Raw genomic sequence first — 140,213 nt, 5'->3', positions numbered from 1 at the left:
TTTACAAAATATGTTCTCTCCCTTAGTTTTACTAAATTTGACTAAGTTTTTCAATGCAAACTTATAAAAAATATGATATGCTTTGACTAGTTACTATTTTTTGTTTTCATCTCTTAAGTATTATTGTTATAGACAATAATGATGACTATTGTTATGAGTTGGAAGAAGGGCTAAAATGCTTCTTAAAATATTGTATCAATATGAAGCTACCAACATTCTTGTTTATTAAGATGAGAAAAAGGCCATTGGAGTTTATTATTGCATATGAGAGATCCAAAGATAAGAAAAAGGCTACTGAAGTCTATTATTTCATTGATTTGTAAATGTGTAAACACATTGTTAGCACATTTAATACATCTTGGAAAACATTATTACTGATTTTACAAAAAATTCACAACTAAAAGAGTATACATGCAATTCATAAAACAGACCACAAACAAAACTATTATAGATCATTCATCTACAAAGACAAGCTTGGATTCCACTTGAGTAGACAAGTCCAGACGACTTCTAAGAAGTCCAGACGACTTCCAGGAAGTTCAGACGACTTCCAGGAAGTTTAGACGACTTTGTCAGAAGACTTTTAGGAAGTTCAGACGACTTCCAGACGACTTTACAGGAAGTCCAGACGACTTTTAGGAAGTCCAGACGACTTCCAGACGACTTCCAGACGACTAACAAGTAAGTCGTCCCAGAAGTCTTCCAGATCTGAAAAACCTGCATATTAAATCCAGATCTGAAAAACCTGCATATTCAAAAACGTTCAAATGGCTTAAAAACAGAAAAAAATGAGTGGAAGATTAGATAAATCTACCTTTAACGAACACACAAAAATACATATCTAAAAATAATAGATCTACCTTTAAATTAGTGGAAGATGAGTACCATCTAGTTAAAAACCTGCAAAAAAGAAAAGATTAGTAAGAAAGACATGAGACAAAATTGAAAAATTCATATAAAGTTTGGTGTTTTTAAGTCAAAGAGATTAGAGTGGGTTTGGAGAGTTTTAGTTTGGAAAAAAAGTAAGAACTTTATACAACAAGCAGTTACCAAATGAAGAAAAATCAGACATAAGAACTTACCAAAACGCTCAGAAAAATCCAGACGACTTCCTAGAAGTCCAGACGACTTCCTGGAAGTCCAGACGACTTCCTGGAAGTCCAGATGACTTTGTCAGAAGACTTCCAAGAAGTCCAGACGACTTCCAGACGACTTCCACACGACTAACAGTTAAGTCGTCCCAGAAGTCTTCCAGATCTGAAAAACCTGCACATCAAATCCAGATCTGAAAAACCTGCATATCCAAAAATGTTCAAATGACTTAAAAATAGAGAAAATGAGTGGAAGATTAGATAAATCTATATTTATAGAACACACAAAAATACATATCTAAAATTAATAGATCTACCTCTAAATTAGTGGAAGATGAGTACCATTTGATTAAAAACCTGCAAAAGAGATAGATTAGTAAGAAATACATGAGACAAAACTGAAAAATTCATATAAAGTTTGGTGTTTTCAAGTCAAAGAGATTAGAGAGAGGTTGGAGAGTTTTAGAATGATGAACATTACATTTTTGTTGCAGCCATTTGAGAGGAGGAGAGAGAATGTGTAAATTTTTCTTTATATAGGGAGACAAAAAATCCAATTAGGTTAAATATTTTTGACTCAGACGACTTACATTTCAGTCGTCTGGTGAAGAAATTAAAACAGACGACTTACATGTAAGTCATCCAGAAGAGTTTAATATTTTAGCGGGAAATTAAATATTTTTAGCGGGAAACTAAAATAGAAGACTTTCCAGACGACTTACAAGTAAGTCGTCTGGTTTAAATTATTTAAACGGGAAAATGATTTTTTTAAAAAATTTTAGGCGGGAATATTTGGACGACTTACATGTAAGTCGTCTGTTTTAATTTCTTCACCAGACGACTGAAATGTAAGTCGTCCGAGTAAAATGATCCGGTTAGGTTAAAACGTACATTGGTAAAATATAAGGTTCGGTACGATGTGGACGACTGAAATATACGTCGTCCGGGTAAATTATTCAACAGACGACTGAAATATAAGTCGTCCACACCCTAAACATAACCCCTAAACTTAATTATCTAATTAAACACTTCATAAAACCAAATCAAACTTGAAAAGTGTTTACTATACACAGAAATAAACACATATAGGTGAAAACTAATTTTTGAAAAAAACATTTTAGTTTTCCAAAATCTAACCCTAACAATACATACAATACTACAACATATGTTTGCCAAACTCCTAAACCAAAGTATTTCATGATTCACTACTTCCTTTCATCTATCTTCAAAACAAATCAATTTTATCATATCTTAATTTATATCAGTTAAAACTGTTTATAATTACTTGATTTTTTATTTTTTACGCATCAAAATATTTTTTTACAAGATTTATAAATTATTTTTAAAATAAACTAGTACCAGACGACTTACACTTCAGTCGTCCAGACGACTTCCAACATCTCAGACGACTCAGACGATTTACTGGGGCTATATTCGTAAAAATGGCTTCTGTTTTTTTGTTTGGTCACAAGGGGCTGAGCTGTAATTTCACTAGGCTTTTAGGTTAGTTTTGCATTTGATTCAAGTTTGGGTATAGGTTTGGAATTAAAATCAAGTTGTGGGTTAGTTTTGGCAAAAACCCCTCTAATGGATTCTAATGGATGGAGATGGTCTTAACTCCCACTTTTCCACTTCCAGTATTTTAGGAATCAATGATTCCAACCTCTGTTTCATTTCTTTATAAATCAATGAGAAAGCCAAAAAGAGGCAATATCAATTGCCCAAAAAAAGTATCTGTGTTCTTATTTTCAGTTTTTTAAGCTTTGATCAAGTTCATTGCTATCAATAAGTTGCTTGCTCTGAAATTAATAAGAAAAAAGTCTTTGAAAATAAAGAATACCGCTTGGTTTCATTTACTAGTGGATATACAATATAATCATGTACAACAAACCAAATAGAAAAGTACTATTTTGCTCTACAATCCGACCACACCATATTACTGACTCTACTCAAGAACAAATTCCCAAGGCCTGCAAGATTGCTGACTTGTTGACCTTTAGAGACTGTTTCCAAGGTTTTACATTGCATCTTCTTTCCGTTGATGTTATTGTTATCTTTGTCGTTGTCTTCCTTGTTGTAGTCCACACGCAGAGTGGTGGTTTAAGGTGCTTGTCAATGCTGAGAGGAGACATGTGCTTTGATATCCACGACTTCAAGGATGCTAGAAAAGGTGCAACCTCAAACAACTTGAGACCAGCGAATCCACTTTCAAGCCCATCAAGCCGAAACCATGAGATTTGACTGATCTCCTTCTTCGTTAGCGGTGCAAAAGCTGTATCATCTCTCACACCGACCACAACGTAAAGCCTCACTCTCTTCTTTCCTCCGAATGTAATCTCGATGTATTCTTCTTTCTTAAGCAGCTTCGAGACATCAAACCCTGTCTCCTCGAGGACCTCTCGTATAGCACAAACATCATCTTCTTCATTCGAATTCTTCTTCCCTCGTGGAAAGCTCCAGTTAGATGATTGTTTCCATCCCTTGACCAGCAAGCAACGTTCATATGTCTCGTCTAGGATAATCGCACCAGCCACAGGGATTCGAGACTTGTAATAACCAAAGTCTCTGAATATCTTATCTATGGATGCAACGTAAGGTCTCAACAGATCAGAGTTATTGAATAAGAGACGAGTAAACTCTCTAAAGGACAGCGACTTTAGGGTTTGGTCGTTTTCGACAACGTTATCTTCGTAGTACCAGTGAGCACTCTCTACAAGAAACATGAGTCGATTCATAGACTTTTTATCTTCCTCGGGGCCGTTCACAACAAATCGACTGTAGAGATCGTCAAGAAGTTTCTTCGAAGGGAGGCTCGACATTACTTTTCTTGGGTAACACTCCAGCTTCTTGTTAGAACTTGAAAATCAGTGTGTGATTCTTTTTTATTGGGGTGTATATTTATTCTCGTTTTGACAGTTAATATCTGATATTGTTTTTGAAAATCATTGTTTCCTTTTTTACGAGTCTTTCCTTTTTAGAAAAAGGATATTTGAGATAATTCAAGATTTCCTTACACGTGCCAGATCCAAGCCATTCACCGACACCAACTTGAGGGCGAGAAGAAAAAACGACGGCTCAGACAAAAAGCCCAATTAAATATTCAGCACATAAATAGAAAGAATTCTTGTTTCAAAATCGACGGCTGATCGTTTCCGGCAATGCCGTTGTTGTTTTCTGATCTCTCTCTCTTATCGACCCTTGGCCATTTTTTTCTCTTGTGATTTCTCTCGATTTATATGTTTGTGAAGATGTTGTTGTCGTCGAAACTGTGTTTTATGTGAATCGCAAGAAACAAAGACGTAGAGAAGAAGAAAACTTTAACTTTTTATTCACTTTCAACTTAACGGCCAAGTTCTCTCTTTACAACTCTTATATACTACTCTCAAGATTAGGTTAACCTCAGCACACCAGTGCACAGCTGTCCAAGCACGCGAAGCTGTTCTTTATCTCCACACAGTGAGCTGGCTTGGTCGTACAATGCTTACGTAAAACTTGCTTGCTCACTGGCTTCTCAGAAAACGACAGAGTCGCGTTCTTGGGCTGACTACTTCCAACGGCCTTCTCCTTTTTCTCTGTTTGGGCTTTAGTCGAGGGCCCAATATCAATACCGCCTTTACTCCCCCTCAAACTTGACGTGGGAGGCACGAAAACGCCAAGTTTGCTTCTCCACTTATAAAACGACTCCTGAGACAAAGATTTTGTAAAAATATCCGCCATTTGGAGAGTTGCAGGGATGTGTTTCACCTCCATTGCCTTCATTGCGACCCTTTCTCTCACATAATGATAGTCCACATCGAAATGTTTTGTTCTTTTGTGAAACATTGGATTGGCAGTGAGGCACACTACGGATAAATTGTCACATAGAAGCAGAGGAATGATCTGTTGTTGCAGCCCCATGATCTTCAGTAAGTGCTGTAACCATACTATCTCAGAAGTTGCTGCAGACATCGTCCTATATTCTGCCTCTGTGGAAGACTTGGAGACAGTGTCATGTCGTTTAGCAGACCATGAAATGACATTGGATCCCAACATTGTGCAGAATACTCCAGTTGAGCGACGTGTATCTTTGCAACCTGCCCAATCCGAATCACTGTAACAGACCAGTGTTGAAGTTGTTGACTCCTTAATGCTTACTCCCATATCAAAGGTGCCCTTCACATACCGTAATATTCTTTTTAACAGAGCAAAGTCGGAGATACTTGGCTGATGCATCTTCTGACAAATATAATTTACAGAGAACTGAAGATCAGGCCTCGTCAGCGTCAAGTACTGCAATTTGCCCGCTAAGCTTCGAAAGTATGAAGGCTCAGCAAAGAGTTCATCAGAGCCTTTAAGATTGTCAAGCTTCATCGGTAATGGAGTTGGCATCGGTGCACAGTCTCTCATGCCTGCAGTTATGAGAAGATCTTGTGCATACTTGGACTGATTCAGAAACTGACCATTATCACATTGATGAACCTGAATACCCAGAAAGTAGTGAATTGAACCCATATCCTTCATACGAAAAACAGTACTGAGTTTCTCAATCAATGTCTTCAACAATGTCTCATTATTCCCTGTCAAGATCATGTCATCCACATAGAGAAGGAGATAAAGAACATCGGTTCCTTGATGATAAATGAACAATGAAGGATCCGGGAAGCTACACTGAAACCCAAACTCAAGAAGAAAATTACTGAACTTGTCAAACCAAGCTCGTGGAGCTTGTTTCAAACCGTATATAGCCTTCTTTAGTTTCCATACATAGTCTGGTCTTGTCTGATCTTCAAAACCTGGGGGGTTGTATCATGTAGACTGACTCTTTAAGATCACCGTGAAGAAATGCATTCTTGACGTCAAGCTGTTTGATCATCCATTTCTTCGTGACAGCAACATGCAACACAGTTCTAATGGTAGCTGTTCGAACAACGGGACTAAACGTTTCAAGAAAATCCACACCTTCCTCTTGTTCATTACCTCTAGCCACCAGACGAGATCTTAGTTTCAACACAGAACCATCGGCATTAAGTTTAACCTCGTGAACCCAGCCACAGCCTACTGGATGTTGATTTTCTTCTGGTGGAACCAGCTCAAATGTCTCTGTTTCTACCATATTGTCGACTTCTTCTTCCATTGCTCCATACCATCCCGGATCTTGTAAAGCAGCCTTTAGGCTTCTAGGTTCAGAATGACTTGCTTTCACTGTCACCATTGCATATCTCGGATTGGGTTTGATAATACCAGCACGTGCCCGAGTTGTCATTGTATGGATAGGTGGAACCACTTGCTGCACAACGTCATTGTCATCATCAGACTGAGAACTTGAGGAACCTGAGGAAGATTCAGTGGCTGACTCATCAGGGACGTTTTGCTCCTGAACGTTTTGCTCTTGAACTGGACTCTGTGGTAGCTGAGCTTGCGGAATAATCACCTGCTTTACTACATGAGTAGGAAGATCTTCAGCAAGAGCTTCAGTTTCAGTCTCAGACGGAGACTGTTGCAGATTAACACTTCTCCATGAATTCAGCAAAGATGAATCTGTAGTCTTGTGGAATTGACTATAAAGATCTCCAAATGGAAAGTGATTCTCATCAAACAAAACATGGCGAGAGATGAAAACTTTCCCGGTTGGTGGATAGAAGCATCGATATCCTTTATATTTTTCATTGTAACCCAAAAACACACAGACAAGAGACTTCGGATTTAACTTGTTCTTCATGAAGGCCGCAGACACGGGTAACACTTGCACCCAAATACTATCAGCGATGTGTAAACCGGAGCATGACCATTTAACACTTCAAAGGGACTTTGTTTCTCAGCCAAGACAGAAGATGGTAAGAGATTGGTGATGAAAGTTGCAGTAAAGAAAGCTTCAACCCATAGCAGTTGAGGTACTTTGCTGTCATACATCATTGTGATTCCAAGCTCAGTGATATGTCTATGCTTCCTCTCTGCCAAACCGTTCTGTTGAGGGGTGTGTGGACATGAGATAAGCTGCTTGATGCCTCTGGACTGTAAGTGATGAAGAAACTGCCGGTTTACAAATTCTCCTCCTCCATCACACTGAAACTGAGCTATACTCTGCCTATATTGAGTTTCGACCATTGTTTGAAACCGAATAAACACTGAAAAGAACTCAGACTTGTGCTTGAGAGGATAAAACCAGGTGAATCTCGAATAATCATCTATAAAAATGACATAATATTTGAATCCTTGAGATGACACAACAGGACTAGGCCCCCACAAATTAGAGTGAATCTTTTGCAAGGGACGACTAGAGACAGAATCAGAGTTTACAAAGGGAAGCTTTGAACTTTTTCCTAAATGACAAGCATCACAACAGAGACGTGAGCTTGTCTTATTCATTACAATAGCTAAACTCTTTGAAAGATGCTGAAGAACCTCCATATTGGTATGACCAAGCCTTCTATGCCACACACCATCACTCGCTGCTTGTTGACGTGTTGAGTAAAAAGCTTGAAACCTCACGTCCTTCAGCACGTACAGATCTTTAACCCGGTTTCCTTGCATTATCACACTCTTTGTTGCTTTGTCCTTGTGGGAACCGAAATTTACACTGTCGATTTCCGTTTAAATAAGGAAACTAAGAAAACCCTAGTTTCCCAGAGGACCCGGATATCTGTTAATTACCACACGTCAAGCAATCAGAACACGAGAATAACAACGATAAAAATAATAAATCGAAAAGAGAGAGCAAAGTAGATCTTATTCCGAATCTGCGTATGAGCGTTACAACAAGGTATAAGCCTGGGCTCGAGAGCTGTCGGCGAGATTCCTAGTTCTAGCAACCTTAAGACGGCTAAACCTAATTGAGTCGCAGCTCGAAATAACAAAAACGGAAAATTGCCTAAATTGCTCTAAGTGCTAAGTTTGCTCTGAAAAAGTTCTCTCCCTTGCTCCTCGCCTAGGACTCCTTATATACTAGCTCCAAGGTCGGTTTACGCTTTTACTCTTCTGCCCTTAAGCCGTCATAGCATAAAAATGGAGATATTCCATTTTTCCCGATCTTCACAATTATCTTCAAAACTTCCGTATTTATCCGCGGAAACTTGACATTTATCCTTCCTCGTGGGCCAAGCGTGAACCATGCTGTGGTTCACGGGCCTTTGGTTAGGAAAGATCGTAGGATGGGCTTCGAATCGTGTTTTAGGTCCCTTTGGGCCGTTTTCCGACTCGACACGTTTACTACGAGTTTTCCGCGGTTTATAATCCGCGAAGTTTGATCGATGAATTAGAATATCGGGAAACATGGACTGAGCTTGCTACGGTCTTCGGGAGATAGCATTCGAAGGTTTGACGAGAATGCATGGACTGGTGTCGTATCGATGTTCGGAAAGGTTCAATCGCTACACAGCGACCGAACTTTGACTCGAGCCCGATCGCTACGTAACGACCGAGTGAGACGAGTGCTCGGTCGCTACGTAGCGACCGAGCTTTGGCTTGAGCTCGTCGCTACGTAGCGACCGAGCGGGACGATTGCTCGGTCGCTACGTAGCGACCGAGCTTGGCTGAGCTCGGTCGCTACGTAGCGACCGAGCGGGACGAGTGCTCGGTCGCTACGTAGCGACCGAGCTTGGCTGAGCTCGGTCGCTACGTAGCGACCGAGCGGGACGATCGCTCGGTCGCTACGTAGCGACCGAGCTTGGCTCGGGTTTGGTTGCTACGTAGCGACCTGTTTCGAGCCTTCGTCGGGCATCTCGATTCTTTCTTCCGTAAAGCTTTTTCGTAAGAAAGAGTCTATTTTTCGAAAAGTACTCTTCGGAGAAATTCTCACTTTCTTCCTCGGATGTTTTGGATGTTAAATTTGTCGTAACCGTTTTTGACCCCAACAGTTAGCCCCCCAGCCCGTTTAGAGTCATGACTCTAGCGGGTGGATAGGTGATTTCGACAAGGTTAAGTGTATTAGACGAAATTTACATTTAAAATTCCGCGGAAAAAAGTTGTCGAGACGACATTCCGAACCCATACTTCTATAAGTAGTGAGCTCTTGTCATTCATTTTCTTCACACCTTCCCTTCTTCATTTCTTCAAAACCTCTCTAGTTTCATAACTTTCCTCTCAACATGTCTTCCTCCCAAGGTGATAAGAAGGATTCCGACGTCGAGATGGGTGAGGCCACTTCTCCGGCTCCGGTTCCAACTTCTCCGGCGGAAGCGCCGGCTTGTGTTGCCGGTCATCTTTCTTTCCGAGAGAAACTAGTTCGTCGCCAAGCCGAGAAAGGATTGGCTCAAACTGGCTCCGAGTTTCCGTCTTCTTCCGCGCAAGTCGTTGCCCCGTGTCATGGGACCGACGTCGCGGCTCTTCTCCCGCAAGCCCTTCCTGCGGGATCTTCTACGACTCCGATCCTCGTCGAGGACAGAGAGAAAGCCGCTGACTCTATGCCTCCGCCTCCAGCCAGAAAAGAAATCGTCTGGCATTGCGTGCTCCTAGCGCTGTCCTGGCTACTCAGCCTAAGAGTCGGAAAAGGAAACTTGCCAAGAGCGGTGATGGAGAGACTTCGCAGCGAGGTGGATTGAGCCTAGCATCGGGACTTCGCGGAAAGGTTTGTTTCTTGTTTGAATTCTCGATCGTCTTTCGTGCATTCTTTTCACGGACTTAGTTTCAAGAATTTTTACCGTTCGCAGTTCATATCGTTGATCGATGGGATGATCAGCGAATGTGGTTCCGAGACCAGTCGCCTTTCCGGGGAGTTGGTGGAGCTTCAGGGCAGATGGTCCGAAACCGAGGCTATGTTGACGGCTGTCGAGGACTCTCACTCTGCGAAAGTGTCGAAGCTCGAGGTTGCGATAGGCGAGCTTGAGAGGGACCTTGGGAAGACGGCGAGTTCCTTGCTCAAGGAAAAGAAGGCCAGGAAGGCCAAATCCTCGGAGGTGCGCCGACTCCAGCGTCAGATCGAGAGTGACGCGGGACTAGCGCGCCGCGGGATCCAAGAGGCTACGGATGCTCTTCGTGCGGAGTTTCAAGCTCGCTTGGCGAGGATTTCTGCTTCCCTGGGTTCCCTCGAGTGTATCTGGAGCAGGGATCTCGCTTTGGCGACGATTGAGGGCGGGATGGCCGTAGTTCGGTCGTTCCAAAGTGAGACTCCCCCGACCTTGGAGGCCGAAGAGGCCCGGCTGTCCGGCTGCAAGGGAGATATGGCGGCCGAGGATGGGGATTTCGGTCTCATCCTGGCCGACCTGAAATCCGCGTGCTTCCTTCCGACGTGTTCAGAAGACCCAGAGGGGAAAAACCCGATGGTCGGAGAGAACGGAAGCGACGCGGCTCCAGGCTCGGACGAGGCAGCGGGTGAAGAGGGGGCGTAAGTTCTGAGGGTGACTTGGGTTAGATCTCTTGCGAGACATTTTTTTTTTATGTTCTTATGTTTCGGCCTTGAATGGCCTTGTTTGTATTTCGGGACTGGCCGTGTGTGGCTTTGAATCCCTGCCGCTCTGCGGCTTTATGATATGATAATCGGATAACGCTTTTTATGAATTTGTGAATAGTGGGGAGGAAGGTGATGAGTTGTCGTCTCATATCCTTCTTCAATTGTGGAATGTTTTATTCGAGACCTGTTTCGAGAGTTCTTCCGCGAGATGTGAACTCTGCGGGGGTGCTGAAGGTATCGAACGTAAACATAGAGGCGTGGTTTAAGAATCTCTTATCTTTCGATATCATGCCTTTGAGATGTTAGAGACCAGTGCGCTGGGTTTAGGGCAAGACCTAGGTTTACTTTCGGTTTAAGGATTGTGCGGTGACTAACCGGCTATCGTTTTTCCTGTCGCGATTTCTTCCTGATTCGTATCGATGTAAAGTCCGCGAAAAGTTCTCGGCTTATACGACTTGTTTGATACGAATCGAGCATCTCTCCGGAGACCGGAAGTGCTAGACCAAAATTTCGGATTTCTTTTATAGCGCTATTATCCTTGTGTCGGATGTAAGAGAGTCATCTCCGTGAGATGTCTATGTCTGTTTAGGACGTTTGTGAGTTCGATGTGATCAGCATCGGACTTGGTGGCGTGTGCCGTTGTTTTGATTATTTTGCGCAAAATAAATGTTAATGTGTGTATGTATGTGTCTTTTTGCGGAGATTTCGTTTGCTCGGAAGAAACCAACTTTGAGGCATCTTTTGCGACGTCTCGCGATGCTAAAGGTTGATTCTCCCAAGCGGCCGACTGATTTCCGAAGACCTTGTTGCGATTTCGCGGGTGAGGATGTTTTGATAAGTCGAAAACACCAAAAGTGTGGTAAGAAGTTTTTCGATTTTTTGGGAGTATACGAGTATACGTACCCACTCCCCCCCCCTTTTTAATGAGGGGGGACAGCTGAATTTGCCTTTCGGCAAACTGCCTACGTACTCCTTGCGGAGATCAAGCCGTCTCGTAGTTCAGTGATTGCGAGTTGGTTTGTTTAGTGATAGTATTTTTTGAGATGCATCGCATTCCAGGTTCTAGGGATTTTTATGCCCTGCATGTTGGCTATTTCGTAAGAACCTGGTCGGACGACTTTTTCGATTTTATAGGGACCTTCCCAGTTTGCTCCGAGTTTTCCCGCGTTTCGTTCAGCGGTGTTTTGGAAGACTTTGCGAAGGACCAGATCTCCCTGATTGAACCTACGATTCCGTACGTTGGAATTATAGTATCTCGCAGCGGCGTGCTGGTAGTTTTGAATTCGGATGAGCGCTCGATCCCGGCGTTCGTTAATGAGGTCGAGGTCGTCCAAGAGCATAGCATTGTTGAGTTCCTCTCGTTCAGGTAAGAACCTTCTTCGAACACCGGGAAATTCTACTTCTGCGGGAATCATGCACTCCGTGCCGTATACCAGGGCGAAGGGAGTTTCTCCCGTTGCTCGCCTTGGGGTGGTACGGTGAGACCAGAGGACTCCCTCGAGTTCGTCGGCCCATCTACCTTTTTTGGCCTCCAAGCGTTTCTTCAGTCCGTCGAGAATGGTCTTGTTGATTGTTTCAGCCTGTCCGTTGCACTGCGGATATCTGGGAGTTGACTTGTTGAGTCGTATCTTCCACTTTTCGCAGAATGCCTCGAATCGGGTGGAAATGAATTGAGACCCGTTATCGGTTACGATTTCGTAAGGAACTCCATGCCTACAGATGATGTTTCTCCATACGAAATTCTCGACTTGGACGTCTTTTATACTTGCGTACGAGTCCGCCTCTACCCATTTTGAGAAAAAATCGGTAAGGACTAGAAGGAAACGCTTTTGCTTTGAATTATGCAGAAGTCCGACAATATCCATGGCCCAGCGCATAAAAGGATAAGGCGATGTGATGGAGGAAAGAACTTCGGCTGGTTGTCGGATAGTTGGCGCATGCCTTTGGCATTTTTCGCATTTTCGTGCGAATTTCTCGCAATCTCCGATCATTGTTGGCCAATAGTATCCGTGGCGTTTGATTTTCACGGCTAGTGATCTTCCGCCGGAATGGTTGCCGCATGAGCCGGAATGTATTTCCTCCATTACTTTCCTCGCCTTTTCTCCTTCCAGGCACGTCAGGAGTGGTCCGGAGAATCTCCATTTGTAGATTTCGCCGTCCACTGTTACGTAGCGTGCGGCCTGTGTTCGGATCTTGCGAGCTGCCCATTTTTCGGCGGGCAGTTGCCCGTCGATAATGTAGTCTCGAATCGTCTGAAGCCATGGGGTATAACAGCCGTAATCAGATTGCTCCGATGGTGGTGGTATCGTAATTTCTTCTTCCTCGTCGTCTTGACCCTCTATGAGATTGACAACGACTGGTGGTCCGATACTCGGATGTTCGATGAATTCGACCGGAATTACCCTTTTGAGTCCTGGATCGGAACTTGATGCTAAGGCCGCGAGGGCGTCCGCCTGGACATTCTCGGAACGGGGGATCCGGGTAAGGGCGAAACAGTCGAAGTCTTGAGCTAGACCTTGGACCAGTTTGAGGTACGCGTCCATCCGTTCGTCTCTGGCTTCATACTCTCCGCTGAATTGACTGGCCACTAACTGGGAGTCGCAGTAGGCGTGGAGATTACGTATTTTTAAGCCGTGAGCCAAACGTAACCTGCGATTAATGCTTCGTATTCGGCCTCGTTGTTTGAGGCATGGAATTCCAGCCTGAACGATTGTTCCAAGATCTCGCTCGTTGGAGATGTGAGACGGATCCCGATACCCGATCCTTGCTTGGATGAGGATCCGTCGACGTGGAGGAGCCAGGTGGAATTTGGTTCCTCATTGGTTATTGCTCCCGTTGGAAGTTCGACCAAGAAGTCTGCGAGCACTTGTGATTTTGCGCTCGTCCTTGGTCGGTATTCGATGTCATACTCGCTCAACTCGACCGCCCACTTAGCCAATCGACCTGATTGACTTGGGCTATGCAAAATTGTCCGTAAGGGAAAAGTCGTGAGGATGACAATCGTGTGGGATTGGAAATATGGTCTTAGTTTTCGGGCCGATGTTACGACCGCGCATGCCAATTTTTCCATCAACGGATACCTAGATTCGGCATCCAGCAAGGTTTTGCTTATGTAGAAAATAGGTTTCTGCTCTCCGCGTTCTTCCCTGATCAGGACTCCGCTTACGGCCGTTGCCGACACCGCGATGTACAAGAATAAAGGCTCCCCTTCCACGGGTTTTGCGAGGACTGGAGGAGTAGCTAAATAACGCTTCAGCTGTTGGAAGGCGTTTTCGCACTCTTCCGACCATTCGAATTTTTTATTTCCTCGCAGGACGTCGTAGAAGGGCAGGCACTTATCTGTTGATCGTGAAATAAATCGGTTAAGTGCTGCGATTCTGCCGGTCAGTCTTTGGACCTCCCGCTTGTTCTTTGGTGAAGCCATCTCGATTAGTGCGTTGATCTGTTTTGGATTTGCTTCGATGCCGCGGTTGGTGACCAAGTAGCCGAGGAATTCTCCTGATGCCACGGCGAATCTACATTTCGTCGGGTTGAGCTTCATGTTATGGGAGTTTAGTTGTGCAAAGCATTCTTCGAGATGTGACACGTGATCTCTTGCTTTGAGGGATTTGACGAGCATGTCGTCGATATAAACTTCCATCGTTTTTCCGAGTTGTTTGGAGAACATTCGGTTCACGAGTCGTTGGTAAGTTGCTCCAGCGTTTTTGAGGCCGAAGGGCATTACCTTATAGCAATAAGTTCCGCGATCGGTAATGAACGCAGTCTTCTCACGATCGTCGGGATTCATCCTAATTTGATTATAACCTGAGAAGGCATCCATGAAGGATAAGAGTTCGTTGCCCGCTGTTGCTTCTACCAATCGATCGATATGTGGTAGAGGGAAGCTATCCTTTGGACATGCCTTGTTTAGGTCGGTAAAATCTACGCAAACTCGCCACTTCCCGTTTTTCTTTTTGACTACTACGGGGTTGGCGAGCCAGTCCGGGTATCTTACTTCCGTTATCGACCCAACTTTAAGCAGTTTTTCGACCTCATCGTTTACTGCGGCAGCACGTTCGGGTCCCAGCTTCCGTCTTTTCTGTTTGACGGGTTTGAATGTTGGGTCGATATTCAGCTCGTGACATGTTATGTTAATGTCGATTCCTGGCATATCTTCCGCAGCCCATGCGAAAGTATTAAGGTTCTTTTTAAGACAGGTTATGAGTTCTGTCCTTAAAGGCTCGTGGAGATTGGCTCCAATCTCGACGCAGCGTTCTGGGAAGGCTTCGTCGAGACAGATCGTTACCACGAGTTCACATGTTGGCTCGCGTTTTTCATCTAGAGCTGCGATGATACGAGATTGCCAGAAGAATTCCGCTGAATCCTGACTTCGCGTATCTTTGCTGGAGGTCTTTTTCTCCGCTTTCTTAGGAGTAATTTCGAGGATCGGTCTCTTTCGTTTTAGTTCCGCGGCGAAACAAACCTGCGAAACTCTTGGATTTCCCCAGATTACCTCGACTCCGTTAGGGGTCGGGAATTGAGGCAAAGATGGTAGGTGGATGGGATTGCGCGCATGGTGTTCAGCCATGGCGTTCCCATGATAACGTTGTAAGATGCGGGGCGGTCAATGACTAGAAACTCTGTGATGTTCGTCACGGTTCCGGCTTTGACAGCGAGTCTAATCGATCCATAGGCCATGGTCGTTTCCCCCGAAAGTCCTAGCAGTGGGCTTGGGTATTTCGCGATTTCGGATTGACTGATCCCCATCTTTTCAAGAGTGTCTTTGAAGATGATATCGGCCGAGCTTCCGGTATCGATTAGTACTCTAGCGACGTCGATATCTCGAATCGTCAACTCGATAACGAGGAGATCGTTTTGAGGTTTGGCTCGATCGATCGTTTCTCCCCCCTTGAATGAGATGACGTTCGCGCATGTCGAATCTCGCATATCGTTCCTGATCGTTGAGTGGCTTTTGCGGGTTAGATTGATCCGTAAGTCCCCCTCCTTCTAGCGCCAAACTGTGGGAACCGAAATTCACACTGTCGATTTCCGTTTAAATAAGGAAACTAAGAAAACCCTAGTTTCCCAGAGGACCCGGATATCTGTTAATTACCACACGTCAAGCAATCAGAACACGAGAATAACAACGATAAAAATAATAAATCGAAAAGAGAGAGCAAAGTAGATCTTATTCCGAATCTGCGTATGAGCGTTACAACAAGGTATAAGCCTGGGCTCGAGAGCTGTCGGCGAGATTCCTAGTTCTAGCAACCTTAAGACGGCTAAACCTAATTGAGTCGCAGCTCGAAATAACAAAAATGGAAAATTGCCTAAATTGCTCTAAGTGCTAAGTTTGCTCTGAAAAAGTTCTCTCCCTTGCTCCTCGCCTAGGACTCCTTATATACTAGCTCCAAGGTCGGTTTACGCTTTTACTCTTCTGCCCTTAAGCCGTCATAGCATAAAAATGGAGATATTCCATTTTTCCCGATCTTCACAATTATCTTCAAAACTTCCGTATTTATCCGCGGAAACTTGACATTTATCCTTCCTCGTGGGCCAAGCGTGAACCATGCTGTGGTTCACGGGCCTTTGGTTAGGAAAAATCGTAGGATGGGCTTTGAATCGTGTTTTAGGTCCCTTTGGGCTGTTTTCCGACTCGACACGTTTACTACGAGTTTTCCGCGGTTTCTAATCCGCGAAGTTTTATCGATGAATTAGAATAGCGGGAAACATGGACTGAGCTTGCTATGGTCTTCGGGAGATAGCATTCGAAGGTTTGACGAGAATGCATGGACTGGTGTCGTATCGATGTTCGGAAAGGTTCAATCGCTACACAGCGACCGAACTTTGACTCGAGCCCGGTCGCTACGTAGCGACCGAGTGAGACGAGTGCTCGGTCGCTACGTAGCGACCGAGCGGGACGATCGCTCGGTCGCTACGTAGCGACCGAGTTTGGCTGAGCTCGGTCGCTACGTAGCGACCGAGCGGGACGATCGCTCGGTCGATACGTAGCGACCGAGCTTGGATGAGCTCGGTCGCTACGTAGCGACCGAGCTTGGCTGAGCTCGGTCGCTACGTAGCGACCGAGCGGGACGATCGCTCGGTCGCTACGAAGCGACCGAGCTTGGCTGAGCTCGGTCGCTACGTAGCGACCGAGCGGGACGATCGCTCGGTCGCTACGTAGCGACCGAGCTTGGCTCGGGTTTGGTTGCTACGTAGCGACCTGTTTCGAGCCTTCGTCGGGCATCTCGATTCTTTCTTCCGTAAAGCTTTTTCGTAAGAAAGAGTCTATTTTTCGAAAAGTACTCTTCGGAGAAATTCTCACTTTCTTCCTCGGATGTTTTGGATTTTAAATTTGTCGTAACCGTTTTTGACCCCAACAGTCCTTAACACACACAGAATCACAGTCGAAGGTGAACTCACAAGGATAATCAGATGTCAACTTTGAAACAGACAATAGAGACTTAGTGATACCAGGACAGATCAAAACATCATTAAGAGGTAGAGTACCTTGTGGTGTTTGAAGAGCAATGGACCCAACATGAGTGATCGGAAGAAAATCCCCATTACCAACTATTACCTGATCATTGCCTAAGTATGGCTGAGAAGACTGAAGTTGTCCACTGTTGTTGGTAATGTGAGCAGTAGCTGCAGAATCAGGATACCATTCTTGACCAGAGTAACGATCTTGATCTGAGACTTTCATCGTAGCTAGCGCAGTGTGAAGAGTGTCTGGAGACTGGTAATCTTGATCAAATCTGTTGTAACACCTTGGTGCAGTGTGACCAAATCTGCCACAGATTTGACACACAGGCCTTGTGTTTGAGTTTGTCCCAGAAGCTCCACCAAACTGCTGCTGAAATCCTCTTCCTCTAGTTGAATAAGATGAATTTCCTCGGCCTCTGTATCCTCCTCGGTAGTTGTAAGACCCACGACCTCGAGTGTTGTACCCTCTTCCAGTATGAAAAGCCAGATGAGGGTTCACTTCAGCTGGCTGATGGAAAGTTTTCATCTTGTCATCAAAAGCCACTAGCTTGAACACTGCATCCTCATAACTCATTTGCGGAACAGAGTCCATGGAATGTTCAATAACTGTAGTAATAGACTCATACTCTTTTCCTAACCCACTGAGAGCGCCGTAAATCTTTTCTTGGTCACTAACATGACAACCTATCGAATCAAGCTGATCACAGACACCTTTGACATCTCCTAAGTATAAAGCCATAGTCTTTTCACCTTTGGTCATACCTTGAAGCTTACGCTGTAGATCTAACTTTCGAGTAGCTGAAACACTGTTGTACTTCTGACCAAGACTAAACCAGACTTCTTGTGCAGACTGAAGACCGTAAACAGACCTCAAAGCGTCTTCTGACAACGAACCGAACAACCAAGCCATAACCAGCTGGTCACGGCGAATCCACTTGACAAACTCTGGATTTGCTTCTTCAGTAACAACATCTCCGTTTCTGGTTGTGACAGTAGGAAGTGGTCTCGGTGTAGATCCGTTGAGAAAACCAAGCAAGGACTGACTTGAGAGGAACAATTCGAACTGAGTCTTCCAAAGAAGATAGTTCGATGATGAGAGCTTCAGAGTCACACATTGTGTGATGCTTAGAGATGGTGTAGAGATTGTTTCTGAAGGCTCTTCCATGGCTCTGATACCATGTGAATCGCAAGAAACAAAGACGTAGAGAAGAAGAAAACTTTAACTTTTTATTCACTTTCAACTTAACGGCCAAGTTCTCTCTTTACAACTCTTATATACTACTCTCAAGATTAGGTTAACCTCAGCACACCAGTGCACAGCTGTCCAAGCACGTGAAGCTGTTCTTTGTCTCCACACAGTGAGCTGGCTTGGTCGTACAATGCTTACGTAAAACTTGCTTGCTCACTGGCTTCTCAGAAGACGACAGAGTCGCGTTCTTGGGCTGACTACTTCCAACGGTCTTCTCCTTTTTCTCTGTTTGGGCTATAGTCGAGGGCCCAATATCAATACCGCCTTTATTTTATGTATATGGCTTTGAGCCTTTCATTGTTTGTGTGCTTATTAAGTATCCATGGATGTATATTTAGACGGGTTTGTGTTGTGCGTATGTGATAGTATTTTGAGCGATCTGATGGGTTTTGTAGCAACTCGTATTGTTCATATTGTGTGAGATTGAATGAACTTTTGCCACAATTGCGAGCCAAATTAATGGCCATTGAGCACATTTATAGATGAAAGTGATTGACATTTCCAACGATTTTGTGACAAATTGACAACGAATGATGATATGTCAGAAATTCGATTTCCGCGAAACCTCATCTTTCAATTTCGTTTTGTCTGTAATTCCTCAGTAATTTATGAAGAAATGCTTTTCATCCGGAATTCAGTCGCAAATTACTTTGTTTTTTTTGTAGTGGTACTATGATTCGAGTTTTGGATTTTGTTTGACCTTTTTTTTTTGTCATCAAAAACTTCATTTCATGACCAAACTGGTCTTAACATGCTAGCCGCGTGAGCTAGCGGTTTGGAATCCACAACGTCTACAAGCGAGTAATGTAAGTCGCGTGATCAGGCTTCTTTCGCAAGAGAGTCCGCACAGAAATTCAAAAATCATGAAATTAAAGCTCAAAATAAAAGAAATAAAAGTTGCTCAAAGTGATTCTATAGTGTCGAGTTCTGGTTCAAGTGATGGCCATTGCTTGGAGGAATTTATGATTTGTACCAGCTGCTGGCAGTCCGATTCAAAGCGTACCTGCTTAAAACCACATCCACTAAGCTCCTCCATAGCCCAGACTAGACCCTCCGCTTCCACGTGGAGTGGTGAGGAGGAATTGATGCGCCTCGTTTGCCCCCGCATTATCTCAGTATCTCCATCAAACAGGGTGAATCCCAAGCCACTCCAGTATCTTGTAATGTCCATGACGCATCAAACCCGCATTATATGACTGACTCTACTCAAGTATGTTCTAGGCTTTACTTCCTCTCCATCTCATCTCTTGATTCTCCTCAATCAATATCCATCGTGGCGTCCAAAATTTTATAGTGTAAACTCTAGCCTTACAGTGTGAATTTGTAAACTCTATCAGTAACCTAGTGTGAATTTCTTTTTTAATGAGCCTAACACATGAAGTAACTAGTGTTTTTAGTAGCTTACAGGCTTGCGGCACGGTGCTGAGATGAGTTTTGTCCATACCTAGACATCGAGCCAAACCAAAATCAGCCATCTTGGAATTTAGATTTAATTAGTTAGATTATGTTTATCATTCCTGTTATCAAGATTCTTGTTAAGCTTTGCACCTCCAACATGTTTAAAAGTTATCCAGATTCTTGATTAAAAGATTGCTTTGGCAAATCAAGAACATATAGAAACAACAACGAGAAGGTGTAGTCATAAAAGTCTAAAACTCCTGAAGGTGCAGTCATGTAGATATAGGTTCTTGAAATACCATATGTTAAATACTACCTTCAAAAACTGATAAATTCAACTTAGATAATGTTAAAAAAATGATAATGCACAAACCTTGTCTTAGAATAGCAAAAAAATAGAAAAAAATATTCATAAAGAAAATGGTTAGATTAACTTATTCATAATTATAACTCAATGACTATAAGTCTATAACTTAATTCAAAGTCATGTTAAAGTTTCACTATAAGTCCATTCAAAATCGTAAATAACGTTCAGCCAATCATGATTTTTATAGGATAATTTACTTGCAATATCATAAATTAAATAAAACTTTTCAAAAATTGATGAATTCAGCTTATACAATATTTGAAAATTGATAATTCACAAACTTTATCTTAGAACATCAAAAATATCAAAAATCACAATAACTTAGAAAATGTTTAGATTAACTTATTCATAATTCTAGCTCAATGACTAAGTCTATAACTTAATTCAAAGTCACATTAAAGTTGCAAAATAGTCCATTTAAAAACGTTGTTAATGTTCATCATTTCATGATATTTATAAGAAATATTTCATGAAATATCAAAAGTTGAATAGTAATTTTTTTAAACTAATGTTTTCAACTTAAATGATATTCAAAAATTGCTAAACCAAACATTATCTTAGAGGAGCATAAAATAGAAAAAGTTTCATAATTTATGTAATGTTAGTATTAATTTATTCATAATTTTAATTCAACGCTTATAGTGTACAACTTAAATCAAAGTCACATTAGAGTTTCACAATAATTTCATTCAAAATTGACATTAATGTTCAGGTATTCATGATATTTATAAAAACAAATTCCTTGAAATATCTTAAACTGAAACTACTTTTGAAAAATTGATGAATTGAAATCATACAATGTTTAAAAATTGATGATGCACAAACCTTATCTTCGAGTAGCAAAAAATAGAAAATGTCTTCATAACTTAGACAATGTTGAGTTAAACTATTCATAATTCTAGTAAAATGACTATAAGTTTATAATTAAATCAAAGTCACATTAAGGTTTCACAATAAGATCATCAAAATCAACATTAATGTTCAACATTTCATGATATTTATAAACATTGCTTGAAATATCATAAGTTAAACTATATTTTTTTTAAATTGATGTATTCAACTTAAACGGTAGTTCAAAAATTGACGATGCAAAGCTTATCTTAGAGAGCAAAAAAAAATTCAAAAATTGATAGTGCAAAAACCTTATCTTAGAAAAGAAACAAAATAGTAAAAAAAATTCATAACTTAGACTATGTTTAGATTAGCTTATTCATAATTTTAGTTCAATAAGTATAACTCTATAATTTACTTCAAAGTCACATTAAAATTTCACAATAAGTCTATTCAAAATCAACATTAATTTTCAGCATTTAATGATATTTACAAGAAAATCGCTTGAAATATCATAAGTTGAATACTACCTTTTAAAAAAATTGTATTCAACTTAAAAGATGTTCATAAATTGATAATGCAAATCTTATCTTAGAAGAGCAAAAAATACATAAAAAAATTCATAACTTAAAAAATGTTCAAATTAACTTATTCATAATTGTAGTTCAATGACTATAGTCTATAACTTAAATCAATGTCACATTAAAGTTTGACAATAAATTCATTCATAATCGACATTAATGTTCATAAATTCATGATATCTATAAGAGAAATTTTTTGAAATATCATAAGTTGAAACTACTTTTCAAAAATTGATAAATTCAACTTAAATAATGTTCAAAATTGATAATGCACAAGCCTTATCTTAGAATAGCAAAAGTAGAAAAAGTCTTCGTAACTTAGACACTATTCATATTTAACTTTATTCATAATTTTAACTTAATGACTATAAGTGCATAACCTAATTCAAAGTCACTTTAAAGTTTCAAAATAATCCATTCAAAATCAACATTAATTTTCATCATTTAATGATATTTATAAGAAAAAAATACTTGAATGTGTTAAGCTGAATATTTTTTTAATAGATGTATTCAACTTAACGATGTTCAAAATTTGATAATGCAAACCTTATCTTAGAAGAGACAAACATATAAAAGTTTCATAACTTAAACAATGTTCATATTAACTTATTCATAATTATTTTTCAATGACTATAGTCTATAACTTAAATCGAAGTCACATTAAAGTTTCACAACAAGTCCATTCAAAATCGACATTAATGTTTAACAATTCATGATATTTATAAGATAAATTGCTTGAAATATTATAAGTTAAACCTAGTTTTCAAAATTGATGAATTCCACTTATACAATGTTAAAAGATTAATAATGCAAAATGTTTATCTTAGAATAGCAAAAAATAGAAAAATTCTTCATAACATAGACAATGCTCAGATTATATTATTCATAATTCTAGTTCAATGACTATAAGTCTACAACTTAATTCAAAGTCACATTAAAATTCAGCATTTCATGATATTTATAAGAAAAATTGCTTGAAATATCATAAGTTGAATACTACTTTTTTGAAATCTTTGTATTCAACTTAAACAAAGTTTAAAATTTGATAATGCAAACCTTATCTCAGAAGAGCAAAAAATATTAAAAGTTTCATCATTTAAACAATGTCTAGATTAACTTATTCATAATTCTAATTCAATAATAATCTATAATTTAAATCAAAGTCAATTTAAAGTTTCACAATAAGTCCATTCAAAATCGACATTAATGTTCAAAAATTCATGATATTTATTAGAGAAATTGCTTGAAATATCATAAGTTGAAACTACTTTTCAAAAATTGATGAATTCAATTTAAACAATGTTCAAAAATTGATAAAACACAAACCTTATCCTAAAATAGCAAAAAAATAGAAAAAGTCTTCATAACTTAGACAATGTTCAGATTAACTTATTCATAATTGTAACTCAATGAATATAAGTCTATAACTTAATTCAAAGTCACATTAAAATTCACAATAATTCCATTCAATCAACATTAATGTTCAGCATTTTATGAAATTTATATGGAAAAATTGCTTGAAATATCATAAGCTGAATACTAGTTTTTAAAATATGTCTTTAACTTAAACGATGTTCAAAAATGGATAATGCAAACCTTATCTTGAAGAGAAAAAAATAGAAAATGTTTCATAACTTAAAAAATGTTTCAATACTTGGAATAACAAACAACAAGCTAACCTTAGAGGAAAGACATTAAAACAAAACATAATCTTAGATCAGAAGGTATGAGGATCGAGCCAAGTTCCATCCAATGAAAAGGTAAAATCAGACAACATAAAAGCTAAGCCCACTTGTGTACTTCATAAGGACCAGCATAGTAATATATATTGATCATGTTTGCTAAAGACATCCCTAAGAAGCTCGACCACTCAAATCATTAGTATCAGCTGGATCATCTGCGAAAGCTGCAACATCTCCAAGCAGTTTAATTTTTTTTTTTTGAATGAATGCTACATTTTATTCATCAAAAAAGTCTTTTTGCATCATGTGTAGTCCTTTCTCTATATAACCACTACTCCCAACTATGAAAATTGACTACATTAAAACTCAAATTTAAACTCTAGTCTCAAACCAAAATTGAAGAGCTCCTTCCATGCCCTTCCTTCTTTGCATTCTCAAAATACTTAGCTTGTTTCTAATACCTTTATCCACAAGCTTCTTCATCATCTCAATTGTCATTGGCTTCTCCCCATGTTTGATCTTGTTTCTTTCTCTCCATAATGCATAGATTGCAGCTTGGAAAGAGTACCTTACACAGAATAATCGCTTCTTCTCCATAGATCTTCCTGAAAGTACCGGTACTATAACTGACCACTGGTAGTTTAAATTATACACTATGCTTGCTTGAACTTGCTTAGGGAAGTCAAAATACATGAGTTCTGGAAGGTCTTGTATCCTGCTTTTGGTTTCACTGGATTTTTGTAGCAGTGTATGCTGAAACCTCATAAACTTTGCTTACACTGCTACTTTAGGAAAGATCCAAGATCTTTGGTATTGATGCTGATGGAACTCGGTCTAAAGATATCGCAAGAGCCTTGAGAAAACTTGGGATTACGATTAGTAATTCTTGTCCATATATCACTGTTAGAACTGTAGTTACCTCATAAAAGTTACGAAGAAACTAGGTTGTAGTATGACAGAGGCCACACTTGGTACAAGGTATGTATACAGTTCTTATGGTTTATTGATTCGGAAGAAACTTAACTACTCTCTAATGTTTTATGGAAGCTAAGGCGATCCTGCAGGACATAAGTCCTTCTAAAACAATGCAGCTATGCAAAGGGTTTTCGCAGCATTGTATACTTTGTTTAGTGCGTTCAGTTCATTCTTATTTCCTATGTAGAATATGTTTTTCTCTTTCAACATTACAGTAACCTGAATTCTTATAGCAATATCATAGATTTCACACCATTCTTATACCTGCCATTGGCCTTGGTTTGGTATTGTTTCCAAGTCTCAGACATTATGCGGACTACATACGAACGACTTTCTTCCTATGATGACTCAGAAGACTTCAAGCGAGACGTCAGGTATAAAAGCGCCACCATTATTCATAACAAAACCTCTGCTTATTCGTGTCAAAAATAAGTCTTAACAAAGACCGTTTCTTCCTCTTCTTTAAGGCTGTGGTTTGTACCATTGAAAGTTGGAGCTCAAGATTTATCATGTGCAGCAGAAAAACTTGAGAGAAATGGTGTTGGCTTCCCAATTTAACCTTCTTCATCAGATGTTTGAAGCTGTGTTTTGATAGCTGATGCTATGGATGAATCTCAGCCCTCTGATGAAAGGTCTCCAAGATGCATCATCATCCTTAGAAGAACCACAAAAGAAAAGGCTCCAAATTTAATTTATACTTAGGGCCTGACTGGTTCAAACGCAGCGGTTGCGGTTGCGAGAGTTTGTAGATGCGGGCGGTTGCGATTTCTAGCGGTTTTAAGAGATTTGTACGAGTGGTACTGCGGTTAAAAATTGGTGCGTTTGCGGGTGACTTATGACTGGTTAACTACCAAATACGGTAACAGTCAAATAATAAATTAACAACATTTACATTTAATATAATTATAAAAATATTAAAAATAATAAAATTATAATAAATATAAAATTTATATTTAGAAAGTTATAATTTTAATTTTTAAAAATTTATTGAAATTGTTTTTATTATAAAATTTTATAATTTTAATTAAAATATAATAGATATATTTTAATATTTTCATAATTTCAATTTTAAATTTTTTATTAAATATTTTTACTTTTGTATGTATATTTATTTAAAAAAAAATAAAAAAATTTTACCTTCCCGCGACCGCCCGCAACCGCAAACGCTAGTTGGAGCCAGCTTTTGAATTTATGAGATTCGGAGCGGTTTGAAGCGGTTTAGAGCGATTTGAGTGATAGTTGCAAACCGCCGACAACCGATACCAATCGTAAAAGCTGCGTTTGCGGGTGGTAACGAAAAAACCAGTCGCCCCTTAGAAGCAAATGTCCCTTATTTTTATTGCCAATAATTACTTTGCTCATCTCTTGTTAACGTTCAGTCACAAAAGAAAAGTGTAACTCAATTCAACCATCATTAACATTCTCCGTACTTGAGGATTGTATTGTAATTTTTAGAACTTATTGGGTCAAAAGCTAGATCATATAGAAGTAACGGGTTAAAAGTATAAATCTAACGCTAATTTCTCCCAATATCAATTTCGTATTTAGTGTTTAGACTCAGTTATAAAAGACCGTAATTTGTATACTCGGTGCTTTGTTAGACGCATTGTTTTGGGCTTTAGGCCGAGATAAAAATAATAATTCTTACTAATTTAATTAGCATTCACTGATAATATTGTAAAAGTGGTAAAATAGTCAAACATGCATCGTGATTCACATGCATATGTGATATTGATATATTAGTAACATGTTGCATTTTTGTCATTTCCCTTAGACCACTAGCTAGTACTCAATCACCACTAATAATTTTTGAATGTGTAACAGTGTAAGCATATTAAAAACCTTAATTATGAACTTTATATAATCAATATATCAAGGAGAAGTGATTGATTTTTAAATCATCATAAGTAAAAAGACAATGATATCTTTTGATAGATTGAGTAAAAACTAAAAAGTCTTACTGGTGAAGTGGTGATGCAGTGGAATGATCATCGTTGGATTACTGGACTGCCTTTTTTGCTATTAATTAACAATGTATTTTCAGGATATATGAAAAGATGTAACCATTTGAGTCACAGAAATTTGTTGTAGTTTATTTTGGTAGCAGCTGTAATAAGAATCATATAATTACCAAAAGAAATGCAAGTCTATAGGAAAAGGAAAAAAAAATATTTTAAAGGAAATAATATAATATTTTATTCTCTAAAAAGAAGGGTATATTAACCTTCCAAATTTTGCATCTGATAGACTTGCAAACTTTGACCAAAAAATAGACTTGCAAACTAAATTTAAGTTCATTGTATAGTAAATTATATACCTTATGTGTTAAGATATTGTTCTAGATATCCTAAATAAACCATATTTGGTATTGTAAGATTATATAATATTTACCTAAATAAACTAAAGAAAGAAAAAATAATGATTATGTGGGAATTATTATTAACTTTCAATCCAACAAATAATAATAATACATTGCAACAACGAAGAAAACAAACAATATCCTAATTTGAGTATTTTGATTGAGGAAGATATTCAATAACTCTTGCAGTGGTTTTTTTTTGCATGTTTGTTCAACTCTTTGGATTGCCAAAGAATCTAGAGAGTGGTACAGGGCCATCGGTTTCCTCTTTAGTTTTTGCTAGAGTGTTTGTCTCTGCTGGACTTGTGCTTCTTCTCTTTCTTTGATCTTTTAGAACTCGATCTTGACTTTCTAGATTCTTCTTCATCGCTGCTAGATGAAGACTCTGAGGATGAATAATGCTGCAAACTCAACATGGTTAATGTTAATAAAAGCTATAAAAGACATGGCACCATCTGTTTTAAGGTTATCGGTTAAGCACCTTCTCTTTTTGCTTCTTTCCTTCTTTGAATCTCTGTCTTTCTTATCTGTGAGATCATTGAAGAATTGATAGGTATAAGAAGGTATACTATCGAAAGAAGAAAGGAAAAGTAGCGGGAGAAGCCGTTGAATGAAACTGCGGTTACTCATTTAAATAAAGAAGTTGGGAAGCTTCTACTTCAGAGAGAGGCTTTGCAGTTGCGGAGCTGAAAGGCAACTTGAAGACTATAAATATAGAGTAGTTCTGTTACGAGTCTTTTATGCTTTGATCTTGATTGTACTAGACGTTATGAGTCTATACTTCACAGTCGCTATGAGACTGGTGATGAGTGCTTAGTTCGTTATGAGAACTTGAGTGCTTATCACAATCAGAGCTGTAACTCCATTTGATTCAATAAGAAGAACGGTATTATTCAGTTACATAGATCGAGAGTCTATCACTGGTGCGGTGAGAGTCTATCAAGAAGACAGTTAACATCTTTCTCACAAAGAAGGTTTTAGATGTTCTGTTTGAGTTAAGTTTGATGATACTACCTTTGTGGGACTTATCACTAGAGTAGTTCCTTCCCTTGGAGAGTTTCTTTTAATCATAGGTTCATAGGTTCGAAACCTGAATATTAGCTCAGATTGTTAGTGCGTCGTGCTAATAAACGCAAGGGTCATAGGTTCGAAACCTGAATCTGCCAGATTTTTAGTTTTCTAAAACAAATTCTAGTACCTTCACCAACGTATCCCACCTTCACCGTTTTTAGTATATAGCATCATGGGCTTAGCATCAAGAGTATACTTCAAAACCGCATTAGAATTAACTCCAAAACAAGCATTGCATCATATCCTATTCTGAGCATGAAATATGTACAATGTACATTAACCCGTCATATTTGCCTCTGCGGATCGCCTTTGTAATTCAGATTGTCTGCGAAAAAGTTATACACTAAAAGGTAGCAACAACAAACTTGTATAGACACAGTAAGTTCGTTTCTCTTTTAAGCTAGCTTTGCTCCACGCAATGAAGATAAAAGGTCTTTGATTGTACATAACTAAGTTTTATTCTCCATAGAAGCATCTATATTATAGTTTGTATGTATATTTCTGTTACTTGCTCTGAAATTAATAAGAAAAACGTCTTTAAAAATAAAGAATAAAGCTTGGTTTCATTTACTACTGGATATACAATATAATCATGTACAACAAACCAAATAGGAAAAGTAGATATCATGTACTATTTTGCTCTACAATCCGACCACACCCTTTGACTGACTCTACTCAAGAACAAATTCCCAAGGCCTGCAAGATTGCTGACTTGTTGACCTTTAGAGACTGTTTCCAAGGTTTTACATTGCATCTTCTTTCCGTTGATGTTACTGTTATTTTTGTCCTTGTCTTCCTTGTTGTAGTCCACACGCAGAGTGGTGGTTTAAGGTGCTTGTCAATGCTCAGAGGAGACATGTGCTTTGATATCCACGACTTCAAGGATGCTAGAAAAGGTGCAACCTCAAACAACTTGAGACCAGCGAATCCACTTTCAAGCCCATCAAGCCGAAACCATGAGATTTGACTAATCTCCTTCTTCGTTAGCGGTGCAAAAGCTGTATCATCTCTCACACCGACCACAACGTAAAGCCTCACTCTCTTCTTTCCTCCGAATGTAATCTCGATGTATTCTTCTTTCTTAAGCAGCTTCGAGACATCACACCCTGTCTCCTCAAGGACCTCGCGTATAGCACAAACATCATCTTCTTCGTTCGTATTCTTCTTCCCTCGTGGAAAGCTCCAGTTCGATGATTTTTTCCATCCCTTGACCAGCAAGCAACGCTCGCATGTCTCGTCCAATATAATCGCACCAGCGACCGGGATTCGAGACTTGTAATAACCAAAGTCTCTGAATATCTTATCCATGTTTGCAACGTGAGGTCTCAACACATCGGAGTTGTTGAATAAGAGACGAGTAAACTCTCTAAAGGACAGCGATTTTAGGGTTTTGTCGTTTTCGACAACGTTATCTTCGTAGTACCAGTGACCACTCTCTACAAGAAACATGAGCCGATTAATAGACTGTTTTTCTTCCTCGGGGCCGTTAACAACAAATCGAGTGTAGAGATCGTCAAGAATTTTCTTCGACGGGAGGCTCGACATTATTTTTCTTGCGTAACACTCCAGCTTCTTGTTAGAACTCGAAAATCAGTGTCGGGATTTTTTTATTTATTTTAATGAGATAGTACGAGTGCTCTTTGGATATATATATTTATACTCGTTTTGACCGTTATCTGATATTGTTTTGAAAATCATTTTTTCCTTTTTTACGAGTCTTTCCTTTTTAGAAAAAGGAAATTTGAGAAAATTCAAGATTTTATGTGCCAGATCCCAGCCATTCACCTCACCAACTCGACGGCGAGAAGAAAAAAACGACGGCCCAAACAAATAGCCCAATAAAATATTGAACAGATAAATAGAAAGAATTCTTATTTCAAAATCGATCGTTTCCAGCAATGTTGTTGTTGTTTTCTGATCTCTCTTTTCGACCCTTGGCCATTTTTTTCTCTTGTGATTTCTTTCGATTTGTATGTTTGTGAAGATGTTGTTGTCGTCAAATCTGTGTTAATGTATATGGCTTTGAGCCTTTGATTGTGTGTCTCAGTGTGTGCTTATTAAGTATCCACGACCAGCTGAAAACTGTTGAGTTCCCTTTCCAGGAGGCTTGTTGCGAGGGTCTTTAGGCCACCATTCCGGATATCCTATCACCTTAAATCATGAAGTCGCATCATATCCTTTGTACAAGACCGTGTGTAGTCTTGATTAGTTGACCCACCACAATATCTATCTGACATCTGTCTGGAAGAGTCTTTAGGCCAAAGTGGAGCCGAAGAGCGAGAGCCATTCGCAGGTGGAACTTGAGTAGCAAAACTCTTCACCGGAACTTCAGATGTTACACTCTGACGAATTGTTTCATTCTGAACTATCGTTTGATAGACACTATCCAAATCCGGAAGAGGTGTTATTGCATAAAGTTGGGATCGAATAACCCCATGAACTGAAATCATCTAAACCAGAGAGAAAATCATGAATTTTCAGAATCTCTCTTTCCTTATCATGACCTGCATTCAGATCGCACTCACACTTACCACATCCACTCCGTTTGGTTTCCATACACACGGAAATCCCATCCTAGGCCTTCGTTAATCGTCCAAAGTAATTATCCACTGTTGTTCTGTTTTGCTTGCAGGTCGCTAAGGAATTCCGGAGCTGCTGGAGACGAGCCCCACTCTTGATTGAAAATCTCTTCTTGATGATATCCTAGAGCTCTTAGCGACTTCCCAAGTTGAAATCATCGACCGGATCTTTGGCTCGATGGTCTCTTTGATCCAACCAACTAATGAGATGATTGTTGATCTACTTATTACTACATTCATTACTAATTAAAAAAAATATAATAATTATTATTATTTATGTTTTTTTTACCAATTACTATTTATCTTTTTTCCAAAAAATTCTTACGTATAATTTTTTAAAAAAATATTTGTACACTATATTCATTTTCAATAAATAAATTTAAAAACCACACAATTTTTTTTCAGTTATATCAAATCAACAATTTTATTTGATTAGTGTTTAGTTATGTGTTTTCTGTTTTTAATTTTAACTTTCTTATTAAAAGATATTTTCAGATAACAACACAATATATATATAAATTATCTTTAAAATTTTTAGAGACATATGTGTCTCTTATCTATCTTATCAGAATATAAGTAAATTTTATTTATTTTATTTGACATAAAATATTTTATTTTAGAAAGAGATTTATTAATGTACATAAACATAATAATTGGTGTTTTAATTTGTAAATAAATATATCAAAATAGTTATATTAGTTAAAATTATTAATTGACGTATGTTATATAACATATCATTTTGATTGTTTTGTGTACAATCGCAAAACAAAAAATTACAAATAATTAAAAACTATTTATATACAGTATATAAAATAAATATTATATATTACAAATCAAACAAACACCTGTACATATGCATGTTTATACAACCTTTACATTCTTGTGTTGTGAAATATTTTATATGTTTGTTCTATTAAAATAAACATCCTAATCAAACTCTATTATCTAATTAAAACAGTATAATATAAATTATACATATAAATTATACAATTATCTAATTGAAAATAAATTATTTATCAATTATTATACTATATTTATTTTATAAATATTTATATTTGCGTATAAAATATTCTGCACAAGAGCACATATTCAGCTAATCTATTATTATTCTACAAAAAAATATTGAATTAAATTATGTCGCTATACAATTATGATTGTGATATCTCACTAGTAACACGAATCATACCTAATAATTATATAAATATATATATATATATAGATGATTAGATTATTCAAACTAAAAAATAGAAATCAACTAAAAAATATGAGAGGAAAGAGACCGAAAAACAATACATATCTCTTTTTTTTTTAATTGCAGCCTACCGTCTTTTTATGTGATGCCTGTTTTGTGTTTGTCATTGTTCGTTCTTTCTTTCAACAACGGATACCCGACTCACTTATGTCATTAACCCAATCTAGGAGAATTAGGATCATTGACCAAATATTGGTCATTTATGGTCGCACACCAAATTCTCCCAAAAAATTAAAGGATAAATTGACTAGATCGATCTGTATTCTCTAGCTTTCGTTGATGTAAACCAAATTCTAATACATTGAACAATTCTGAATCACGACTAAGGGGTTGTATCTAATATTATGCAAAACAATATATAACCATAACCACTTTAAGTTACAAACAATACCAAAATCTGAATCCTAACGAAGCGATGGCTTCTCTCTATTCTTGTTTTGTTGTCGGTTCTCTGGCAGTTTTGTTACAGTTTCTCTTTGTCTCTGCTTCAACAAAATCCATCAACGCCATATGCCAAAGTAGAGTCAGAATTTGTTCTTGAGTAGAGTCAGTAATATGGTGTGGAACCGACCGCTTAGGGCATCATATTTTAAACAAAAAATTTAAATGTATATAGGGCATAAATTTTGTTTTACATGAATAACAAAGGCATAAAATTTTAAACAAGCTTAGGGCATCAAGAAAAAATTGAGAATGTTGGACCGGCACTGGGCGGCGCTCAGCCTTAGCGTATCCTATGCCGGGAAATCAGCAAGTTTCGCCGCAAATGCGGCAAACCAGAATCCAAACATGAAGAAGCAGTTCGCTGCGTGTAAGGATGCATATGCGACAATTATAGCATCTATCAAGAGTGCTGCCGCAGAACTCAAGGAATCTCCAGATACGGCTAACTATGATGTCATGGTTTGTAGGGACAGCACGACGATCGTGAAGAATTTGATCAAGAAAAATTTAGACAAGGATTCGAAGATGCTTATAAAGATGACATTGATGATGGAGAGGCTTCTTACTATTGCTGTTGGAGCCACCGTTGCTGTTGGTGGGTAAAGACAACGACGAGGAGATTATTTAATACTAAGAAATACAGTACATTGTTTGGTTTGGTTTGAGAGGATCAATACATTTCTCTTTTCTCGTTGGAACATGAACATTATGCATGTTTTAAGGAAACTATTTCAATGGGAATATGTCAAACAACTTTTGTTTTGTGCCAGAAAATATGTACACTTTTAACCTGGATCGCAAACCAATGGCTTCGATCTCGCTTTTAAGATAAATAGTAAAATCGATTGTTAATCTGATTCGAACCTTGAATTTGCTCAAACGGAATGCAGATAAGAGGTCATTGATTGTACATAACTAAGTTTAATTCTCCATAGAAGCATCAATATTATAATTTGTATGTACAAACTATGTTACTTGCTGAAATTAATAAGAAAAACGTCTTTAAAAATAAAGAATAAAGCTTGGTTTCTTTTACTACTGGATATACAATATAATCATGTACAACAAACCAAATAGAAAAGTACTATTTTGCTCTACAATCGGACCACACCATATTACTGACTCTACTCAAGAACAAATTCCCAAGGCCTGCAAGATTGCTGACTTGTTGACCTTTAGAGACTGTTTCCAAGGTTTTACATTGCATCTTCTTTCCGTTGATGTTATTGTTATTGTTGTCCTTGTCTTCCTTGTTGTAGTCCACACGCAGAGTGGTGGTTTAAGGTGCTTGTCAATGCTGAGAGGAGACATGTGCTTTGATATCCACGACTTCAAGGATGCTAGAAAAGGTGCAACCTCAAACAACTTGAGACCAGCGAATCCACTTTCAAGCCCATCAAGCCGAAACCATGAGATTTGACTGATCTCCTTCTTCGTTAGTGGCGCAAAAGCTGTATCATCTCTCACGCCAACGACAACGTAAAGCCTCACTCTCTTCTTTCCTCCGAATGTAATCTCGATGTATTCTTCTTTCTTAAGCAGCTTCGAGACATCACACCCTGTCTCCTCAAGGACCTCGCGTATAGCACAAACATCATCTTCTTCGTTCGTATTCTTCTTCCCTCGTGGAAAGCTCCAGTTCGATGATTTTTTCCATCCCTTGACCAGCAAGCAACGCTCGCATGTCTCGTCCAATATAATCGCACCAGCGACCGGGATTCGAGACTTGTAATAACCAAAGTCTCTGAATATCTTATCCATGTTTGCAACGTGAGGTCTCAACACATCGGAGTTGTTGAATAAGAGACGAGTAAACTCTCTAAAGGACAGCGACTTTAGGGTTTTGTCGTTTTCGACAACGTTATCTTCGTAGTACCAGTGACCACTCTCTACAAGAAACATGAGTCGATTCATAGACTGTTTTTCTTCCTCGGGGCCGTTCACAACAAATCGAGTGTAGAGATCGTCAAGAATTTTCTTCGACGGGAGGCTCGACATTATTTTTCTTGCGAAACACCCCAGCGTCTTGTTAGAACTCGAAAAGCAGCGTGGGATTATTATTTTTTTGTTGTATGAGATAGTACGAGTGCTCTTTGGATATATATTTATACTCGTTTTGACCGGTAATATCTAATATATTTTTAACAACGGTAATGTCTGATACTATTAAGAAAATCACTTTTTCCTTTTTACGAGTCTTTCCTTTTTAGAAAAAAGGATATTTGAGATAATCCAAGATTTCCTTTTTCCAAGACTGCTTATCGTCGTCGTCGAATCTGTGTTTATGTATATCGCTTTGATTGTGTGTGTGTGTATTGAGCATCCATGGATGTATATCTAGCCGGGTTTGTGTTGTGCGAATGTGTAACTTTGTATGTTTGAGATTAATGAGAAAAGGTTAACAACGTAGACATAAAAGTATTCTCTCTTTTCTTTACAAGAATGAACAAATACAAAGAGAGTAAAGAGAAAGAGAGAGAGTGTGAAACACAAGCAAAACAGAGAGAGACGTCGGAATTAAAACAGAGTGTGTAAGAGCAAAATAGAGACGTTCAAGAGATAACAAAAACAGAGTAAGAAGGAGCTGGCCATGAGAGTGAAGGTTCAGCAAAATCACAACAAGCTAGAGCCTAGAGGAGAGGTATCAATGCAACAACTGCGACGACTTATACTTAAAGAGCACACCCATTTGTTGTTTGCTTCTATCAGGAATAATAAACTGTTCTGAGCCGTATTATATATAGATGTGAGCTTTGTCTGAAATGTTTTATACTTGTCTAGAAGTTGGTATTGAAACCTGTGATCAATTATGTTATAATCTTCTGGATATAAAAGTAGCTTTTCTAGTGATTTTATTCTCGTAACGTTTTGAGGTAAAGAGAAACTAGAGTCATTTATGTGAAAACTCAAAAGCAATTGAAAGATGCGAAATTAGGTTAGGAAAACTGAGATTATTGGCTAGACAAGAGCAAAATAGACAGACGCTTTGGAGATTTGAACATAACACTCTTGAAAGAGCAAAAAGAGGTGGTCGCAACCATTCTTATCTAAACCCAACATCAAAAGGATCTCACACCTGTCCCTACTAACCATGCATTATCATGTACAATAATTAAACCTTTCCTTCTAAAAGAAACGAGAGGTATAAACTAAATAGCGAATAAATAATTAACATATCCAACTGTTTTGCTCTACATACCCCCACCAATCCAACCGCACCTATATATATCAAGCTGAAGAACATGGTTCCTTGGCCGGCAAGAGTGCTAATGTGTTGAACTTCAGAGACTGTTTCGAGGCTCTTTTATTGTAGCTTCTTTCCGTTTTTGTTGTTGTCTTTGCATTCCACACGCAGATTGATTTAAGTGGCTTCTCACGTCTCCGTGCTACAGAAGACGAATGCTTTGATATCCATGACTTCAAATTTGCGAGAAAAGGTGCCACCATGTACAACTTGAAACCAGTAACTCCTCCATCATCAAGCCGATCAAGCGGATGCCATGCGATTTGACTGATTTCCTTCTTGGTCAATGGTGCAAAAGCTGTATCATCTTTCACACCAGCGACAATGTAAAGCCGCACTGTTTGCTCTCCTCTGAATGTAGACTCAATATATTCCTCTTTCTTAAGCAGCTCGGAGACATCAAAGCCTGTTTCCTCTAAGACCTCGCGTATAGCACAATCGTAGTCCTCTTCGTCCTTACTCTTCTTCCCACGCGGAAAGCTCCAGGTTGATGATTTCTTCCATCCCTTGACCAACAAGCAACGTTCATATGTCTCGTCCAAGATAATCGCACCCGCGACTGGAACTCGGCTCTTGTAAGAACTAAAATCTCTGAATATGTCATCGATATGAGCAAGGTAAGGACTGAACAGCTCACAGCTTTTGAATAAGAGGCACGTAAACCCTTTAAACGGCAGCGACTTGAGCCTAGGATCGTTCTCTACGACGTTATCTTCGTAGTACCAATAAGCACTCTCAACCAGAAACAGAATTCTCGCGAATGACTGTCGATCTTCTTCAGGGGCATTCAGAACAAATCGAATGCAAAGATCTTCAAGAAGCTCATTCGATGGGACACACTTTCTGATCTTCTTCGACATGTTTTTTCTTCTCTTTCTTGTGTAGTAATATTGTTTCTTCTCTCCTAGTTATAAAACCCTAAGCAGTGCTCTCTGGCTGTATTATATATAAATATACTAAATGTTTGATTTTGTTTATCCTTTTATGAAAAGGATAATCGCAAAAATTTAGATTTTTCTTTTAGCACTAATGAACTAGGTGTTTTGCCCGCACATGCGGGCATAAACTTGTTATGAATACTTATTAGCTTATCTATCTATACTATTATTTGCGAAATAAATTTTAACAACAGAACTCTCACGTTAAAAGTTAGAGCGGTTAATATCTATAATATCATTAATGAATTTATATATAATTAACTATATAATCAAAACGAATTTTATTTATAATATTTTTTTTTTTCGAAAAGATAATTTTTACATTGTGTTGTTATCTTAAAACATATTTTTCAGTTATAAAATTTAAAATAAGATATAAAACTATTTATAATAATTAAGCGGTTAAGTTCATTGTTACCTTAATGAATTTTATATATAATTAATTATATAACTAAAATCGAATTTTTATTAATAATATTAATTTTTTCAAATGAGATAAGTTTTATATATTGTGTTGTTTAATAACAGAACTCTCACATTAAAAGTTAGAGCGGTTAATATCTATAATACCCTTAATGAATTTATATATAATTAACTATATAATCAAAAACGAATTTTTATTTATCATATTTTTTTCGAAAATATAATTTTTTAATTGTGTTGTTATCTTAAAACATATTTTTCAGTTATAAAATTTAAAATAAGATATAAAACTATTTATAATAATTAAGCGGTTAAATTCATTGTTACCCTTAATGAATTATATATATAATTAATTATATAACTAAAATCGAATTTTTATTAATAATATTAATTTTTTCAAATAAGATAATTCTTATATATTGTGTTGTTATCTTAAAATTTATTTTTTTCAATTATAAAAGTTAGAAAATAACAAAAAAAAACAATTTATAATTAAATACTAATCAACTAAATTTGTATAAATATATTTACTAAAATATTTTTGATACGTGAATGTTTTCTTTTAAAATTTCAGCACAATAATAAAAATATATATTTTAATTAAATTTACGTCATATATTTATATATATATATATATGTATAATTTGATGTTTGATTTAATTTTTTTGAAAACATAAATAATAAGTTATCATGCTGATTTTTTAAATAATAAAATATAAACTAATATAGATTTGTAAAACGATTAAGCCCGCATGTGCGGACCAAACATCTAGTGTTTTATTAATCTAAAACCAACATAATAAGTTATTATTATGGTTTTAAATAGTTAAATCAAACATCAAAGTATTTATATATGTCAAATATTATTTTTTTATCAAAATATATACTTACTATTGTGTTAATTGTTTTTAAAACACTCATATCTTAGAAATAGTTTAAAAAATATCTTTATATAATTTTTTTGCTTGACTAATATTTAATTATCAATTGTTTTTTTATCTTAATTTTTTTAACTTTTATAATAAAATATTGTTTTCAGATAGCAACACAATATATATATGAATAATCTTATTTTTTATAATTCTATTATATTATTTTATAATCAATTATTTAATGTAACATTTAACATATAAACTTTATACTGTTAAAATAAAATTCATTTTTAATTATATATAAAATTCAGTAAATATATTGTTTAAAATTCGTTTTTAATATAACATAGAAATTTAATATTATTAACATTCGTTTTTAATTATATACAAGATTCATTAAAGATAATTTTAAATTAATATATTAATGACTCAGCTAATAACAAATAATAAATCAATAATTTAGATAAAATCTAATAAAAACATCACAAGTAAGCAAAATTAACTAAAATTATGGAGAATATGACAAATAAGCAAAATCATTTCATAAATCCTACTATATAAAAGGGACTAAATTCAAGGCTTTTGAGGCTATCCACCTCAGCCAAAATATTTTCATCCAAAAAGAATTAAAAATAAATATCATTTAGAAGATAATTAACTAATATAAAACTTTTGATATTTCTAAAAATTTTAAATTTGTAACTGCTAATTTATTAATAGAATCATATATCTATATTGAATTATGTTCTATTTTTAATCGTTACTTTAAGAGTAAATAAATTATTAATTTATAATATATATAGTTTATAACTTTATATTGTAGTTATAAATAAAGAGAAAATAACCGGGAAAGGTGAAGAAGCTCATATAAAATTATGTAATTAAAATGGTAAAATGGTGAATATGATGAAGTGAATCTAAAAAAATTTGTTGTACAAATTATGGTGCTTTCTTCGTCCACTATAATGATTTAAAATAATATATATTCATATAAATAAGTCAATATTTGTTGTTTTTTCTTTGTAAGATGTTAAGATTATCATTTTCTGAAAGGTTACACTGATCCAAAGAGATTAGTTTGTGGAGCTAACCAAACGAGGATTATAGTGTTTACTTTGGAAAAAGTAATAGGTTGAACGATAGATGGCGTGCGTGTTTTTTCACATGGAAATCTGCACATATATTAAAATTGTAAGATTTGAATCATAGAGAAAATATAGTGTATATGACTGAAGTTGATTCATTCTGAAACTAAAGATGGCTAAAATTCTTCTTTGTCAAAATGCATAGATGTGAATCTTATATGAATAGAGTTTTCAATTGCTTATAGCAGTGTAATAAATTCCGTGTGTAAAGGAAAAAAAATGTTAAATAAGTGAAAACAAAAATTATGATTTTTTTCTTGTGCCTATAGGCTCTTCGCAATTTGAAGAAGAAAGAACATATTGTGTGAAAATCTTTGGCTCGGTCAAATTTTATCGAGTTGTTTATAAAATTGTTGTTATATGATTCATGTAAATTTTCAGTGTTGATTTAAAAGCCCAAGAAAACCCATCTATACTGACTTTTTGATTTTTTTCTGTGATTTAAATTTAAAAAAAATAAAACTTTCGATAAGTTATGTAAACTCAGAACAAGTATTTAACTTTAGAAAGCATTTACATGTTTCAAACTTATAATATATACATATATAATGTTTAAAATTATGTATATAAAACCTGTATAAAATGTGCTTAAATATGTTTCTCTTCTTTAATGTGTTAATTGTACTATATATAACATTATTTTAAAATTTCAAAAAGTTTATGTCACATTCAAAAACTATCAATAAAAAATATAATTCTCCATCTACAACCAGAAAAAAAGAAAAACTATAAACATATAAATTTAAATTAAGAAAAACTAACATTGGAAAAACAAAAAATTAATGTAAAAGAAACAAACCGACAAATAATATTATAAATAAAATAAATTTATAAGACACAATCCGCGCGAAGCGCGGAAAAAATCTCTAGTAATAGTATAGATATAGATAGAGCTTCGTTCTACACGTGCCAGACTCCACGCACCAACCTGACGACGAGGAAAAACAAATAAATAGAAACGACGGCCCAGAAAAGCCCAACAAAATATTGAAAGCAAATAAAAAAATTAATTCACGTTTTCAAAATGGACGGCTGATATTAAACAAAAGCTTCATCTTGTTGACCAGATGACAAAATTCTTCAACTGCGTATTTAAAAAGCGGACTGGTTCGCTTCTTCTCTCGACATTCCATTTCATTCTCGTCCTCAAAGAAAGCGAATCTAGGGTTTTCACAATTTCGAAGGAAGATGGCGATGCAGAAGGCTAAAGAGATCGTTTCCGGCAACGCCGTCGTTGTTTTCAGGTTCGTCTCTTCTCAATTCTCCGTTTTTTTTTTCTCGCTTTTTTTTTTTAATGGTTGTTTATGAACATGTTTGGTAATCGGAATCGGAGTCTGTGTTTGGTGTAAATGGATTTGATTGTAAAGATATTACGATTATAAAGCATCAGTCCATGGATGTATCTAGACGCTTTTGTGTACCAAAGGGTAGTCTGTTGTTTTGTGGATCTGATTGGTTTATTTTGCAGCAAGTCGTTTTGTCCATACTGTGTGAGAGTGAAGGAGCTTTTGCAACAATTGGGAGCTAAATTCATCGCCGTTGAGCTCGACAAAGAGAGTAATAATCTCCAAATCTTCATCGTTTATTCATTTCGTTTATGTGGTTTGTGACTTGGCTTGTGATCTGATCCCAATCCCATAATCAAAGTTTCCTCTGTTTTTATTTTTTTTCAGAAAGTTGTGGTTGTACTCTTTCTCTTACATGTGTTCCTTAGAAAAATTATCTGCTTTCTCTCACATCCAAGTTTAGGTTTTTGTTTGATCCTTATATGTTTTGTTCATGAGCCCATCATCTAAAGTTTCTTGGTTTTCCCTTGAAGAGATTTGTGTTTAGATCATTGATCCAACTTTAGGTTTTGTTCATGATCGAAATATAATTTTATTTCATTTACCATATTTTAATGTTTTAATACAGTTCTGTTTGTTTGTATATTTGAGATTTGAGTTTAGGTTATTGTTTGTACTACCAAGTTTAGGTTCTGTTCTTGATCACATTGTCGGAAATTTATTTTTAGAGCAAGTTCTGATTTTTCTATGTTGACCAAAGAAGTCTGATTTTTCTCTTGCCCCTTGCATATTCATGAACCAACTCAAGAATGTTTCTCTGGAGATTCTAGTTTAGGTTCTATGTTTGGTCCTTGTATAGGCTTTCTGCTCACGAGCCCATCACTCGAATTTTTTCTCTTAAGATTTGTTTTAGGTTTTTGATTCAAGTATATGTTTGTGTGACCATAAGACTGGAAACTAAAGCATTGTTCATTGCTGTTATTATAATACAGGTGATGGTAGCCAAGTTCAATCAGCTCTGGCAGAATGGACAGGACAACGCACCGTTCCCAATGTGTTCATAGGTGAAAAACACATCGGTGGCTGCGATTGTAAGAGAACTAGATCACAACTCTCTTTCTATTTTTTTAAAAAGGTTTTCTGATTTTTCCTTGTGTTATCTTGTGATCTTCATTGTTTTGTAGCTGTAACAAACCTGCACAGAGACGGTAAGTTAGTTCCTATGTTGACCGAAGCTGGAGCTATCGCTGCAACAGCTGGAACTACTTCTTCTTAAAGGGCACAATCAATTTGTGATTTACTTCTCTCAGGAATAAAATAAGTTTGAGCAATAAATCTGAACTTTGTCTGAAATGTTTTAAAGTTATGTTTATGTTGAAGTCGGTATTGAACTTCTGATACATTTATGTTATAATTATCAGCATTTGCTAGTAATGTCATTTCTCGTAATATTTGTGACGTTAAGAGAAACTCGAATTTTAGTTTGGTAATATTTAATCAACTCTGGCTAAACTCTTGACAATACATAAATTTGTGTGTTGAGGTTGCATTTACACGAGTCATAGCAATGAACCGTAAACTCCTGATTTTCAATACACAGTAAGAAGTTGCAATTACTAGTGTTAAACCGTAAACAAATGGGATAAAACCTGAAAACTTTATTACAAGAAAATAAACTCTTTGATATTCTCCAGGAGACTTTACAGTTCACTACATGATATATTTTCTTGGGAATATCAAAGGATATATTTTCTTGGGAATTTATATTGCAACTTCCAAGCATTAAATTGAAGAGGGATAACTAATGGCGTTATTCGTTTAACATCTTGAAACCTTTTCAGATTCATAACCACTAGTTCTTCTATATATATGTAGAGGGCTTAGCTTAATGAATATCTAAAGCCACCCTTGATTCTTTTTTTTAATCCGTTTTCCTAAGCCTCTCAATGACTAAAAGTGTAAAATTTAGCTTGAAACTTCTCGTTGATGAGAAGAGAAACAAAGTTGTTTTGGCTGAGGCGGATCATGATTTCGTTGACGTGCTCATCAGCCTTTTGAGTCTACCAATGGGCAAAATTGCTAGATTGCTGGAGAGCCATAAGGATTTGCAGACAGTCCTAGCTTGTTATCAAAACCTTAACAGAAGCGTTGCAGATATGGGCAACGAACATTTTGGGAGTGAAGCTTGCAAGAATATGTTACTGTCTCCCAAGAGTTCTTATGAGATTCACTGTAGAAAGCTCAAGCTGAACATGGGTGATACTGATGCCACCAAGTTCTTTATATGCTCAAGTTATCTTAGTGATGATAGTACTTGCGACAATGTATACAGCAATTTTAACACCTCAACATGTAGATGTGGAGGGACGATGAGCACTCGGATGTTTACATCAGATGAAGATCTAATTGGAGAAGAGATTGGAAATAGTGTAGATGGAGTGTTTGTCAATTGCAGATCCTCATTCATTGTGACTGATGATTTGAAAGTATCAGTGAACTCTATTGGTGTTGTCATGAATTTTCTTAATGATTTAGGGTACACTGATTTTAGTGATCTACAAGAAACCCTACTTGACATAGGGTTCGAAGAGGTACTCTTATCTTCCTTATTTTGCATCATTATTACTATCGTTAATAAATAAATATTTTTAACATCTACTATTACTTGTGTAAATCTCAGGTGGTGACTCTTTTGGGATGTTTCTTCACTACCGAAACTCCCTTAACATGCGCGTTCCTGATGAAACCTTGCATGACAAGGAAGCTCAAAATGCTGTCGCCGCATCTTCAAAACTCGGAGATTGTAGAACCAAGCAGTGTATTCTCTGTGAAACTTTTTGTTACAAAGTTTGATAATGAGATTCTTTATGCAGAGTGCAATGCAGACTTCATCGATGCTCTTCTCAGTTTTCTGATCTTCCCTCTTGAGTTGATCTGCTCATTATCCAACAATTTGGGAAGTGTCGGAAATTTGTCTAGAAGCCCTTGTAGAAAAGCATCAGCTTCCGATTTCAATCAAGTTCCTGATTATTATGGTTGCAGTAACAACACTATGTTTGGCTATCTCCCTTCTCCATCACCAGTGTATGAATGTTTTGTTCCTCACAGTTCTAGCGATTCTTGGAGTTGCCAATTAGCCAGGCAGATTCAGTGGTCTACGGAACTATTCATAGTAGGTGGCGATATTGTGAAAATGTCTCCAAACAATCCGAAAGTAATTTCTGGAAGTTCATCAAGATGTGACACCGGGTTTATGAAGAAAAACACAAAGTTCATTGTGTCTAATGATCTGAGTATATCCCCTATGAATTCATTTTCTACTGTTGGCTTGTTGAAGAAAATGCAGGTGAACATCAGTGATCTCGAGGAGCATCAGATTATCATTTCAAAAGCAGATGTAAGTATGGTTGTAATTTTAAAGCTTTTTTTTTTTATTAAACTTTTGTCTTAGTGTTAAAGTTTTTGCTTCTTTTGCAGCTTATCAGCATTCTCAGAGCTTCTTTGGTCTCGTCCTCTGCATTGACCAATGGTCTCTCAAACTTGCTCGTGAAGAAACCAAAGGAAGAAACTTGAATGCCATAAGAAACATAAACTGAAGAATATGGATGGAGTCATCTCAGTTTCTTAGGATCATGTCTTACATCTTTTAGATTCCTGCATTATTTATTTCAAGCTTCAGTTTCTTTTCTATTTTCTCTAGGATTTTCATTTATTTTTGGTTTGAGTTTGATGGTTTTTCTATATACCTTTTTTAAATACGTTAAGCATTAACAATTGCATTTTGTTTTGTCTTATCATACTTTGTTTTAAGCTAGAAGCATGACCGATGCGTAAATTTGCTAGATTGTTGAATAATAATTACAGCTTGTTATCAAAACCTTAACAGAAGTGTTGCAGAGAGGTGATACGAACGGTTAATCCTTATGTTGATGGACTCGAGAATCAATGTTCATGAAACGCAGATTCTCATCTCACTTGTAAATAATTTTGGATTGGAAAAAGAGATTCTAAAATGAGAACAAGGAAAAACTTTCCTGGAAAAATTACAGAGAGAAAGAGATGAACCAACCATCTCACAATTACAATATCTTTATTGTTTAACCCTTTGCTTTACACCCTTTTATAGCTCATTTCTTCAGTAACAACCCCGATGACTTGACATCTTCTTTTCCTGTACCAGTGGAAGCATCGAACTTGGTTTGCCGCTTGAGAGATGAAGAAGGTATAGGTGAAGAAAAGGAAGTGAGACCCAAACCAGCAAAGCAGACCACTGGTGTCTAATTATTTGTTTTTTTGAATTAAAATAATAAATTTTAACATTTATAAGCAAAGGAAATTAAAATAAAAATGGTGGATATTTCGAACTACACTTGCTTTTGGATAGACGTGTGAGACAGAGGGCTCATGGTACCTTGATACGTTTTTGTATCTCTATGAGAATCGTCTGAATAACTTCTTTGGTCTAGTCGGTGGAACCGGTGAACAACACTAGCTGGTTAGATGCATCATGCATGGGGGGAACCGAATTGGTACGAAAGTTGTAACATGGGTTTTGAAAACCACAGAAAACACGACTTAATTCAGAATATTCATCTACAATTTATTAAAATAAATGATATTCAAAACCAAAATTATCTTATACCAATCTGTAACAGACTAAAAGAAAAAAAAATTGTAACAAACTCGGTTTCAATTTTGAGAAGATCTATTGCAAAAATTCATCTACATATCTAACGAAATTCCTAAACTATTATAAAAATATATATATAGCACTAAAATATTGGAACATTTATATGAAGAGGAAATTAAAATATAACAGTTTGAAGAAAAAATTAAAACACGGGATTGTGGCCCAGGTAAAGATAAACCGAAAACACGGTTTATTCCTTTTTCTTGAACATTTATATGGGCCTTGGTTGAGCCCAACATAAAAACCATACCAATAAACCTCCACGGCCATCTATAAATACGAACTAATTCGTCCGTCTCTTTGCTTCTTCTCACCGCGTCGGAAAAGAAAAACGAATCTCTCTTTTTAATCGCTCTCTCCCGAGTCGAAGATATAGATCGTACGTTCGTGTGATCTCTCAGGTTTGCTTCTTCTTCGACTCCGGATCTCCGATGATTTCTTCGTGCTTTCAATTTCGGTTTCCGCTTCGTCTCGATCTTCGCCGTCCCTATTCGCATCGATTACCCAGGAAGCTAGGGTTTCACCGATGAAGGATGATGAAATCAAATCAATCTGATTGGTGTTTTTGTGCATAATCTAATTCGGAAGATCGATCATCTACGGCGTTACGATTAGATTAGGGTTTAGGAATGGAGATTAGATTTATTTGGTTTAGTTTTTGATTCCTGTGGACTTGGTGCTCTACGATACTTGGAGTTTTAGCGTGAACTTGAGAGAGTATCAGAGGATTGGAGGTTTTTGATTCTTCTCAGTCTTGTTACTCCTTGGGAAGCGTGTTACTCTTCTGAGGTTTTCTGTGGGTCATCATGGATGAAGCAGCAACAGCAATCGTCTCTGTGGTGTACAGTCTGCTAAAGTTAGTGTTTTTCTCGATGTGTTTTATAGTATGAGTTACAAGGCTCCAAGGAGATGCTCTAACGGAAGGAACTTTGGAGTGGAAAGACACCAAGATTTTGCAGCTGATATAGCTCCGAGAAGACCTTATGAAAAGAAGGGTCCCAATAAGTGGTCTAGGAATCTGGTTTGGACTGCATCAGATGGAAACAAGCCAAGGAAGAATGGTAACACCTATGGGTCAACGAAATCACAAGTTTCTGGCACAGCAGCTAGTGTGTCGCAGCAGAGGAAGAATGCTGGGTATGGTCAAGTTTCAGACACGAGAGGTTGGGGGTCTAGTAATAGAGGCAGTCCCAAGTCTAAGGAATGTGTGTGTAAGTTTTGGAAAGCTGGAAACTGCAAGAAGGGTGATCAATGCTCTTTCTTGCACTCTTGGTCTTGCCTCCCTGGATTGGTCATGGTAGCTGCTCTTGAAGGACACAAGAAGGTGTGTTTCCTTTTTACTCTTGAGTTTTGGCTACATGAAAAAGGTTTTTTAGCTAACTTGTAAATATTGTTGTTGCATATAGGATCTAAAGGGGATTGCCCTCCCTCAGGGTTCAGATAAACTCTTTTCAGCCAGTAGCGATGGTACATTGCGAATATGGGACTGCCACACTGGCCAGTGCGTTCATACAATCAACCTCCAGGCAGAAGCAGGGTCTTTAATCTGTGAAGAAGGACCATGGGTTTTCCTTGGCTTGCCTAATGCTGTAAAGGTTAGTTTAAGGAATCTCATATACTTTTGCAGTTATGCCAGTCGTCTATACTTTTGAGTGGGATTTTGCTGTGTTGTCTTTGGCTCTGGTCTCATTGGTTTTGTTTATATACAATTATGCAGGCTTTTAACGTTCAAACCAGTAAAGATTTGCATCTTAACGGAGTGGTTGGTCAGGTCCGTGCTATGACTGTTGGCAATGGAATGCTTTTTGCTGGAACAACTGTAAGTATTTTAGTTTCCTTTCTCCCTTTCTAATTGTGTTAGCTCTCTGCTTCCTTGTTGGTTCTAAAGTAAGTGGCTTTTGTGCAGTCTGGTAGTATATCTGTCTGGAAAGCAACTGACTCCGAGTCTGATCCTTTCACATATCTCACATCTCTGGAGGGACACCATAGCGGTGAAGTCACATGCTTTATTGTTGGGGGTCAGCGACTATACTCTGGTTCGGTTGATAAAACAATAAAGGTGTGGGATCTCAACACACTGGAATGTACAATGACACTGAGGCAACATACCGACGCTGTCACGTCGCTCTTATGTTGGGATCAGTATCTCATATCGTCTTCTTTGGATGGGACCATCAAAGTTTGGGCTTGTTCTGACAATGGCAGCTTGAAAGTTACTAATACCCGCAGACAAGAACAAGTAAGTTTTGTATACACACCTTATATTTATAACAAAGAACCACGCTTGGTGTTAGCGTTAAACGTGTCTTAATGTTTTCTTTGTGGTTTGGAACAGAGTGTGCATACTCTTTGTGGGATGAGCGATGCAGAGGGCAAACCGATCATGTTCTGCTCTTACCAAAACGGAACAGTCAGCATATGCGATCTACCATCGTAAGTGGAGCTTAGTCTTAGTGTTTCTCCTGTTATATTGTTACTCTAACCTTCATCATTGTTACTCAAGTCGTTCTATATTTTGGGGTTATGCGAACAGTTTTGAAGAGAGAGGAAAGATGTTCTCGACGAACACGGTCGGTGCAATCACAGTTGGTCCTGAAGGGTTGTTATTCACTGGAGACAAGAGTGGGAAGCTGCGTGTTTGGAATTTAGCTGGCACCAAAGTTTAACAATTTATCAATTCTCGGTTGATTTAATATGTACATGGAATTGTTCTTATGTAATGACTGGGGTACTAAGAAAATTAATTCTGAAATGCGCTCATTATAGTTTATCAGGGCTTTGTTCTGTAATTCAAATGGTTCTCTTATTTTCCATAAGTCAATGCCAGAAGCATAGAGATTAAAAAGTAACCTCGAAACGATGAAAATATTTTTTCTTTCTTATTGGTCTCACTATCTTCTGTTGTTTATTACGAAGAAAGAATATCAAACCAGTATCAGTATGTGTCACTAAGGATGGAGAAAGGAGCACAACATAATATGTGGTAACGTGTTGAGACTCTACAAAACACAAAAAGATAAAGACAGAAAAATTCACGTTCTAGTCGGTTCATGAATGTTATACATTGCTCTAAGCTAACTAAAAAAGTGTCCCCTTTTATATATAGTTTATCCAAAATTATAAAACGACCAAAATACAAATTTTTTTTTTTATAACACAATAGAATCCAGTCAACTGTTTATAAAAACAGTAAATTGAAAACGCTATAAATATAGTTTTCTTATATATTTTCTACAAAACCATTCAATAAATTTATAGTCAAAATTTTAATCATAAGTGGGTGCAAACAGTTTTGAAGAGAGAGGAAAGATGTTCTCTACGAACACGGTCGGCACAATCACGATTGGTCCTGAAGGATTGTTGTTCACCGGAGACAAGAGTGGGAAGCTGCGTGTTTGGAGTTTAGCTGGCACCAAAGTTTAGCCATTTTACAATTTTTGGTTGATTGAATATGTGCATACCTCGCTATGAGTTAAGAGATTGTCCTTATGTAATGACTCGGATACTAAATATCCATGCATTAAAGTAAATATCATGTGCTTTCAGGCTTTGTTTTATGTCACACGTAACTCACAAGTTACGGTATTACTTGCAACTTCGTCTTCATAACACCACAAAAATTCTAAAACACCAACTTAATTTGTCGTCTCTTAATTTAACATTTCAATAACTCAGTATTTAATACTATTGTTACGGGTATGAAGTATTCTCTAAGTAACAAATAATTGATATTGTTTTTTCAATACAAAGAAGATATGTTATATTATGTATGGCGGTGCACTGACAAAAAAGTTGTTAGAAACTAGATTGGTGTGAGTTTGTTCTACCGGAGAAAGACAAATCTATTTATGAGATCAATACATAATCACATTCTATTTTAGCTTCGCCCTTAAGATTTGTCAAGGCTATTATTATTCTATAGAGCACCAACATGTATTTATAGTACACAGAATATTGTTATGAGTGTATAATTTCAGTTATTCATTTGATTTTATTAAAGCCATCGTTGTTGTGACGAAGCAAAAATCATGCTGTAACATTAAGTAACTGAAACAATCGAACCTTCGTTTTCGAGAAGAAAATGTTACGAAAAATAATCGTTAGAATACAAAGTAGTAATCTTTCCTTTTTCATTCGTCAGCAATTACGTCTTCATTATTCTATGTGATGTTTCCAACGAATATTATTTAAAATATAGAAATAACATTTTCTTAGAGAAGATTATACGCATATGGTTGATGATTATACAGATACAGTTTAAGGTTCTGTACCAAATATAAAAGTTTCCTTGCACCTCAAGGCTCTGTAAGTTTGTATTCTATTGGCGCCACACCTCTGGCTGGTGTTAACAGAATATTAACTTAAATCAGTTCTGTTTTCTTTTTCTTTTTGGGAGAATTTCTTTTCTGTGTTGGTTTCCTTGAGTACGAGTCAAAATTTGAATGAATGGCTTCCGTCATTTTATCTCTGAAAATGTTTTAAATTCACTATCAAAAAGTTAATTTCTTTGATTTGGATCTCTCCAAATTACAACAAGAATTTCAAAACTGATACATGAGTCAAAGTTTCCAATCTTGAAGACAATATAATGGCAAGACGAAAATCCTCCATAAATTGATATGGGTCGATTCAACAATAGAATGCTGGTTCACCAACATAAACGAAGAAAGGACTTGCTGAATTTCAACAAATACAAATTTCGACCCAATATATTTGAAATCGTTTCGTGAAAGAATTATAATCATTTCGTAAATTTAGTTGCAGATGATATATACTAGAAATTTATTGACATCCGATTAAAGTTAAATACATGATATTAGTTTGTTAGCCAATAAAATTTGTATTTTGAAAGCAAAGCTATATCGTATTTCTTCATTTAAATTAAAAAAAATTATATGTCGTTATGATATTTTATTCTCGGTTGGTATTTGTATTCTGTTGTGAAATCATTCTAATATATTAATTTCTGAAAAACGAGTTAGTCGGTTTTCCACCGGATCCAAAGAATTGAACCAAAACCGATCTAAAATAGTATTGAATTGGAACAACTTATAAAATATTTAAACCTATCCGTAATTTTAATATAACAACTTTACAAGAACCGGACCTGGCCGAGGCCGAACCAAAATATTTTCAGGTATATATCTAAATCACAACTATATATTTTATAATATTGTTTATTTTAGATCTATTATCTATAAGATATTCAAAATACATAAAAATATTCAAAATTCTTATATCTGAATCACAACTATATATTTAAAAATATTATTTATTTTAAATATGATATTTATAATATATCAAAATATAGGAAATAATCAAATTATCTAAAAATAATCATAAGTAAATATCTGAGAATAGCAAAGATAGTCAAAACACCAAAAATATATGAAATACATATCTGGTTTCTATCCAGATATCTAAATCAAACTAATTTTTATGTTAATTTTAGACACTTATTCTTACATTATTCAAATTTATATATATATATATATATATATATATATATATATATATTAATTTTATTTTTTGGATTTTGAAAATTATAAAGTATATTTGAATCTTTTATCTTTTCACATAATACTCCCTCCGTTCCTAAATGATCCATGTTTTAGAAAACTATTTTGTTTCTAAAAGATTTATATTTTACATTTTCAATGTATCTAATAATGGCAAATTGTAAACTTCAAAAACATTAATTATGTTTACTGAATTTTGATTGGTTAAAAATCATAAGAAATAGCTAAACACAGAAAATTATACATTTATTATCAAAATTTTAAATGTTTTCTTAATAAGTGTGAAAATTCTAAAACATAGATTATTTAGGAACAGAGGGAGTATAAACATATATTGGAACCTGAGCCAAATTTACAAAGATTCAAACCAAATCTGCACTAAAATTTATAAAAATCCTCTTAAAGGGTTCAAAACACTAACCTCAGCGGACTCTCTCAAGCTCACACACACGCTCAAGAAGCATCTTAACCTGAACCTGAAGAGACATCAGTGACAGAACAATATGTTAGAAAGATTGTAAAAATTAGTGGCAACGTTAAGTAAGAAACTAACCTTAAGCGCCTCGCACTCGCGCAGGAGCTTCTCCTGCTCGAGAAACTTTAGTTTGAGCCTCTCAATATCTTGTTGCACACCCATTACCCATGGCTGCCTAAAATGCAGGCCGTCGTTCTGCCAAAACATTAAATTCGTAAGCAAACAGCAAAACAATTTGGAGTATAAACAGACAGTACATTTCGAACCTGGTAGTCTGTGCAGATGAAGTATCTTTTCCCCGGGAGGTAATCATACGTATCATCTTCGTCGACGAACTCCTTTGTGATAGATCCACAGGGGCACAGCTTCGGAATTCCCTGTTGGGCTTCTGAAACGAAATGAAGCATGTTGTAGTACGCTTTGTGTGCTTTCATGTCTCGCAGTTCGTCCTCCATTTAGAACTGACAAGAAAAAAAAAATAGAAGCGAATCATCAAAAGCCCCAAATTATAAAACCCTAAATCGATTTATAAAACCCAACATCGAATGACAGCTCAATCACGGACCCTTAAATCCTCCGAAATAACCAAGAACTACATCGAAAAGAGTCGATTGGCAAACCCCGACAGAAACCCTAATTCTAATTTTATCCCCAATCGATAATGAAACCCGAAATCTATTCAAACCCATGAATCGAATCCATAAAAACACGAGAAATCTACATGCATCTACTCCATAAGAAAGAATAGTGAGTTTAAACGGTCGGATTTGGCCGGATTTACCTGAAACCAAGCAGATCGCCGATTCACCTTTGTCGTCGCCTTTAGAGAAGGAGAGGTTTTTTTTTTCACCACGAGCCGCGTAAATGATTCATTCCCATCCCCCCTACGAAACGCAACGTTTCACCCAACCAATCAGATGTTGCCAGGTCATTTAGGATCAAAGCCAAAAAATCCTTACCTAAGGATTCTTTCTTAGCGTAAGCCCATTTAATATTATTATTTCCTTAAGTATTAGCGCTAAGGATTAGGTTAAATCCCGCGTTGCAAGTGCTCTAATACAGTATAACCTTTAACTCCAAAAATCCAAATATACCCAAAACAAACCCAACGAATATCCGAACGCTCAGCACTTTGGCACACATAAGCTACAGACAAGAAACCAAAGGTACCTACTTCGACCCAAACTTTTGTATTAAATTCTGAACTGTATTTTTCCTCGATCCCTCTCTGAGTAGATGTAGGGCTGCTATCATGCTTTTCCACCCCGGTGATGAAAAAATTGAGGTATCCACCTCCATAGGGTTGGTGTGTCACAAATATTCACATTTTTAAACTCGAACTAGTAAAGAAGTGGGGTGATGTAACAACCTCTAGACTTGATTCGCAAGTAAGGCCTTGATTCGCAAGTAAGGCGAGATTGAAATAGGTCTCTAAAGTCCAAATCATCTTTTTAAAACAGTTTGCAAAGTTTAACTCAAATAATCTCTGGAAGTCCCTATTATTTAACTTTATACTCCTCCAAATTTTTCGCTATTACTCTTTTTAGCTTATTTATAAACTCTTGGAGAAGAAGGTAACATAACATAGGGGTAGAAAAGATTGGATAAGAATATAACCTGCCACATGTGTATGCATCACTGAACCGAACCAAAGATGAATGCAAAAGCATGCCGTATGGATCCACAAATCTTCTCCGAAAGCCAATTATGCCAATTCCTCCTTCATGTGTACCCCACAGAAGGCAAATTTTACATCTAGCTAGACTGCTCAAAAAGGATCTAAGACTGATGAAAAGCAAACTTTACATCTGGTCATAAAAATTATCTATGTGGTCAAATAGACATGTTACCACTTTTAGTAGATTGTAGTCAGTAAATCACCCAAATACAAAAGAGTCAAGTAATGCCTCACTGTCAACTAATTAATTACAATTCTAATCTCTACCTAAACTTTATGGATCAACTTAATGCTTCTAGAAAGTCTACGCTTTCACAATTTCCTTTAAATTTACACAATTGCCATTTTTCATGATATACCAACAGTTTTCTCCTTATAAATAGAGAGAAAAGCTTCATACTCTCTTGGGTTACGATAAAGAGAAGTACATTAATGGAGAAAGAAGACGACTACACGGCGTCGTTCTCTCCTAGCTTTAGCAGTTACGCTAACGATGGACTCGTTGAAACCGCCGAGCGAGTTCGACTTGAATGCTCCGGTGAATACATCAACAACGACGACGACGGCTTCGAATTCGTGAACATACGATCGGATTATGAGGCGGCGGAGGCGTCTTTCTCCGGCGACTGCGATCTCGTGTTTCCGGTTTTCAATCAGGCTGTAATCTCCAAACCCTCCGCCGTGAAATCCGACGAATCTTCGCGTCCGGCGGTTACGACTCGGCTGAGGGATCTGTTCCGCCGCGATCGCGAAGATTCTTCATCGTCGTCGTCCGATGAAGAGAAAGAGCTGGAGGGAGTTTCGAGTGAGATGTACTGTCCATGGACGCCGGGGAAATCGTCGAACGGCGGTTGGAGAAAGAGCAAATCGACGGGATCATCATCATCGTCATCATCGTCGAGGCGGTGGAGGATTAGGGACCTGTTGAAGAGAAGTTACAGCGAAGGGAAGCAGTCGCTTAGTTTCCTGAATTCGAATTCGAGAAACAGAGTCGACGAGGCGTCGAAGAAGGAGAAGGTTTCTTCGGCACATGAGAAGTTTTATCTGAAGAAGAAAGCGAAGAAGGAAGAAGAGAAGAGAAAATCGTATCTACCATATAAGCAATTTGGGCTCTTCTTCTTCAACGTTCATCATCGCTGAGGAAACCACGCTCCCTTCCTGATTTTCTTTTTACTGTAACTACAGCAATATTATCAATCTCGAGAAGGCTTTTCATTTATGTTTTGGGCCACAACGGTCCGGCCCATTAGTTGATAACGAAAATTAAGTGGGCTTTTCATAGAACAAAAATAAATAAAAAAAGTCATGTGGTTTTTCTCTGGATTCAATTTGGTTCAGTTATAAATACTTAAATACAAATTCTATAGAAACAATGCATAATGCATAGATATGCTCCGTAGCAACGAGAGACATTGGATGAATTCTAAAACAATATACAACATTAATATTTAATTAAATCATACTGTTTTATTTTAAAAACAATTTGCATATATTGAACAGTTGACATGTGACATTGAGTTTCTTAAAATTGAAGAAATGATTTGAAACTGTTATTTTTTCTCTGTTAATTATTTTATTTTATCACCTAAAAACTCTATAAAAAATCGTACAAAAATAATAATCAAAAGAAAAAAATAGAAAACAAACAAAACAATAAACATACGAAGGTTAATGGCGAGGGATAACAAAATGGTTACTACTTTTGATTTACTTTCTCAACACGATCTTCGTGGCTGATGAATTTTTTGATGGCAAATCGAGGATTAATGCATGTTATATCCCCCACGACGCCCATTAAACCCATGTGGAACACCTCTTCCCATCGTGATGAACTTGTGTTGCGAAAAGATAACCGATTCTCCTTATATAGAGTACATTTGGAAAATGTCTATTCCAATATGCTTTATCTACTCTCTCTCTCTCTCCGAAGTATTGGTATATCCACTCATACATATCATCTATTCACAAAAATAGCGGACAACATTCACTATGTGATGCAAGATATCGATTTGCAAAGTAATGATGCTCCTTTTGTGTTACCACTAAAATTTGTCTGGCATGTCGCTGAAGAGTGGTGATGCTTAGAAGAAAATTTTGCGCTCTATTGTTGCAATCATGGCAAGGATATGGGGTTTAGAATATTGGTTCGTGGAAACACCATCAAAGGAAAGAGCTTTCAATTCATTTTTCCATTAAAGGAAGCAATGAAGACTGTAATACGTTGAATCCCATGGGCATCTTCGGAAAGTATGACTTTTAGGAATATAAAGATTAATCTGAGTTTAGAATAGGATTAAGGAAGAGAATAAGAGATTTAGGAGACTGATTAGAAACTAATGGAGAATCATGATGAAATGAGTAAAGAGAAAGATTGTTTAGAACTGTCTAATCTTTATTAATGACCTTGAGTTACAATATATAGTAAGGAGAGCTTAGGGTTTCGATCACAAAAGGATAAGGAAAGCATGTGAAGTCAAAAGGAGGAGGAGCCTATATTTGAATCCGGCCAATGAGCTTCTCCAAGTGTGTGAGGCATCTAGCATCTTCCCATAGATGCTGTTTACTTTCCAGTCCATGCCAGACTGTCAGTCCGCGCCTCATCCCTTCTTCCTCCGCGGTCTTATCCACTCCAAAGCTTATCCTCCTCTTCACTAAGTTACCTTGGTAACTTATCTTTACCTTGGTGAGTTTGGTTGATGTCCTATGTACGGATGGTACGGCCTGTACGGCCTTGTACGGATCACTCAACCCAAACTCATCTCTTCTTCTATACTTCATCTCTTCCTCTAATGCCTTAACTCCCTTAGCTCCTCTTCTCATATACTTAACTCTGATCAACACTCCCCCTCAAGCTTAGCTTTGTGAAAGTCTAAGCTTGGACAGCTATGAGATCTTCCTCATTAAAAACCTTACCAAGGAAAACCCATTGGGATAAAACCTTGATAAGGGAAAAAGAGTAAAGACCTCACAGCCAAAGGGGATCAGCTCCTTCTCTTCCCAAGATCAATGAGGCCCAACCTGATGTGAATGGACTCCATTGTCTTCTGTCTTGCAGCCTTGGTGAACACATCAGCCAACTGATCTTCACTCCTTGTGTAGCATGGCAAGATGACTCCTAAGATGATCATCTGCCTCACCTTGTGGCAATCCACTTCAATGTGCTTGGTTCTCTCATGGAACACCGAGTTGGAGGCAATGTGGATGGCAGCTTGGTTATCACAATGCATTGTCATTGGCGTGGCTTGATCAATCTCCAAATGCTTCAAGATGCCCTTGATCCACACCAGCTCGTTGGTCAGCTTCAGCATAGCTCTATACTCAGCTTCTGCACTTGAGCAAGACACCACCTTCTGCTTCTTACTTTTCCAAGTAACCAAGTTGCCTCCAATGAATGTGCAATAGCCTGTGGTTGATCTCCTGTCTGCTCTATCACCAGCCCAATCCGCATCACAGTATCCAACCACTTCAGTGCTCCCATTGCAACCCATCCATACTCCTTGATCAGGTGAGCCGTTGAGATACATCAAGATCCTCTCCACCATGCGCCAATGATGTTCCTTAGGCACTTGCATGTGTTGACTCACCTGATTCACAGCAAAGCAAATGTCAGGCCTAGTTATGGTAAGGTAAATCAATTTGCCAACTAGCTTTCTATAGAGTTTAGGATCCTGATAAGGTTTGCTGTCTTCAATCTCCCCCTCTCGTGGGACTTTGTAGCCATCCTCCATAGGCATCCTTGCTGTCTTGCCTCCATAAGCACCTGCACCTTTCAAAAGATCAAGTGTATACTTCCTTTGGGACATGAACAAACCTTCCTTGGATCTACATATCTCAATTCCAAGAAAGTATTTCATTTCTCCCAAGTCTTTAATCTCAAACATGGATTTAAGGAACTCCTTGGTTGCTATAATACCTTCCTTATCACTCCCTGTGATAATGATATCATCAACATACACAAGGAGTGCAATCATACCTGAGGGAGTTGTGAGAGTGAAGAGGGTGTGGTCTAGTTCAGACTTCTTGAAGCCTCGGCCATTCAGAGTAGTACTCAGCTTGTTGTACCAAGCTCTTGGTGATTGCTTCAGTCCATAGATAGCTTTCTTCAGTCTCAACACATTCCCTCTCTTCACTAAGTGCTCCAAGCCTGGAGGTGGATGCATATACACTTCATCCTCCAGCTCTCCTTGTAGAAATGCATTCTTCACATCCATTTGCCATAACCCCCATCCAAGATTCACAGCCAAGCTTAATATAATCCGGATTGTGTGTAGTTTAGCTACTGGTGCAAAGGTCTCAATGTAATCCTCTCCATAGGTTTGAGTGAAACCTCTTGCAACCAGTCTTGACTTCTTCCTCTCAACTGTTCCATCAGCCTTATACTTGATTGTGAAGATCCATCTACTAGTCACAGCCTTCTTCCCTTTTGGTAACTCACTCTCATACCATGTATCATTCTTGATCATAGCTCCTGCCTCAGCTCCAACTGATTCCTTCCATTCCTTGTCCATTATTGCCTCTTCATAGCTTCTTGGAATGTAGTTCTCATCCAAGTTCACCATAAAAGCACAATGTTCTTCAGGGTATTGAGCAAAGGAACACACAGCTTGAGAAGGATGCTCCACAGCAAAGAATGTTGGTACTTCAGAGGTGGACACTTCTAATGGATATGGATACACTTAATTTCATTCAATTTTGGATCCAAATCAGAGGTATTCCATTTCCTTTCATGAACCGTGAAGTTATACTGAACATTGCTTGGGAATACAATGAGGAAATGGGTGGAAGATTGGAGCTCATAAGAATGTGTTTGAACTAGGATGTCAACCAACCATTACGGTTCTAATGTCACTTTCAGTTCACCGCCGGTCTTAACCACACCAATCTTTTGTCTCATTTCTAAGGTTTATCCTCTTTCAGTATGACAGGGCCAATATTTATATCTCTATGTAATGTCATCTACAAACTATCTCCAAAATTCTGATGATGAGATTAAAAACATTTGAATAACATCATCTTTGAGAATCATAATGCTTTTATACCTGGAAGAATGATATCTGATATTATCATTGTGGCACATGAGATTTTCCATAGCTTTAAGGCTAGCTAGGAAAAGACAAAAAAAATCTTATATCGTAGTTAAGACAAACATTATTAAATCTTATGATCGACATAAATGGAGTTTTCTTGAAAAGACTGCCATGGGATTTCATGTAAAATGGATTAGATGGATTATGACATCTCTCAATACAGTATCTTTCTCAGTATTGATAAAAATATATTTGAAGATTATGAAACAATATGGGATCAAGCAATCAATCTCAGAAAGTCTTTCATTACTTTTGGATCAAAGTTCTCTGAAGCTACTAAAACAAGGATGGTGAATATGTAAGGTATTTATAATGAAGGTGGTATGGGAAAATATTTAAGCTTACAAGAGCAATTTGAAAACAAAAAGTGAAATGTTTGCCTACATTGTCGATAAGGTCAAGACAGTAACTCAAGGGTGGAAACTAAAATTCTTATCACATGGTGGAAAAAAGTTTCATTGGGTGATAGAAAAATATTTTTATTGGTATGCTTGGAAATAATTGTGTATACCTAAAAGAGAAGGATGTTTGGGTTTTAGAGAATTAGAACTCTTCAACCAAGTTTTAATTGGTAAAAAGTATATGTACTTTCAAAATCCTGATTGTTTGTTGAGACAAGTATTAAAACGCAATACTTCTCTCAATACAACAATCTTACGACATTGGATAAAATGCAATGTTGATGGCTCTTTCATAGACGAGAATACTCTTATTCGAGCGTGGTGGTTAATATGTGACATAAATGGTGCTTATAAAGGTACAAGGAAAACAGTTGGAAAAAGAGTCAAAAATACATTAGAACATGAATTTTAAGCTATTATTATGGCAATTCAACATTGTTGGAGCAGAAGATACAAAAAAAAACGGTTTTGAAGATTATCAGAAAGTAACGAATAACCTTAATAATCGTGCGCTCCATTTTGATACATATAATTAATTGGGTTAGAGAAGTAATAAAGTGGAGGAAGAAGTTTATGAAGTTTAGTTTGGATGAATTGGACGCTAAGAAAACAAAGTCGCAAAGCAAACGATTCTTCCATTAGCATTATGCTCTACATTATCCATTCAACATTTGTTAGAATAATATTTAGAAAAGCATTTACTAAATGCTAATGCTCTAAATGTTAATGCTCTCTAAATGTTCTCTGGTCAATGTTTTAATATGAAGTTTTTAGAAGAACATTTGCATTTATAATTTATAAAATTAAAGAAAATATATAATTAATTCATTTAATTATTCAATAATACCATAAAATTATTTCTATATCCTAAAAATAAAATTTAATTTCTAAAATAAATTTACAATAAAAATATTTTTTTTTAAATAGTGTTTAACATTTAATATATAATTTAATTATATATTTTATTATATTTTAAATGTAAAATATTATTTTTAAAAATAGATATTTGAATTGTAAAATTTATTTTTAAATAATATTTTTTGATATGAGCATAATTTTGAAATTATTAAATATAATAAATTAATTATATATATTTTAAATTTTATATATTATTACATTTATATATATATATATATTAGAAATATATTCTTTAGAAATAAATATATTATAATACTAATTTTTATAATAATTTTAAATAGCATAATCATACTTTTCTACCAATCATTTTATTAAACAGTTTAGCAAAAACATACACCTTCTACATCATACTAATTCTATAGTATATTGGTACTGCTTTATCATGTGCTCTGCCAACAAAGACATAAATGTTGGTTCATATCAAAGCTAATAAAGATAAGGTATTATAAAAAAAAAGATCTAAAGAGTTAAAAGGAAGGTTGAATAATATTCAGTAGACAATTAGACGAGATGGTGAAGCCTGAACAACACTTTAAAAAATCAAAATACCCATTATTGCGTTATTAAACTGCCAATATATATAAGATTATGGAATGTGATTGATGTTACAATAGTTAATATCCATTAGACTGGAGTCTGGACTCATATAGTCCCGTATTAATGTTTACAAGCCTGTTATTTATCTACCTTAATGACTTCTACATTCTCTTTTTCTTAGTTTTTTTTTACTTAACAAACAAATTTTTATAAGAAAACATTTAGCTCCTTTTTTCTATAGACCCTAGGTGGTTATACAGATATAATAAATTAAATTATTATTATTATTAATTTAAAGATGAAAATGAGAATTCTTTTTAAATTTTGGATTCGTAAATTATACAAAATCAATGAAATAATTATTTATAGTCTATTGTCTGTTTGTCTTAACAAGTTTTAATTTAATTATATCAAATTTCGTTAATTTTGATTTAAAAAAAACATAAAGAAATTTCTTATATTTTTATTTCTGTAATAAAATATATTTATTTTAAATGTATAAATCCTAATTGGTTTACTGAGATTTTTTTAGATGCATTAAACTCCTTGAAAACATTATTTAGTCCAATGAATTGACAATCAGCCACTCAACCAAGTATTCTATCACAATTAGACCCAACTAAGCTCAATAATTTATAAACTCAATTAACTACTTTTACATCCATTAGTAGATTTAAGTATAGTTTTTAACATTAACTATCCACATTTTTGATTAATGTTTTCTTAGTTTTATATTTACGATATATTTACAATTAATTTTGATAAATGTATATATATTTCTACAAATTTGATAAAAATCATTTTAAATTGATGTGAAAAGTTTACTATAGTTACAGTTATATTATTTAGAAATCTAACAAAAAATGTGGTTTAATGAACTTATATAGCCAAATATATATATATATATATATATTAATTATTTCCTGATTTTTTCAAAAGCCTAAATTTGGATAACTGAAGTTATATATCATAATAAGTTTGAAATTATGTAATAGTTTTGAATGTCATATAATTTTTTCTTGAAAATAAATATGTTAGTGTTGTAATATATATATATATATATATATATATATATATATATATATATATATATATATACATGTTAGTGACACAATCAAAACTGAAAATACACTTTTCAAATATTTCCTCCGTTTTTAATAGATGACATGCATTTAGGTTTGTAAAGCACACAAATTAAGCAAACATTTACTTTTGTTCATTTTTTAAACAAAAACATGATTAGTTATCTACCGAACTATAATTTAACCAATGAAAAATAAACTGCTGAATATAAGAATTATATAGTATAAATTAATAAATTTCGTATTGCAAAGAATTTTTTTATGTAATTTGAAACAACTTTCTCTGAAATGTCATCTATTTAAAAACCGAAGGAGATGAAATATGAAATGTGATTGGTTTTTCAATAATATCTATTAGATTGGACTCCTGTAACCACATATTGATGTTTATAAACCTGTTCTTTGGTCCACCATACTCTCTTTCTCGTCTTTTTCTTTCCAAACAAAAATATATTTTAGCTTTCTTGTATCCTTTCTTCATTTTATTAAAATAACAAATACAGTGTTATATAGATGCTTTTCAGCCAATCTTTTTGACAAAAAATGTTTTTTCAGCCAATTATATAGAATTCACCAAAGATCAGTGCGAGGAAGAAACTAAGGTTAAAATTATTATTATTTTTTTTTGATACTTAAATTTTTATTTTTTATTTTCTATTTTTATCTTCTTCTTTTTTACTTGCTAAAATTATTATATTTCGGAGCAAAATAGTGTTTCAAGTGGGAATAGAGTACCTCCGGTCTCAGACTCTCAATAACTTTTTGTTTGATATCAAATGCAATCACGAATACTACCAACTTACCATTTGTGATTAATTTGTTTTAAGACATGAAGATATGAATAACTTTTTTTTGTTGGAACAATTTATTCAAGTCAACCAAAAAAAAAAATCTCTAACAGTCTTGGCTTCCTCAACTAACTTTCAAAGTTCCAACGTACGTACGAGGACTGTTTCAAGTCTTATCCAATGTATACCTTAATCCGTGATTAATAGTAGCGGTTAGTCTCAAATTACAATGCTAACATTAATTAACCTGTGTAATTAATGTAAAGAGCAAAGCCTAACCTGAGAAGACCTCATTCCAAGGTTTATGTTTAAAAATCATACAAGGATATAATGTTGGTTGGAAAAACTCAAGTGGTAAGTCTCTTAAAACTTGATATTTAAATTATTATATTTACAAAATCGATAAGTAAATATACATAAACATATACATATATTTAAACAGTTGGATTTCTGGTTAAATAATGACAAGTATTACATATACATATATTAAACAGTTGGATTTCCGGTTAAATAATGACAAGTATTACATATACATAGAGATATAACAAGTATATAATTTATTTTTGTGACTTTGAGCCTTGAATGCTAGTTTAGGAAAAAAAAATTGGTTTGGTGCTATCCTAGTCTTTTTCTCTTTCTATAATAAGATTTTACTAAAAATATTTTAAAAAATTATTTATAATAACGTGATAACATTATATATTTTCCATGATAGAGCTCTCCAGGGAATGTTTGTATTCAGAAACAACCTGTAATTTTGGAAAGACAAAAACTAAATGTAGTATTCTTTTTTGTTTGTTAAGGAACAGGTATAGTATTCATAGCCGACAAAGCCGCTAACTATCAACTTATCACTTCATTTTCTTAACCCAAAAAACAAACAAAATAATAATCTTATATGAAGGCTCATGAATGAAGTACACAATGTAGATCTATAAATTTATTAGGGAAATTTTTTTTAGGCCAAAAAAATGATAACTATGTTCTATTAGGCCAATTTCTTTTATGTGCCATTTTTTCTCTAATACCCTTTAGTATTTTCCAAAATAAATCAAATAAATAGTTTTACAAACAAAAAAAATTCAAAAAATAGTAACTACTGATGAAAAACCTATATCAACTTATTGGTATTTTTTCCACTTTTAAAAATGTTTAAACCATAATTTCATATTTTGTTCTACAAAAAGTAGAATTGACATTTTATACGGGAGAAAATGTAATCCACTTTTTTCATTGAATCTAATATGTTTAGAAAACATATTCTGCGATTTACCTATCTTTCTAAAATCTGTAGAAATTGGAATCTACACATTACTATAAATCTAAAACAAGTAGAAACCAATTTCAAACATGTCTATTGTGTTCAACATATAGTATAATACAGATTCTACGGATAAGGATAATCAGTTCCAAAAATATAGGAAGAAAATATTTGAAAATATTCAGTTTCTTTGTTTATTAAATCGGTTTTTTTTTAAATAGTGATTTATGCATATATATATTGATTTATGTTTATAAACTTTTTAAAATAAAAATAAAATATACACAATAAAAAGTCATCCAAATATTAAATATTTTTTGAATTTTTTATATAAAATTTTTATAAATATTATCATGCTATTAAATATACAAAAATTGATCAGTTAATTTATATTTATTATATATTTTTCAATTAAAAAGTTTTGAATGCTAATAGGAATTATATGAAATTTTATGTTATTGATAACATAATATTTCTATCATCTTTTTATAATAAAGTTGTTTAATGTAGTATGCAATTATTAAAATCTGTTATGAAATTAATTATAAAATCAGATGGATTAGAGATTTTTTTATATTATATAAAGCATCCTTGTAAGTAAGAGTTAATACAAATGCAATATTATCTATTTTTGGTTTCAAATACTGCATAACAATGAGTGTATAATTTTTTTGTTGAAAAAAATAATGCAAATATTTAGAAATCAAATAAATAAATAATAAAAAGTAAACATAATTTTAATTATTAATAGAACGGTTATATTAGGGTTACTAGATGTTTTGTCCGTACATGCGGGCTTAATCGTTTTACAAATATATATTAGTTTATATTTTATTAATTTAAAAATCAGCATGATAACTTATTATTTATGTTTTCAAAAACAATGTTTTCAAAAACATTAAATCAAACATCAAATTATATATATATGACGTAAATTTAAGTAAAATATATATGTTTATTATTGTGCTGAAATTTGAAAATAAACATTCACATATTAAAAATATTTTAGTAAATATATTTATATAAACTTAGTTGTTTAATATTTAATTATAAATTGTTTATTTGTTATTTTCTAACTTTTATAATTGAAAAAATAAATTTTAAGATAAGAACACAATATATAAGAATTATCTTATTTTAAAAAATTAATATTATTAATAAAAATTCGTTTTTAATTATATTTATAACTGAAAAATATGTTTTAAGATAACAACACAATGTAAAAATTATCTTTAAAAAAAAAATATTATAAACAAAAATTCGTTTTTGATTAATATTGTTAATTATAGATAAATTCATTAATGGTAGTATAGATATTAACCGCTCTAACTTTTAACGTGAAAGCTCCGTTGCTAAAATTTACTTCGCAAATAATAGTATAGATATGTATGACGGCCACTAAGCACATGATATGTCCATGACCAAACAAAAATGTTATATTGCAATATTATATATTTTTGGGAATTTTTAATATCTTTTAATTATTTTAGTTAAAATTTATATTTTAATATTTAACAATTGTTTTATTAATTGTAATTTCGAATTTTTAATTGAAATTAAGTGTAATATTACCATTTTGAAAATATTTAGCCTAATAAGACATAAAGTATATAAGATTAGTCTAATAGGACATAATTATCTTTTTTGGTCTAAAAAAAACAATTTTCTCAATTTATTATATATAATTTATATTAATATAATATAATCTGGTTACACTACGGAAATAACCAAATCATTTTTTTGGTCAAAAAGCAAATCATTTTTTATAATTTCTTTATCATCTGATTATGCATCCTTCTCACAGAAAAAGAAGTACAAAAACTATTGAAACATAGAAAATAAATTCTATTCATAAATATTCTTATTCTTGTTCGTTTAATTTAATTTAATCTTCGATAATTATATCTTTGTAGCCTCATAAACGATATTCAGAGGCAATACCCATTTGCAAAGTCCATCATTGTGAGTGAACTAAGGTCGAAGTTGTCTTCAAGGACCCAAAAAGTGTCGAACAGATTTGGAATGGTAGCTGCAACTTCGACGTCCGGTTGTATTGAATAGACCGGTTTGGATTTTGTATTGAGTTTGGAATCGTCGTCCGTAGTGTCAAATCTTATAGTTGAAACTTTTTCATCACCAACATCTTGATGAGACGTTATAGTTGTGACTACCAAAGACGGTGGTGAAGAAGTTTTAGTTGTTGTGATGACCAAAGACGCTGGAGTCTCTGTGTCGCAAGCCGGTTTGGCCTCATATGAATGATCTCCGAGACCGAGTTTCTTGCTAAGATGAGTGTTCCAATAATTCTTTACTTGGTTGTCTGTTCTTCCCGGTACTCGTTTCGCTATCAACGACCATCTGAAGCATATAAACATTTACTATTAGAAAAAAGAAGAAAATGTTAACATTTTCACACGCAAATATTTTAATGAAACTATTATAATTTAATTGACATATGAAATTCTAATACAAATATATATCTATATAGATATATATATATATGTATTAGAATTTCATATGTCAATTAAATTATAATAGTTTCATATATATATATATATATGTATATATATTTAGTAATTCGGATAAAATAAAATAACTATTTATTAAAAGTTGTCTTCCAATGATAGATTGACATTTTCTAAAAACATCTTTTATAAAAGGGAAACGAACGATACAAACACTTTATTTTCCATTTTCTACGAAATGATGTTTGAATTTTCTATTTTTCACATAGATGAATTATAACAACAACATATTGTCTGATATATTTATGCATGCATGGCTATTGAATTCCGTACACAGAGGTACGAGTTAATGCTTATGGACGCCGGACCTATATATCCAGCATGCGTGTACCTCATGTAACCGGATTTTATATGTTGATCTATATGGAGTCTGTAGATGATAGTATAATATAAGCTATGTATGACAGGTGTGTCTATGCAGATGATCCATAAATGAGTATAATTATTAGTGACTGCATATTCGAAGAAACGTATCTTTGATTAAAAAACCTAGGTATATATAAATTATACATAGGCTGAAAAACAAAAAAAAACAGTTGTAAGGTCGTTGATCTTAAATTTACGATCATCGATTCTTCTACTTTTTTCGGAAATAATCATTATACTGTGGACGTATATAAATACTAGTTTTTTTTAATGAAGACGAATATAAATAGTTTAATGCCAAATAATCCATTTATAAAATAATCATTCGTATATAAATAATTTTTAACTAAAGAATCCATTTATAAAATGTACCTAGTCGATTTATAATAACGGAAATGATCTTGAAGATATATTTTAAATATAGGTTGTAGATGTAGATCTAAACAATTATTAAACAAAGAAAAATATTTAAGAATTCTGAGATTCACGTAGATTAAGGATCGAACAGCCAAACACGTACATAGATAATTGACAGAATTGTATGAGAAGAAGGATGTAAAGATGTATATATATAACATATATGTAAACTTTTCTTGTTTAAATAAAAATTGTGAAATTTAAAAGAACCTGTTGCCGAGGAGCTTGTGGAGTCTGATGATGAGATCTTCTTCTTGGTCAGTGAAATTGCCTCTGTTTACACTAGGGCTCAAGTAGTTCATCCATCTTAATCTACAGCTTTTCCCACATCTCTTGAGCCCTAAAGTAATCCAGATCGTTTCGATCTTTAGAATTCTTATTTGTTCTTACTAAGAACAAAAACAAGAGAGAGAAAGGAAGCCAGAGAGAGTAAAAGGACCTGTCTTCTTGGCGATGCGGTTCCAATGGCCTTGGCCGTGAGTTCGGACATAATCCATGAGGATCTTGTCTTCTTCCACTGTCCATAAACCTTTCTTGTATTCCTGGTCTTTTCCATCTCTTATCATTCTCATCTTTTTTTAATGTTCTTGATTCCGAGGAAGAGAGAGAGAGAGAGAGAGAGAGAGAGAGAGAGAGAGAGAGAGAGAGAGAGAGAGAGAGAGAGTTGTTGAGATTCAGGGTGGGGTGGATGATTCGTTGATGCATGTTTACGCGACCCTTACTATATATATATATTCCATGTGACGATTATATATATATACACTATATGAGTATAGATATTCATGTATACATAAGGACAAGTTCGTATGCTGTTTTCTTTACAAAAAGGTCTGTATGGTAAAGTCAATCCCCGCATTTTCAATCCCCATTTAAACGGGTGTAAATATTTATTTACACGTTTTTCGTTTACACGTTCTTTTAAATACTTATTATACATTTATAAACTATAATTATATATATTTATGATTAATAGCGGTGGAACTATTATAAAGTTTATTAAGTTATAGCTACGAAATCAGTGGTCAGTAGCTACAAAGATTATGTTTTCAGCTAGGTCCCGGTAATTTGCATATAAATTGATTAATGATGAGCAAACAAAAAGATCTGATGAAGAGTTTATCTCACGTTGGTTCAATACTTTTTGTAGTAGACAAACTATTAAAAAAGAATTGAAAGAGTTTGTTGACAAAAAGTGAACCGAATTTCCAACAAGGTTAGAGTAAGCCATTGAAAACGGGTAATGGCTCAACCAAGCATTGTTCTAACTAGATTTCTTGCTACTAACATGTTTCTTACGCATCGCAGAACACTATGAGACTTCTGATCTGAAGATTCGAAGAGGTGGATTTCTATAGAGTAGATGTAATTATCTGAACTATGACATGACCGAAGTCTATACATTTGGAGTTTTAGAAACTTTCTGCAAAAATTCAAAATTGTCTTTTCTAATTTTTTAAGATTCAAAATTACCGAAATAAGAAAGTATAAAAAAAAAAACAGAAAATAACACTTCCATCACTCCTTTTTTTTTTTCTTTTCAATATGGAAAAATACAATAAATAAATATCACATTAGTAGGTGGTATGTGTGCACGGCAGAGCATTCTATAGAATGCAGGATCCAGTGTCAAATAGAGTTTTTCCCTGTTTCATATGATCTTAAGACAATGATTAACTGGAGTTTTTATCTTCGACTAAGAGACGGTTCTTACCTTTTTTTAGATTTTAACTAAGAAAAGCTAAGAATCATTTTTAAATAAGAAATATAAGAACTGTCTCTTAACCGAAAAGTATAAAAAAACAATGTTAAACAATAAGTTAAAAATCCCAGCTAAAAGATTAGGGTTAATCATACCCTTAAGGAACTAGATAGATAGACGAGGCGCAGCTGTTAGTGTATTGTCTCCTACTATATTTAGAAAAAGTAAATGTAGTTCAAATATAAAATTGTCAGAAAAATATTTCTTACTTGATTAGCCGTCGTTTTATTTATAATTTCATGTGATGATATTTATATTTAAACATTAAAATTCCCCTACTTGATTAGCCGTCGTTTTATTTATAATTTCATGTGATATATAGATATTTAATTATATTCTATATATTATACTTTTTAATTCTGTCATATTATATTTCTAATTAGATACTATAGTAGATATTAGATTAGAAATGAAAGTATACAAAATTAATAGTAAGGCTTTTGAGAAACATATCCTAAATGTATATATATCCCAAAAAGCGTAGCTAGGTACGTATATCATATGAATATCCCAACTAACAAATTAAGTAGAAATGACAACTGAGAAAAGAAGGTAATTATTGCTGGACATGAGTCTCCCCTTTTTTTTTTGAAAAAAAAACATGAGTCTCCCTTGGGATAGACAAATATCATTTTAAATTTTATATGATAACTACCTTTTTTTTTTTTTTTTGGGCAACATATATGTGATAACTACCAAACATAGAAGTTCCTCTGATCGTCCAGGTAGCTTTATGGTGTATGTAGCTTATGTATTCTGTGTTTCTTATTTTTTTTATGTCGGATCCCACCACTCTTTAACCCAATGCACGGATAATTAATTTGAAGTCGGTATGTGAATTATTTAATTCTAATAATTTAACTTAATTAAAATTAACATCTCTAATGCAAGAGTTAAAAAAATGTTAATGCAAGAAAATTAAACATCGGTGGTAGCAAATTTTGAACAGCGCCAGTATGGTAATAATTACAGTACTAAATATCATGCCTTGGAGATTTTTTTTTTTAATTTAAATTTACTTCATTTTTAATGTGCATTAGATTTCTGTCTATAGATATGGCTTACTTTAACCTACTTTTATTAGTTTTATGGATGAATAATGATAGAGGACCCTATATACGGACCTCTTAATTTCAAACATTACTTTTAAATCAACCCAACAAGCTGATGTTGATCTCATCTGATCTATTATCTACATTAACATACATTAATTGTATCTGTAAAGTCCCGAATACTAATTATGAACATGTAATACCGACTTAGTATGAACATGTAATTTCGCAAATTGAAAGTTGAAAACTAAAATTAAAATAAACTTAGAATCAATATAGACTGCCATAAGTTTCAAAAAAGGAAAAATATATAGACTGCCAGAAGGTGACAAAAGATATATAGACTGCCACAAGCACCAGTTGCAATCGTTTTCTGAACTAGTTTGTGGATGTGGTTGTATAAATTTATTGATACTAAGTATTACCTATATGAAATTTTTAAGTTTCTTTCTTCTTATTTTAGTGTCAGTTTTAAAAGAGAGATTTTTAAATAAAACAAACTACAGATGTCAAATGGGTAGCAACTGATGGGTCAGTCCAACCCAATCCATACATATATTCTAACAGATAAAAAATCAAGTTTTAATGTATTAATGGATAAATAAATAAATAAGTTTAATAAGTTGGATTAAAATAATTTGAATTTAAACAGATAATGAATTCCCATAACGAAACCAACAAAAATCTATAACTAAATTTAATCTAGCGAAATATATAAACAACAAAAAAAAAAACACATATTTAAATTAATTTTGTAAATGATGTATAATATATTTTCATTAATTTAAATTTCACATTAAGTTTTTCCTCGGTTTTATATTTTCTTTTCATAATCACAATTTTCCATCAAAGGTGCATAATTTCATAACATAAATCTGTATTTTGTGCCAAAATCCTGTTTTCGCAAAATATTTAAAATGTATAGTTTTGCCAAACCCGCAAAATTATGTTTTTCACCAAAATAATAAAAAATTATTTTCCCACTAAACTACAAAGCTATGTTTTCTTGACAAAACCATAAAACAATGTTTTCTACCAAAACTGGAAATGAGTTTTACCCCAAAATCAAAAACATACTTTCCGCAAAATTTATAAAATCATATTTCTCTTCAAAATACAAACTTATGTTTTCTTGTCAAAATTCACAAAATTAGGGTTTCTTGTCAAAATTGTAAATATACTTTCACGCTATAACCGTAAAGCTGTATTTTTGTTAAAATAGTAAACATGTGTTTTCTGCAAAAACTACACATTTATGTTTATTGCCAAAATCATAAAACTAAATTTCCATCAAAATCGTTAAAATTTTATTTTCATGCCAAACCACAAATTACATGAAATACTATATTTTTAATACTAAAATACATTTATTTGCTAAAAGCATAATACTGTATTTTTCTCAAAGTCGCAAAATCATAAAATTATATTTTTAATCATAAAAGGTAAATTCTTTTACCAAAAGTGTAAGAATACATTTCTGTGCCAAAACCACAAAGTATATTCTATAATTTATATTAATAAAATCATATCTCTAATAATGATGAGAAATTACCAAAATACCACATTCATAATATTACTTTTCATGTTTATTTTAACCATTTTTATCCTCACTTTTAAAGAGAGAAATACATTTATAACTATATGGTTAACTAATCTAGATTTAGGGTTTAGAGTTAAGGGGTGGGATATGATTTTTGGAATGTGGAGTTTAATTAGGGTTCTAATAAATATATAAATAAATACTCAAAATTTTTTTAAAGTTTTAAAAAAATAGTTTCAGAAATAATTTTTGAATTTCAAAAAGAAAATTTGAAAAAAAAATTCAAAAATAAAAATTCAAAATTTTTTATAAAAAGTTTATAAAGTTTTTATTTGAATAATTATTTCTTATATATATAAAATAAATGTATAAGAGTCTTTTGTCTTTTAATGAATAAGGTATTTCTGAAAATGTCTATTTAGTTATAGTAAACAAGAATAATGATATCAACAAAGTAGTAAATTTGAAAATTTCCCAGTGATAATTAAAATATAAAGTTATTATGTATGAATTAGCCATTAATTCATTAACTTATATGAGTTATCGTATTGACCCAACTCATTTGGTAAATTGAGTTAATCCATATATAATTCATTTAAGTCTTCATTTATTTGGTCTAAGTTGGTTTAGTTATTTTGACACTTCTAGCACAGACCTAGTGCTTAGCTAATGTTCTTTTAGAAAGTGGAAATATATACACTAAATTGACAGTGTATATTATTGGCAGACGAGAATTTTAATTCTCGTGGGTGGTAATTGGTAAATATATTATATATAAACAGGTATATATATGTAGCTAACATTGATTACTTGAAGGTTGTTATATGCTGTATTAGATTACGAGAGAATGCAACCATATATTATTGGTATAGTCAAACTCACAACACGCTTTTGTCTAACCAAGCCGTTGGCATCGATCGACCTGTTCGATTTACACCCACATTCATTTTATTTGAAATTTATTTATTTAAATGTTCACGTGCAGTTTAATATTAATTCGATTATTTATTTATTTTAATTTATTGTGCACTCGAAATTAAGAGGAAATTTCCTAATCATTAACTGTTCTAATGTGGTTATGCTCTAGGAAAATCCATGACACAGTCCCCCTCCCCAAACTGAAGCGGTTTGATATGAAGCCATCCCAACCAAAGCAACAGCATCCATCCAGTTATTTTAGATTGTATATGACTTTTTTTGGAGAAATTTTATATGAAATTTCTACAGCTATGTGATTAGTATTTTCATATATGTAGACGACATTATGTAGAAATTTAATTTAAGTAGCCAGTTTATTTTTATTTTCAACAGCTTTTACAAAAAGATCGTGATAAAACCGACGGGTCCCTGCGACGTATTAAATTCTTATACCAACTTAGTAGCAATATGGTGGTGCTACATATAGCTGGACATGCATTTGTTTTACTCTTTAACGGATTAGTTTACTATTAAAAAGGAAAATCTGTATGTTGACAAAAAAAAGAAGGAAAATCTGTATTAAACTAATAAGTTGAAGAATAAAACAAATGTACTGCAGAGTATAATAACTGCACATTAAGTTCTAAAGGTTTTACCATCCACTCATTTTTTTTTGTCTCTTTGGCTGAAGTGGTAATTGATAAATTATAGTCTCTCTGTTTCATAATATAGGTAATTTTACATAGAACTACAAAGATTGAAAAAATTATTACTAATTATTATTTAATATATAGATTGTATATAACTTAACCAATCATAAATACTATATTACACTATATCCAATAAATGTAAAAATTACCTAGAAATATGAAAACTAAACAAAAAATTTATCTTAAACTACCTACAATAGTATTAAAAAGAAGTGTTCGCTGTAATATCTTTTCAACTTTTACAGTAGCAGTGATACAACTAAAATACTAAACCAAAAGTTAAAAATAAAATTTAAAGCCAAAACGCATTAGATTGAACAATTGGCGAATGGAATTGGCATTGCTGATATTACTAATCTTCATGAAAATTTATTAAAGAGATTGTAAAACCAAATTTTTAAAATGGTTGTTAGCTAGTTACAAAAAATATGGTTATTAGCTATTTATCTTCATGCCATACGTAGTAAAAATATGGTTGTTAGAGCATCTCCAAGGGGACTCTATTTTTTACTCTATAATTTACACTAAAATAGAGTAACTCTATTATAGTGTAACTTTTGTTCCAATGATATTACTTTATAGAGTGAAATATAGAGGAATATCATATTTTGCTCTATATTTTGGAGTGGAAAAAGGTCATATTTTACTCTATATTTATCTTTGGTTGAAGTGGTAATTGATAAATTATAGTCTCTCTGTTTCATAATATAAGTAATTTTACATACAACCACAAAGATTGAAAAAATTATTACTTAATAATTATTGTTTAATATATAGATTGTATATAACTTAACCAATCATAAATACTATATTAAATTTAATTGATTACACTATATCCAATAAATGTAAAAATTACCTAGAAATGTGAAAACTAAACAAAAAAATTATCTTAAACTACTTACAATAGTATTAAAAAGAAGTGTTCGCTGTAAAATCTTTTGAACTTCTACAATAGCAGTGATACAACTAAAATATTAAACCAAAAGTTAAAAATAAAATTTAAAGCCAAAACGCATTAGATTGAACAATTGGCGAATGGAATTGGCGTTGCTGATATTACTAATCTTCATGAAAATTTATTAAAGTGATTGTAAAACCAAGTTTTGAAATTGGTTGTTAGCTAGTTACAAAAAATATGGTTATTAGCTATTTATCTTCATGCCATACGTAGTAAAAATATAGTTGTTAGAGCATCTCTAAAGGGATTCTATTTTTTCCTTTATAATTTACAATAAAATAGAGTAACTCTATTATAGTGTAACTTTTGCTCCAATGGTGTTACTCTATAATAGAGTAACTCTATTATAGAGTAAAATATAGAAGAATGTCATATTTTACTTTATATTTCGGAGTGGAAAATGTCATATTTTACTCTATATTTATCTTTAGGTAGTTACAAACAATTGATTGCACCACATTTTTCTTGAAATCTGACGGAGATTGTTGAAAGGATGACATCGACCTGATAGGAAGCTCTCCTTGAATGGGATCGATCGTGGTATATATATTCATGTGTTTACTTCTAATTTACAAGTTACAACTTACAACACATTTTATTTTCCTACCAAATTAAGAAAATAAACCGCCCGAAAAATTTTTTGGGAGAATTAGTAAATAATTATAGTTAATAAAAAAATTAAGGATATAACCATGTACGAAATGATGTGACAAATTATCACCAAATTAGACCAAATAAACCTTACATGCAGGCCGGCTCAACACTTTTAGGGGTTTAGGGTAAAAAAAAAAATTTACCTCTAAAATTTATATACAGATAATGTTTAAAATATTTTTAAAATTTAATCAATAATATTTTATATATTGTGTAATGAAAATAAAACTATATACGTATCAAATAATTTTGGGTTTTTTTTAATTTAATTTATTATATTTATAATTGTTTTTATATAAAAATATAGATTTATAAAATATTGATACCCTTAATTATAATTACACGAGAGACACGGATTTGGGCCGGTCGCACCGTTATCCTCCTCAATGAGCAGGTCCTGCTTACATGCGCGTGAAGATGCACAAAACGCATCGTCAAAATAAATCATGAACGATATAGTATTCGTTTTACAGGTTCATGGCTGTGAAAGAAATTGTTTAAGCAAAAAGGGTGTATTTGACAGCTAGAGAAGAAGGTGATGTTGTTATTGGTGTCAGAATCGAAGGAGGAGAATTAGAAGATGGAGGAAAAAATACGTTTTGCAGAGAACATGGTGAAGTTATCAATGGAGTTGATCAAGGAGAAGAAAAAAAAAACCAAAAAGTGGAAGATGAGTGGTGATGGTGGTGGTCTATTTCTTTATTATTATTATTATTATTATTATTATTATTATTATTATTATTATTATTATTATTATTATTATTATTATTATTTTGCAAGAAAAAAGATAGAAATATGTGTATACACGTTAATATATCAAAATCTATATAATAAATTTAATATAAATTTCAACTGCAAGTAGATTCCTTTAAATATCTCTAGGAGAAAGTTGATGGCTTGGATGGAGTTAAAGTTCTGCAAATTGCAGCAGGACACAAAATTATGCTGTTGTAACAGGGAAATGAGGAGAGTTCAAATTCGTCTCTTTGTTCTTCATACTTTTGAGTTATAAACAAACAACATGTGAATATGCCTTGCAGAGAGTGGAGAAGTTCAGGCATGGGAATAGGGGGAACATGGTCAGCTGGGTCCTGGACTCCTGGAAACACCAATGATCAGAACAACCCTCAACTGGTGAGCCTAGGAAATATAGACCTGCAGAAAAGATACAAAAGTATATTGCAGAAGTGGATATACCCATGTAGTAAGGCGTCTTCATCATAGAATGGATGTATTATATATCTAATGTATGTAATATTGTACGGGGCGAATACATTTTTTTTCCTTTGTCAAGATTAAAAAAATCTATCTCTACTGCTTTCCTTGGCTACCTTACTCTACATGAAATAGAAATTCCAAAAGAAAGTAAAACCCTACTCGTTTAGTGCATGCTGCCATGCTCCATGGATGGTGAGATTATCTCTTTTTTTTTTTTTGAACAACGGTGAAATTATCTCTATAATGTTGTTTATTAGATGATGAAGAACTGAGCTCAAGCTCAGAGAAATGATGAAAAACTAAAGTTTGTTATTGATGATCTGATTCAACGTTCTGTTAACAATCAATGTATCACTTATATACTAAGACGGTTCACACCGGTTTAATGCAACATACAAACATTAATAACCGGTACAATATTAACTCCAATATTGTTGTCTATGATCTCACGAGATGATGATCAGATTGTTTTCATATCCATCACAAGTATAAAAAGAAGACTATATCTGTGCTTACTTCATTTTACTCTGCTTGCAAAATCATAAAACAAATTAAGTGGATGTGAAGCAGTTTGATTAATCCAATTTTTTTTCTTTTATTGGTATGAATTGGCCTGGGTTGACCAACCATCAAATGAACCCGTCAATATAACTTCTGAGGCTGAGTTAGGCCATACTATGGATGCAGTCCGGAGTAAACTAAATCTCTCCTAGTATGATCTAGTTTGCTATGTTTCTCTCGTACAATCCTTTGTGCGTCTTTAGAAGAAAAATAATTTTACCAATGTGAGAGACAATAGCATAGGCTTCCTCTTTTTGTAAATAAGTAATGAGCAAAGCATACATTATCTTTCCTTCAAGCACTGCTAGGTTTGCCTGTGTAGACCGTAGCATATTATGGGCGTCTATGATCTCATTCTCTTTGAACCCCCAATCATCACAGAGGTTCTCCAAGTTCACAAAATTTATCTCAATATCCAACATGAAATCATCAACCCAAAATAAGCCAAGGGATATCACTATGGGTAAAATATCCTTAAATTTTGATTCGATCGTTTTGATTTGATCGAAGAACATTACTTTAAAAAAAAAAAAAAAAAAAAAGAAGAACATTACTTTCACAACTTCATTCGGATGAGCCCTTAGGGATTGAAGAACAAAAGAAAGTTCTGACTGGAGATTTTGGAGGATGAAACCACATTCTGTGCTTGTTTGCCAGGTTCTAGAAGAAGATACACTGCCTCTGAATGTAAAACCTTCTATTCTATAATCTAATTGATCAAATCAAGAGAAAACAAAACCCTAATGAACCAGCCAAATCAATGTAGAGTAAGCAGAATATGATTGATTACCTAGCAGGAAGCCGATTGAAATGCTGTCAAAGTTGAACCTCAAAATCAGGAAGAGTAGCTTCTTCGTGTTTAGATTCTTGAAGTCCCTATACAATTTTAAGGTTCTGGAGAAAGGGAAAAGCCAGAGGAACCAACAGCTTCATGTATGGCTGCATTTGCTTCTTGGTGGAGATAAGCTATGTTGTTGGCATGTTCACCGTGAAACAGAGCTTGTCTCTCCTCACTTCCTTCAAAGTTTTTGCAATCCCAGTTCTCTGAACAAAGATTGTTTGCTTGAAAGCACTCACAATACTTCTTAAAGTATCCTGATTTCTTGCAGTGACATCCTTTGTTATGTTTCCCTAACAATACAACTTTACCAATCTCCTCCTGCAAATGAGAAATCACCAGTTTAAGCATCTCACTATAATTTAGAAGCTAAAAGAACTCCCCAACAATCTAACATAAGTTCAACTAAGTCTTCCAGCAATTGAAAATGTAAATGCTTTTTCACCAGTAGCCTTGATAATCCTCAAACAACGTACCCTTTTATGAGTTTATCTCTAACACCATGTGGACTGCTAGCAATTTTTTTGGACTGAACGCATTTGGATTCCGCTCCATAGTTGTTTCAGCAGCATCTCGTCTTGCAGGTTCATTGTCAACTTTGTTGAAACAATTCACACAGTTCCAGCCATCACAATATGTTCCAGACACAAAACCTATAAGATACATCGAAGTGTTATTAAAATCTCGTAAAATATTTATGAAGATATATTCAAACATGCGTTGAGGCGATTTATATTAAAATGACAAATCAATTATTACAATTTTTTTTTTTAAAGAATTTAATGTTATTCTTTATAAATAAAGTTGAAGTATCTGCCTTCTCAGGCGTCTACGTCGCTCTGTAGAGAGGGGGAAAAGATGACACGTGTCATCCTCTCTTTCAAAGATAATTATTTTTCGGTTTGCCCAAATCTTAATCCTTCATTTCGATGGCGACTAATTTGAGGCGGAGGATTAGCCAGAGATGGAAGGAAAGTGGGTAGGGAGGACGCCGGAGGGAGTGGGACTGGTGGTGAAGCTAGCTGGTGGCGATTAAGTAGCAGAGAGGGATGATTGCGAAGGTGGCGCGTTTTGTTGATCATAAAACGAGAGATAAGTATTTTTGTGAGTGACTGAGAATGATTATGATGCTAGCTTATTTTATTTGCAGTAAACTGTCAAAGAATAATACTGAACATAATTTGCAGTGTCGCTACCTGCTAAAAAGATATGTGGAACTTTAAGTCAATGACAGATGATGATCCAATGAAGTTTGGGTTTGGCTCACCAGCAATCAAAGATAAGAAGAAGAAGAAGAAGGCCTTCAAGCTGTGAGTGTAAACATACACCATATGCTTCTTAGATCATGTATACGCCTAAGCTAATGTGGTTCAATCGTGGATTTTTTTTTCTCATTTATCATCGATTACTTTAATGCTGCTTGACAACAAGTCTTACTGTCTCAGATATAACATTTGACGATCCATCCCTAATCAATCAGGTTCCATCTCTTTCTCTCCCTCTCTCTGTTATCCATCGTTTCTCACTATTTCTAATCAGTTTTTCATGATGCCTTCGTTTGAGCTAATTGTATATGTGTGGTTACGGAGTTGCCGGAACTGGGTAAAGATTATTCTGCTCATATGCTTAATTAGTACACTCACGTGAGCTTCCCTTCCCTTTTTCACTATCTTATCTTGCTAAGAAATTGATATGGTAAGAGCTTAATAATGTATAGAATGTGGTTACTAGCCTTTAAGTTGAAGGCATGGTTTCTGTATAATGTGTATGAAATTCATATGTGTAACAGAGATGATAAGCTTTCTGTATTGGAAGTGGGGGGTCTTCTTTTGAGATGCCAAAACTGGATGTTTTAAAATGTTTCTCTAATTGATTTGCTATAATTTGAGGAGGCAAATTCAGTAGACAGATCGTCAGAGGTATCTTGATCCAAAAGTTACAAGCATTTTTTCACATAATCAGGATAGTGACTTGAAAATGCTTCAGATGGTTAGTTTGATGAGCTTTTTATTAATATGAAGATATGAATTAATATATATTTGGTGAGGGTTTTAGGAGTTTAGATTTTTGAGTTTCGTATGAATGTGAAACAAATCATCGAGCTTTGATTTTAATGAGACTGTGTGGAGTTTATAAACTATCAGTGTTGATTATTGTTGTGTATAATGAGTTTCTAAGCTATCGCCTCTTTTTTGACTTGAAACTTGATCGCCCGGAAAAACAGAAGTGGTCTTCTTCTGCTTGAAGGTAAAACGTAAGCCAATCTGAAGAAAAGTACAAGAAGAGCGAGGGTTGGCGGTTGCAATGTAAGTCATTCTTTTACTTCTATTAAGCGAAAGTATGTCCTCTGAAAATGAGAAAAACGTCTACCCACGCCTCTTCAGTTTGCTCCTACTCTCCATCGACAATATATGAGCTCATGTTGTGTCTCAGTTCTGACTCATGTCTAACTCCCCCACCACAAATTCATACACAACAATAGACAATAAATAGCTCAAATTTTATCTGATCACCGGCCATACATGTTCGATTGATGGACTTAGCCATATATACTACAACTTCACATCACAATGTTAAAACTTACCTACCATTCTTCTCATGATTTACAATAATTCACCATGAAAGAATATGTGAAATTTATGCATTGGTCAATATTCCAGGCTCTGCAATAGTTCCAAGTATATGAATACAACTTCAAACTCTCCAAACAGATCTCAAAAATGAAATCGTGCATTCTGAACTGAGGTGACTTTAATCTATTTTCTATAAATAAATTCTGTTCTACGTGTGCTCAGTCCTCACTACAGCCTCCTTTCTATTAGCACATTATTGTACGGTTATGGACTCTTTTATTTTGTGTTTACGGTCATGTTTCATTTTTTTTTATCTTTGGTTCCAAACTATAGCCTGAGCATCTTAGAGAGCATGCCGAAGAAGGAACAAATGCAATTTCTTATGAACCTGATGTGGAGAAGAACCTAAGGAGAAACACTTCTTCAAACCCCTTTCGATATACCCGAAACCGCACAGAGAAATCACTCACTCACCCAGCTGCTTCATGGTGATTCTTGCATAGATGAGAAATGATTAGCACCAGACGTTTGTTGATTGTTTCATAAATAATGCTTGATAGGATTTTTAGTTGTGGTAGGTTTGTTTAAAGTTTGATTTATGTATTTGATGGTAACGTGACTTTCGGATATTTGAATGATACCAAAAAGATGTGAATAGATAAGTTAAGAAACTAATGGATATTGCTAGTGTAACAACTTGTCTATTATTAAAAGGTAAAGATAACTTGCTGTATTTATCATTCAACCAATTAATCAATTTACCCACACTAATTATATTCAAAGATTCAAGAAGCGAACGTCAAATTTGGTAAATATCATCCGAAGCCAAGAACAGGCAATAGACGATATCGATAGGATGACCAACCATAGTCCAAAAAACAGATCTTATAATCTAACACAAAGCTATAAAACATACAGAGAACATGATTGTTCGTTCATGTACATAAATAATTAAGAAATTCAAAATGTCTATTTAAAGAAGTATATTTTTTTCACTAAACATTACAGTTGAATCTATCTACGGTAGTCATAATCTATAACATGATTCTTTATTAGTTTAGCAATTACATATGCCCGTTTCTTAGAAATACTCCTATAATTTTCTGTGATAGTAACTCAGTGTGTTACTTTGCCTTAGCAATAAACTAAACACTTGAGAATTTTGTAATAAACTAAAGTCGAGAACTTCCAAAATCTACCACCTATTAAAGAACACAACGGTTCCTATAAGTATTAACCAAAACAAAACCTTAGATAGAGGAGAATATCAGAGCACCTATTCCACATTGCTACAACAGGTTTTTAGATACTTCTAATTTCTTGAATTTGACATTAATCCTAGAAAATCAAGAAAGGTGAATTGCACATTCTAACTACACACAAGGATTCAAAAGATTTTCAAGCTTCATCAACTGAGTAAGACTAGGAGACCAAGGGATAGGCTGTAACAATTATAGAGTGTAACGAAGTAATTAACATCAGCATATGAGAATTGTGAACTTGTCATTTCACATGTTTAGAAATGATCACAATGGGTTTAGAGTAATAAAACAAAGCCTAAACACTCAAGATTCAAGAAAACTATTACCACAAGCGGCATGATACATCATACATACAAGCACCAAATAAAGTAACAATATAAACACGAAATAAAATATAACTTTTCATGAAAGGATATATTACCAATCAGTTTAGAATTCTACGGATACTTAATCAAATAGTTAGTAAATATATGAAAAGACTTATAAAGAAAAATTTCTGATGCTTAAATAATATTTCTTATAAGGATTAACAAGCAATAAGTTTCTACAATCTCACGAATACTAGACCGATGCCAAAAATATTGCCAAGACTCATAGACTTGATAACAGATAAAAATCACTGTTATTGTAAAAACTCAAGTCAATGTATACAATTTATAGAATCTAACACAATATTCGTTAGCTTACTATGCAGAGTTGTGAATAAGTCATTTCACATGTTTACAATGATCACTAAGGATTAAGACTTAAGAATATAACACAAAGCAGAAACGTTCAATATAAAGAGACTACAACCACATTATGCAGAAGACTCTCACCTACGTTGATCTAGAAGTGACCTCTTAAAAATAAGATACATTATAATACATATAAACACCAAACTAATTTAAAATAGTAACTTTTTTCTAATCAACATACATATTACTAACGCAATTTAGATTGATCACTGAGAGTAAGAGGAGCATACACACAAAACAGATACATTCAAAATTCAAGGACTAAATACTCACACAATGTATATGATTTTCGCATGTTGATATACAAGAGACTCTAAAATATACCAGTTACATTTGTTTATCTAAAGAGAGACCTTATTCATAAAAGCATCAAACTAAATAGATACTAACAACATGATGGAATCTCAAACCTATGTTGATTTACCAGAGAATCCAAAATACATTGATTTCATAAAGTGAGACACCTTATAATACATACAAGCAACAAAATAAAGACATTATAACACGTTTAGAATGACCACTGATGGTTAAACGCGTGACACAAATCAAAAACATTGAAGATTCAAAGAACAACCTACTACCACAGTTTACAGGAGTATCTCACCTACCTTGATCTACAAGAGACTCCTAGATACTTCATACGTCCAAGCACGAAATTAAAGATAACAGAGATTGAACATTGTAAACACAATGCAATGTTCCAATATTAAAAAAAAGAATCTACTTGTTCATCAATGGGTTTTTCAGCAGTCAGTTTTTAGAATCTCACGGATGCTAAATCAATGAGAAACGTTGTCACTTACTTAGATTAAACATTGTAAAACAATGTAATGTTCCAATATTAAAAAAGAATCTACTTGCATATCAATGGATATGTTAGCAGTCAGTTTTTAGAATCTCGTGGATGCTAAATCAATGAGAAACGTTGTCACTTACTTAGTTTGTATTCATATGTAATAATATCAAATTGTAAGAGAAAAAGTGAAGAAAAGCATATACCTGAACAAGCGTCAATGAGGATACGAACAATACCTAAACAAATGTAACTAGTATTCACTTCATAATTGAATGTATCAACTAAGTAACAAACAAGTTTGGAAAAGCACATACCTGTCAAAGAAATCTGATACACTTGAAATCGTCTCTGAGTCTTCTGAAGCACATACAAAACCTGAGGAAATCATAAATCTAATTAGTCTTTAGTTGACGCAAAATGCCTCATAGTTACCCTGTAAGTGTAAAATAAGGTTATATATAGTCTTTTTCTTAAGGCTTGCTTTATGGGACTGAATGTTTTTTTCTATCCAACAAGTTCAAATGTGATGAAGACATTTTCATTCAGTCTTTGTCTGAAAACTTATTTTTAGGCAAGCCGTGGGTACTGATGTGATGAAGACTTGTTCACTCACAGTCTTTGTCTAGAACTTTTTTACAAAGCTGTGGGGTACAAATGTGATGAATACGTTTTCAATCACAATCTTTTTCTTGCAAAGCCGTGGGTACTGTTGTGATGAAGACGTTTACAATCACAGTTTCTGTCTAAAGACTTTTTTTGCAAGCCGTGGGTACAAATGTGATGAATACGTTTTCAATCACTGTCTTTGTCTAAAGACCTTTCTTGCAAGCCGAGGGTACAAATACGTTTACAATCACAGTCTCTGTCTAAAGACTTGTTTTTTTAAGCCGTGGGTGCTGGACTTTTAAAGCTGTGTGTAAGTAATGGATCTGGTTTAGATGTAGAGTCTTTGTCTGAAGACTTCTCTCAAACCCTTAATAAAGCCGTGGGAGCAAGATTTTCCGATTAGTTTGCATAACTTGTGATCGTTATTTCCATTCAACAAGTTCAAAACCAATTCATAGTCTTTGTGTAAAGAGACCTTTTTGGCATGCATCTGTTTTCAGTTACCAGCCTTTGTCTTAATACTATTTTCATAAGCCGTGGGTACAAACGTGATGAAAACTTATTTAATCACAGTCTTTGTCTAAAGAGACCTCTTTTTCAAGCCGTGAGCACTAATGTGATGAAGATATTTTAATCAGTCCATTTTGCAAAGCCGTGGGTACAAATGTGCTGAAAAAGTTTTCAATCACAGTCTTTGTTTAAAGACCTTTATCGCAAGCCGTGGGTACTAATTTGATGATTCACACAGTCTTTGTCTCAAGACTTGTTTTGAATCCGTGGGTACTAACGTAATGAAAACGTTTTTTCAATCAGTCTTTGTCTAAAGATTTGTTTTTTTTTAAGCCGTGGGTACTAAATTTTGTCACACTTGGCATCTTCAAACATCTTTTTGCTTTATAGAGCTGTGGATAAAGCAATGGATCTGGTTTAGATTTAGAGTTTTTGCCTAAAGTTGTTTTTATAAGCCGTGAGTACTTAATGAATCCAACCTTTTATAAGTCGTGGGCTACTATAAATGTTTTTCAACTCGTAGTCTTGTGCCTTAAAAGACGTTTTCTGAACCGTTGGTCGTTTTTCCATCCAACGAAAGATTCGCAAGCTGTGTGTTCCATTCATAGCATTTGCCTTGAGACTCCATGTTAAGTCGTTGATTGACTTTTATAAAGCCGTTGGTCGTTATTTCCATCCAACAAAGTTGAAAATCAATGTATAGTCTTGTCGTAAGACTTTTGCACTCTAAATATAGTCTTGCAAGCCGTGGGTACTAATCACACTTGGCATCCCCAAACATCATCTGCTTCACATAGACGTGGGTAAGCAATGAATCCGGTTTAGATTCAAGAAGTCTTTTGTCTAAAGAACTTTCGTGCAAGCCTTGGGTACTGTTGTGATGAAGTCTTCGCCAAAAGACCTTTTATGCAAGCCGTGGATACTAATGTCACAAAGACGTTTTCAATCACAGTTGCAAGCCTTCGGTACAAATGTGATGAAGACGAGTTTTTCTTGCAAATGTGATGAAGACATATTCAATCACAGTCTTTGTCTTAAGACTTTTTTTTGGCAAGCCGTAGGTACTAAAATGTGATGAAGATGTGTTCACTCACAATCTTTGCAAAGCCGTGGGTACAAATGCGATGAAGACATTTTCAATCACAGTCTTTGTCAAAAGACTTTCTTGCAAGCCGTGGGTACTAATGTGATGAAGACGTTTTCAATCAGTCTTTGTGTAAAAGCCTTTTTTGGCAACTGTGTCTACTAATGTGATAAATACAGTCTTTGTCTAAAGACTTTCTTACAATCACAGTCTCTTTCTAAAGACTTGTTTTTAAGCCGTGGGTACTAGGCTTGTTTTTTTAAGCCGTTGGTACTAACATGACGAAGACGTTTTCAATCACAGCCTCTATCAAAAAACTTGTTTTTTAAGCCGTGGGCACTAAACTCGTTATTTCACGCAACGAGACTCGGGACAATTAGTTTTCATCACTTGTGGTCGTTATATCCATCCAACAGTTTCACGCAACGGGACTCAGGGACAATTAGTTTTCATAACTTGTGGTCGTTATTTCCATCCAACAAGCTCATAACCAATTCATAGCCTATTTGTCTTAAAGACATTTTGTAAGCCGGTGTTCTTTATCCATCCATCAATTTCATAGTCATAGCCATAACCATAGTCATTTTATGTCTTAAGACTATTTTAAGCCGTTGGTTGTTTTATAAAAAGCCGTGGGTACTAAAGACTTTCTTACAATCACAGTCTCTATCTAAAGACTTGTTTTTTAAGCCGTTGGTACTAAATTGTGTCACACTTTGCACCCTCAAACATCATTTGCTTCATAGAGCTGTGGTTAGGCAATGGACCTGGTTTAGATTTAAAGTAGTCTTTGTCTGAAGACTTCTTTCAAACCGTACATAACAATATTGATAAAGCCGTGGGTTTACTTACTTTTCAGAACTTGTGATCGTTATTTAAAACCAATTCATAGCCTTTGTGTTAAGGAATTTTTTCAACGATCTCATAGCCTTAGACATAGTCATGTTCTGTCTGAAGAAATTTTGTAAAGCCGTGGGTACGAAAGTAAGTTTTACTTACCATCCCCAAACATCTCTCGCATAGACATGCACTACCAACCAATAGTTTTTAGAGCAATTGGGACGATCTCATAGCCTGTCTTAAACTTTTTTTGCAAAGGCGTTGGTATTTTCTAAGCCGTGGGTACTAATGTGATGAATACATTTTCATCAGTCTCTGTCTAAAGACTTTTTTTTGTAAGCCATGGGTATATATGTGATGAGGACGTTCTCAATCACAGTTTTTGTCAAATGATTTTTTTTTGCAAGCCGTGGGTACAAATGCGATGAAGACGTTTTCAATCACAGTCTTTGTCAAAAGACTTTCATGCAAGCCGTGGGTACTAATGTAATGAATATATTCTCTGTCTAAAGAGTTTCTTACAATCACAGTCTCTGTCTAAAGACTTGTTTTTTAAGCCGTGGGTACTAAATTTTCTCACACTTTGCACCCTCAAACATCCTTTGCTTCATTGAGTTGTGGTTAAGCAATGGACATGGTTTAGATTTAAAGTAGTCTTTGTCTGAAGACTTCTCTCCAACCGTGCATTCCAATATTAATAAAGCCGTGGGTTTACTACTTTTCATAACTTTGTTCGTTATTTCACGCAACGGGACTCGGGACAAGTAGTTTTCAACACTTGTGGTCGTTATATCCATCCAACAGTTTCACGCAACGGGACTCGGGACAAGTAGTTTTCATCACTTGTGATCGTTATTTCCATCCAACAAGCTCATAACCAATTCATAGCCTTTTGCCTTAAGACATTGTAAGCCGATGGTCCTTTCATAGCCATGGTCATTTTCTGTCTTAAGACTATTTTAAGCCGATGGTTGTTTTGTAAAAAGCCGTGGGTACTAAAGTAGGTGTTACTCTCCATCCCCCGCCAAACATCTCTTTGCACTACCAACCAACCAACAGTTTCTAGGGAGATGGATTTAGATTTTTTTATTGGGACTAAGCTAGCTTTCACGCAACAGGGACTCGGGACAATATGTCCCCAAAATAAGAATCTGGCTAGAACACTATTAGATTAGTGTCTGCCTATGATCTTTTTGGAGTCTGATAAAAAAACGTAATGTAAGAGAACTTATCTGCTTTTTGTGGCCGTTGAACTCAAAGATTCACACTTATCATCAATCTGTCAATGATGGTTTCTCCACATCCACATTCTGTAAAACAAAAAAACAGAGAGAGAAAGAGGCTAAAGTGAAATGTAATTGTCCACTTGTACAAAGAATACATAAGAAAGAAACGTATGTATACAAGCAATAGCTTTATACAAACCAATTTCAAGTGATCAAGATATAGATAACAGAACATCAAGTAGCCCAAATCTAAAGCACGGCCAAGTTCTAAGTTATACTGTAAATCAAATATTATTGTTCAATTTCATGTCAATTGCTAAAATATATACAGTTCGTAAGACATGTTCGTCTTCGTATACTCAACGATAGAAGAACAAAAACAATTCGCGTAGACAGAGACGTTGCCTCAATGATGATTCCAGACGAATTCAGGCGCTTTCCAAGATCACTGCAACAGTAAATACATGAACGATTAAGGAAACTTGAAACCCTAAAACTAAAACGTAAAAACCCAATCGATTGCATCAAACCCTAATTAAATAAGATATGAACGGAACCCAACAAGACAAATTCAACATCAAGAGAAATCGAAGAGGAGAAAGAACTTACTATTTTAAGAATGCCGTGAACTTTGGGTCTTAAAATCTCTGGAAAAGTGTGTATCTCCAGAAAATTCGAGAGACAAATCTTCAGGAGAAAACTCTAACACACCCTCTAAGAAGTGAAGACCCGTGGATCCCTCTGATATATATTCTTTAACTAAGTATAGCAACGGATACATTTTTAATTGTACGGTGAGTGTGTTTCCACGTGTCATGCTTTTAATCACACGATTTAACTTTCTTCTATCCTAAAATTAAGTGAATTTCAAATGTAGGGCTCAATAGAGTTTTACGCTCAATAAAGACCATTATTTCAAATATTAGACTTGTTTCACACTCTATCTGATTCAAGTTCTTTGTCACTCTCGTTATTTAATAAACTATTTTGAAATGTACTGTCATTGAAAATATTTAAATTTTAAGACTTTTAATTATTTAAAGCATTCTAAAGGAGTTTCTTAGTTAGAAAAATAAAAATATCATGTTTTAATAAGTTTTCGTGGTGATATAGCTAAAATCATTTCAATTTTACTAAAAATCAAATGAAGTCAAATTCTAAATTGAACACTGTTATATTTATTGTGATGTCGATTATAAAAAATCTTGTTCACCAAGATTTACTTGTATTTGGTCTTTAAGCCAAACTCTGATATGATATCCATATATAAGAAGTTCATTATTCATGAAATAAGACACACCAATTTATTTTTTCTCTTCTCTACTTAAAACACATTATCAGCACGAAGCTCTAGCGGTCTTAAGCTAATAGGTATATATTTTTAGTCTATATGCAATCCTTTTCAAATCATGCTTATTATCAATTCATGGTTTGTACGAATGGGATTCATACACTGTATGAGCTTAGGAGATTTAGTCCAATATTGTTCTACCCTTGTCTCTAGGAAAGAAAATCGTTCGATGAAGCAAACCATTGTGTTTTCTTCTTCTAACCACGCAGAGATTTTAGCCATTCATGAAGCTAATCGCGAGTGCGTATGGTTAAGATCCATCATTCAACATATACAAGAAGATTGTGGTCTATCTACAGGGAAATAAGCCCCAACAGTCATGTATGAGGATAATGCTGCATGTATTGCTCAAGTCAAAGATAGATAACCAAGGGTAACATGACAAAGAACATTCTACTGAAATTCTTTTTTACCCATGATCTACAGAAGAATGGTGATGTTCATGCCGTTCAAGTTTGTTCAAGTGACAATTTGGCTGACTTATTGACCAAGGCACTACCCACTGTTACTTTCAAGAAGTTGGTTCTTCTTATCGGATTACGTCTTCTCAAGGATCTTGACGTCTGTATACATGTATGAGGGGAAGTAATTGGGTGATGCACTCTTTTTCCCCTTAACCATAGTTTTTTTTCATTGGTTTTCATGTTAAGGTCGCATCATACGCGCATAATAGACATCAAGGGGAAGTGTTATTTATTGTGATGTCGATTATTGTTCACCATGCTAAACCCTCATATTGTATCTCTATATAAGGAGTACATTATTCATGAAATAAAACACACCAATTCATTTCTTCTCTTCTCTACTTAGAACAAACACACCCTTAGAATTTCAGTCCAATTTTTATTTTAAGATTATCTATTAATCATGTAATTTAAAAATTTAAAACCTCCCCCTATATATTGATTGAGAAGTCACTTAAGTGATTTCTGCTGACGTGTCGTTCATAGGAAAGCTTTTCAATTAATTGTTATAATTTGATTTGTTGATGATTTTTAATTTTTAATTTATTTAAATAAAGTTTTTAATGGAAATCAGCCCTAAATTACCTAATCTATTATATGTTTCCGAACATACAATTAAACATCTTAAATATAGATTAATTAATATAATTTATTTATAGAAACAATTAAATATCATAGATTACATTATATAAATTGATAATCAACATCCCCCTATATATTAACTGAGAAGTCACTTAATTGATTTCTGCTGACGTGTCGTTCATAGGAGAACTTTCTAATTAATTGTTATAATTTGATTGGTTGATAGTTTTTTAATTTTTTTATTTATTTAATTAAATTTTTTTAAAAGAAACCAATCCTAGAATTACCTAATCTAATATATGTTTTCAAATATACAATTAGACATCTTAAATATAGATGAATTAATATAATTTATTTATAGAAACAATTAAATATCATCGATTACATTATATAAATTGATAATATACATTTAAATACATATGATACTAGAGAAACAATTACAAAAATGGTTTTAAATATATTTATATTAGTAGTGAATACAATAAATCATAGATTCCAGAAAACTAATTAATGTAAACCTAATAATATTAATTAAACTCACTCATTCACTCTCTCTCTCTATATATATATATATATGTATATGTATGTATATGTATATTCTGAAACACTTGAATGCAAAACAGTCAAATATATAATTTTAAGAAATTCTCATTGTTTTCCAATGCCAATGTGATCATAGATAAGTTATCACTTTTAGAAATGATTAAAATATTTTATATTTTAAAACATAAAAATTATATGGTAAGTCATTTAAAATTATATTAATCAAGAAAGGTTATTTAATTCATCTATTAATATAAACAGATGAATTAAATTTATTATATGGTAAGTCACTTAAAATTATATTATATGGTAATTCATGTAAAATTATGATATAGTAAGTCATTTAAAATTGAATTAATCAAAGTATTTTTCACATGTTTTTTCCTAGAGTTAATACTCTATTAAAATAATTCATATAGCTTTGATTATAATAAAATTAGAATGCTTGTTTTGAATAGTAAAAAAATAAATGAGACATAAAAAACAGGAGTGAAGAATAATAAAATATGTTTGTTGTGTTCTTGGTTCTTTTATATTTTTTATGTATTTAATTTTTTTGTCTGTCGAGATGCATGTATTTTTTGTGTTACTATAAATGTGAACTAATAATTTTTATGTATTTTTTAAACATTGTGATAAATTGAGTAAGAAAGATCAATAAAATTGCATGTTCTACAATTGTTAAAGTCATAGATAGAAAATATAATGTAAATTGCAAGTAGGATAAATTATTTAAAAATAATGAGATGTATATGTTGCGGTATAATAAACTTTTAAAATGTACAATAATACAATTATTTTTATACAAATAAAAATATTTAATTTTGATATAATATCACATTAATATTAAGTATATATGCATAAAATAACAACATTTCGTTAGTTAAAATTTAAAAATTAATTTTTTCTTATTAATTAATCAGATTTAATTAAAATGGGTATGTTTTAAAGGAAGAAATGGTTTGTTTAACCCATCTAAGTTTTATGTTAAACACTAAATAAAAAATGAACGAAAAAGTGTAATTTGTGATTTGAACAAATTATAAGAACAATTACTTAGATTACCATTTTCCTAATACATGTTTTCATGTTTACATTAACCAAATTTATCCTTGGTTTTAAAGAGATAAATCATACTATATATTAATTGAGAAGTCACTTAAGTAATTTTTTCTTATGTATTGTCAATAGGTTAAATTTTTTAAAAAATATATAATTTGATTGGTTGCTGACGTTTATTAGTTATTTATTTTAATCAGATCGAAAAATAAAAGGCAACTATAGAAATAATTAATATAAATTACCAAATAACACATGTAATATTTTTTTTTGTCGTCAACACATGTAATATTACAAATAATGATTTATGGTAACCAATTGTAGAATTGGAGAAAAAAATAATATGTTTTATCAATTTCTTTTTTTATCAATTATTTATATAATTAAATTAAATACTTAACTTTTTTTATTGAATTTTTTATGGTTATATATTCTTATATAAAATAATTATATTTGTAGGTAAAAAGTATTAGAACTTTTCATGGTTTCTAAAGTCCACACAAAGAAATTTACAAAATATCTTCATGATAAAAGCATCCGATCATTGTATTGGTTCTACAAAAAAACTCTTTTTTTATTTTTTGAAAGCTAGAGTATTCTCGGTTTTTTCACACGTTAAAATAAAATATAAAGTAATTCTATAACCAATTATCTGAATTGATTATAATATTGCTTTTATGTAAAAGAAATATTTGTAATAACTAAGATTTACGTTGTTGAACTATTTTAAATCTCACTGATCTTTAAAAATATATAATAAAAATTTTGATTATCCAACTATTTGAAATTTAAAATTAAAATGTTAAAATTTTAATTATTATTCAAAAATCATAACAATGTAAACTTAATATATAGTTCCTTATATAATATAATTACCCTCCAAATTGTGGGCAAACACCTAATAGTAAGCTCAAAGTCATTCAAATTCTCAAGATGTGTTTCCCGGATTTCAAAATTCAATACTTCCCAAGGGTGCAAAATGGAATTGCTGACTCGCTAGCTAGGAATGTCCGTTCCTTTCATAGATCTTTGTGTTTTGTTGGTTGTTCTATTCCGGTCTGGTTATCCAGACCACTTCAAGTTTGAGTAATAGAATAGCTGTTTGTTACCAAAAAAATAAAAATAAAAAACACCTAGTAGTAATTTTATTTGAATCTCTCATAGGTTCTCGTGGATGGAGTACAAGCACAAAACAAACTTTGGCAGCTTTGAAAGCACAGTAACCCAAAGATTCGAATCTTAAATATAAGATTAGGGGACATGTAACCTCAAAACACACGAAAATCTTCATAAAAAAACTACTAATTCTTTAACGGCTCTGTTTTTTTTTTTCTCCTTTTCGCTGTTTTAGTTAATTATTTATCTATTTCAGATGTCCTAATAACAAGCAAACTTCAAAGATTTGTCAAGAGAAAAAAATGGTCCTAGTTGAGGAGCTCTCAGACGTAACAACATCACATGGAGAAAATGATGATGTATCCTCCTATGATGATGATGACGATTCATTAACCCCATCTATGGTCTTCGACCAAATCATGGGACCCACGGTGATGCTTGCATCCCACGAGCACCCTTTCTACATACACGGTAGCAGCAACGGTCACTGCGACGGATGTCCAGAACGTAGAGACAACGGTTTCTTTGGCTACAGCTGCCCTACCTGCGACTTCACTGTCCACAAAGAATGTGCTGAGTCATCGCCAGAGATTAACCATCCTTCTCACCGGAGACATCCCCTCACGCTCTTCAAGCATGGCCTACCACTAGCTGCCGCAGACGATAAGTGTCGTCTATGTGGAGAAAAGCTTGGAAAATTAGTATACCATTGCTCCATATGTGATTTCAGCATAGATCTTTATTGTGCGCGAAATCCTCTTGAGTTGGTCGTTCACTACCCAAAAGGACATGAACATATCCTCACTCTCATGCCAAGGCTCATACGCTTCACTTGCAATGCATGTGGTCTTGAATCCGACCGGTCTCCTTACGTTTGTCCTCAGTGTGATTTCATGATCCATGAAGATTGTATCTACTTGCCACGCGTCATAAGCATTATACGTCATAGACATCGCATCTCTCGCACTTATTTTCTCGGCTCTGGAGATTGGACTTGTGGAGTTTGTCGAAGAAGAGTGGACGGGAGATATGGGGCGTATTGTTGCTCTATTTGTCCAGACTACGCGGTTCATTCAAAATGCGCCACGAGAAGCGATGTGTGGGATGGGCGAGAGCTTGAGGACGAGCCAGAAGAAAACGATGAATGCGAAGAGCCCTTTTGGGTTGTGAGTGACGGGGTGATAAATCACTTTAGCCATCGAGAACATGATCTACGACTCGAAGATGGTCTTGCTAATATCCTTGGCGAGCATACTCGTTGTAGAGCATGCGTTCGTCCTGTCTATTCTAACTCATTCTACAGTTGTATGCATTGTGATGATTTCGTTCTCCATGAAACATGTGCTAACCTTCCTCGAAAGCAACGACACGTGCTGCACAATCATCAACTTACTTTGTACAATGATGATAGCATAGTCATGGACTTTCCAAGTACTCGTGGAGTATTCTTGTGCTCTGCTTGTGACCGACTATGCAGTGGTTTCAGGTACGAATGTTGCAATATCAAGTTAGATGTAAGATGCGGTTCAATATCCGAACCATTCTTGTACGAATGCCATCCGCATCCTCTGTTCCAAACTTCAATAGGTAGCAAGATATGTGCGGTTTGCAAGCAAGAGTCGGTTTATGTTCTTTCTTGTCTGGACTGCGATTTTGTTTTGGATTTCAAGTGTGCTACCTTACCAAATAGGGTAAGGTACAAATATGATAGAAAGCCTCTCAGTTTATGCTACGATGGAGACAAGGACGTGACAGGTAGTTACTGGTGCGAGATATGCGAGGGAGAAATGGATCAAAAGATAATGTTCTACACTTGCGAAAGTTATGGCTCGACTATTGATATTCACTGTGTACTCGGAGACTTCAGGTATGTGAAGCCTCGACTGCAGTTTGAGTTCAATGGAAAAAAATGGAAAGTGGCTTTAAATGGTATAAATCGACCAGGATGTTACAAGTGTGGCTTTCGTTGCAAAGGACCTTTTGTTGCAGTAAGGGTAGACTATGATAATGGTGTTGTTTGTTCTCTTTCATGTTTATGGAAAGGAGATACTTTCGAATTTGTAAGAAGAATAGACTAAATGATATTCTCCATGACCATCCTTCTTTTTATGCAATGTAACGATGATTCTCCAGAAGGTTTAATATTTTTGTTCTTCTTGGTTTTCTTTGGCCAGCACATGATCATAATCAAGATCGGATGGAATATATTTCCAAGTAAACTATTAGAAAAGTTAGCATTTGTAGATAAATTAATTTTCTATTTTAGTCTGTAAGGAATTTACTAGACAATTAATTAATGAAGTTTGTATAAATAAACCTACAAAACTAGAATAAAATAACAAAAATTATCCTACTATATAAAAGGAGCTAAATTATTGATTCCTAAGCCTATCCACATGTGCACAAATATTCAGGACCAACCAATATGCCAAGTCATCACGAAGTGGGCTTGCAATTAAAAAAAAATTCAACAATTTGCAGCCCATTAGACCCATCTCCTAGCTCACTCCCGAGCCACTCTCTCATAAGCATAATCCCGTGTTCTAAATATCTTATATTAAATTTTTTAAAACACTCATATCTTAGAAATAGTTTAGAAAATATATTTATATAAATATTTTTTTCTTGAATAATATTTAATTATATTTTTTATATCTTTTTAACTTCTATAATAAAATATTGTTTTCAGATAGCAACAAAATATATATAAGAATTATCTTATTTTTAAATTTTTTATAATTTTATTATATTATTTTAGAATCAAATATTTAATATTAATATAACATATAAATTTTATATGATTAAAATAAAATTCGTTTATAATTATATATAAAATTCATTAAGGGTATTGTTTTAATTAACACATTAGCGAATCAGTTAGAAATTAATAATAAATCAATAACCTATCTAAACGTCTAAAACCTAATAAAATATGACAAATAAGAAAAACTAACTAAATTTTAATATAAAATAGAAATTTAATATTATTAAAATAAAATTCATTTTTAATATATATATATAATATTAATTAAGGGTATTTTTTAAATTAATAAATTAGTGACTTAGCTAAAAATAAATAATAAATCAATAATTTAGCTAAAACCTAATAAAAACATGACAAATAAGCAAATTTACTAAAATTATGGATAATATAAAATATGATTGATTCTTTAATACAAAATTAAAATAAGAGTTTTGTTAAATAAAACATAAGTTTACCGTATCGGTGTTACAAAAAAAACAATCATTAATAGTGTCGTAAGAATTATGTCTTTCCCATTAGCGAATAAAATTGAAGCAAAGTGTTGGAGGATAGCTCAACGTATAGACGAGATTATGGAGATTGATATGGGAGTTGAGGTAACGGACACAACTGTTCCTCCGTAAAGAAACGCTCCTGCTAGACATCCTGGATAAATGAAAGAGACATATATGGACTTGGTTTTGTGTTAATGGATGGTGACTTTCTAATGCTGTTTGGAGCAAGGGCCGATATACACGCACCAAATCACCACTGCAAGGGGAAGCTGAAGGTTTACTATGGGCAATGCAAGTGATACTGAAGTTTGGACACAGAGAAATGGTCTTTCAATCGACTGTGAACAACTGGTTATACTCATTCAAAAGGAGGAAGATTAGCCTGCGTTGGACTCGGAGCTCGACAAAATACAGGCTGTATCCAAAGAATTTTCTGAACTTTCTATTTCTTATATTCCTAGATCTTTAAAATTCCGTACGAATAGCCTAGCAAAAAGTGTCCGATCACACGCATCTCGATCAGCTTTTGTAAACCCTTTTGCACTAAGTTGGCTAGCCCCACAAGCTAGCATGAAGGTGCCAAAAAAAGAATAAAGTTGAAAGTGAAACTAAATATCCCAGTGAACAAATTTATCAGAAGTCCATATTTATGTGAATGTCTATATGAGACAAACAATTTTTTTAGACAATTATAGAATATAGTCACGAAAATCAATCCTAAAATATATAATTTAAAAACACTATTTAAACAAACCATCAAAATTTTAAATATTACACCAAATAAGAATATAAAGATCAACTATATTCTCTTTGTGTATAATGTGTTGTGGTAAGATTCAAAAAAATTAACTTACTTTACAGTAAGGAAAAATTAGATTTTTAATTTCAAATTTACAGTGAAAACATAACATTTTATAAAACTAAACAATTGACATAATAGTACAAAAATATGAAAAAAAAAATCAAAATATTATCCGCGCGTAGCGCGGACAATGACCTAGTTATACTACAAAAGTTTCCTCCAAAACGGTATCAGAGCATTAGCCACACATAAAAAGTTTTGTACGATTCTTGACTGCTTATTGGTACAAATCTAACTTTTATATTTATATTTTCTACTTATGATTTCTAAAAAAATGCTTTTGTTTTATTACATTATAGGTGTGACTCGTAACCATTATATGAACACTAGGAATAAATAGGAAAATAACGAGTAAAAATAAAATTTTAGGAATGATGAGAAATGATGATTTTTTTATCAAATTTAATAAAGAATAGTTTTATTATATAATTCTTTACAAACAAAGTAATAAAGAGGAAAGAAAAGGAAATATATTCCTCGTAAATGGTAAATTTTTCGAAGAATGTTAGGGAATGTAGTGTTTTTTTCGTACTTTTATTTATTCCTATATTTTACGTATTGTTTCCAAATAAATTGAAAAAAAAAAGAGACATTGTGATTACTAAAGCCATGCTTATGTTTTAGCTTCTTTGATTCACGTTATTGTTCTTCTTTTTGCTTTGCTAGTTATTAAAACAAAATTTAGAAAAGGCACGTTTTTCTTCTGTATAGAAGACGTTTGGTGTTTGAAAAAGAGAGGGGAATTTGGCTGTGGGTTATGAGCATGAAACCACTGATGAGTTCGTTCAAAGTCACCTATTTAATCTTTCTTTTTCAGATCTTCATGTGATTATTTATCTACTACACATTTGATGATGATCCCGAAAATATTTGAAGATTGATGATTCCGACGGGATTATACAGATCCGACAGAGTGATCATTTGATAATGTTGTTGTGGACTTTGAGCATGAATCAGATGAGTTCGTTCAGTTTACATGGTAGCATGAGACAATGAAGATACACAACTAATACAGTATATTCGATGACTTTGGCGAGGTATAAATACTACTGATAACTTTATAGCGAGGGTATAAATACCATAAAAATGACTTGATGATTGTCCAATCTCATACGGACTAGAGGGTGTTATGAGAATTACGAAATCGTTTAGAATATATTTTCAGGTAACTATTAGAAAAAAAATAGCATTTATGTATAATTAGTTTTTCTATTTTATTATGTAATGAACTTAATCTAACTCTTGCTTGCGTTAGGTTTGGTTCACTTTGTCCGGTTATGTTTATTTGCAAACGCCTAGGTTTAGTCACGCAACAATCCGATTACCACTAATGCTTGTGTTCATGGGCTGGCCAATTAAAAAAAAAGGTTCGAAAATGACAAAAGGATTGATACTTTTAAAGCATCAATCGAACTTCAGTCTCTTATACCAAATAATACGATAATAGTCGTCTGGACTACCTGCTCGGTGGTGTCTATATTCATCTGGAAAGCCATCGAAATCAATGACTCGGGCGCTACGTGAATATGTAGGTTCTGGTATGGTTACCACTGTAAGTATAAAGTGTCTATATTCATCTGATGATCAGTTGATGACACATCATGTAGCTTTTCTGTAGAACAATAACAAAAAGAACATAAATAGGATCCACACTATCTTTTGCGAGACGGAATATTCTGCAACATGAAAGCTAGCAAACTAAAACTCCTCCACCATATAAAAGAAAAGTTTAGTTTTTTGAAATGTTAAGAAACTGGACCCTCTTCTTTATAGAGAGTTTTAGGGTCAAGTGCCTTTCTATAAACCAATTACATAAGGATGCAACTTATATGTTACCACTTAAAACAAAATGAGATCGTCTGTTAGATAGACCGGAGTGAGCAAAGGGCATAGCCGGAAGCCAAGGAGCAGAAGGCGAATGAGACAAAGGAGACAAAAGATAAGGAGACAGATGCTCTAGCTAAGCTTGGGAACTTGTCTGCTCCCCAATTTGATAGCCAATCGTCTACACGGATCGAAGCAGAAGTTGAAGCCGATGCAAGAAGATACGCAATCATCTGCAACATCAAAACAATTTTTAACTCCTAGGAATTCAAGGGAACATAGTTTAATGGAGGACTTGAGTGGTACAATCAATGATATACCATCAGACAAAGACGAACACTAAACTTGTACAAAAAAATCAGAAACAATTAGCTCAGATGATTGACTAGTTTCACAAGAATATCACATATTTGGTTATATATTCATACGACTTGAAACATATGGTAATTTTGACTTCCGTCATGCGCATTTGAAAGAGAAAAAAGATTAGGTAAGGTGATACCCACCCAAACAGTATTACTACATCGAGAAGCCTATTAGTATTCGACGAGGGCAACGTCAAGTTTCTAGCTTTAGGTTGTTTCATATTCAGGTTGCTAACCATTTATAAGAGAGCATATTTTGAAGCACAGAGAGGCAGAAGGAACATACTTGATCAAGAGCAAATTCCAAGAAATGTCGGAGGTTATGTCGTGATCTGCGAATACTAGTAGATAACAGATACACGAGATCACATATCATAAAAGCTGAGTAGACAAAACCAATCACATTCGCAGCCAAACAGAATCTGCAACCAAAAAAGACACGCATGAATAAATCAACTCAAGAAAACTAAAGACAGAGTATTATAGCTTAGCTTACTTCATTAGCTTAAAGTAAACAACCTCAACAGGTATTCCACAGATTGTTTAAACCAAGTCAGGGTGGGGTCATCTATCTCTCCTTATATCTTCATAAACTTAAAATTCATATATATAATGTAAGCTATAAAGTAAGAAACTTTCACCTAAACTTAAATGAATCACAGTGATAGACCGAATCATATTCAACTAAGAACCCTGGTTACTATTACAAGCTCCTCAACGTTTAAAATAAAGGAAGAAACTTTGAACCTGAACTCTTTGTATTGGTAGAAAGAATCACGAGCCCATCCTTTATCTCTATCAGCAACCATAACAGAGAAGGAGACGAGACACGACACAAACGCAGTAACCCTAAACCCAAGCAAAGCCTTCCTCACGAAACTTGTCCATTTCGATTCACGCGGAGTCGTGGAGAAGCTCGGCCTCAGTCGCCTCCTGCTCTCGCCGAGTTTCTGCTCCGCCAAGTCTGCGTTAGTAACCCTGAAAGGAGTCTCGTTCTTCGTGGCGACGGAAGCTACGGAAGGAGTTGGGACGACTGTGTGAGGAGAAGATCCGTGGCTATCGGGGATTGAAGAGACGGTGTTGGGTGAGTCGGGAGGTGAATCAATGGTAGTTGGTGGTAGTGAGTGAAGCGATGATCTTGAAGACATCTCTGGGTCTCGTCTTTGTTTTTTGTCGTCGTTTTCTTCCTGTTGCTGCTGCTTCCGAGATTTCTGCGTCTTTTCTTCGTCGTCTTCTTCCATTTTCGTTGAAATTTTGGGGGTTTATTAATTAATAATTATAATTATTTTCGCCAGCGGAAGTGATGAAGTATATGCTTCCACTCTCTCTGGTCAAATGTCTCCATTGGGGAAGAAGACGAGACAGACGAACTTTTTAAATAAATATTTGTGAAAAGGGACTTAACTTTATCCTTTCTCACGTTTCTAAACTAAACTATTGTTTCTTCAAAAGAGTCCTATTAATCTTGTTGCACTTTTTAACCTATACTTTTGTTTTCACACACAAGTCCCATTAACTAACATTTTTGCACTTTTAACTTAAAATTTCACATAAGAATTCGAGATGCATGTCTCGGATAGTGAGGTAGGGAATTCTTTAAGAACAATAACGAAGGATGCAAGTTTTTTAACAATCAACGAAATCTCTGAATCGTAATATAATTTTCAAATAAAAACGCAAAATGTTAAAGGTTTAAATAAGTAAAATTTCTGTTCAAAAGTACACACATACAACAGAACGAGAAACTCTTTCGTACCATCAGTCACAGGAGTTTCCCGTATGTGACGAGAAGGGGTCATGCTGCTCTATGGAAGAACTCGATAGCTTCGTTGTACCGATCCATGACAACGTTGTGGAGGAGGTGAACAGGTTCAAGGTGGTTTGCGTAGCCACCCAAAATGTGACGAGTCAAAGGAGGAGTGTCCTCGTGTTTTGACCAAGCGTGTTGAGCCACGGAAAGACCGCTTAGGCAGTAACATGTGTGGTAGAAGTCACGGGGTTTCCTCAGCTTGTCTCTGAATCCACCATCAGCGACCTAAGAACCCAAACGGAGGATATAAAAACCCCAAGATGAGCATATAAGTAAATTTGTGCATGTGTAAACTTGACTGGATGCTTTCTTTTCTGGTGTTCAAGCAACTAAGAAATGTACCTTAGAGCACAAGAGCACATATCTTTGCAAGCCAAGGCTATCAAAAACAGGTTGAATTCTCCTGTCCATGTAGGTAGATGTATGATGAACTTGGTGACCATTCCCTGAATCTTCATCGCTATCCTCATCAGAATCATCTTCATCACTGTCTTCAGGATCATCTTCATCATGACCATGTTCCTCGTGATCTTCATCTGTCCCTTGTGACATATGTGATGATGATCCATGAGGTGCCAGATCTTGGGATGAAAAAAATCGCTGTAGTAGAACACAGGGGGCTGCCTATTTTAACACGTACCCAAAAATGAAGAAGATGAGTATAAGAAATTTTAGAGTAGGATGTAAAAACATAAACAAGGTTACGAATGATACAAGGAGAGTTACAAGATTGACCTGCCAAAACGTGTAGCAACCGTCGACCAATTTGTTCGTCCTACCTTGGAATCCCATTTCTACTCCTTGTCGATGTACAACCCAATTCTAATATCATCAGAGAATTATTTTGTAAGAAAATGATCTCTTTCGAGGAACAGAAAAGGTATTTCATTAACCATCTTATAACAAGCATTGTTTGTTACCATTAACGAATCCAAATTCAAGCGGTCGACTTCATTGATTAAAATCATAGTAGCCAACCCACAGTACGTGTACCTAAACAACAAATTATATGGTAATAAGCAAAGGTAACAATTCAACATTTTCAGGAAATAAATTATAGGTAACCATTAATAACCACGTAATCGAGGAAGAAAAGCAAAACTCAGTTTTGATCAAAGCTTCAACATTAAGAAAGTAAGAGGACATACCCACCATGAGCTTCGGAGCCAGGTTCCCCTCCAATGCCACCTTCATAAGTTTGGCAACTGCTCAAAATAAAGTGAGTTAAGAAAACTTTAAAGGGAAATTCATGAACTTACAACTACTTAACAAGTTAACAGCAATTCAGCTTTGAATCATGCGAGATCAAAAGTAACACGAAAAGCTACCTCAAAATGTAATCTCCTAAGCCTCGGGTGAGTTGATCATCCACAATGTTCAGGATGCTTGCAATCTATTTCAGAAGAGAAGTCAAACATATCAAGGAAAAAGCTAGCCATAGGATGCAAGACTTTTAGTGTTCAATACGATCTTTCTGCAAATTAGCTGATGAGCGAGAGTATGAGAATAATTAGACCATCAACCATATCCTAATGGAAGAAACATAGCAAAATAGGCCTTGAGTTATTGGTCTCACTGAGCCTAACAGGTTTTGGTGCCCCCAAGAAGAGAAAACGGGAAACTGGAAGGTGATAAAACTCACCGAAATCGCAGTGTAGCACGCTCGCACATCTATTTCTCCCATATTGTGCATCCTGACGATCAAGGGATAAGTCAGAATTTGGTCTCAACAAATTCCATGCAATAGGAAAAGAGACGAGCAACAATTGATAAACCAACATGACTTTAGCTAATATGACATAAACGGGAATACAAATGCATAAAGATTGCACTATCAGTAAAAGTGGTGCCTTTTAGAAGTTTAAGCAGAAAGAAAATCAAACCTGAAACCTCCATTTGTATCCTTCATTCGTCTTAAGAAACAAGCCATTTGTTCTCTGGAATATTATGAGACACACGTCAATCTTCTATATCAGTTTTCTCTTATTGAAAAAAGAAACCGACGATCAAGAAAAAACGAATACCTGTTAATTGAAGAAAAGGCTTTCTCACCTCCTAATGTAACAAGTGTATTCACTGCAGCATAACTTGTTGCAAGATGTGGAAGCTGCGAAGAAAAAGGCAGGCTTAAAATTACACATGCTAACAATCATAAAGCAAATTCAAATAGAGCCCTCAACTTTCAAATTTCCATGAAATTACAGTGATCCACAGATTTTCAAGGAACAGACATATACTTACTTGGCCAGGACCACCACCATATCCACCATCAGAACCCTGAACAAGCAATGCGTGAACGCCAACTAAGTACCAAATGAAAAAAAAAAACAGAAGCATTTCCACGATTGGCTTAGAAAGAACTTGAGAAGCCTAACCTGGCAACGTCCAAGAAAGTCGATTGTATTGTTTTCTAAGTCATCATCCACAGACTCCCCAAGTAAAGCAATTGAATGAATGATCCAGTAGCAAACCCACGGCCGACTGTTCAAAATCCAAAATTCAACTTATTCATCTATTTACATATCTGACAAAAATACGTGCAAACTTCAAAGGGAGACCCTAAACTCCAACTACTTTTCAACTTTTTCTAGCTATGAACAAAACAGACCAATCACGTTTGATACCTACAACCACAAAGCATCGTTTTTTTCACAAGGGGAAGATACTTACTTAGCATCTAAGGACGAGAACGACGGGCCTAGCTGCCTTAAGCCATTCATCAGATAATCCAGCTGCTTGTCTCGCTGAATCTCCACCCTAGATCAACAACTTTCATCAGTACGATTCATCTTGTAAATCGCTACTAAAGTTCAGTAGATTGTGCAGAAAATCAAATCTATCACAAGCCAATGATCGATCTTACATGAATTTCTGAGTAGCGATGTCACTGGTGTCGAAGTAACTGTACATCCCAAACACATCGTTCTCCACCAGAAACTGCTCGCGCTGACTCACGGTTATGCTCGGAAGCTCTTCCATTACTCCGCCGCCTTTCCCTCTGTGATTGGATGCTCGAGTCTTCTTTCTCTCCGTCTCTTGAGTTGACTCAAGTCAAATCGGAACCCTAATTGCTACTGTGCCGGAGAATAGTTGCGAAAGCGTCCTTATAATTTACGCTTGCCACTTTGGTTCCGGTTTTCATCCGGTTCGGTTCGATATTAATTAACCAATTGCTATTTGGTTAAGATACAATCATCTTCCGGATATTCCGAACCGTCACATGAACCCACTTCTCCACCACCAGTCCACCACCAAAAGTTCAAAACCACCTCTAACTGAAATTTATTATTAAAAAATTATTATTAATTCGGTAACTTAGAAAAGGGAATTTGCGTAAAATAGCCCTACATTTATATTTGACGCAAAGGAAGTCATGTTTACCAAAACAATGCGCACAACAAACCACAGGCTCTATAATAATAGGAATACATTAAAAGAAATGGGTGCTTTAATGCCACGTCCAAACCATGCTAATCCAGGTTAATTTTTTTTCTTTTTTTGTAACACTGATAATCCAGGTTAATATCGTGGTTTATTTGTCAAAAATAATAAAAAATTGGGTTAAATCAGATGATATTTAAAGTACGTCCGTTATCCTAAAATAAAATAAAAGTTCAAGGCTCTATTTGCAGTTTTATTAAATTAATAAATTAAAAGGAATAAAAGAATATCAATCGCGTATAGCGTCAACAGGTCTTAAAGATTCTATCCCTCTCTCTCTCTCTATTAACTCCTGCAGCAGCATAAAGTTCAAATCGCTTTCTCAATTTTCGGTTACCATTTTTCGCTTTCTCTACAACCTCCGAAGATATAGGGAGCGAGCGAGCGACGCGAAATCAAAACTGATGGGAGCGTATTGCAACGACGACCTAAACATGCCGGTTTACTCCGCCGGCGCTCCGACGAACGAGCTCCGATTCAGCAAGCATGTCTACGACAACGTTCATGGCAACATCTACCTCGATCCTGTAATCCTTCTCTTCTCCTTTCTCCGTTTCTCGTTTTCCGTCGTTCCAAATTGTTCGTTTCGTAGATAAGGAGGCTCCGGAACTCTATCTGTTAACTGTTTTCTATGGAGGTTTTATGTGAAATTTGCGGTTCCTTTTGTTCGAGTTGGAATCTTGATGATAGTTTCTTGGCAGTTGATTTCTCGGTGTGATTTGTGAAGGTCGTTTGATAGAGATTGATGTTTAGCGGAAGGTTTAACTTGTTTAGGATATGTACGCCTGAGTTTTAGGTCGCGTACACATTTGATGAACGAATCTGCTGGTGGATTTTTCCAGTAGAGTATTGTATAGTCTGTGATGCGATTGTTCTTTGTATTTAGGTTCTTCTGTGAATTATTTCCAATTTAGCTAGCGTTTTGAGATTCTCTACACCACTAGGCTAGGGTTTATAACGCTTTGTAATCACATACCAAATGCTGAATCAGTGTAGCATCTGTACTGATAGCCAAGTTTGATTTGCAGCTTTGCTTGAAATTCATTGACACGGAGCAGTTTCAGAGGTGAGTTCTTGGATTGTGCTCATTTTCCATGATTTGTTAAAAACCCCAATGTTCTGATTGTTTGATATGATTCCTTGTGGCAGGCTTCGTGAACTAAAGCAGCTTGGTGAGTTGTCTTTGCCTTTTCAACTCAACTTGCATCCTCTTGTTTTATAAGCAAGCCTGGTCTCGTTTAATGTTTCTCTGCGAAACCTAGTTCTAACTGTAATGAGTCTTGAGTTGTTCAGGAGTGACAAACATGGTATATCCGGGAGCTGTGCATTCTAGGTTTGAGCATTCTCTAGGTGTGTATTGGCTTGCAGGCGAAACTGCACAGAAGCTAAAAAATTTCCAGGTATTGAAAACTCTTTACAGATTTCATGTGGTGTAGTCACATTTTGCTTAAAGTATGGTGTGAGATTGTAATGTACATGCTATACTTTCTAAATAGGGAATGGAGCTCGATATTGACAAACATGATCTTCAGACTGTGAGACTTGCGGGTAACTCTTGTTTAGCTCAATGACTACATTATTCGTTGATCCAACCTTCTGATATGTTTGTATATATAGGACTTCTCCATGATATTGGCCATGGGCCTTTCAGCCATATGTTTGAACGTGAGTTCCTGCCAAAGGTCATGAGTGGTTGTGAGTGGTATGTTTCACATTCCTTCAAAAAATCAATGCTTGATGTAATATTAGAATGAAGCCTTAAATTTTTCTTCTATGGCTCTCTAGAGTATTCTTGTCTCCAGCAGTCCAGCTTTTTATATGCCAGTTCTTTTATGCAGGTCTCATGAGTCGATGTCTGTAAAGATGATTGACCATATTGTGGACACGCATAACATTGATATTGATGCTCAAATGTTGAAAAGAGTGAAGGTAGTTTCCTTTCTCAACACTATTTTGCTTCTCTCAAATGGCCTCTAGTATAAAAAGTGGAAAAGATGACATTAAATTCAGTCTTTACAAATCCAGTCTAATATTTGTTGCTTCCTTTCTTCGTTCCTGATGATTATCTCAAATCTTTACTTAACAGGATATGATCCTAGCAAGTACTGAATTTTCACAGCTGAAAGTAAGTTTTACAACAGTCATGTTTTCTGTTCTACTCAAACATGAACAACTACTTACGCTTTGTATATTTTCACTTTCTCATATTATGCAGAGCAACGCAGAGAAACGTTTCTTGTATGACATTGTTGCTAATGGTCGAAATGGGATTGATGTGGACAAGTAATTCCATCTATTTTTTAGTTATATACACTTCTGCAGTTTCTGTTTTTCCCTTTTCACTCATGGTGAAGCATAGATTTGAATCTTTTTCCAAAAGTTAATTTTGTTTGTCTACAATATTATATAGGTTTGACTACCTTGTCCGTGATTCTCGAGCTTGTGGACTGGGATGCAACTTTCAGTTCCAAAGGTTTTCATTCTACTTTACAGTCATTTCAGATTTTCTGCGAAACTTTGCTAATTCTCAGAACTTCCTAGACTGACAGAGACGATGAGAGTCATGGACAACGAAATCTGCTATCGCGCTAAGGAGTGTGAGTTTTTTTTTTCACCTGATATATTCTGAATTTGCGTTTGCCTCCACACCCTCGTAAAACCAAGTGAATTTTGCAGACCGTAATGTTCACAAGTTATTTGCAACACGTGCTGATCTCTATCGAACTGTCTACACACATCCGAAAGTAAAGGTATTGTTGTACCATTGTCATTCTTTTTATTCCTTCTCTATGTCTTCTCTCTTTCTCACTTTGTTTCTTTCCCGTTCATTTGCAGGCAATAGAGCTTATGATAGTAGATGCTATGGTCAAAGCCAACGATTACTTGGGGATTTCTACTAACATTGACGACCCAGCTGAATACTGGAAGGTACACTCCTTCCTCAGGAGACAAAGTCCGTCCCTTTGTACAACAAGTTCTTTTGGTCTTTTCTGAATAAATCTTGTTCTCGGCAATTGCAGTTGGACGATACAATCCTGAAAACCATTGAAATAGCTCCAGATCAAGAACTTGCAGAAGCTAAAGACCTGATACTCCGCGTTCGCAGAAGGCAGCTGTACCAAGTAATTATACAGAATCTTGTCCTCACTTTCTGCTTAATTAGTTTTAAACATTTCCTTCGTGTTTACTTGCAGTTCTGTAACGAGTATGCGGTTCCAAAGGAAAAAATCGAACATTTCAAAGCCGTCACTGCTCAAGATATCGTCTGTTCTCAGGTTTGTGATCTTTAACCACTTGGTTAAATAAGAGGAAAACTATTTACAGTACTCATCTCAGTTCTTAATATAACAGAAGCATACAAGCTTAACACTCAAAGAGGAGGATATCGCTGTTACCAATGTCAAGATTGATTTAGCTCGTGGGAGAGAAAACCCTCTTGAGTGGTAAAGGAAAATGAACACTGTTTTAGCTTCTTTGTTTATTTCAGTTAGCGCTTGAGTAAAATTCTAACCAGCTTTTTTTTCTTGTGGGGTTTTTCACATTCAGCATCAAGTTCTTCAAGGTACACTATCGTCTCTCTGTCTTGTACAGCATAATCTCAACACTCTATTTGTTTGACGGGTTTCTTGTACAGGATTACGAGAGTGAAGAGAAGTTTGTGATACCTGAGGAAAGAGTTAGTCACTTGTTACCAACAACATTTCAAGACATGATAGTGAGAGTATATGCCAAGAAACCAGAACTGGTTTGTGATCAGATATAACATTTATTGACTTAATAGTACTTTTATTTGTTCTTAACCACAAAGGAACGTTTGCTTATTTTATTTATTTGTTTGTGAACAGGTGGAAGCAGTTTCTGAAGCATTTGAGAACTTCCAAGTGAGAACGTATGGAATCAAAGCTCAAGTTCACGAAACACCTGAGAAAAAGAAACGCCGTGTCATGTAATTAGTTACGTGGCCGTAACTCATTTCATTCTTCTTTTCTTACGGTGTTGAAGCTTTAACTACGGATGTGTGCGTATATACTAAGCACACGTATAGGATTTACAATTACCTTAAAGTCTTGGATCTTACCATTTTCTTTCTTTATACGTAAGAAGAAAACATTCTTTACGAATCATATGTTACAGATTCTGTGGTGGGGCCAATTTGAAAACTACTTCAGATTTATTATGGTGTCTGCCGTCTGGTCAATTTTGATTAAAAAGATATTTTAGCTGCCCTTTAATGGCAGTCAATTTTGATTAAAAAATTATACTATTGTTTAGTCCACTGAAAGTATGTCAATAGAAGATGACAAAGAGTTGAATAATTAAATGTTCAACAGAATCTATGTAAGACCCCTAGTTCGCTTTTCTATTGAAATTGTTTGGTCAATTTCAATGCTTGGCCTTGAAGAGGGGTTTAACTTACAATAATAGAAAAACAAAAGCTTAATATTCAGTGAAAACAATGGGGGAGGGAGGGATAAATTTTTGAAAAATCAATACTTGAGAAAAAAATCATCCAGAAAATAGACAATTAAAAAAGAACTAATGTTATTAAGATTCTAACAAAACCCAAACAAAGCTGAAAAGATAAAAAAAATCCTTATACATACACACAAATGTGTATGTACATGTACGCATAGTAGAGAAGATCCAAACATCAACAACTTGAACATCAGGCCGTCGCTGGAATTTCAATCTCCGATGGCTTCGTTTTATCCTCATCCCTTGGAGTAGCGTTGCGGTACAAACCATAGACAATTAGCTGAGACGCACACAAGGCTGTTCCTAGACCGTTGCTTATCTATACAAGAAGATATTATAAATACACAAAGGTTTAGAAAAATAATATCCATCTATATAAATTATAGAATCAGAAAACACTTACGAGGACGTAGAGATCGAGTTTGTAGATCAAAGAGTAGGCAGTCCAAATCCCAGCGTTAACGAAACTGACGAAAGACAAGAGAAACGGCATGTACTCTACACTCCTTGTCCTTATCACTTTTTTCTGTGTTGTAATCATTAACATAAATATCATTACTCAAAACCCCAACCCATGAGTGTAAGATCAGCGAGAAAAAAGAGAGTTAACTTACGATGACAAGTGAAGGAGCTCCATACATAGCAATGTTGAAGACGTCGCAGATGACACCAACGAACGTCTGTTTAGCAAACTCGTTTTGAATAGCGAAAAGAGTAATCAAAACAATCCCAGCCACCGCAATAACCTCAGCCACAAGGTATAACCCAATGTTCCTCTGCACCGCATAAAAACACTATTTAACAACCAAGAAAAACATTAAATCAATATAAAAATCAAGACGATTGAAGCTATATATACCCTGAAGTTTTTCTTGCCGCCACAGTAGATTAAGAAGACGGATATGTAGAAAGCTTCGAATCCCATGCCGACCGCATTAATGGTGGTAACAAGGATACTATCCTTGTGAACGACAGGGAGTCCGTAGAAAACCCAAAGCATACAGTTCATCATCGTTGCCACGTAAGGCCACGGTTGAAACTCCTCTACAGACTTGTTCTTAAAGATCCTCCAAAACGTCGGCCTGCATGTAACATAATCATATAAATAATCAAATAACGTCGAATCAAATCGTTCGTAGATGAGAGGATAAGGGAGGTTACATTGGCGAGAAGAAGAGAAAGAAGGAGATCACGTTCCCTGCATCACCAAAAAAAGAGATCCATCGAGCTCAAAAACAGAATCACAAATCAAATAAAGAGATCCACCATAAGAATCAACCTCAAACACAAATAAAACGTGAATCTAATATGCATCATGATTAGCGAAGGCAGATCGATTCAACTAAGACTCCACGAAAACACAGTTCGGATTCAGGTGTAACGGAGATTATTAGATGATCGATAAGTGAAGGAGGAGGAGATGATCGTACCGATAATTCCGACGATGAAGCGGACTTGTTTAGCGTCAACCATTGTTGCAATCGAAACGAGAGAGAGAGAGCGAGATTGATGAAGAAGAAGAGCAAGTGTAGAAGGAAACCTAATCGAGAGAGAAGAGAGAGCGTTTCGGGTGTAATGTATGGGTTCGATACATACACACATGTATGTATTTATATATATATAGAGAGAGAGGGGAATGGATTTAGATAAGAGAGACGTTTGAGTCAAGGAGTCAATATTTAGTTTGTTACGATTTTCTCTCCTCTAATTACATAAATCTTCGTAGAATCTCTTTTTCCTTTTTTTTAATGCAATTCATTGATTTACTGCTTATTCAACGCTTAATTTAATTCGATTTCCTGAACGTTTTGGGAATTATCCACTTCATTTTGACCATATTTAATTGTCTTTTGATAACCACTAATTTAAGCTCCTATTTAATGTAATTTACATCTTCTTCAGCAAGGAAAGAAATCATCTATAAAAGTTTCTTGACAATAAAGACAAATTTTAAATGTCCCATACGTTTTGAATACAATAGGTTTTTAAGCATAACTGCAATTTAGAATCATCTTAGTCTTTTTTCTCAAAATAATAAATTAAGAATATTGTTCACTATAGAAAAAACTAGTAATTTTTTATATATTTACTTTTGAAGATAAATTATCCTTAGATAGTGAAAATTAGAAACACCGACAATATTTACTTTTGAAGATAAATTATCCTTAGATAGTGAAAATTGATTTTTTACAAAGCAAAAACAGTATGGATAAATTTGAAATCATGTTAAACTATAAATATGCCGTTTTATCAGGGTAAAAATCAATTAATGTCTTCTATGTTTTGGATAAGTAGAAGATTTTTTAATTATTCTATAACTTATAATACTGTAAGTTTTTTTATTATAGATTAATAAATTAAAATTTTTGTTAACGATAATTTTTTAAAAATTGTTTATAATTTCAATTTTGATGATATATTATCATAAAATAATTAATAAGTAGAAACACAAACAGTAGGAATGCATATATACTGGTATTTAAACAGTATGGATAAACCTATCTTTACAAAAGATAAAAAAACAATATGGATAAATTTGAAATCGGATTAAACTATAAATATGCCGTTTTATCAGGTCAAAATTAATTAACATTAAATTATCGTTGTTATTTTATTTTATTTTCCCAATCGTTTTTTTTTCTCTCATAATTTGCTATTTACAGAAAAATGAATTTTCGGCGGTCCGTACTAGTTGTTATAAGCCACGTCAGAATTCTTCTTAAAATTACATATAGGTTTGAACTATCTCAAGATATTACGAGATTTGCCATCGACTGTACAGTTCACAAGAAACTCATGCAAACTCTACAGGCGATATCGTTGGGACTTGTTGCCCAAGGCAAATAAACCGGATGGTTATTTTCATCATCACTTATATTGGTTTTGCAAATTAATTCCGGTTTAGTCGTAAATACAACCGTTTAATCATCATTTAGTCATTTTTATTCAGTCTGCATTAAATTCAAAAAATTCAACGTCAAGTAGTTTTTTTGGGGGTAAAATCAACGTCGAGTATTATTTAGCAAAGAAAAAAAAATCAATGTCTAGTATTTCCAAAAAAGAAGAAGTATTAAGCAACTTACGCAAACGTTGATATTAAAGTTCATCCATTTCTATAGCAAAACATTTATTGTGGTCAAACATATGATACGGGATACACATTACGTTGAATAATATCTTCGACTATGTTCACCATGGCATATCATTTCTGTCTGTGAATTTAAACAGAAAGATGCAAAAAAAAAAAAAAGATACCTAATAATATTATCGTCGTAATTATAGTCTAATGATATCTACTACGAATCTATTATTGTCCTTTGGAGGTAGTAAAGATCATAGACTAGACCATTGCCTTTCAATATACCATAAACATACAAAACGCGATAAACCAATATCAATCTACTAGTATTAAGTAAAGATCAGAGTTTTGAAATTAGGAAAAGAATAATTACAGGATGTAGAGAAATCAATTTTGTGGAACTACGCGTAATCAGTCTAAAATACAATCGTTAATTAATGAAACTAACGAACGATTACAATTGAGTTTGACCTAGTGGCTAGTACTGATATTTTTTTTTTCTTAAGCCCAAAATGACCTAGCCCAAACATAAACTCAACTCGATATGTGCATAGGCAAAATCCAAAAATCTTATCTATAAAGTGTAATATTTTCAAATGGACCTTCTCTTAAAAAGTTGTTACATTATTTTTATTAATACAATTAAAACATAAGCCTTTTTTAACATATCTTAATATGTTCTAGATATTACAGAGATTCTGACATTAATATTAAATATTTTATTAGACGTATATTAGAAATAAGAAACGAAACCAACTACTACGGTAGTTTAAATTAGTAATGCTCATTTTTAAGTTCTCTTAATAATAACTCGAACAATGAAACAGTATTAAAATAGACTTTTGAATACGTATTATCCAACTCGACCAACAAGTCAACATTTTATTATATGATACTATTATAATATCGTTATGACTTTTTCATGTGTAATTTTTTTTTTAATTTGGACAATCCTTTAATTTTTTTATTAAATCTAATAACACATAAAATTTTTGAACTACTTGAATCATAATATATGTTTTAAGAAAACTAGCAAATCTGATATTGAAAAGATTTTAACAAGATTTTAAATTTCAAAACTTATATGTAAATATTTTCACTAATTTTGTAATTAGCTTTGAAATATTATTATACATTAATATATTCAGTTACACTTATAAAATGAAAAATAAAAAATTATATCCTATTATTTTATCTATTATACAATCATATTATAAGAAAATTATTATATTGAGATAGATATGGTAAAATTATGTTAAATTAATACATTTATATATAATTTATTTTCATAATTATAATTATTTATGTTCAAAAATATAATACATTGTTAAGACGGGTTAACATTAACAAACTATATAATACATGTATAAAAATTAACATATATTTCATCAAAGTTAATAATATATATATATATATATATATATAAAGAAATGTTCGCCTCTCTCCCGTGAAGCCACATCATCAATTCGTGCGTTTTGGGAGTGACACGTGTCCCATTTTATATTTAGGGCCAAAATAAATAAATGCAGTTAAGGGTAATTGAACCCATCACCTCTAGCACTGGTAATTTCTCTTAGAACCACTAAGCTAAAGTCACTTTTTATAAATATGTGGCCGCGAAAATACTTATTATCGTGTCAGCTGGAAGCCCATGCTTCTTCTGCTTGTGGCCAGGGCCGACACTGAACTGACGTCAAGATGAAGATCGTGAAGTTAAAAACTTTGCTCCAAACAGTTTTGTAATGTTTCCAACCTTTATAACTTGATGCATATAATATATATCAAAATACATTTGTTGTACACGCTTTTATTAGTTTTGCTTTTAAAAGAAGGTATTTACAGTTATAAATATTTTGTGCCAGTGAAGTAATGGTTGAAAAATCTCTATACATATGTCATTTTAAAATAACACTCAACTTCTATATATAGTCAATACATATGTCCATGTTATATTCTAGACTAAATATTTTCTCTTTTAAAAATATAGAAAACAATTTTTTTAGTCTACAAGCAAATGTTGTAGAGCAAGTATGCATTATACAAAATAATATATATTTAAAATCCACACACAAAAACATAAAAGTTGTTATAGGTCTCTTTCTGACACATGCACACTCCACTATGAATAAGAATTAAAAAAAAACAGTATTGTCATCAAACTTTATCACAAATCCACATTCGTACATCTATAATTATGAGTTGAACAATTAGTTAATTTGATACAATACCAAAGCAAGAATAATCGAAAAACAACTATACCACCGCATACTAATAAGTAAGACATAACAGATAACCAAATTCTTGAATCTTAAAACAAATTTCAACTCGAGCATTTAGTGAATATCAAATTAACTAATATCCCGCCCGTAGGGCGGGCCGACCCTAGTATATATAATAAAAAGATATCATGCATTATATATATATATATATATTTATAAAGTATTATAATAAATCTGTTACGCTAAATGATTATGTAACGCCTCGACCACCCACAGCTAATAGGTCACCCACCTCCACTCACTCATCTATTAGCCCATTTAGTGTGGTAGAAAGTGCATTAATTTTTTAGAGGCTGAGAATTTTTGTTTACTGACCTTACAATCACCACATGATTTTTTTTCATGTCACATATTCTTTCATTACTCCAACTCAAGCATGATTAACTCTAGAGTTCTAAATGGATGTGTGACATAAAATGTAAGTGCAATTTGGTGACGCATGTAGCCAAATAAATTATTTTAAACTTTTTCATATACCATTAAAGAGATGTTATAATTCACCTCTCTCACAGAATGCAACGTCCTCGTTGCACTCGAAGATCGTTATCCATGTTTGTGTGAGCCTACACAAGGACTTTACACTTGTCTGGATTTGGCTAAGATGCCACTTGTAACGCCCCTGGCTGCTCACGACTAATGGACCACCTGCGCCAGCTCACTTAACCCATAGGATCCATTCCGTGACTTTTTCCCATGTCTTAACTCACTCACACGATATCGCAAATCACTTCCCGATAGGTCACACATCCTTTCATTACTCTAGCTTAAGCATGCTTAATTCTAAAGTTATAAACAGATGCATGACCGAAAAGGTAGGTGTTTTTTGGTCAAATCAATGCTTTTAAACCTTTCCATATACCGCAAACTGATATGCTACATACAGATTATTCCAAAATTGTTATTATTATAGGTAACTAAGAATATTACAAAACGGAACCGACAACTCTTTTAAAACTATTTGAATTGTTTCCATTATGTTAAGACATTCAAACTCTTAAAAATAACTATGCCAACCAATGATTTATAAATTATGTTGATAGCTAGTGGAAGTTATAAAGGAAATCTACACTTAGTCTTGAGAACCAAATCGGTGCTGATAGGCATGGACGTTTGGTGGCCCATTTGGTTTCGATCCGAGTGATTCGGATTTTTGGTGTTATACTCCTAAGTACCATTTGGGGTTTACTAATTATCGGATTAGGTTCAGTTCGGTTCCTTCCGGATTCGGTTCGGATCAGATTTAACCAATGTTTAAAATCGTCCAAAAATATATTTTTAAAACCTCAATAATTGTCAAAGAGAATTACAAAATATATAAATAAATTTACAAATCTAATTAAAAATTAGTAATTTATCTAAATTAACTAAAAAGTATTCAAAATAATTAATAAAACAAACTACACAAATATTTTGAATACTTTAAAATATCTAAATCGCCTTAAAATATATGAAAACATTAACATATTTAACTAATTTCGGATATCTTCGGATCCTAGTTCGGATTTCGATTCGGTTCGGGGCATAACCAAGTCCAAAGTACTAAGTTCATAAGTCCCGTTCGGATATTTTTGTATAACAGTTTGGATTTGGTTTCGGTTTTTCCGGTTCAGGTTTAGGTTGGTACTTCGGGTTGAGGTAAAATCGCCCATGCCTAGGTGCTGATCCGAAAAGACTTTCTACAAAAAGTTAACTATATCCGTGTCTTTCTATTTTATGGTGAAGTGTGCACGTCTCATGGCTAGGGAGAACACGATCATGTGGTGGCTCGGGTCTGATTTTCTCGTGAATGTTGAAATTCTGAGTTTATCTGAGTGACACACTCATACTCCGGTGATCTTAGTTGTGAAGAGCGTTTTCTAAGTAGAGGCTAAGACGCGTTTAATATCTGAAGCTGAGCTAGTGGTGCGATGGAATCTCGAGTTGACATCTCATAACGAATTCATGCTATTCGCCGCCAGGTTGAGTAATCATTGGTTAAATCTGATCCAAACCGAACCCGGAAGGAACCGAACTGAACCTTATCCGATAATTAGTAAACCCCAAATGGTACTTAGGAGTATAACACCGAAAATATATTTTTAAAACCTCAAAAATTGTCAAATAGAATTACAAAATATATAAATAATTTACAAATCCAATTAAAAATTAGTTAATTTATCTAAATTAACTAAAAAGTATTCAAAATAATTAATAAAACAAACTACACAAATATTTTGAATACTTTAAAATATCTAAATCACCTAAAAATATATGAAAACATTAACATATTTAACTAATTTCAGATATCTTCGGATCCTAGTTCAGATTTCGATTCGGTTCGGGGCATAACCAAAGTCCAAAGTACTAAGCTCATAAGTCCCGTTCGGATATTTTTGAATAACAGTTTGGATTCATTTTCGGTTTTTCTGGTTCGAATTTAGGTTGGTACCTCGGGTTGAGGTAAAATCGTCCATGCCTAGGTGCTGATCCGAAAAGACTTTCTACAAAAAGTTAACTATATCCGTGTCTTTCTCTTTCATGGTGAAGTGTGCACGTCTCATGGCTAGGGAGAACACGATCATGAGGTGGCTCGGGTCTGATTTTCTCGTGAATGTTAAAATTCTGAGTTTATCTGAGTGACACACTCATACTCCGGTGATCTTAGTTGTGTAGAGCGTTTTCTAAGTAGAAGCTAAGACGCGTTTAATATCTGAAGCTGAGCTAGTGGCGCAATGGAATCTCGAGTTGATATCTCATAACGAATTCATGCTGAACTTGAGTTCCTTATTCGCCGCCAGGTTGAGTAATCATGTTCTTAGCTGTTTATTATGTTTCCCTGTCCAGGAAGCTGTATCGGGTTCTCAGAACAAGGTTCTTCTTGGACTTCCATCGAGTTGTTCCATTGTTTATTGAAGAGTTGGTGATAGTCCATATGCAGTTATTAGTGCCTTAAACTCGCTCTCTAGTAACCTTTGTTAATAAGTTTTGACGATCAAGATAATCAAGCCTTCATCATGTCCGCAACTACGATTTGATCTCCATCGGTTGCTGGAGGCGGTGAGATGACTGCATTGGGATCGGCTACTCCAGTTTGAATGTTGTCACGTTCAGGTGTTCATGTCATCGTCGATCTTCTGTGGTTTCTTCCTAATTCCAATTGTTGCATTTGAATTCGGCATGCACAGATATAACACATTTTCGATGATGAGTTTTTTGAAAGAAGCTTTACAAAAAAGAATTAATGATTACATGACAAGGTATTGAAATTGCTAGGAAATTGTGGTTAAAAAAAAGAACACTCCAAAATCCTAATATCTCTTCAACCTTTTTGTAAATTATGAATCCATTTGTTAAGATTTAAGCAGGAAGTTCAATACACACATCGAATTACAATCTCATACAAGCACTCAAGAACAATCGATATCAACAAGACATCGATTACTTGTCATACCAATCTCAACACGAGAAACGCCTCAAGACTTAAGTCTCCAATGCTAAGCTTTGATCACAAATCCGATGATGAAGATGAAATAATGAAAAAACAATTACACATAAAAGTCTAATTGAATGTAAATGCCAAAGACTATAATTGCTCCAGAGTCTTTCTCTTCCCCCTTTTTTTCTTATCCGTTGGAAGTTCGCGCCTCAACTCCTTGATGTGGTACTTCTTCAGCTTCTATCACTCTCTTCCCTTGCTTCTTCTTCTTCGAGTAGTAAACTTGCATAGGTGACCATTTCTCTAAGCGATTTTCTTTATATTTTTATAAGAGTAAATCAACTAAGCATTTCCTTTGTCTTCCACCAGTTTCCATTATAGTGTGACAACTTCCTTTTTTATTGTGAAAGGGTTTGCTACGACTTCCTTTTTCTTCTTATGTTATGGTCTGAATTCATTGTCGTATGGGACTCATGTATAACAATTGAGCTTGTTAAAAAGCTTGGATTGCCTCAATGACAAATAGTGGTTGTTTTCAGAATCGTAAAGTTCGATGTAAGATAAAGCAGCTTAAGCGAGATAATGATATTCTCAAGGCTTGTTACGATTCCCTCGCAAAACATGAACGTCATGTAAGCGAATGAGATAAGCTTGATTGAGTTCCTATTCTTTCCATATATACAGATTGAGCTCAGTTTCTAACATGTGTTCTAGGAGATTTTGCCTGGTATGTCTTAACTTTGACTGAGAAGTTTCTTCCTGCAACAAACCAAAACCTAAAGACTAAAGTATAACTCTAAAGGTGATGAAACTATGAGCTCTTCCACTGCTTTAGTTTCGTTAGCAAACGGCCATTACCTCACCAACATATATGAATCTTTCGGCTGGTGGGTTCAGCCATCGAAACTTAATAAAAAATCTAAATGGTTTATAGCAGAACTAAGCCTCTTTTTAAAACTTGTACACACAAGTTGTTTTGTCCAGATGTGCAAGCAGAATCATTTTACAATTTACCAATATATGTATTATCAATTTGAAATTTATTATACAATAAAGAAATAATAAAATCATTATATATTACAAAGTTTTTCATTAATATAAAAAAACTTTGCATTGTGTTAAAACGTAAAAATATTCATGTAGTGTAATTATTTTGCAAATAATACATATAGATATTTATCTTTATTTTAACTTGATATATATATATATATAGATATTTATCATTTCATTCAATTTTTTAAAAACTTCTGCTTTTCTTTTTAAATTTTTATGTCGGAAAATATCTTTTAGCTAATAAAAAATACATATTACTTTGTAGATAAGGATAAAAAATTAAGAAACTCATAATATATTACAATTTGTTCATTAAAATAAAATACTTTGAGTTGTGTAAAAACTTAAAAATATTCATGTAGTATAAATATTTTGGCGAAAATAATAATATACAAATAATATATATATATATATATATATATATATATATATATTATATTTATTTAACTTGATAAATATATATAGATATTTATCTTTTTATTTATTTATTTTTTAAATCTGCTTTTCTTTTTAAAATTTTATGTCAGACAATACTTTTTTAGATAATAACACAATACATATTACATTCTAAATAATACTAAAAAACTAAAAACTCATCGTACATTGCAATTTTTTTCATTAAAAATACTAATATTTTGCAAATAATATATATAGATATGTATCTTTATTTTAACTCGATAATAAATATAGATATTTTATCTTTTCATTTAAATTTGTAAATTTTCTGTTTTTATTTTTAAAATTTTATGTTGGAAAATATTTTTTGGATAATAACAAAATACATAATATTTTATAGATAATACATACTATTTAGTATAATGAAGATAGGTGTCATCTTTTTCTACTATTTAGAATTATAATTATTTTTACTTAATTAATATTTATACACATTTATCTTTTAGAGTGTATTATTTTAATTTATGATTAATTATGTAATGACTAAATTAAATAAATTAAACTATTCATTAATGGTGTCAAACACTTTAGCCTTTCTAACTTTTGACATGAAAACTCGAAACGAAAAAAATATTTCACAAATGATAGTAAAATAGTCGCGTAATTAGCAATATTTAAAGATTGATAGGTAGTACCTATGGGCTATCTACATGATTAACACCTAAATGGATTATTTGGGGCATAAACAAGGCCCAAAGAAGACCTAAGCATTAAAAGATTGTATGTTTATTTATTATATACCTCATATTTATATTACGTATTTAAAAACTTTATATGTTATAACTAGTAACTTAATTTGATGAAATATCAAAGTAGATATAATTTAAAATTAAACAAACTTATGAACTTACACTACAATAATTAGAAAGGAAAAATATTATCATTTATTTATAGATAAATTGATAGTGAGAGAATCTAAGAGCACCATCAATGCAAGCGCTTGATGGGATGCTTATTGGTGGAATCCACCATAAAAGAAGAAAACGGAACATTTAAATTGCCTGATTAGGTGTTGCTGCTTGAACTGTTTCGTGGGTCCCACTGACACGCGGCGGTCCGCGATTGGTTCGTTTTTAATTTTTTTTTTTAAACAGAGAAAAAAATAAATAATAATAAGCACCCCACTTGGGATGCTAGAGTTAATGATGGTCTAACTAACTTACTCATAATCCTCTTTTTTTTGTCACAAAAGTCATAATCTATTGTATAATTTGATTTAACCGGTTTAGATCAATTTAATTCAATTTTAACCAGATTTAAAATATTTGAACAATTTAAAATGATTTAGACTAATTTAAATCGTATAGATCAGATTTTAATAAAATTGTTTCAGTTATGACCAAATTACCATCTAAACCGATTTTTAGAACATAGGTAAAAAACACTATTAGCATTACTGTTTCATAGTAAAAGATAGTACATGGATCCATCATGAGTTCTAATTGTTCATTTTTTCTTTAAAATTTGCTTTATCTAATCGGGTTCAATCAATCAAAATCCAGTTGGCGATGGTATTTATCTTTTAAGAGTCAAAGATCATACCAACTCTACAACAACAAACATAAACCATTAGTGCCACATACTTTTGAAATTTGAAGTCTTAAGGTAGTTGGTACTTTGGTTTATGCAAGATTTCATTTTTGTTTTGGCTCAACACAAAGAGCCAAAAAAAAAACTCTTAACCTACACCAAAGACTAGATTCTGTGTGAACACAAAGTCAAGTTTTAATTTCGATCCATACTTGTAACTTAAAGGTAAATAAAATTCATATGTAACCAAGAACAGAGAATCTGTTTTGAGAGTAAAGGAAAGTCTATTAAAAAGAAGAAAGAAAAGAGAACCAGTGACTCAAAAGTGAAGAAAAATTAAAGATAAAGCATCAGTCTTTTGGAATCCACTATAGTTGAGCATGCCTAATTAACTTTGATCTCATATCATTAACAACCAAGATGCAATATGAATTTCTTATAAACCTTATAACATTATCTTACAACATATGATTGTCAAACCCCCCAAGATATAATCAGTAAACCCTCTAAAAACTTATCAATGGTTCGGACTGAAAAAAAATGAGCAAAAGATACTACCTTTCACCGTTCTCCAACTTCTTATGTTCTTCCATCCATGGAAGTCTTGGAAGTTCATCGACGTTGAGCGATGAAGAAGGCAACCTCATTTGAGCATCTGAAGAGAACTTGTCTTTCTTAGGCCACAACCAAATCTTTGAAACCGAAAAGCTCTCCCCTTTAGCCACAACACTACTCATCTTCTTCTCTTCAGATGATGAATCCTGAGACTCTTTCTCTTGAGGTTTCAAACGCAGTTGCCTATCGTTGCCGAACGGTACTTTAAGCTCCGAGTTACCGAGAATATACTGATACGAACCCATTGAGAAACATCTCCTTGCATCTAGATTACTACTACTAGTCTCTCCTACACCATCATGACCTTCCTGTCCTTGACCAACATTGTCAAGCCTCTTGAACTTCCCTAACCTCACCGGTAAAACCCCTTTCTCCACAACGATTTCTTGAATCTCCATAGCTTTCTCAGCTACACGCTCTTCCTCCTCTTCTCTTATATCATCGAAGTCAAACATTGGATTCTCCATGGAGAAGCCAGGGGAGAAGAGAGTGCCACGACAAAGAGGGCAAGTCGAGTTAGACTGAAGCCAAGTATCAATACAGTTAAGATGAAAGGCATGGCTACACGTTGGCAACAATCTCAGCTTATCTTTCTCAGTAAACTCACAGAGACAAACCGCGCAATCGAACGGCTCCTTGGAGGCACCGACCAGTTCTTTGTAGTGAAAAACAGGCAACGCGTCGATGAAGGCTTGGTCGAGACCAGAGTCGTTGAGATGGAAGAGCTGCTGAAGCTGTCTTTGAAGAGCGTCGCTGGTTGAGATCTCCGGGTATCTGTTAGACCTCGAAGCCGAAGCGGAAGCAGGAGAAGGATGCTTGATGAGAAACCTAACGAGCAAGTGAAGAAGGCCGGAGATGAAGAACAAGACGGCTAGGATGACGATGACGAAGAGAACCGCCGGGCTGATTCTGTTACCGGACGGTGGTGGAGGAGACGGCGGAGGGAGAATTGGGTCTCTGTAAAACGGTGGTGGGTACGCAAAGGTACCGTCTTTTTGCTCAATTGTTAATTGAACCCAAGACATGTTTGTAAGATCTCAAATTCAAGATCCAGAAAAACAGAAACTGAGACAAAACAACAACAACAGCTCCTAGTTAAGTGGAGGAATAAGAAGAAGAGTTTATCATTAACATCGAGAGAAACAGAGATTACGCAAACACTCACCTAGAAGCCCATCCAGGTTCTCAGAAAAAGTTAAGCTCCCCGTGAAGTAAATGAACTCTTTTTATTTGTCAGATTTGCAGAGGAAGAAGAGAGTGAAAGGAACCCTCTTTCTCTCTCTCCTCACACACACTCTCTCTCTATCTCTAAATCTATCTGTTTATCCCTCTTAACCTTTCGTTTTCTTGAGCTTTAATGGTGGAAATAGAAGAAAATGACAAAGTGAAGTTGTAATTTTCCGAAGTGCGAGGCAAAGTTGGAAAACAACAACATGTAATAAAGTAAAAGCTTTGAAAATTAAAAATAAAAACAAAAGATAAATTAAACTAACGCTTTTAGACTTGGGCCCACGTGCATGGATGAGCGAGTTGGTGGTGTCTGATGGTCAACTCTAAAGACAAAAAATGACGGTTTCCTATGTTTTTGGTCTTATATAAGATCCGTAATGGGCCGGACCACCCAGCCCAACTATTTCATCCAAATTGATAGGCGATCTGGTTACGGTTTATATTTATTAAACCATTCAACTTACGAACAAATTCCGGTTCGATTTTGAATTTAGATCATTTGGTTTGGCTAGGATCGGTTCCGAGCTATTTACTCTACAATAATGTCAAAAAATACGAAATCTAACCGTAGTACCAAATGGTGTAATCGCCAGACACACGACGGCAGAGTCGCCCTCCGTGAGCTCCTAACTCCGTTACGCCGTCACTTACGAGTGAACATTGGTGCGATTCTGGTGATACTCTGGATAAGTTATCTTGTGTTGCTGGAGCAATCGAAAGGTCAGTAATAATGTAGAACTCGGTAGATGACATTGTGCTTGGATTTGAATCTGCTTGTAGTACGATTAGTTTAAAGCTAAGATGATGCTGATGAAATTGTTGCAGAACACTTGAAATCACGAAAGCAAAGTCTTTGTCTTTATCAATCATCTAAAATGAGAGGAATAGGAGAAGAGCAGTGGCGTGGAGGTACTTTAGCAGAGATGTTGTGCCGTTTTGGTGTGGAGTGTGCAATGGTTGGTTCAAGCACACGCTGTACAAGGCTGCTAGTTTAAGAGGATTGACCTTCTATGCCTTTATCTTGTACACTTGGGTTGTTTCAACACTAATCCTTCCTCCGCTTTCCATCATCTTTGGAAGGTATTGATCTTTTCTCCTATACTCTTTGATGCTCCGTATAAGCGCTTTCAGGAATATGAACTTGTTTTTTTCATGTATGCAGGCCAAGTAGATTGCTTTCAGTCAAATCTCCTATCATCTTCAACATTCGCTTACTTGGGCTTCTCGGGTAAGAACAATAGGGTCACGTTTCTTGGTTTATGGGCATTTCCTGGTTTCTCTTGTGTAGTTTCCTAATTTGGGAGAATCATGTTCATGTCGCAGATACCTCACACCAGCTTTTACCTTCATCCTAGCCGTTATCTTCAGGCTACACCTCATTCTCTTTCTTTTTCTGCGATAAACTTGGGTGGATATCAGGTATGCTTGTTACCTCCAAGAATGTAACTCTAACTGGTTCTGCTTATGAAGTTTTATAGAATTAGATGTCCAAGAAATATATCTGAAAAGTTTTCTTTGTATGATGAGTGAGGCTGATGCGATTGGAAGTTTTCATCATTGAGATGGAAGTTGATAAATTCTTCGGTTAGCTGATTAAGCTGTAGGTATTAGAAGAATATTCGATTGTAGCCTTGTGAGGTGTGAAGTATTTGGTCAAGTTTTTTTTTTTTAATTATGGAGAGAGAGAGAGAGTGATATTTTTAATATGTGGTGTGAATTATTTAGTCAAGGTGTCACTTATAAATAAAATAATGACCATTTAGCAAGCATGAGTGCTATACCACCAACCCAATGATTGATTCTATGCCCAGCTTTAATCTCATCAGCCAGTTTCTGGGAATTTAGACATCAAATCTGTCATGCGAGGAACAAGAGAAGATACAGTAGCGTGGAGATACTTTCACAGAGATGTTGTGCCGTTTGCTGCAATGTTTGCGGTTGAGTGTTCCACTGTTGGGTCAAACACACTGTACTAGGCTGCATCGTTAAGAGGATTGAACTCCTATGTCTTTATCTTTTACTCTTATGCTGCTTCAACCATTGTGCTTCTTCCACTTGTCCTCATCTTTGGAAGGTACTTGATCTCACCTTTGTGTATGAAATTTCGCAAGAACATGATGAACTTACTTTTTTTTATATGCAGATCTAAAAAATTACCATCAGCCAAGTCTCCTCTCTTCTTCAAGATGTTCTTACTTGGAATTTTCGGGTAAATAATATAACTCCTGCTTCTAGATTAATGGATGTCTCCGGTTTTTGTGTTCTAGTTTGTTTGACTTAGAGGAACAGGTGCATGGCGCGTATGGTTGGTTTTAAAGGTGTTGAACAAAGTTCTCCTACTCTTTCCTCTGCTATGAGCAATCTCACGCCAGCTTTCACATTCACCCTCGCAGTTATCTTCAGGTTCCACTCCACCTCGTGGTTTCTTACTATAACTATCATTATTGGGTATGTAACTCTGAACTGGTTCTGCTTCCTTGTGTGGCTTGTAAAGAATGGAACAAGTAGTGTTAAGGAGCTCTGCGACTCAGGCTAAAATCATTGGTGGAGTTCTATCTATATCTGGTGCTCTGGTTGTTGTGCTGTATAAAGGCCCAAAAGTTCTATCTGCTGCATTTTTTACACCTTCATCGTCTCCTACCAGTTCGCTTCACCAGCAGTTGACTTCATCAGAGTCAAGTTGGATTGTCGGTGGCATTTTGCTTGCTTCACAGTACTTTTTACTTTCAGCCTGGTATATTGTTCAGGTATAAATACGTAGATACTCTGTGTTGTTGGTGACACATAAAACTCTTGCTAAATTCGAAAGCTTTATATGGTTTCAGACTCTGGTCATGGAGGTATACCCTGAAGAAATAACAGTAGTCTTCTTCTACAACTTATTTGCGACGCTAGTCTCAGCACCTATATGTTTATTGGCGGAAAGGAACTTGACTTCTTGGGTGCTTAAACCGGATATTACCCTCGCTGCAATCATATATTCGGTGAGACTCGAACCTTTTCTATATATTCTGCTTCCATTGCTGCTTATGTCTTAAGCTCAGGCATTAAACACTTTGTTACAGGGAGTGTTTGCTTCATTATTCAATGAAATCACCCACACATGGGGTCTGCATCTGAAGGGTCCTGTCTATGTATCCGTGTTTAGGCCACTGTCTATTGCAATTGCAGTTGTCATGGGTGCTATATTCCTCAGCGATGCACTTCACCTCGGGAGGTATTATCTCGTTCCTCTTCTTACTTTCTATACAGAAAAAGATAGAACTCCGCTCTAGGTTGCTGAAATGCTTAGTATTTATTTTAAGTCTTCATAGTTCCATGTTACATAACTGTATAAACTGCCACGGTAGTAACGAACATAGGTTTTGCATGTATGTGTCGTGGGCAGTGTCATTGGATCAGTGGTATTGTGTCTTGGATTCTACACTGTGATTTGGGGAAAAACAAGAGAGGATTCAACCAAAACTGTAGCTGGTTCTGAGCAATGTGCACCCTTGCTGGTTACACACATATCGTAGAAGATGAAGGCTTGTCATTAAGATAAGATTGATGCAAGTGAATGACAATATGCTTATATTATTTATTTGTAAATGCGGGTGGATGGTGATAACTTTCAAATGATTGCGTTGTGCTAGTCCCAAAAACATTTTTTTCACAATACAAAGTTACCCAAACGAATGAGTAAACAAATTCTTCGTTTTCGTTTTATGGAGAATGTTCAAATGGAAGTTGGGAAATTCTTCAGCTGCAGGATGGTTGCTTCTGAAATCACTTTGACTTCTGAGATTTTTGTAAAGTAATGAACATCAGATCTTATGGCAAGAGGAGCAGAAGAAGAGACAGTGCATTGGATATTCTTTTGCAGATATGTAACATATGTTATGCCGTTCACTGCAATGGTCGCGACTGGAACTAACACACTTGACTTTTCAAGGCTGCCACCTTGAGAGGATTGAGCTTCTATGTCTTTGTCTTCTACAGCTATGTCGTTGCTACACTTGTCTTTCTTCATGTCTCTCTAATCTTTAGAAGGTATTTGAGCTCTTTTATTAACTTCAGAAAGTATTTCTAGATTTATGGGCATTTCCTTGTTTCTGTTGTGTAGTTTCGTAATTGGGGAGAATCTGGTTCATGTCGCAGATAGATATCTGGCCGTAAAGGAATATAATATAGTTATCTTACTCTTTCCTCTTTTATCAACAACCTCTCCTGTGTTTAAAATGGCGCTCGCCTTTTGCGCCATGGCGCGAGGCGCACTCAGGCGACGGCTCCATCGCCATGTACCTCCTAGGCGAGGGTGGGTTCCGTAAGGCGCTCGCCAAGTGCGCATTGGTCATAAGGCGGTGCCTTAAAAGGCAACGCAAAGGCGAGCCATGGAGACGATGACGTTAACCGATACTAAACCACGTAGAAACCCTAACTTAATAAATGGACCAACCTTAAACCAAACTTAAAACCAAACGTCTAAAAACTTATCAAAACCCTAGCTTGCTCTTGTAGAAAAGCAAAGTTAAAAACTTAACAAAACATGGATCTCACGGACTGTGTTTTGCATAAGGTTAGTACGTACTCTCTTCTCTAATCTCATGGGGCTTTCTTCTGATAAAAACTATTTAATAAAGGCAAAATCACGTGAATGAAATTTGTATATTACGCACGGATACATAACTAACGTAGTCTTCAAGTGGGTCTTCAAGGCGAGCGCTTTCTTGCGCCATGGCGCAAGGCGCAAGGCACACACCTTATCGCCTTGGATCGCCATGCGCCATTTAAAACACAGAACCTCTCACACCAGCCTTCTCTTTCCTCTGCTACGCTTGTTAATATCATTCTTGTATGTAACTCTCTAACTGGATCACTATCTCTCGGACGAGCTTACTAATCTGGATGCTGGTTGTGTCAACGATGTGGATTGGGATGATCTTTTGGAACCTTGTGTGGTGTGAAGTATTAGATCAACTTGTTTTTTTTTATAATTATTGAGAGGGAAGAGCGATATTGTTAATGTGTGGTGTGAATTATTTGGTCAATTGGTCAACTTATAAATAAAATAATGACCATTTAGCAAGCATGATGGATCTGACCACCAACCCAATGATTGATTATATGCCCACTTTAATCTCATCAAACAGTTTCTGGGAATTTAGACACCAAATCTGTCATGAGAAGAGCAGGAGAAGACACAGTGGCATGGAGGTACTTTCACAGAGATGTTGTGCCTTTTGCTGCAATGTTTGTTGTTGAGTGTTCCACTGTTGGGTCGAACACACTGTACAAGGCTGCATCGTTAAGAGGATTGAACTTCTATGTCTTTATCTTTTACTCTTACGCTGCTTCAACACTTGTGCTTCTTCCACTTGCCCTCATCTTTGGAAGGTACTTGGTCTCACCTTTGTTCAGTATAAAATTCCTCAAGAACATGATGAACTTACACTTTCTTATATGCAGATCTAAAAAATTACCTTCAGCCAAGTCTCCTCTCTTCTTCAAGATGTTTTTACTTGGGCTTTTCGGGTAAATAATATAGCTCCTGCGTCTATATTAATGGATGTCTCTGGTTTTTGTGTTCTAGTTTGTTGACTAAAGAGGAACAGGTGCATGGCGCAGATGGTTGGGTTTAAAGGTGTAGAACAAAGTTCTCCTACTCTTTCCTCTGCTATGAGCAATCTCACGCCAGCTTTCACATTCACCCTTGCAGTTATCTTCAGGTTCCACCTCGTGGTTTCTTACTATAACTATCATTATTGTGTATGTAACTCTGAACTGGTTCTATTTCCTTGCGTGGCTCGTAAAGGATGGAACAAGTTGTGTTAAGGAGCTCTGCGACTCAGGCTAAAATCATCGGTGGAGTACTGTCTATATCTGGTGCTCTGGTTGTTGTGCTGTATAAAGGCCCAAAAGTTCTATCTGCTGCAATTTTTACACCTTCATCATCTCCAACTAATTCGCTTCACCAGCAGTTGACTTCATCAGAGTCAAGTTGGATAGTCGGTGGCCTTTTGCTTGCGTCACAGTTCTTTTTAGTTTCAGTCTGGTATATTGTTCAGGTATAAACACTTAGATACTCTGGGTTGTTGGTTACACAAAAACTCTTACTAAGTTCAGTAGCTTTATATGGTTTCAGACTCTGATCATGGAGGTATACCCTGAAGAAATAACAGTAGTCTTCTTCTACTACTTATTTGCAACATTAATCTCAGCACCTATATGTTTATTGGCTGAAAGGAACTTGACTTCTTGGGTGATAAAACCAGATATTACCCTCGTTGCAATCATATACGCGGTGAGGATAAAATCTTATAATCTGCTTCCATTGCTGATTATGGTTTAAGTTCAGACATTAAACACTTTGTTTCAGGGAGTCTTTGCTTCATTATTCAGTGTGATAACCCACACATGGGGTCTGCATCTGAAGGGTCCTGTCTATGTATCCTTGTTTAGGCCACTGTCTATTGCAATTGCAGTTGCCATGGGTGCTATATTCCTCAGTGATGCACTTCACCTCGGGAGGTATTATATCTTCCTCTTTACTTTCTAGCACATTCCGAAGTTCTTTTTTTCTATACTGAGAAAGAGAACTCAACTCTAGGTTGTTGAAATGCTTAGTATATATTTTAAGTCTACACAGTTCCATGTTACATAGCTGTATAAACTGCCACGGTAATAACGAATATAGGTTTTGCATGTATGTGTTGTGGGCAGTGTCATTGGATCAGTAATATTGTGTTTTGGATTCTACACTGTGATTTGGGGCAAATCAAGAGAGGATTCAACCAAAGCTCTAGCTGGTTCTGAGCATTGTTCACCCTTGCTGCTTACACACGTCGTAGAAGATGAAGGCTTGTCATTAAGATAAGATTGATGCAAGTGAATGATAATATGCGTACACTATTAATTTGTAAATGCGGGTGGAGGGTGATAACTTTGTAATTATTGCGTTATGCTGGTCTCAGAAACATTTTTTCACAATACAAAGTTACCCAAACAAATGAGTATTCTTCTGTTTCGTTTTATGGAGAATTTTCAAATGGAAGTTGGGAAATTCTTCAGAAGGCATATCTAAATTTATGGGCGTTTCTGGTTTGTAGTTTCATAATTCCGGAGAATCTGTTTCATGTCGCAGATAGATGGCTGTAAAGAAGTATAATATAGTTCCCCAAAGCTTGCCTCCTCTATCAGCAACCTCATACACCAGCTTTTGACTTCATCCTCAGGTTACACCTCCTCTTTCTACGCTTGTTACTATCATTCTTGTATGTAAACTCTATAACTGGATGATTATAGGCTCTTGGACGAGCTTACGAATCTGGATGCTGCTTGTGCGTCATGGGGAACCGAAACTTGTACAGAACAGTTGAGATTATGTCTCAAGTGTATTGCCCTAACATAGCTGAAGAAAGGCAAGATTTTGACCACAGACTTTTTATCCTGAAGATTAATTAAGTCTAGAAAGAGTTTATTTTGTGTTATACTTTAATGCTGCGTTGTATTAGTGGGCTAACCGGCTAAATAAACAAACTATGTATGATTTTGCATTTAGGCTTTTTGCCATAATCTACTGTTAGGCAGTTTTGTAAAAACTTCGAAGCAACTCCAAATAAGCTTAGAGCTCAGATAATTGGGAAAGAAGTTAAAAGGAATGATCCAAATTATAAACATCTCTTCAAGATTAAGTTTACAAACATACATTAAGATCAATGTGTATTGGTAGTTCTTTGTGTTCTACTAGTGAACATCATCATGTTATGTTAGTGACCTATAAAAACTTTAAAAGTTTTTCCACAATGCACAGAAACCCCATTCAATACATACAACAGAGCAGTTCACTAAATGGGGACATCCAATAAAAGTAGGACTGAAATCAAAGTCAAAACCTGCAAAGTCATGATAACTCAGTTATCAATTTGGTCCAACACATGCTAATCTTGTCTATTGCACATATGTAGTCGTCATTTATAGATTTAATAATAATTAATGGATTATACAGGGGCTTACCTGCAAATTTTAATTTTCTCCTTGTCACTATAGAAATAGAACCTATTAATTAAAGGAAAAAACATTTTAGGTGAAGTCAGAACAGAACAGAAGAGAAGAGAAGTAGGGTTTAGAGATGACGGAGAAGGAGCAAAGTAGCGGACGAGTTAACCCCATAGCGCCACTTTCGAGCCTCGTCGGGAGCATCGTTGAGAAAGGTTTTCCGGAGAACAAGCCGATGCCTCCCAAACCCTCCCGTCTTCCCTTTCCGGTGGCTCGTCATCGTTCTCACGGACCCGTAAGTCCAAATCCCACTTTGCCCTTTTAGGTTTCATCTTGTTGGGTGTTGATGGCTTCTTCTACTCTTTTATTTTTGTAGCATGTGGGGAGCAGACCCCAACCTAAAGTCCCTATTGTCAAGGAAGAAGAAGGCGACGACGAAGAAGGTTTAATAAATGCAGAGAACTACGCACGGTTGCAGACAATGTCACACGAAGAGATTGTAAAGGCACAGGCTGAGTTATTTGAGAAGATGGATCCTGCTTTAGTTACCATTCTCAAGAAACGAGGCCAGGACAAACTCAAGAAGCGAAAGCATTCTGTTCCTGAGGTTTCCGAGGAGTGTCCTTCTGATATTCACTCACCACAAGGTGGTCAGCAGGCTGCTGTTACTCCATCCCCCTCCTCTCAAGTGACAGCAATACCAAAAGAAGCAAGTGTAGCTTCCCAAGGCTTCTTCTGGGATACATGGACCGAGAGGGTTGAGGCTGTTAGGGACTTGAGATTTTCTTTTGACGGGTGTGTCTTAGAAAATGTTGTTGTCCCACCACCTGAAACTGGTGAGTAGATCAATCCTGATTGACAAAATAATCTTAAGCTTTCTTCTTCTTACACGTTTTTTTGAGAGTTTACAGGTGTAAATATGTCTGCCGTTGAACGTGACTTCTTGAGAACTGAGGGGGACCCTGGTGCAGCAGGCTACACCATCAAAGAAGCTATTGCACTTTCCCGAAGTGTGGTATGATTCCTTCCTTCCTTCCCCATTATAAAGAACGCTCATATTCATTTTTAGCTTCCATTTATTTTGTATGGATTTGATATGTCAGATTCCGGGGCAAAGATGCCTTGCTTTGAATCTGCTTGCGTCTCTACTCAACAAAGCTTTGTCCAAACTTTGTCAAAGCGGAATCGGCCAGCAAAAGGTTCAATCCACTGATTGGGAAGCCATCTGGGCTTATGCCCTCGGACCAGAACCTGGCCTTGTCTTAGCATTGAGGTAAATATCCTACTTATGTGTGAAGTTAACTCGCATACTGTTCCTTCTTATAAAGAAATGTTTCTTTTTCTTTTTTTTTAAGGATGGCTCTTGATGACAACCATGCCTCTGTTGTTCTAGCATGTGCAAAGGTGATTCAGTGTCTACTCAGCTGTTCTCTTAATGAGAACTTCTTTGATCTTTTGGAGGTATTAGTTTACTCTTTCTCTCTTCAAAGAAGTTAGACAATATGATCAAACTGATAAATTCTGTTTCCAGAACATGGGACCATGCGGAAAGGACATGTTCACGGCTCCTGTGTTCAGGGGTAAGCCGGAGATTGATCTTGGCCTCCTCCCTGGTTGCTACTGGAAGTACAGCGCCAAGCCCTCCAATATTGTTCCTTTCCGTGAAGAAATCATGGATGACGGGACTGAAGATACAGACACTATCCAGAAAGATGTTTTTGTAGCCGGACAAGATGTTGCAGCTGGTCTTGTCAGAATGGATATCCTTCCAAGAATTTACCACCTTCTCGAGGTCAGATCACTTCTTATTTATTTGCAACTCAGCATCGTCTTGCTTAACTGGTGTGGTGGCTTATAATTCATGGTTTCAGACAGAACCTACAGCGCCGCTCGAAGAATGCCTAATTTCTGTTACTATTGCGATAGCGAGACATTCTCCAAAATGCACAACTGCTATCTTGAAGTATCCGAAATTTGTGCAAACAATTGTGAAAAGATTCAAGTTGAACAAGAGAATGGACGTTCTTCCTTCTCAGATCTATTCTGTGCGCCTCTTAAAGGTAACACTGGTCCTCTCGTTCAAAACTTGTTATGTTAGTTAGAACTATTGTAACCTTTCTTTTCTTTTCTCTCCTTTTAATTTCACAAAGGTCTTGGCCCGGTATGAGAAAAGGACATGCATGGAGTTTGTGAAGAATGGGACATTCAATGAAGTCACTTGGCATTTGTTTCAGTTCACCTCCTCTCTTGATTCATGGGTGAAGTTAGGGAAGCACAAGTGCAAGCTTTCATCTGATTTGATGGTTGAACAACTACGGTTTTTGAGGGTCTGTATCCAAAGTGGCTGTTGCATATCTCAGTACCCAGAGCTATTCCCAGCCTTATGCTTGTGGTTGAGCTGCCCATCATTTGAAAAGCTCAAGGAGAAGAATCTAATCTGCGAGTTTGCTTCTGTGTCAACGGAAGCTTACCTGGTCCTTGAGGCTTTCGCCGGAACACTTCCTAGCTTGTACTCACCCCGGAATGAATCTGATGCTTGGGACTGGAGATATGTTAGTCCTATGATTGATACAGCACTGAGCTGGATAATGTTGGCCCCTGAATTACTCGAATGGGAGACAGGAACTGAAAGTGTATCTACGTCCACTGCTTCTCTGTTGTGGTTGTATTCGGGTGTCATTCATACATTTTCCAAAGTTCTTGATAAAATATCTTCCCACGGGGAGGAAGAGCCTCTGCCATGGCTGCCGGAGTTTGTTCCAAAGATTGGTCTCACCATCATCAAGCACAAGCTTCTTAGTTTTACCGTTGAAAAAGACCCTTCCAGGTGCTCCTCGTTTATGGAATTTTTGTGTTTGCTAAGAGAAAATTGTCAAGATGAGGAACTAGCTTTAGCTTCTGTAAGTTGTCTCCATGGGTTGACGCGGACCGTTGTGTCTATCCAAACTCTGATAGAGTCAGCTAGATCCAAGATGGAAACTCCTCAAGGAAGCGAGTCCATTAGAGATGGCTCCGTGCTTGCGAAAGGAATACTCACAGAGTCTCTCGGTGACTTAACATCGGTGTGGAGCTCTTTTAGAGATTACGTTGCATCGGAATGGCCCGTCATGCAATCCATTGAGATACATAAACGAGGCGGGCTAGCTCCTGGGGTGGGACTTGGTTGGGGAGCTAGCGGCGGTGGGTTTTGGTCAACGAGAGTTCTGTTGACACAAGCTGACGCGGGTCTTCTGAGTCTCTTTCTTCATATCTCTCAACTGGACTCGCAGGGATCTGTTTTCTTGATGGATAAAATGAACTCCGCTTTAGCTATGTGCTTGATCGCAGGTCCAAGGGATCATTTACTTGTGGAGAAGGCCTTTGACTATGTCCTTGGACCGCATGCGTTAGAGCACTTGGCCTGCTGTATCAACTCAAACAAGAGAACCATAAAGTCTGAGTGGAAATGCAGTGAAGGGGATTATGATCGTATGAGCAATGTTCTAACTTCTCACTTCAAACGTAGATGGTTTCATCCAAAGAGAAAATCTGAACCCGAGAATGGCTCCAAGAAAGTTGCAGTTGGTCTGGAGACTATACATGAGGAAGGTGAAATGCCAACTGAGGACCAAAGATCAGACTCCCTTATCATAGAGTGGGCTCACCAGAGACTGCCACTGCCTCCACAGTGGTTCCTTAGCTCCATCTCAGCAGTCCACGCTGGTAAAACCTCAGCAGAGGATCAAGAACCAACAGAGTTGCTTGAAGTTGCAAAAGCAGGAGTTTTCTTTATTGCAGGACTTGAGTCAGCCTCTGGGCTGGGAACGGTTCCGTCTCCTGTTTCGAGTGTACCGTTGGTTTGGAAGTTTCACGCTTTGTCCACCGTGTTGCTTGCTGGAATGGACATCATAGAAGACAAGAACACTAGGAGCTTGTACAGTTATCTCCAGGAGCTCTATGGACATGTTCTAGACGAAAAGAGACAAAGTAGCGGCCGTGAAACTGAGCTCCTCCTGAGGTTCAAGTCTGACGTATTCGAGAGTTACTCTACGTTTCTGGAGATGCTGGTTGAGCAATATGCTGCAGTGTCGTATGGGGACGTACTGTATGGGCGACAGATGTCGATTTACTTGCATCAATGTGTGGAACCTTCTGTTCGGCTTTCAGCATGGACCGCACTCTCCAATGCCCGTGTTCTTGAGCTATTGCCGAGTCTAGACAAATGCTTGGGAGATGCACAAGGATACCTCGAACCGGCTGAGGTAAACTTGCATCAATATATATATATATATATATATGGTGTTGAACAAATGGCATTGGAGATTTTGATTGTTGATTGACAGGAAAACGAGGGAGTCCTTGAGGCTTACTTGAAGTCATGGACTTGTGGAGCACTGGATAGAGCTGCGACCCGAGGATCAGTAGCCTTTACGCTAGTTCTGCATCAGTTTTCATCTCTATTGTTCTGCAACGAGGACAACAAGGATAATAAAGAAGAAGAAGGATCCCTGCGGAGTAAGATTGTAAGGACTCTGGTGAGAGATTTATCAAGAAAGCAGCATCGGCAGGTAAAATGAAACCCCCTTAATTAAATGTTTGAGGAGTGAAAGAGATGGTTTGCTGAAACGTGAAATGCAATATGGTTTCAGGGGATGATGGTGGATCTCCTGGGGTATAATAGTAAAGGGTGTGCAGATGCGATGGAAGTGGAAGAAGAAGAAGAATCACAGAAGAGGGAGGGAGAGAGAAGAATGGAGGTGTTGAAGGAGGCTTGCCAAGGCAACTCGTCGCTCCTCTCGGAACTGGAGAAGCTGAAGGAGTGTGTTAGAGTCAAGAGTAAGGGAAGAAACTGAGTAGAGAGAGAGAGAGAGGTGTGTATCCGAATTTGGCAATATAAGTAACTGTAACACTCTATACGATCAAAATCCTAACGATTGTTTGTCGGAGACATGAATGCAACGTCGTCTCTCCTAGTAATCAATCAATCATACAGGTAACAGTGTCACGCACACTTGAGAATTATTCGAATGGAACCTTGTGTGATGTGAAGTAATGGTCAAGTTATTTTTGTGAAGTATTTGGTCAAGTCGTCACTCATAAATAAAAGAAAAATAATGAACCACTTAGCAAGCATGATGCTACTGACCACCAACCCAATTTAATCTAATTGGAGAGTTTCTGGGAACTTAGACATCAAATCTGTGATGAGAGGAACAATCTTCTATTTTACAATACAAAGTTACCTAAACGAATTTATGAAGGGAAGTTGTGATATTCTTCAGCTGCAGGATTAAGTTTATGTCTTCTTTGGGACCATTTATCATAAATATTTGAGGTGTATAATTAATATAGCATTTAGGAAACGTGGTGCTTATGAAGTCACTTTGAGTTTCTGAGATTTTTTGGAAGTATGAACATCAGATCTTATGGCAGAAGAAGAGACACTGGCATGATGATGCTTTTGCAGAGATGATGTGCCTTTCACTGCAGTGGTCTCTGTGGAGTGTGTCAGGGTTGGATCTAACACACTGTTCAAGGCTGCGACCTAAGAGGATTGATCTTCTATGTCTCTGTCTTCTATAACTATGTCGTTGCTACACTCGTCCTTCTTCCACTTTTCCTCATCTTCAGAAGGTATTTGGTCTCTTTTATCACCTTCAGCCAAATCCTTATAAACTTCCTTAAGAATGTGAACATATTTCACGATGATGTGCAGGTCAAGAAGACTACCTTCAGCCAAATCTCCTGTCTTCTTTAAGATTTTCTTACTTGCTCTTGTCGGCTAATTATATATTCCTAGAGTTATGGCCATTTCCGGATTCTCCTTTCAGGTTTTTCTTCTTTTTTTTTACTTGGAGGGAACAGGTTCATGTCAGTGGTAGATGGTTGTAAAGGAATAAAATATAGCTTCCCAACGCATGAAGTGATTCCACACTTGCTAACCGTATCAAATCTCAACCCTTTTGAATTCGTGTAATGACCAAGATACGTTTTGCTTACCATCAGCCGATCATTTAACTCCTAAATGGTCTTGCTTCCTTGATTGACTCGTAAAGGAGGGAACAAATCGTGTTAAGGAGATCTGCCACTCAGGTTAAGCTCACTGACAGGATAGTATCTATCTGGTTGTTGTTCTTTATTAAGTCCCAAAAGTTCTAGCTTCATCAACTACCACCTCACATTACCAGCATTTGAGTTTATCTAAGTCAAGTTGGATAACTGGAGTCCTTTTCATCGCTGCACAGTTTTTGCTTTGTTTCAATCTGTTTGATTCTTCAGGTACATAACAGTTCCCGAAAATGACGCTTTGAATTTGTGGTGACACTTTCCTTAATTCAGTGGCTCATATATGATTTCAGACTCGGATCATGCAGGGTATACCCTGAAGAAATAATTGTTGTATTCTTCCTATGTGCAACACTTGTCTGCTTAAACCAGGTCTTTCCCTCTCTTCAGGTGAGAAGTAAACCATGGATGTTGCTCCAACTGGTAGTGAGAATATTGTAAGCTCAGGAATTAATACTCTGTTTCAGGGAGGTTTGTTTCATCATTGGGCACAATTATACACACATGGGGTCTGAATGTGAAGTGTTTAGTCTACGTTTACTTGGTCAAACCATCGTCTATTGTCATGTCTATACACGCATCGGCAATTCACTTTGGGAGGTACTAAGTCTCTTACAGTTTTCCTAAATATCACAATCAGAATAGAGTTACCCGGTTTCTACTTCTATATTTCAAGTCACACTTTTAGAGTAAATTTAGTTAATTTATTCCAGATGAGAGATTAGCTAATAAATATCGACTAGCTTCTTATAATTGTTGATAACTTTTTTTTGACAAAAATGAATTTGTTAATATTATGATTTTTGTACAATAGTATGATAATTTAAATGAAACTACGGATAAAATAAATTTATTTCACAAAACTTCTTCTGTTATTTCAAATTTCAAAACAAAGAGATTGTAACTTTTTTGCTAATTTTAAACTTTCACGTGATAAATAAATATTGGAGAAAATACTAGTTCCTGGAATTTTGATTTTTTGATTTAATTATTCAGCCGTTACTAGTATTTAAAAAAACTGAATTCAGTCGTTACTAGTTTACATTGGAGAAGAATGTTCTAATAAATTGATTAAAGAGTAGCTATAAAGCCTATAATGGGAAAGTTTCTTCCTTGTGGTGGGTCCCTAGATTAATTGGGATATGATCTTTGTGGCGTGAGGCGTCGGTAACGTTTCGAATTTTTCCATTTTTGTCGTCACTAAAGACCCACATGGTTATTGCTCACTTTAACTTGAGAGACTTTCTTTGAATCTTGATATCAAAATTTCAATATCATGAGGGAAGAGAAAGTGGCGTGGAGGTACATTAACAGAGATGTTGTCCCATTTGCTGTAATGGTAGCAGTGGAGTGTGTAACTGTTGGATCGACCACACTGTTCAAGGCTGCGTCCTTGAGAGGATTGAGCTTCTATGTCTTTGTCTTCTACACTTATGTTGTTGCTGCACTTGTCCTTCTTCCACTTTCCTTCATCTTTGGGAGGTATAGTTGATCTCCTCACCCACTCTTTCTTCCATTTTCAAGAATGTGAGTACAATTTAGATATGTGCAGGTCAAGAAGGCTACCTTCAGCCAAAGCACCTTTCTTCTTCAAGATTTTCTTGCTTGCGCTTGTCGGGTTCGTGTCAATGCTATCTGGCTGTAAAGGAGTAGAATATAGTAATCCTACTCTTGCCTCTGCTATCAGCACCCTCACGCCAGCTTTTACCTTCACCCTCGCTGTTATCTTCAGGTTCCACCTCCTTCTCTTTAAATTCTCTTTAGGGAAAGTAATCTATGTTGCTAAGTTAACTTTCTGCTTCCTTTGCTGACTCACAAAGGATGGAACGGATAGTGTTAAAGAGCTCTGCGAGTCAGGCCAAAGTCATTGGCACTATAGTATCTATATCTGGTGCTTTGGTTATTGTCCTATATAAAGGCCCAAGAGTTCTCTCTTCTGCATCTCGTACATCTTCAAAACCTACCGTTTCGCTTTACCAGGATTTCACTTCTTTTGATTCAAGTTGGATTATAGGAGGCGTTTTGCTCGTTACACAGTACTTGCTTGTTTCACTATGGTATATTCTTCAGGTATGCGAAAAGACTTTGGACTAAATGAGTTTCAGCTTTTCACACATAAAACTCATTGCTAAGTTTGGTATCTCTATATGATATCAGACTCAGGTCATGGAGGTGTACCCTGAAAAAACAACCGTAGTTTTGTTGTACATCTTATGCGCAACAGTAATCTCAGCACCTGTTTGTATGCTTGCGGAAAAAGATCTGTCTTCCTTTCTGCTTAAACCGGGTGTCCCACTCGCATCAGTCATGTACACGGTGAGAATCCAGACCTTGTATGAATTTGTATATTTAAGTTCAGCAAGTATAATGGCTCTATTTTTTTTTAGGGAGGCTTAGTTTCATCATTAGGCACAGTTATACACACATGGGGTCTGCATATGAAGGGTCCAGTCTACATCTCCTTGTTCAAGCCGTTGTCTATTGTTATTGCGGTTGTAATGGCTGCTATTTTCCTCGGCGATGCACTTCACCTTGGGAGGTACCATTATTTTTCACCTTCTTCCTCTATAGCTTGGGATCCATGGAATGACATCTAAGAGAGTTATGTGGTTGGTCTCCATAGTTCCCTTATATGCCTCTGTATAAATGGTAATATAAATTTTACAATATGTGTGTTGTGTCTGCGTGCAGTGTCATAGGATCAGTGGTTTTGAGCTGTGGGTTCTACACTGTAATTTGGGGAAAAGCAAGAGAGGACTCAACCAGAAATGTAGCTGATACCGAGAAGTCACCTTTGTTGGTTACACACACCGTAGAAGATGAAGCCTCATCATTGAGATGTGACTGATGCAAGTGGAGTACTTTTCCATGGGCCATTAAGAGACAGTAGTATGGTCCCCAATGTAATTTTATTTTGTACATTTAGTTACCTTGTAAAGAATCTCTGCAACATAAGCTAAGATCATTAGCATTATAGTGTATATATCTGGTGCTCTAATTATTGTTCTTTATAATATTATGCTTCTTCTTTCACTTCATTCGAGTCAAGTTGGATCACTGGAAGCCTTTTGTTGGCTTCATAGTATATTTGCTTCAGGTAGTTCAAGAAAGAGAAGTTTTACGTTTGTTAGTAGTGCAAAAAGGTTGAGCTAAATTTGGCAGCTGGACATGATTGCAGATTCAGATCAATGGAGATATACTCTGAAGAAATAGGCATAGTGTTCTTCTACAACTTATGTGCAATGCTAAGCTCAGCAGCCGCGAGTATGTCTATCTGCAGAAAAAGACTTGAATTCATGGAAGCTTAAACCGAGAATTTCACTCGCTTCAGTCAGATACTTGGTGAGGCCTGAAGCCTTATAACTCAGTTTGAATAGTGACTTTTACCTTATAGCTTAAGCTCAGTAAATAACACTATGTTTCTTTCATACATCATTTGGTCTGAATCTGAAGGATCCGGTCTGTATCATTGTTTTAAGCCTTTAAGTTGTGGCCAGTGCGTGTGATTGGATCAATGGTATTGAGCTTTGGATTTTATACTGATTCTGAGTGTAAACTCAGAGAGAATGTGTTACGGAAAGTGTTGTTGTTGTTATTCACATACGTTGAGTACATATACACGCTTACAACATCTCTTCATGAGATTTGGCTATATCTACAACTACTTCATATTTGTACTTATCGTAACCAACTCAATCTCCTACGAGATCGTACGAGATCTTCTCATGGAACCGGTTTGGTCGACCTCGACCAACCTAACCCATAACCACTCTTAACACTCCCCCTCAAGTTGGTGCGTGCAAGTTACGAACGCCCAACTTGTTCAGTAGATAGTGAAATGATGAACTACCCAAGGCCTTTGTCATTATGTCGGCCAGCTGCTCTGTCGTCCGCACATGACGAAATGTAATCAACTTATCCTGAACTGCATCTCGAACACTATGGCAATCTGACTCGATGTGTTTCGTCCGTTCGTGGAACACAGGATTTGTAGCTATGTATATGGCCGATTTACTGTCGCAAAACATCTGCATAGGGTCACTGTGTTTTACCCCAAAGTCTCCCAACAAACGTTTCAACCACTTCAACTCCCGCAATGTTGCTGCCATCGCCCTATACTCTGCTTCTGCAGATGAATGAGACACGGTGTCCTGTTTTTTGGTCTTCCAGGAGATAGGTGAGTCTCCCAATAACACAACGAAAGCAGACAGCGACCTTCTCGACACAGGACATGACGGCCAGTCCGCGTCGCAGAAAGCTCTTATACGCAGATCACTGACTGCCTTCAACATAATTCCCTGACCTGGACACCCCTTAAGATACTTGAGAACCCGTACCACCGCGTCCCAATGAGCCTCTCTTGGCTTATGCATTACTTGTGACAAGACATGAATTGCATAGCTCAGCTCAGGTCTTGTGATCGCTAGATACACCAGTCGACCAACGATCCTTCTGAACCTCACCGGATTCCGATAGTATGGTCCCTTGTCTGCCAGCAACTTGTGATTCTGTTCCATAGGCGTTGCTACTGGCTTGCAACCCAACAGCCCCGCCTCTGCCACTATATCGAGAGCGTACTTCCTTTGTGAGAGAAACATTCCCATCTCCCCTCGTGCTATTTCGATACCAAGAAAGTACTTTGCTTTACCCAGATCCTTCATCTTGAACCACTCGCTCAAGTAACCCTTGAACCTCGTCATCATGCTCAAGTCGTCACCAGTGATTATCAGATCATCTACATAGATGAGAACGCGCAAACTCCGGCCACCTTGGATATACGTAAACAGCGAGTAGTCAGAATATGACTGTTTGAACCCGAACTTCTTGAGTGCAGACGTAAGCTTAGCGAACCAGCAGCGTGGCGCCTGCTTCAGCCCATAAAGTGATTTCCTCAGCTTACATACTTTCGTAGGACTATCGCCATAAAAGCCTGGAGGCATCTTCATGTATACTTCTTCTTTCAAATCTCCGTGCAAGAACGCGTTGTGCACGTCCATCTGATGTACCTCCCAGTTCTTCGCAACTGCTACTTCCAACAATGTGCGGACTGTTGTTATCTTTGCCACTGGCGCAAACGTTTCACCATAATCTTCTCCTTCTACTTGTCTGTTACCGCAGACGACAAGTCGTGCTTTGGGCCTCTCCACTGTCCCGTCTGAGTTGTATTTGTACTTGTACACCCATTGACATGCCAGTGCCTTCTTTCCTTTAGGCAACTCCGTAACATCCCAAGTTCTCTGTTCCTCCAAGGCACCCACTTCTGTTGACATAGCTCCGTTCCATATAGGGTCGAGCATTGCTTCTCTCCAATTTCGTGGTTCCACACCTGAGGAGATCGCTGCAAGAAAGGCTTGGTGTCTTTCTGAAAAGACTGCATCAGTGACATAAGCCGTAATGGGATAGGAAGAAGTGGTCTTACCTGGACTCGCTTCCGAGTGCCGAGACGAAGCAGGATGAACTGGGAGTGTGTTGTGTTTATCAGGACGACAGTTTGCGTTATACGTGACGTAATCACGAAGCTTCACCGACGGCACCGGGACACGATGGCCCCTGCCGAGATTCTGTTCTGGTTCTGCTACTGCAGGTTGCTCTGTCTCCGCAACCGGAACCTTGGAAGTTGACACTGTTCCTGGGCTCGCGAGTTCAGTTTCTGAATCTGCGGACTCCACTGTCTCTACCACAGACTCTGTCTGTTCCGGATTGCTCTGCGTCGCCTCCATTGGTTCTGAATCACTCCCCCTGGACTCCAGGACTGGCTCGATATTGTCATGAATTTCAACACGCGGGGTCTGATATGAAGACGTCCCAGGTGCGTCGACTTGATTATGTTGATATGGAAACGATGACTCCGCGAACTCAACATCCCGTGACACAAAGAATTCTTCTGTATCTAGGTCAAACAATCTCCATCCTTTCTTACCAAAAGGATACCCAACGAAGATGCATCTTCTACTCCTTGCTTTGAACTTGTCCTTGTCGCGAGACGATCTGTGGGCGTAACAGAGACATCCAAACGTTTTGATTCTGTCATACGACGGAGGCTTTCCATAGAGACATTCATACGGAGATTTCCCATCCAAGAGACTGGAGGGAGTCTGATTGATAAGGTGCGCTGCGGTTAAGACACTCTCACCCCAGAATTTGATAGGAAGGTTTGCCTGAAACATGATTGATCGCGACA

At 35.4% G+C, this 140,213-nt stretch overlaps 19 protein-coding genes, 2 long non-coding RNA genes and 1 pseudogene across 25 annotated transcripts; 12 read left to right on the top strand and 10 right to left on the bottom strand.

The window, feature by feature from the left end:
- Positions 1-2,867: 2,867 nt before the first annotated feature.
- LOC106379641 (mRNA-decapping enzyme subunit 2-like) lies at positions 2,868-3,920 on the bottom strand. The gene has a single exon (XM_013819551.3). The coding sequence runs from the start codon at positions 3,908-3,910 to the stop codon at positions 3,041-3,043; it is 870 nt and encodes a 289-aa protein (XP_013675005.2). The 5' UTR covers positions 3,911-3,920; the 3' UTR covers positions 2,868-3,040.
- Positions 3,921-27,335: 23,415 nt separating this feature from the next.
- Positions 27,336-28,984, bottom strand: LOC125607930 (mRNA-decapping enzyme subunit 2-like). The gene has a single exon (XM_048777472.1). It carries the CDS (start codon positions 28,976-28,978, stop codon positions 28,109-28,111), a length of 870 nt encoding a protein of 289 aa, XP_048633429.1. The 5' UTR covers positions 28,979-28,984; the 3' UTR covers positions 27,336-28,108.
- A 2,657-nt stretch (positions 28,985-31,641) lies between these two features.
- Positions 31,642-32,502, top strand: LOC125607929. The gene has a single exon (XM_048777471.1). The coding sequence runs from the start codon at positions 31,958-31,960 to the stop codon at positions 32,309-32,311; it is 354 nt and encodes a 117-aa protein (XP_048633428.1). The 5' UTR covers positions 31,642-31,957; the 3' UTR covers positions 32,312-32,502.
- Positions 32,503-32,836: 334 nt separating this feature from the next.
- LOC106449615 (mRNA-decapping enzyme subunit 2-like) lies at positions 32,837-33,886 on the bottom strand. The gene has a single exon (XM_013891351.3). It carries the CDS (start codon positions 33,704-33,706, stop codon positions 32,837-32,839), a length of 870 nt encoding a protein of 289 aa, XP_013746805.2. The 5' UTR covers positions 33,707-33,886.
- A 173-nt stretch (positions 33,887-34,059) lies between these two features.
- Positions 34,060-35,838, bottom strand: LOC106449616 (mRNA-decapping enzyme subunit 2-like). The gene has a single exon (XM_048777468.1). It carries the CDS (start codon positions 35,810-35,812, stop codon positions 34,937-34,939), a length of 876 nt encoding a protein of 291 aa, XP_048633425.1. The 5' UTR covers positions 35,813-35,838; the 3' UTR covers positions 34,060-34,936.
- A 3,546-nt stretch (positions 35,839-39,384) lies between these two features.
- LOC125607928 (glutaredoxin-C2-like) lies at positions 39,385-41,067 on the top strand. Its single transcript, XM_048777470.1, has 4 exons — positions 39,385-39,574; positions 39,799-39,887; positions 40,609-40,707; positions 40,801-41,067. Exons 1-4 carry the CDS (start codon positions 39,519-39,521, stop codon positions 40,890-40,892), a joined length of 336 nt encoding a protein of 111 aa, XP_048633427.1. The 5' UTR covers positions 39,385-39,518; the 3' UTR covers positions 40,893-41,067.
- Positions 41,068-41,562: 495 nt separating this feature from the next.
- LOC125608167 lies at positions 41,563-43,897 on the top strand. The gene is made up of 4 exons (XM_048778127.1): positions 41,563-42,207; positions 42,297-43,013; positions 43,094-43,145; positions 43,743-43,897. The coding sequence occupies exons 1-4, from the start codon at positions 41,563-41,565 to the stop codon at positions 43,895-43,897; spliced, it is 1,569 nt and encodes a 522-aa protein (XP_048634084.1).
- Positions 43,898-44,605: 708 nt separating this feature from the next.
- Positions 44,606-47,076, top strand: LOC125607927 (zinc finger CCCH domain-containing protein 59-like). Its single transcript, XM_048777467.1, has 6 exons — positions 44,606-45,630; positions 45,713-45,901; positions 46,024-46,125; positions 46,213-46,545; positions 46,642-46,739; positions 46,840-47,076. The coding sequence occupies exons 1-6, from the start codon at positions 45,193-45,195 to the stop codon at positions 46,970-46,972; spliced, it is 1,293 nt and encodes a 430-aa protein (XP_048633424.1). The 5' UTR covers positions 44,606-45,192; the 3' UTR covers positions 46,973-47,076.
- Positions 47,077-52,113: 5,037 nt separating this feature from the next.
- Positions 52,114-53,301, top strand: LOC106449612. Its single transcript, XM_013891347.3, has one exon. The coding sequence runs from the start codon at positions 52,411-52,413 to the stop codon at positions 53,116-53,118; it is 708 nt and encodes a 235-aa protein (XP_013746801.2). The 5' UTR covers positions 52,114-52,410; the 3' UTR covers positions 53,119-53,301.
- Positions 53,302-63,774: 10,473 nt separating this feature from the next.
- On the bottom strand, positions 63,775-66,043 carry LOC106449610 (transcription factor MYB23). Its single transcript, XM_013891346.3, has 3 exons — positions 65,800-66,043; positions 65,571-65,700; positions 63,775-64,410 (listed from the first exon to the last, which is right to left on the bottom strand). Exons 1-3 carry the CDS (start codon positions 65,930-65,932, stop codon positions 63,981-63,983), a joined length of 693 nt encoding a protein of 230 aa, XP_013746800.2. The 5' UTR covers positions 65,933-66,043; the 3' UTR covers positions 63,775-63,980.
- An 8,292-nt stretch (positions 66,044-74,335) lies between these two features.
- Positions 74,336-85,906, bottom strand: LOC106449609. Its single transcript, XR_007338997.1, has 4 exons — positions 81,251-85,906; positions 81,140-81,172; positions 76,045-76,221; positions 74,336-75,889 (listed from the first exon to the last, which is right to left on the bottom strand). It is a non-coding gene; the product is annotated as an uncharacterized LOC106449609 (long non-coding RNA).
- LOC111215028 lies at positions 76,407-81,257 on the top strand. Of its 2 annotated transcripts, XR_007338996.1 has the most exons (4): positions 76,407-76,672; positions 76,756-76,878; positions 77,014-77,487; positions 77,793-81,257. It is a non-coding gene; the product is annotated as an uncharacterized LOC111215028 (long non-coding RNA). The 2 variants fall into 2 exon arrangements; XR_007338995.1 differs by having other exon boundaries at positions 77,014-81,257.
- A 3,579-nt stretch (positions 85,907-89,485) lies between the features above and the next one.
- On the top strand, positions 89,486-92,860 carry LOC106448312. The gene has a single exon (XM_048777466.1). It carries the CDS (start codon positions 90,620-90,622, stop codon positions 92,393-92,395), a length of 1,776 nt encoding a protein of 591 aa, XP_048633423.1. The 5' UTR covers positions 89,486-90,619; the 3' UTR covers positions 92,396-92,860.
- Positions 92,861-96,067: 3,207 nt separating this feature from the next.
- On the bottom strand, positions 96,068-97,979 carry LOC106449606 (CASP-like protein 4A1). The gene is made up of 3 exons (XM_013891345.3): positions 97,374-97,979; positions 96,913-97,048; positions 96,068-96,494 (listed from the first exon to the last, which is right to left on the bottom strand). The coding sequence occupies exons 1-3, from the start codon at positions 97,865-97,867 to the stop codon at positions 96,300-96,302; spliced, it is 825 nt and encodes a 274-aa protein (XP_013746799.2). The 5' UTR covers positions 97,868-97,979; the 3' UTR covers positions 96,068-96,299.
- A 293-nt stretch (positions 97,980-98,272) lies between these two features.
- On the bottom strand, positions 98,273-101,639 carry LOC106446141 (protein farnesyltransferase subunit beta-like). Its single transcript, XM_013887830.3, has 13 exons — positions 101,300-101,639; positions 101,107-101,193; positions 100,812-100,917; positions 100,678-100,713; positions 100,461-100,543; positions 100,320-100,373; positions 100,079-100,130; positions 99,765-99,829; positions 99,585-99,641; positions 99,357-99,429; positions 99,172-99,258; positions 98,779-99,060; positions 98,273-98,661 (listed from the first exon to the last, which is right to left on the bottom strand). The coding sequence occupies exons 1-13, from the start codon at positions 101,413-101,415 to the stop codon at positions 98,422-98,424; spliced, it is 1,338 nt and encodes a 445-aa protein (XP_013743284.2). The 5' UTR covers positions 101,416-101,639; the 3' UTR covers positions 98,273-98,421.
- A 501-nt stretch (positions 101,640-102,140) lies between these two features.
- LOC106446140 (deoxynucleoside triphosphate triphosphohydrolase SAMHD1 homolog) lies at positions 102,141-105,998 on the top strand. 2 transcript variants are annotated; one of them, XM_013887829.3, is made up of 19 exons: positions 102,142-102,404; positions 102,906-102,943; positions 103,027-103,049; positions 103,171-103,277; positions 103,374-103,425; positions 103,495-103,579; positions 103,716-103,806; positions 103,964-104,002; positions 104,093-104,160; positions 104,288-104,350; positions 104,419-104,474; positions 104,554-104,627; positions 104,713-104,805; positions 104,898-104,999; positions 105,072-105,152; positions 105,229-105,320; positions 105,424-105,439; positions 105,512-105,622; positions 105,723-105,998. In XM_013887829.3, the coding sequence occupies exons 1-19, from the start codon at positions 102,282-102,284 to the stop codon at positions 105,825-105,827; spliced, it is 1,419 nt and encodes a 472-aa protein (XP_013743283.1). In that variant the 5' UTR covers positions 102,142-102,281; the 3' UTR covers positions 105,828-105,998. The 2 variants fall into 2 exon arrangements, with proteins under 2 accessions (XP_048633421.1, XP_013743283.1); XM_048777464.1 differs by having other exon boundaries at positions 102,141-102,404; positions 105,424-105,622.
- Positions 105,999-106,349: 351 nt separating this feature from the next.
- Positions 106,350-107,960, bottom strand: LOC106448311 (bidirectional sugar transporter SWEET8-like). The gene is made up of 6 exons (XM_013890215.3): positions 107,784-107,960; positions 107,515-107,551; positions 107,213-107,435; positions 106,968-107,129; positions 106,757-106,879; positions 106,350-106,672 (listed from the first exon to the last, which is right to left on the bottom strand). Exons 1-6 carry the CDS (start codon positions 107,953-107,955, stop codon positions 106,544-106,546), a joined length of 846 nt encoding a protein of 281 aa, XP_013745669.2. The 5' UTR covers positions 107,956-107,960; the 3' UTR covers positions 106,350-106,543.
- A 10,626-nt stretch (positions 107,961-118,586) lies between these two features.
- Positions 118,587-120,274, bottom strand: LOC106446138 (RING-H2 finger protein ATL46). Its single transcript, XM_013887826.3, has 2 exons — positions 119,946-120,274; positions 118,587-119,845 (listed from the first exon to the last, which is right to left on the bottom strand). Exon 2 carries the CDS (start codon positions 119,803-119,805, stop codon positions 118,720-118,722), a length of 1,086 nt encoding a protein of 361 aa, XP_013743280.2. The 5' UTR covers positions 119,806-119,845; positions 119,946-120,274; the 3' UTR covers positions 118,587-118,719.
- Positions 120,275-121,198: 924 nt separating this feature from the next.
- LOC106446137 lies at positions 121,199-123,718 on the top strand (annotated as a pseudogene).
- Positions 123,719-124,819: 1,101 nt separating this feature from the next.
- LOC106446136 (WAT1-related protein At5g40240) lies at positions 124,820-127,043 on the top strand. The gene is made up of 7 exons (XM_048777460.1): positions 124,820-125,386; positions 125,459-125,524; positions 125,605-125,718; positions 125,805-126,057; positions 126,135-126,293; positions 126,369-126,520; positions 126,713-127,043. Exons 1-7 carry the CDS (start codon positions 125,172-125,174, stop codon positions 126,864-126,866), a joined length of 1,113 nt encoding a protein of 370 aa, XP_048633417.1. The 5' UTR covers positions 124,820-125,171; the 3' UTR covers positions 126,867-127,043.
- Positions 127,044-128,033: 990 nt separating this feature from the next.
- On the top strand, positions 128,034-133,019 carry LOC106446135 (transcriptional elongation regulator MINIYO-like). Its single transcript, XM_013887821.3, has 10 exons — positions 128,034-128,282; positions 128,364-128,823; positions 128,899-129,002; positions 129,091-129,260; positions 129,343-129,448; positions 129,519-129,779; positions 129,859-130,047; positions 130,138-132,228; positions 132,310-132,534; positions 132,616-133,019. Exons 1-10 carry the CDS (start codon positions 128,121-128,123, stop codon positions 132,817-132,819), a joined length of 3,972 nt encoding a protein of 1,323 aa, XP_013743275.2. The 5' UTR covers positions 128,034-128,120; the 3' UTR covers positions 132,820-133,019.
- A 350-nt stretch (positions 133,020-133,369) lies between these two features.
- On the top strand, positions 133,370-137,065 carry LOC106446134 (WAT1-related protein At5g40230-like). Of its 3 annotated transcripts, XM_048777461.1 has the most exons (9): positions 133,370-133,600; positions 133,683-134,422; positions 134,500-134,632; positions 135,319-135,514; positions 135,585-135,764; positions 135,853-136,102; positions 136,190-136,348; positions 136,420-136,571; positions 136,724-137,065. In XM_048777461.1, exons 4-9 carry the CDS (start codon positions 135,369-135,371, stop codon positions 136,878-136,880), a joined length of 1,044 nt encoding a protein of 347 aa, XP_048633418.1. In that variant the 5' UTR covers positions 133,370-133,600; positions 133,683-134,422; positions 134,500-134,632; positions 135,319-135,368; the 3' UTR covers positions 136,881-137,065. The 3 variants fall into 3 exon arrangements, with proteins under 3 accessions (XP_048633418.1, XP_048633419.1, XP_013743272.2); XM_048777462.1 differs by lacking the exons at positions 133,370-133,600; positions 133,683-134,422 and having other exon boundaries at positions 134,490-134,632; XM_013887818.3 differs by lacking the exons at positions 133,370-133,600; positions 133,683-134,422; positions 134,500-134,632 and having other exon boundaries at positions 135,171-135,514.
- Positions 137,066-140,213: the final 3,148 nt, after the last annotated feature.

This window comes from Brassica napus, chromosome A4 (assembly GCF_020379485.1).
Source record: "Brassica napus cultivar Da-Ae chromosome A4, Da-Ae, whole genome shotgun sequence".
In the NCBI taxonomy this organism is placed as follows: domain Eukaryota; kingdom Viridiplantae; phylum Streptophyta; class Magnoliopsida; order Brassicales; family Brassicaceae; genus Brassica; species Brassica napus.
The sequence above is the reverse complement of the archived record's forward strand: the minus strand, read 5'-3'. Positions and strand labels throughout refer to the sequence as shown.

Excerpts from the sequence above, each read along its gene's own strand:
- LOC106448312 (XM_048777466.1), top strand. The coding sequence starts at position 90,620 with ATGGTCCTAGTTGAGGAGCTCTCAGACGTAACAACATCACATGGAGAA.
- LOC106449616 (XM_048777468.1), bottom strand. The coding sequence starts at position 35,812 with ATGTCGAAGAAGATCAGAAAGTGTGTCCCATCGAATGAGCTTCTTGAA.
- LOC106446136 (XM_048777460.1), top strand. The coding sequence starts at position 125,172 with ATGAGAAGAGCAGGAGAAGACACAGTGGCATGGAGGTACTTTCACAGA. Across the intron at positions 125,387-125,458 it reads CTTGCCCTCATCTTTGGAAG|ATCTAAAAAATTACCTTCAG; the intron begins GTACTTGGTCTC and ends TCTTATATGCAG. Across the intron at positions 126,294-126,368 it reads TCGTTGCAATCATATACGCG|GGAGTCTTTGCTTCATTATT; the intron begins GTGAGGATAAAA and ends ACTTTGTTTCAG.
- LOC125608167 (XM_048778127.1), top strand. The coding sequence starts at position 41,563 with ATGACTAAAAGTGTAAAATTTAGCTTGAAACTTCTCGTTGATGAGAAG. Across the intron at positions 42,208-42,296 it reads TTGACATAGGGTTCGAAGAG|GTGGTGACTCTTTTGGGATG; the intron begins GTACTCTTATCT and ends TGTAAATCTCAG. Across the intron at positions 43,146-43,742 it reads GTCCTCTGCATTGACCAATG|CTCATTTCTTCAGTAACAAC; the intron begins GTCTCTCAAACT and ends ACCCTTTTATAG.
- LOC125607929 (XM_048777471.1), top strand. The coding sequence starts at position 31,958 with ATGTTGGACCGGCACTGGGCGGCGCTCAGCCTTAGCGTATCCTATGCC.
- LOC106446138 (XM_013887826.3), bottom strand. The coding sequence starts at position 119,805 with ATGTCTTGGGTTCAATTAACAATTGAGCAAAAAGACGGTACCTTTGCG.
- LOC106446135 (XM_013887821.3), top strand. The coding sequence starts at position 128,121 with ATGACGGAGAAGGAGCAAAGTAGCGGACGAGTTAACCCCATAGCGCCA. Across the intron at positions 130,048-130,137 it reads ATTCTGTGCGCCTCTTAAAG|GTCTTGGCCCGGTATGAGAA; the intron begins GTAACACTGGTC and ends AATTTCACAAAG. Across the intron at positions 132,535-132,615 it reads CAAGAAAGCAGCATCGGCAG|GGGATGATGGTGGATCTCCT; the intron begins GTAAAATGAAAC and ends ATATGGTTTCAG.
- LOC106446141 (XM_013887830.3), bottom strand. The coding sequence starts at position 101,415 with ATGGAAGAGCTTCCGAGCATAACCGTGAGTCAGCGCGAGCAGTTTCTG. Across the intron at positions 99,642-99,764 it reads TTAGGAGATTACATTTTGAG|TTGCCAAACTTATGAAGGTG; the intron begins GTAGCTTTTCGT and ends TATTTTGAGCAG. Across the intron at positions 98,662-98,778 it reads ATGTGCTCTTGTGCTCTAAG|GTCGCTGATGGTGGATTCAG; the intron begins GTACATTTCTTA and ends TTGGGTTCTTAG.
- LOC125607928 (XM_048777470.1), top strand. The coding sequence starts at position 39,519 with ATGGCGATGCAGAAGGCTAAAGAGATCGTTTCCGGCAACGCCGTCGTT. Across the intron at positions 39,888-40,608 it reads CGTTGAGCTCGACAAAGAGA|GTGATGGTAGCCAAGTTCAA; the intron begins GTAATAATCTCC and ends ATTATAATACAG. Across the intron at positions 40,708-40,800 it reads ACACATCGGTGGCTGCGATT|CTGTAACAAACCTGCACAGA; the intron begins GTAAGAGAACTA and ends ATTGTTTTGTAG.
- LOC106449615 (XM_013891351.3), bottom strand. The coding sequence starts at position 33,706 with ATGTCGAGCCTCCCGTCGAAGAAAATTCTTGACGATCTCTACACTCGA.
- LOC106449610 (XM_013891346.3), bottom strand. The coding sequence starts at position 65,932 with ATGAGAATGATAAGAGATGGAAAAGACCAGGAATACAAGAAAGGTTTA. Across the intron at positions 65,701-65,799 it reads CCGCATCGCCAAGAAGACAG|GGCTCAAGAGATGTGGGAAA; the intron begins GTCCTTTTACTC and ends GGATTACTTTAG. Across the intron at positions 64,411-65,570 it reads CACAAGCTCCTCGGCAACAG|ATGGTCGTTGATAGCGAAAC; the intron begins GTTCTTTTAAAT and ends TATATGCTTCAG.
- LOC106449606 (XM_013891345.3), bottom strand. The coding sequence starts at position 97,867 with ATGGAAGAAGACGACGAAGAAAAGACGCAGAAATCTCGGAAGCAGCAG. Across the intron at positions 97,049-97,373 it reads TACCAATACAAAGAGTTCAG|ATTCTGTTTGGCTGCGAATG; the intron begins GTTCAAAGTTTC and ends TTTTGGTTGCAG. Across the intron at positions 96,495-96,912 it reads TGGAATTTGCTCTTGATCAA|ATGATTGCGTATCTTCTTGC; the intron begins GTATGTTCCTTC and ends TTGATGTTGCAG.
- LOC106449612 (XM_013891347.3), top strand. The coding sequence starts at position 52,411 with ATGGAGAAAGAAGACGACTACACGGCGTCGTTCTCTCCTAGCTTTAGC.
- LOC106446140 (XM_048777464.1), top strand. The coding sequence starts at position 102,282 with ATGGGAGCGTATTGCAACGACGACCTAAACATGCCGGTTTACTCCGCC. Across the intron at positions 104,475-104,553 it reads CTGCTATCGCGCTAAGGAGT|ACCGTAATGTTCACAAGTTA; the intron begins GTGAGTTTTTTT and ends TGAATTTTGCAG. Across the intron at positions 105,000-105,071 it reads GCAGAAGGCAGCTGTACCAA|TTCTGTAACGAGTATGCGGT; the intron begins GTAATTATACAG and ends GTTTACTTGCAG.
- LOC106379641 (XM_013819551.3), bottom strand. The coding sequence starts at position 3,910 with ATGTCGAGCCTCCCTTCGAAGAAACTTCTTGACGATCTCTACAGTCGA.
- LOC125607930 (XM_048777472.1), bottom strand. The coding sequence starts at position 28,978 with ATGTCGAGCCTCCCGTCGAAGAAAATTCTTGACGATCTCTACACTCGA.
- LOC106446134 (XM_013887818.3), top strand. The coding sequence starts at position 135,309 with ATGAGGGAAGAGAAAGTGGCGTGGAGGTACATTAACAGAGATGTTGTC. Across the intron at positions 135,515-135,584 it reads CTTTCCTTCATCTTTGGGAG|GTCAAGAAGGCTACCTTCAG; the intron begins GTATAGTTGATC and ends AGATATGTGCAG. Across the intron at positions 135,765-135,852 it reads ACCCTCGCTGTTATCTTCAG|GATGGAACGGATAGTGTTAA; the intron begins GTTCCACCTCCT and ends TGACTCACAAAG.
- LOC106448311 (XM_013890215.3), bottom strand. The coding sequence starts at position 107,955 with ATGTGTGTATGTATCGAACCCATACATTACACCCGAAACGCTCTCTCT. Across the intron at positions 106,880-106,967 it reads GAGCTCCTTCACTTGTCATC|AAAAAAGTGATAAGGACAAG; the intron begins GTAAGTTAACTC and ends ATTACAACACAG. Across the intron at positions 106,673-106,756 it reads AACTCGATCTCTACGTCCTC|ATAAGCAACGGTCTAGGAAC; the intron begins GTAAGTGTTTTC and ends CTTCTTGTATAG.
- LOC125607927 (XM_048777467.1), top strand. The coding sequence starts at position 45,193 with ATGAGTTACAAGGCTCCAAGGAGATGCTCTAACGGAAGGAACTTTGGA. Across the intron at positions 46,546-46,641 it reads ATACCCGCAGACAAGAACAA|AGTGTGCATACTCTTTGTGG; the intron begins GTAAGTTTTGTA and ends GGTTTGGAACAG. Across the intron at positions 46,740-46,839 it reads AGCATATGCGATCTACCATC|TTTTGAAGAGAGAGGAAAGA; the intron begins GTAAGTGGAGCT and ends TTATGCGAACAG.